Raw genomic sequence first — 118043 nt, 5'->3', positions numbered from 1 at the left:
TCATGTTTGACACCTTTTTTCTATCAGTAAAATAGCTTCAGAAGGTACTGAGAACAGGAAGCCAGTGTTGTCATTTTGTAGGCTTTTGTCTCAAAAGCTTTGTTTTGCTGTGTTGTGTATTTTATGTTACGACCTACTGAGAATTGCAGTCACAGTAGCCTATTTAATGTGTTGGCTTTTTTTTTCAGTTGACAGCTGTGTGGCACAGAGCACATAGAATATTTTGTTCCTTTTGTATTTGTTTTATTATTGTTATTATTATTATTACTTTAACAAGAGAGGTAGTTGTTTTTGAAAGCTCTTTTGAAAGCACACGGAAATACCTTAGTAAGTAGGTAGAGCTTCACTCCAAAAGAGTTGTTTCACTTCCCAGTTTGTCTTGTTAGAGACATTTTGTCTACTTCTCAAGTTTCTTGCACTTTTTTCCCTTTTCATTAAATCAGTATTTTCCACATGAGCTCAGTATTCATTATCATATCTTATTTCTGCAGTTACAGGGATTTAGAACAATAGCACCAACAGCCCATTCTGATCACCATCACTGCTTTTCAGTTATGGTGTAGTAAAGTAGGCCTTTCTTTCACACCTAAGGCGTGGAACACTTTTAGGTAGGAAATGATTCCATAGTAACTGCAAGTGCTCACTTGCTGGAGGATCAGGAATGTGTGGTAGTATTGCTGGAAATGAAAAGGACAATTTAAGGTGGATTGGGTGTAGAAACCTACATTTTGCAGCGTCTCTGAGCAGCAGTACACCTTAATAATATTTAGAGTGTCTTCAGTGCTGCCTTAAAGTGGTATGAAATCAACTCCCTTTTAGCAAATCTAAAGTGACTGTGCTAAATGCTACGAAATTTTCCGCAAGCTAGTTTTAGCTATTCAGATGTGATTTGTGCTGTCTGAGAACTCCTCAGGTTCTCTCTAAGATGCCATTGGATGACCACCCATTTGATTTGTGTAGGGCTTGATGTATTCCCAGCAGATATTTCTTAAAGATGAAAGATTCCTGTGCTCTCCATCTTAAAGACTGTCGCCGAGATGAAGAGGACTCTTCAATGACAACCTACGTGGAAATGTCAGGGGACATCAGGACACTATCGTGGAGACCTCCTCAATCTAGTGGTCAGCAGGAGTCCACAAGCAAAACTGAGAATGGAGTTACTGCAGATAAAGGACCGGTCAAAATCATTAAGGTCTGTTTTTGTAGCAACAGTGCCAATCTGGGCAAGAACTTCAAACTGGTGAAATGTGACAGCTCCTGGGAGATCAGGGTGAGTTGACATCGATATTCATTTTAAACCACGTAGAGCATGGTCAGGTCAAACTCTAAGCACATCTGTTTTTTGTTTTTACTAAGCAATTCATGCCACTAACTGATTGAAGAGAACAGTCAATAACAAACCAGCCAACCAACCAGCCATATGTGAAAGACAAGAATAAAAACCATCAAGGCTTCTAGATTTGAGAGATGGGCTTGCCCCGATCTGACATAGAACAGTTAGTGGTGAGACAGATCTGACCTGTGTCCACAGGCCATCATTCAGTCTATTCTGGACAGTGGACGACTGGGTCCAAACATCAAATTTGCTGGCTGTTATGGGCTACTGCTGAAACACCTGAAATCTGATGAGGTTCACTGGCTACACCCAAACCTCACTGTGAGTGAGGTGGAGCAGAAGTATGAACAGCAGCATTTGGAAGCTGAATGGAGGTTAGTGTGTAATTGGTGTTTTTTTTTTTGGGAGGGGAGGGCATTTTCTTTTTTCTGTCTCGTTGTATTGTCCTGTAAGTCAAAATGCACTTTCAGGAATTAGAGCTACAATTGCTTTGACAACAGTGTGAGTTTTTGTTCTCTGAGGTTGTTTTTTTTTTTTTATTAATCTCATAAACATATCAAGGTATGATTTGAGGATCCGATACATTCCGAATGATTTCCTGGAGAAGTTTATGGAGGACAAAACTACTCTGTTGTACTTCTATCAGCAGGTCAGTATGGGACATATGGAGCAAAGCTCTGTGTGTTAAGCTATAATGTGCGAGTATCTTTTTTTTCTTTTCTTTTTCACAGGTTCGTGGTGACTACATGCAGTACTGTGCCAGTAAAGTCAGTGATGGCATGGCTTTACAGCTTGGCTGTCTGGAGATTAGGTACATACATTTCATCACAATCAAATCACAATCAAATCTTTTAGGTATGATTTGAATACAACCAAACACAGAACTCCTGGTCTTTTTGGCATTAACCTTTGATGGATAAATGCATTATAAACATCGCTGATACTCTGTTTAAACACATTCTGTAGCTGTCATTATAATGTTTTTTTTTTTCTCCCTTTGACCCAACAGACGCTTCTATAAAGACATGAACACTGATGGTCTGGAGAAAAAATCCAATTTTGAATTGTTGGAGTAAGTCATTTATAATGTGTTGATACTTGTCACAAGACTTACAGAAGAGCGTGTTTGTGTATTGATGCGTGTGCAGCTGACGATTATCTTAACAAGGCATGAAGAAAGAATGCACTGTCAAAATTACACAAAAGGAGTCTTACATCTCTGTTTTATCCAGAAAAGATGTGGGCCTGGACTTGTTTTTTCCACGAGAACTGATCGACAGCATGAAGGTATGGAGTAGTAGTGCCTTAAGGTATATTGTCATGATAAAGATGTGTGGAATATATCTAGAAGCAATTTGAGTGCTTTGAAAGAACATATCCAAACAACTCCCTTTATATAAAGAAGAATACAACTGCTACATATGACTGAGTTTTTCAAGGCACGCCAAAAGCTAATCCTCTCTTGTATTTGTTTTGTTTTCTGAGACAGCCAAAGCATCTAAAAAAAATGATTCAGCAAACATTCCAGCAGTACGCAACTTTAAAAGAAGAACAGTGCATGGTGAAATTCTTCAAGACGTTTTCAGAATTCTCGAATTTTGATGAAGAAGTGTTCCAATGTGAGCTGGTGGTGAGTGATCTTCATGTGTGTTAAATGTCATCTATTTGGACTGACACAAGAAGAAGAGGCTTCTGAAAGCTTTCTTTGGCAGTAGAGATGTTACCCTGGTTTGGATACAATTACGATTTTTTTGAAAGGAATTTTTCCAAAAATGTTTTCATTTCTCCGTATTGATATTAGAGTGAGCTCATGCAATATCAGATGTTTTTTGTCTGTCCTGTTTTAATACATTGTACAAGTATACTGTGTTAACATTTTGAGAAGTAGCTCTGCAACAGTTTTTCACATTCGTAGCGACGGAGACGGAGAGTTATTTCTTATGAAGCTATTTTAAGTCTTCATGGCGATACCTCTTGAGTCTTGTTATACCATTCAGTTTTGCGTTTAAGCATAGTCTCAGGGGGCAGTTGCGGCTTGTTTTAGCATTGTTAGCACTAAAACTCTCTCGCATTTACTCTCTGTTTTTCACAGCAAGGCTGGAGTTTGGCTGTGGACCTTGTTATTGGCCCCAAAGGGATTCGTCAACGCACAGACAAAAGTTCTGTTGTAAGGTCCTCTAATATATTACTACTATATTAGTCTGCTCATAAGATTGATAACTACCTCCAATGCCTTGATGTGATAGGCTCTGTATTTCAAGACACATAAATGAAACCATTTTCACATTTTAGCCTGTTATTGTCAAAATGTTGTAAAGAGCAGAGATCTGTTGCATTTCTCCAAAATGAACACAATCAAGACATTAGATCATTATACTATGAAGAAATACAGTAAGAGATAAAAATCTAAAAATCTTTGAAACTGTTTCAAAAAGGAAAGCAAAGGAACAAACAAAATTCAAATTCAAAATGAAAGATTATCTCTCTTAAAATATGTTCTGCTCAGTAAAAAACCCAAGAGGGTATTTAGTATGTTGCCTTTTCTTTGTTGCATCACAGAATCGTGAGAGTGTTGGTTGTGTTTATGATTGTGGAGGCAATTGCTGAGTGTGTGTGGTGTGCTGAGAGATTTCACAATTTTTTTGGTGGGTGAAGAAATGTCAGGAAGCACTGTATTAGGTGAACCGTTCAATTACAGAAGTATTGAACCTATGTCAAAAGACATTCAGCTTAACTCTTTTTTTTTTAATAATTTGTCTTTTATCCTCTTAGATGACAGGTGCAGCCATGAATAATGAATGCTTTTTGGGTAATTCAAAACAACAAAAATATTAAATAGCATGAATTAAACATGATAATATTTTTTTAAAATCTGCTCTCACAAGTTGCTTTTTAAATTTGCTCACTCACCAGTCTTTGCTTTTAGTTGCTTTTATGTTGATCGCTGTTTTCAGGGATATGAATTTTCATATGTACAATTGTGCTTGGTCTTGGTCTTTGGATTTTGTTGGGATACTGAAAAGCATAGCAGTGATAATGTTCTATAAGGAAATGGGGGATATGAGAAAGAGGTGGGTTTGCAGAAGTATTGTTAAGATCCTATGCTTCTTGTAGTGTCAGTGGACTCTGTTCACACTACAAGACAGAGAGACTTTTTATGTTGAAAAGTGGACATACATTGGTGAAAAACAAACAACAAATCTGTATGTGAAAGAGGGTTTGAAAACACATTTAAAACTGATTGAGACTAATGAGAATTTACTTTTATTTCTACCAGACTGACTATGTCTGCCAGGTGCTGAAAGATGAAATGAATGTTGCAGTTCCCTTTACTATCAGTATGAACTTGCTGTTCTTTTGAATAAAGATGATTTATTTTACTCTTTATATATTTTTCTGCAGCCCATCTGTTTAGCCAATTTCACACAAATTCGGAGCATCAAATGTTCTCCTCAGAATGATGGAAAAGCATTGTTAACTGTCGACATCGAGGGAGCCAAGCAGGTAAGAACCACCACTACATAAACCTAACTGAATCTGGATTTAAACTGACAATGTTATTTCTACAGTGATTCTACACAAAACTATAAAAAAAAATAAAGACTTACATATTTGGTTCCAGAAAAGATCATTTGAAACTGTTCACCTGAAGTCTTTTGACAAATTTTAAGCAATTGCTACCTCCACAGCCACTGTCTGTCAATACAGCCACATTAGCAATAGCAGAGAACATGGCCGATTTGATAGATGGATACTGCCGTTTAGAAGGTGGCAAGGACACCTCTTTAATAGTGCGGCCAAAGAAAGGTAAGAATATTAGCAAATGATAATTCATGTATTGTCCTCTATGACTGGCTAAGCATATTGTAAAGGAGAATTTAGGATGAGAATTCATTTTACTGAGGAACCCAAAGGTCTTAATTATTTTCACAATTGATCTCTGTGGTTTATTGTTTTAGAAAAGCATGTAGTATTTATGTATTGAAATATTTATATATTTAACTTGTCTATTTAAATGTATTAGGATATAGTATTTTGTAGCATGTATGCACAACATTTTAATAGTAATATTATTAAATATCATATCCTCTCTCAACCTTTAGCTTCAATTGTGTGACTTGGAAAACACTTTTTATTTGTGACACAAGTAAAATAATGAAACAAAAGCCAGAGACGTTGTCAGAATACAGGTGTAATATCATGTTAATGATTCTCTTATACACATGTCACCATTAATCTTTGCTAATAATTAACTTTAACTTCTGAATTTCAGATAGGAATGTTAGAATTTCACTACCTCCAGTTCCTGCTGGGTATGCTGACATTTTTGTGTTTCTTCTTCATTATTATCAGATTCAAAATGTAAATGAGTATGTGCCTGTGTCACTCCTTTGTTCGGAGCCCTACTCTCTTTTACCCTTTGTTGCTCTACATATTGTCAGCTCAGAATGAAACAAATTCAGAACAGCAGAGTGATACCTTTATGGTAATACAATGATAACTGATCCTTGGTTGTCTTGTGTATAATTTTACTGTCTTCACAGCAAAGAAAGTGCTGGACCTTGCAGAGAAAGTATGGGTATGTATGAGATTTTTTTTTTTCCTCAAATCTGCTCAGATATTTCTAACCTGTATAAATATGTCACCTACTCCTTCCACCTAGTTTGTAGTCCTTGTGGAAAATTAACCAACGGTCTTGTTTACCAAAACCTTTACGTAGGTTCAGACATCTATGCAGAAATACCAGAGAAGACGGATACAAGTATGTGGAAAATATTCATTATCAGTTATTAATAATACTTACCATGATGAACTCAGTTTTTCCTTTGTGCTTGGAATGAACGAGTCACAAGAGGTGACAACACAGTGCTTACGTTTTCAAGACATTTTGGTAATTGATTGCTCATTGATCATCTAGCTACGACGTACAGCTTCACACGGCAAGATGTTGTCCTTGGCCGCATTCTTGGAGAGGGTTTCTTTGGAGAAGTTCATGAGGGAGTTTATAAAAGTCAGGTTAGTGCCTCACATTCAGCAATTTTATTGCTGTGTATCAAACTTGGTCTATACTCATAAGGCTCTCCTTGGCATCTGTGGTGTTTGAGAGAAATAGATGATTAACTGCCAAGATACCAATTTCAAACTTTAGTATGATTCTTGGGCTCCCCATTATCATTTTGACGTCCTTTTCATCTGCGGGGAGATCTGCTGAATTCAGTTTTGTGCTTAGTGGCCTGTACTCATCTCTTACCCTACTACTGAACTCACTGCACAGGCTGTTCTAAATATGGGAAGATGCTATGTGAATGTGCCATGGATACATAGCACAAGAGATGTAGTTTTGCGTAGAACTTGTATTCGCTTGCACTTTCCATTGTGCAGTTCTTTCCAAGTGATGAGATGGCAAAGGAGAAGATGCTGTTACTTTTGTCACGGTATTTTCTGCACGTCAGCATCTGTTAACTTTCACCCATAGTTGGAGGGTTGGCTGGAGACTCACAGAAACATTTCCCCCCCCCACCTCTGTAAATATTTTAGATAATGGCTTTTGAGGGTAGCATAGCAGACATATATAACATAACGCCTGACTACGATACAATATACTATAATGGTTGTAACGAACGTGCTAGACTTTTACCACGTTAACCAAATTTACTTGAAAGCTATTAGCTATCACTGCGTGAGAAGTGGTGTATCTGGAAATATCCTGACAACGTAAACTTCCGCTGAAATGGCTGTAACAATCAAAACATCTTTGTCGTCTGGTGTGAAACAGACTTAATTTGGCATTTAGCATGTTGTGGAGTGGTTATCATAATTGGTTTCTGAAGGATGTAATTTCAATGGTAAACATGCCTGTTCTTTTTAAAAACTTTGAAATGCCAAATATATTCTTATGAATAATGATAATAACTAGCATCCAGAGTTGTATTTGCAAACTCAGCCAACCATTAGCACTTTGACACAAATATCAAGACACTGATGTGACGTGATTCCATTTAATGGAAGAAATATTAACGATTGTCATATGTGGTACCATTAGACAGGGGAGCGAGTGAGTGTGGCAGTGAAGACATGCAAGGACTGCTCAGCTGATGTTAAGGAGAAGTTCATGAGTGAAGCTGGTGAGGTCTTTTGTGTTTCTCATGTAGACCAGGACCTTTTCTCTCTAAACTAATACTCTTTCATTATATAACCTTTGCATTTCTCTCTTTGAAGTGATCATGAAAAAACTGGACCATCCCCACATTGTGCGGTTAATAGGAATCATAGAGGAGGATCCGGTGTGGATTGTAATGGAACTTTACCAGTACGGGGAGGTGAGAAAATAACAGAAATAAAAGTTCCAGTAAAAAGTTCCAGTAAATGAAAAGTTTCATAGTTGTTTCTGGAAACACTGTTGTTTGGAAAGATGTGTTGAGTTGGCACTGATTTACATTAAATCATATATATCACTGCATATTAAAGGTCGTATCACAGTGTGTTGGGGGACATGCTTTAAAGATTCTTCATTTCTGTTCTTACTCGAGACAGTAGATGTTTCCGGAGGTAATTTGCTTACATTTCTGAGGTTTCAGAACACATGGTGGATTGCTCTATTAAAAGCACAGTGGTTTTGTCGCAGCCATTTTCCATCTTTACTCACAAAAGACACTGAAGTTCTTGATAATGCTGTTGTTCTGAAGTTTCAGATGATGATCTGGAAATAAATGATGAAATGTCTGTGTGAATATAACTTGTCTAATTCCGCTGTTCTTTCTTCCAGCTTGGACAATACCTGACTGACAACAAGCAGAAACTTACTAATGTCACTTTAGTTCTGTACAGTTTGCAAATTTGTAAAGCCCTGGCCTATTTAGAAGGGGTCAATATGGTACACAGGTAAGCAAACCTTCCCCACTGACTTGTTTCTCATGATGATACTGAGAAGTGTAATTGTAATATAATATAGTATGTAATGCAACTTATATAATCCTTTGATCACATTCACCCTGAAACTGTGATGCGGCATTGTTCATAAAACATCGATAAGATGTGATGGGTACCCAGAGGGGTGATAAATGTATGCAGATATTATACTTCAGTTACAGTAATTATGCAACCAGAAGAATGACTGTAGTAATAAAGGGCAATGACGAGCTCCCCCATGACAAGAGATCTCTGAATGAAGGTACGCAGCAAAGATTACTTGGGGAGAGATGTGTTGCAGCAGTTCATACAATTCGAATAGAAACAAAATTTTCTCCCATGCAAGTACAACCAATCAGCTGTTTCCAATTCCTTTCCATAAAATTCGTCCCGTCATAACATTAGTTTTTCGCAACCAACATTTTTATTCGGCGTGCAGCGTAATGCAAAAGAACAAACCCAAAAGTGCACGTAAAGACTGCGATTGTGAAAGCAGTCGAAGTGCTTACGTGGCTATCAATGGCTAATACTCTTACATTTAATTGTTACAGATGTACACCACGTCTGTCATTTAGATCGAAACTTCATTCGGATCGATCTTAGACGGATTACTCTAGTCCGATTTAGGTGATTAAATAACTTTAAAAACAAAAAACAAAACTTATTTATTTAATTCCGGTCGAGTTATTTGTATTATTAGCGGATTATAAAACTGAATTTAAATGTAGCCGGACTGCCTCGAGGTTGCCACATTGTTGTAAATTCCCCAGCGCAAATACAGTTTAAAATCACTACCACTTGTTGATGTACATTTAAAGAAACGAAAAGGCTAACTATTAATAAAATATCCCATATTTTTCTCCCAGTATAAAACTACTGTTTTCCAACTGGGTGTGCCGGTATTTCTCAGTGTGCCATGGTGTGTGTATGTGGAACAGTGTTAGAGAGAGAAAGAAAGGAGAAATCGTCCCTTTACACCACAATTATTTACGTTTCATTTTTTACTTTTCGGCATCAGATTCGCTTTTCAAATTCAGTTTGATCGAAAAAGTAAATCTGAAATTAACAGACATAAAAACTTTATATCGGTATTTCTGTGTAACGACCAATTCTCGAAAGGAAACACAGGGATCAGAAGTATCGACACTGAAGTATCGATCCACCCATGCCTGCACAAAATAGCCTGCAGTGGTGACTCAAATACGTTCAATCAGTTGCAACATGATAAAATAAAAATAGATTTTAAAAAGCAATGACTTAATGACTGACCGTGCAAAGTAAAGCAAGTAATGATAGTTTACAATTTCTTTATAGATGTAGTCATGTTGAAACTGAAAGTTGCTTGTATTGCTGACAGTCAGAGTTCAAAACCGCCAGTTTAATACTCTAACGAAGTGTCTTTACTGTGATACTCACCATCCTTGGACTGACACTGTACTGCACAACAATGCCACTCTTCAACTGTTCACTGTTGTCTGCACCAACTAATGCCACCCACTGTTCTTTGCAGTTCACACATCTTATTCACGAACATAGACACACCCGTCTATTTACACTGTATACTTCTGCAGTTTTGCATGACCCATGATATTTTCACATGGATATTTAATTTTGGAAAACTGAACAAAATACTTAGATTGTCTGAGACTTGTGACTTGAAGAGCTCTAACTTACCTGTGCCTTTAGTGAGGGTCTGTTATAATTCCACAGAAACTCTACAGAGTCTTTCATGCCAATGCCTGTGTTCAAAGACGAGCATTAAGTATGACTCACACTGAGTTACTAAGTTATACAGATGACTGAGCGTAACTGAGTCTTTCTGGTTTACAACCTGAAAGAAGCTGTTTGCTGTAATCCTACGCATAGGCAAGTAGTCTAGCTGAACCCTTTAACACCAGAAAAGCATGAATAGTTATATGCAAAAGAGTTACCGTTAACAACGTTTTGTTCACACACTGAGGGACTGCAGATAAATTATCAGTTTCATCAGTGCATCCAGCTTGTGCCGTGCAGATCAGAAGTTAATGCCAATAAGTTTGTTCTGTTTAGTCATCTTGATCAAGCATTTCCCGGCACACTATTACTCTGCACAAATCATATCTTATGTTGGTGTGTTTTATGCAAGGACTGCGTTTCAAATGCGGAGAACTCTCATAACATTACAGACCATGAACACTGCAGTAATTTCATGAAAAAACAACAATTGTTTTTATTCTCAGTAAACATTCTCATACTGATGCAAACAGGGATGACTTATGTTCTGTTTATTTTAATAGAGACATTGCTGTAAGGAATGTGCTGGTTGCCAGCCCAGACTGTGTGAAACTGGGCGATTTTGGCTTATCCAGATATATAGAGGAGGAGGAGTATTACAAAGGCAAGCCTGAATACCTTAGTGCCATTTAAATTCATTAAATGATTCACTGCTCTATTTTAGCAATTTTTCTGTTCTGTTTTAGTAATTTTACTAATTTCAGTAGTGTAACTCCTACATTTTCTGAAATATTTGTATGTCTGAATTTCTCTTTAGAATTGCTGGACGTTGCTGTTTCATTTAAGATGATTATCTGCTTTCTGTACACTTAAAGTGCTTTTTAATGCGTATGTAAAGGACTGTATTTTTTTTAATGTAATGTTAACATAAGGAACAGATATGTTCCTATTTTCAGTGCAAGGATTCTAGCCAAAATCTTAATTGTTTGTTCTCCCCTTAAAGCTTCCGTCAGCCGATTACCAATTAAGTGGATGGCGCCCGAATCTATCAATTTCAGACGATTTACCTCAGCAAGTGATGTCTGGATGTTTGGTAATTCATTGCTGAATGATTTTGTCCATGTGTGTAGATGAGTAACTCTTTCAGATGTGAAACTTTTTCTTTGTTGATCATAAGAGGTTGATTTTTTAAAAGAAATTCTTTCAAGGACTGTGATAGAGATTTCTTGAAGCAGTCCACACAGTACTCTAGAGTGCTGAGTGAAACTACCGTTAAGCTGTTGATTACAGGCTATAGTTGTTTAAATTGTTCAATTTGCCAGTTCTGGTTCTGAGAGTCCATAGGAAGGCACATTTTGGTCGTGCACCAAAACACCATAATAATCCTTTATTCAAGCACTATGAGGTGATTGAATGCATTTGTTCTTTTTCAAGGCTGTTATACTGCGGTAAGTGCAACAAAGGAACCATGTTGCAACAGTCCTAAAGTAGGTTTGGTATCAGTCACCTTAGTTAGACAAAGAAGTTAGCATTTTTAGGCTTCTCACCTGTGATATAAACCAGCAATCCCATGGTTCCTTGTGAGGAAGCCCTTAACTCAATAAACTACAGCCTAAGCTGTACAGTTAGTGTATCAGTCGAATCAGATGTTCTAGTACCTCAGCACAATCAAATGCTGACCTACGGGCTCTTGGTACAGACGCAGTTAAATAGTGTCCTGGTTGATCTGCCTGTTAATCTGCCCGGTATACATTAGTGTTGTTGTTTCTGTTGATGTCTATGCTCAGCCGTGTGCATATGGGAGATCATGAGCAGGGGTCAGCAGCCTTTCTTCTGGTTGGAGAACAAGGATGTTATCAATCAGTTGGAGCAGGGCATACGATTGCCCAAACCAGAGCAGTGTCCACCTACCCTCTACTCTTTAATGTCCCGTTGCTGGATGTACAACCCACGAGAGAGACCCAAGTTCACTGAGCTGGTGTGCAAGCTGAGGTAAAGGCCTGTCACTTGTCTTTGTGATGAATGTGCTCTGCGTGGTTCTTGGAGAGGACATTACAGGACGGCACAGAGGAGAATGAAAATGTAATTGATTCATGCTTTTGGCAGTGATGTTCACAAATTGGAAAAGGAGGCTGAAGTGGAACAGCAGAGGGAACGAGCTCGCGGCCCAAAAATATCATTCAGTGAGCCCCCACCGAAGGTACTTGTCTGTTTCTGCTCTCTTTCTGCTTATTTTCTCTAAGAGGCTATATCACCCAGTCTGAGCAGTCAGTGTGTCCTTTTTCTTTTAGCCTTCAAGATTGAAACCTGCCCCATTTGGAAGTACCTTACGGATTCAGGTATTTTATATTCTACATAATTTGCTATTAGTCTCTTCATTTTTATTTATTGCCTGAAGTGACAGTGTTTTGCTTGTCCCTTTACTTTTCTTTGTAATTGTAACGTGTATTAGTCAAATAATGACAGTCATGTCACATTTACTATAGTTCACTATAAGCTGTTTTTGCCGTCTAGGTGAAAGAGGTTAGCCCTCTCTTAGTTCAAGTAAAATATCGACGTTTCCTGCTGCTGTGGTCTTCAGTGCTTGTGGCGCCTCTGCCTTTTTTTTTTTTTTTTAGCCCATAGCAACTGTGTTATATGTTCATTACCTTTGTTTCCGCATATCTGTGTGTTTTCTATTTGTGTCATGTGATGTGTGAAAGTGTGAGTGTGAGCTTGCGTGAATGGGCGAGTTGACATCTGCTTTGGTATAGATTTTGTCTTTGTGTGTGTGTGTGTGTGCTACTATCTCTGTGTTGGTTTGTGTGTGTGTGTGTGTGTGTATATGTTACTGTCTCTGTGTTGGTTAGTGTGTGTGTGCATATTTGCTGGGTCTTTCTGTGTCTTGTTTTGTGTGTCTGTGTGTTCATGCTAGTTCGGTCATCTCTTCAGCTCCCTGAGTCTCTGTGTGCTAGCTCGCCTGCCATTGCTAGCCCACCTGACAATGGCTCACCCTTCAGCTCTAGCAGCAAGCAGATGCCCCCTGTGGTGTCTCCACGGAGACGAAGCGTTGGGGTAAGAGTACTGCTTGTCCGCAACAGTATCAACACATGCATGAAATAGCCTCCAACCACAGAGATATGTGAAAGCTCACGTGTGGCTTGCTTGCATTTTTTTTTTATTCCAAGGTTTGACCTTCCTGTCGTGTCAAGTGTTACCTAGTTTTATAAAATGTGTAAATCTGACAACAACAGCAACAACAACAAACAGCTATTCATGATGCAGAAACCATTAGTCATATGGTAGACATGTGGAACCAGTAGGGAAAATAGACAAAAATGTGTTGGTGATGCAGTTTTCTTACAAATGATCTTACAAATGTGCAATGAAGTCTAAAGCTCTCTCAACCCATACTTGTTTACACCAAATTCAGAAAGAACACACAGATAGTGTATCTGTTAGATGGTGGTTTATTGCAGTGGTTAAAAAACCGTGATGTACTTGGCAAGGCCAAACAGCAAGAGGACTGTAGGCTGTATACTGTAAAATTACTCCAAATTACAAACGGTAAAATACAAAGCTATGACTAATGTTTCCTTGGCTCTACCACAGTCTTTCAGAAATGTGTCCTTATCAGAGCCCATTCTAGTGTCAGTATGTAGATATGTGCCAGCTATGCGGGTTTTGCTTTACCCAAACTGATGACTGATGCAATGTATAATGAGTGGTACAAGCACTCTCACACCCATTTTTATTTCATTATTGCAGTGTTTCCACAGCATGATATAACAGATTAGTTAAACCACAAAAATAAATGAGTCAAGGCTTTATTTTAGTGCTCTAATATGATAACACAAAGAATAGTTGCGGTTTAGTTACCTTTCCTCACTGATATGTCAGAGAATATAATCTAAAAGAAAACTGAAACTTGAGATGTTGCCCCTGAATTGGACCTTCAGTGTGGATGACTGTTTACATGAAGAGAAGTCAAGAAATGCAAAAAAAAAACAAATGTCTTGTTCATATTTGGGGTGTAAAGTTTACTAGTTTGCAGTGAAGTGTGTTTAAGTAGGGAATCTGTCTCGGATACAAAGGAGTAAAGTTTTGGTGGAATATGACTGTCATGTTCTGTTTTGCAGTCAACAACCTGTCTGCTTACCTCAGGAAACCGCTCAAAACAACTTAGCGATCATGACTGTTTTTTCTTATCTGATCAGATTAGCTTTGGTACCATTGGTTCCACGCACTTACTTGAGATGAGTGTGATAAAATATGGATTTCTAGTGATTATGCAGTCCTCTGAGAGTTTTGATGCTTACACTGTTTCTTATTATAATCTTTAGTGCAAAGAATGCTGGTAATGAACACACAAAAATGTACACTTATGTGCGGAGGGCATGTGAGTTGGCAGACCGACATGCACCCCGCCCACACACACGCACACACACACACACACACATTTGTACAGAAATGACCTCTCTGGAGGTTTACAATGATCCTGTATTTTAATGTATGTGTGTGTGTGTGTGTGTGTGTGTGTGTGTGTGTGTGTGGGTGTGTGTGTGTGTGTGTGTGTGCGTGCGCGTGCGTGGCGGTGTGAAAGGAGGGCGACTTCACGTTGGAACCGAGCAGTAAGGAGGATGCTCAGCGTCTGTGGGAGCTAGAGAGGCAGCGTATGCAGGACACTCTGAGGAGGCAAAAGCAGCAGATGCAAGAAGATAACCAATGGCTGGAGAAAGAGGAGAAATTGCTGGTTAGTTGCTAACAGCAACAAAGTTTCATGAGCGCTCTGTCTAGGTGTCTTGCTGTCCAGGACTAGAGACAAGGAATTCTACTTTGTTTGACTGAGAACGTAACGATTTAAACATCTGAGAATTTTCCCAGAATGTATTTTTTTGGACATTAAATGTGTATTCTGTTTTTTTTAACCTGTCCACATCACTGCCCTCTTTCCAAAATCTTTGTCAGGATCCTATTATGCATGATGATCCACAGACTAACAAGGTAACTTGCTGAATACTCACAGTGATACTGGGATTGAGCAGTTCCTCATCTTCATTTTCACTGATAACAAGTATTCAGTACACAGTATTTACAGTATTTCTAATTCTCCTTATCTCTTCCATTTATGTGAAAATTATAGATGCCTGACCGGGAAACAGGCTACGGTGAGTTCAGAATCTTTGTCATGCTAATCCGTCCTTTGGAAATACCCACTCTGTGTCAAAATAATACTTTATGAGGCCACAGCTGCAGGTGTGGTTGCTGTGGTCTTTTATGCTCTGAAACCTCACTGGAAATGTTTTCACGTCTAAGCCTCTTTCCTACCTCCACTCACCTTTTCTCGCCTTTCACACAGATGAGTTCCATGGGCCCCCTGAGAAGCCGCCCAGACTGACTGCTCAGGTAATTGCGTTGTTACAGCAGCCAGCGGCAGGGTGAAAGGCAGGAGTGCCCACTGCTGCCTTTGAAGCTCGTTGCTCAGCAGCACCTGCTGTACTTTGGAAGTTTCCAGTCAAGCATATGGCAACAATCAAAGCAGCAGGATTTTACAGAGAGTTATGTGACTACACTGTGATGAGCTTTAAGGCCCTGGACTACTCTTTGATTAGGAGTGTATAGAGAAAGGGGTTATAGAGGACTACTTTTTTTTATATGTGGTTAGAATTCTACCGTAGCTCTGTGTTATGTGCACAAAGTATTCCCAAACTGTGTCTTTTGTTTCTCTCCAGTTAAAAATACAGCACCGATCGTTCACCCAACGTTGGGATTTTTTAGAAGAATATTTCTGTGTTTGCGCACGTCTTGCATGTAAAAACCTATGGCGTAAATTTTGTCAGAAGAATATCGTTTTTCTGTTCAAATTCTCACCCACATTAACTCGACTCAGCGTTCTCGTGATAGAGAGTTATCGCTCATTTGTACGTGTGCTGCAAAATCACCTACCCTTGAGTGTGTTCTACAGCCTGCCCCTACAGCAGAGCTAGACCGCTCAGATGACCAGGTGTATCATAATGTGATGGAGATGGTGAAGAAGGTGGTACAGCTGAAAAATGATGTGAACACTCTGCCCCCGTCAGAGTACATCGGTGTAGTGAAGGTAGGCCGACCGTGTTTCACCAGCCGATTATAACAACCTGCCAGATCAAACATTTGAAGGCAAAGCTGCAGAAATGCAGATGGTGTAATATATTTAAAATAATACAACAGTGTCCTTTTTTGAAGGGGTTTTTTTTTTTGTGTGTTAGAAATATGACAAGCATCAGCTTGAAAGAGTTTTTAATGTATGTGTTACTTTCTCTTTCGGACAGATGGTGGGAATGACTTTGCGCAACCTGATCAACAGTGTTGATGAGGTCCTCCCAAATTTGCATGAATCCATCAGGACAGAGGTACTTGAGAATTTAATTTTAGTCATATTCAGAATAGACCAAACACAAAAAAATCTAGACAAAATTAAGTTGGAGCACATCTTATGAATGAAAACCTTTAATGAGCAAGATGTACACTGTTATGAAATGGCAGAGCCACATTAAACATCTTTTAATCCGATTATGTTTCTAAAAGTTGATGACAACATATCTGTTGAACTGTTGTAAGCTGATGTACTTCAGTCCTTTTTTTTACCTTGGGCCTGGTTTTCAAATCAGTATTACATCTTTTCTTCTGTGCTCCTATTCTCTCTTTCTTTCTTTCCAAGATTGAAGGTACACAGAAACTTCTGAATAAAGACATGGCAGATCTGATAAGCAAGATGCGCTTGGCTCAGCAAAATGCTATCACTTCTCTCAAGGAGGAGTGTAAAAAACAGATGCTGGCAGCAGCTCACACACTGGCCATGGATTCGAAAAACTTGCTGGATGCTGTGGACCAGGCTCGAGTGCGTGCCGACCTGGCCAAACCTGTCACCTCTGAGTCTTGCCAGGAATAGTTGCATCCAAGCACAGGCCTGTGTCTGTTGTTCATTTTGGAGGGAGTAAAATTGTTGCTTTTCATCAGTGTCTGTAAAGACAGGGGTTTATCAGGTTTTTATCAGAGTTTTATGTTGAGTGATTCTTGATTTGAGGATCATTGCCAATAGATTCATAAGCATGCAAACTGCCCTCCCCAAAATGTTAGTCCTAGACTATACGTTATCTAAGAGACCAGTGGAGGACCTTTAAAAACTGCCCGTTGTACCTGATGTGTTACCGAATCAGTGTCTGTACCAGATGGTCGAGCAATAACGGAAAGTAGAACTTGCAGTCAAGGAAATGTAGTCTGAGGATCTGTTAGGGGACAACTTTTCATAATTTATGTTTATAAACAGGTATGAAAGCTGTGCTTTCAGGACAGAATATTTGGTCGTATGTCTTAGTTCTTTTGCAAACATCTCTTTTCTTTCTTTCTTTTTTTTTTAGTGCACACAGTATTTGGTCATTTTCATTTTACTTTCTTGTATTGTCACATCAATTACTGTATTCTTCAGAAAGAATATATATAATATTAAAATAATGTGAGCATTCCTTAATGACCGACATTGTTTCTGACATATGCAGTGTTTTATTTAAAACAACACATTCTTGCAAAACATTTGGCCTTGTGTCGTTCTCTACATGAGGATATCTCTGAGCTTGGACATTCTTTACGTAGGTTCTGTCTCACAAAGTCCCATTCCAAAATCTGATTTATTTCACACAGGAATTGCTTGAAGGTGTTAGACGAAAATGTGGCCATCATTGAGCTGAGGTAGATCACTGAGAAAATCAATAGAGAACACAAATTCACTGTCCCTGACACAACAGGCTGTGAGGAAGCAGAGCTTCCGCAATGACTCAGTTTATTCAGCACCATCAAATGACTTTTTCACAACAAAGTCACTGACACAGTCTCCACCAGTAGGGGGCAACCTGGTCATAACAACTAGGGCCGGCTCACGGGGAAATGGTAATGCTAATCCATCTTGTAGCTAGAATTGATTAAATCACAAGATAAAATGATCTTAAGGGAAAAGAGCCCAACAAGACAAGGAGAAGCTGAGAAGCAGAGGAATTCATTCAGAATAAACACTAAATTATGTACCTATGTATACACTGACATGATCTCAGAATTCACTTTGTAATGAGGAAGTTAGCTGTTCATAATCCCAGATACCTCCACATATGTGTGGCAACTATATGACAAAAAGAGGGTAAATGCACTATTAAGTTTATTTATTTACCCTAAATTTCTCATCAACTGCATTAAGAGGCAGCACTAAATGAGATGCTATAAATTCATAAAACCACTGAAACTCTAAAAGCTGAATGCAGAACTTGTATAGTTTTGCTGTCAGCCCTCAGAGATTGCTGGTCATGAACCACGCTTGCTCAATTACAATACCATGGCAATTTCTGGAACTCTCTATAAAGGTTTAAGCACATGAGTATGGGATGCCCTTTGACCTGACCAATAACTGCTTTGAGAAGCAACAATAAAAGCACCCATCTCTGACTCATTTAGCAGTCAAATAAAGGCTGTGCTGCAAATTGAACTCAGCCACTAGCAGCAAGGGTCACATATCTTTCGCTTCTCTCTCAAAGGTTAATTTTGCATACTGGGCTGCCGTGGACTGACGCTCTGTGTGTCTGCATGTGTGTGTAACGGTGAGGTCTAGAGCAGAGCGATAGCCATAAATGTCAGTGTCAGTTTTCATTACACTGTGTCCCCGATTCATCCCACAGAGCATTGAATTCAGCCAGATTCACGAATCAAGGTCAAGAAAATAACTTCTGGCAAAAAAATTCAATGCACATGCAGCAGTGAAGTTCATACATTAAGCAAAGTATCTTCTGACCAAAGTCACACATTAAAAGAAATAATTTCCTCTCCTATAAGCGTTTCCTGTTAGGCTCATCTAATAAAGTTCTGTACTTGTGTCTGGAGTACAGTTTCAGTCATCCGTTGAACTGTGATGTCTGTTTCTGAGTGCCTGAAGCAGACTGCTAGATCATCCCTGAGAGCCAGGGAGGCAGGAACAGTCCCACTGTCCCCAACAGGCACACGATGATGAACATCCACAGGAAGATACGGTCTATCACCATCGCAACATACTTCCAGTCCTCCTTTACCTGAAAAAAAAAACCCATAGAGAATAGACTGTCAGTAACAAGTTCTTCAAATAATCTAGACAAATATATATCCATGGTTAGCCAAGTGCCTGATAAGTAAAAACTACTGGTGAGTGGTCTAGTAAACAAAGGGCTGTTCATTTCAAGTGGTAACTTGGTTGCTCCCTTGCAATGTGGTTCTGAGCAGACATGATCTGAAGGTTTCTCCAGAGGCTGGATGATTCACATTATGTTAGTGGACCTAGATAAGAATTTCATATAAAGGAAAGAGTGCAATGCAGTAGATCCCTGATTCATTCCCCGCCTCTCCTCAAAAAAACAAAGGAACAAAAAAAACCCTCAGTATTTTCAGTTTAGCTCAGCAGTAGCAAACTAGATTCAGATCGTCAAATTCCTGATTAATTCTATCGGGTGTGTTATTGCTAGGCTGAACAAAAAAGTGCAGGGAGGTCTGTGAGAACCGACTTTTGGAATGGAACTTAAGACCTACTTACAGAAAAGTCAGCATCTTCAGCACGAAGATGATCAGCAATGTAATGTACCCCCTCCAGAGCACGTAGGACACTGGGGGAGAAGAGCAGACTTGAGTCAGCCTCTAGGTTGTTGACCTTAGTTGGACGCTGAGTGAAATTGACCCTGGTCCCATGTTGCTGTAGACTGTACTTCTGGAGCAGGGGGTCGGAGTCAGACAAATGCAAGGAAGTAGGGGAAGATAACGACAGAGAGGGCGGAACTCCTACTTCCATGTCTGGGTAGGTTCCTCTGTCTATGTCAGTCTCCTGCTGCAACCAAGATGTGGAGGTACTGAGGCTAGGAATACAGCTCTTCTCTCCAAGGAGCAGCAGACGCTGGTGTTTTTGGTCTGGCACCGGCCGTTTCATGAAGAGCCAGCGAGGAATGAAGTCAAGGAATATTGATTGAACCCAGTGCGGCATCTTGTGGGTTCTGGGAGAGCGGTGGTGCACATTAAGCACGAAGACAGTGATGACAATGGAAAGCGTGACAAAGATCATGGTAAAGAGTAGATATTCGCCGATGAGAGGGATAACCAGCGAAGTGGAAGGAATGATTTCAGTAATGAGCAGTAGGAAGACAGTGAGAGAGAGAAGCACAGAGATACATAATGTGATCTTCTCGCCACAGTCAGACGGTAGGTAGAAGACCAACACTGTCAGGCAGGAGATAAGCAGGCAGGGAATGATGAGGTTTATGGTATAGAAAAGAGGCAGGCGACGGATGATGAAGAAGTAGGTAATGTCTGGATAGATCTCGTGGCAGCAGTCGTACTTCTTGGTATTGTAGGTGCCCACTGCATTGATGATGGCCCATTCTCCACTCTCCCAATAGTCCTTTAAATCAACTGTGTTCTCAATCCGCTCCAGGTCAATCTTGGCCTTATCATACGTCCACGAGCCAAATTTCATCTTACAGTTTTGCTGGTCGAAGGGGAAAAAGGTGACGTCGATGCTACAGGAGCTTTTGTAGATAGCAGGAGGCACCCACCGCACCATCCCCGTGTGAAACAAATGGGCTTTAGTCATGTGGGTCACGGCAAATTCACCATCAGCACTTGGGAATAAAACCACAATTTGGATTTAACACCAATACACTGGGATGTAAAACATAAAAAATGACAAGAAGACACAACAAGCAACCAACTCTTTTTTTTCAAATGATTTAAACATATATATATATATGTATATATCAATGAGTATCAATATATATATATAACATAAATAAAAACATAAATTTCAGTTTAATGGATCCAACTAAACCATGAACTAAATAAACTAATATTATTTTTAAGTACAAGTGGTAAAAGCATCTTAAACCAAGGACTGCTCTCTTAACTTTTGATAGTGCATGCCTATGGGATTCACACCCATAATTAATTTTGTGCGCTGGAACTCTGGATTCTGAACTGTATATGTATGCATCACAAAAATAGAAAATTACAAATTAAAGCTAAGGGTCTTTTAATATTCTAAGACAGGAACTGAGCAAAATAACCGCAAGCAATACAATGAGACAGAATATTCTATTAAATATAAATGAAACACAAAAAGCTTCTGCCTTTCATTTGAACAGAATAGTTGTATCATCCTGCCACAGGGGATGGTGGTCTGTGGCGAAAATTTCAGCATTTGAGTTATTGAGATTCTCATGCTAAATTACAAAAAATATATAATCATGTTTTGTTTCAGAGAGGATATAATACTTTTTCTTCTTTGCAATACACTAATAAAAACAAGGATAGAAATACAACAATGGAGATATGCTGTATTTACAGAATAGGCACTTAAAAAATAATTTAACATCTCATTAGGCACTTTAGTTGTTGTAATAACTGTACTCCTGCTTAATATCCTATTTCATGGCATGTCTGTTTGATTTCACATATACATATTCAGAAGAGCCACCACAAGGCAAAACAGATATTACTATCTGCCTTTCAAACTGCAGCAATTAAATAAATCCTGATGACCTGACTTTCCAAAGGCCGCCTCCCACCACAGTGATGGCAAGAGCTATTTCAAATAGGTCAAACTGATGAGTAATATTCAACCCAATTACATAATATCCTGTGTGGCTAACTGAGATTTCTGATAGTTTTTAATTTTAAAATCCAGGATGTGTACATAAAAAGCTATGAATATATTAAAGTTACCAAAGTGCAATGCACTCATGCATATTTAAAACACCAACAGCAGTGAAAGAAACCTGGGATTTAATCTAATATTACACTTGTTCACATCTAGTTTTCTCAGAGAGCTGCTTTTGAAAAGCACAAAGGAGCACTTACTTATTATACAGGACAATATCTGGTACCCAGATCATCTCTGAGGGAACTCGGATTGATGTTACATTGTCATAATCAGAAGGATTCCAGCGTAGCTTATAATCATTCCATTCCTAAATGGCACAGCAGAGAATAAAGCAATGTATACCTCACTGGTTGATTGATTGGTACTCTTTCTTTCTGTCTGTCTGTCTTTCTTTCTTTCTTTCTTTCTTTCTTTCTTTCTTTCTTTCTTTCTTTCTTTCTTTCTTTGTCATATATTTGTTTGCTATTCACTCATTTCTTTCATTTCCATTCAGTTCCATTAATACATTATTCCTCATGGCAGGACCATACATAATACTCTCTGTCATGGTACATTTATTGAACCCAGTCTCTTTGCAGGTCTGTCCACTCAGTTACTCTCATTATAATGTGATGTGTACTCTTATTGGCCTTATTATCTTACCAAAAGACTAGATTTACTCAGCATTACATAATTCAGAAGCATTATATCCCAGGTACACCAGAGCAAACAGAACAGAGCCTACCTAACAAGAGAGAATATGACTTAAGCTATGCTTGACTGTCCTATGTCCACATGATGTGATGAAAAAGCTAAAGAAATAAATTAACTTCAAGTTCACTATCACATTTACCTTCCTTGCTTTCTGTTTTCAACAGTAATTTTATTTAAGTTGTATATGACTGAGAAAATGTATTTGATTAAGAATGAATCCCACTCTTAATTTGGTCAAGATATAAGAAAGAGCTAAAACAACAGAAAAAGGAAAAAGGCTCACACAACTCACACAGATCTTTGTGGCACATCAACAGAGAAACATTTTTAATTGATTTACTTTGAACTCAATGGACGAAGCTGGAGTATCTCACCTGTTTCAGCCAAACATTTGTTGTCATCATTTGATTCTTTTCATCCTGTGTGGAAATGAGAGATGATGAATTTGATCAAGCACTTAATCACATCGGACCAAAGGCAGATTCAAATCAGGGTCACCGTAGTCAGATATGTAAGCCACATCATGAAACACTCATTAAAAGGGCTGTGACCCACTGAATACATAAAGCATTTGCAGATTTGGGGTAAAACAGAGGAGGCAATTTCAGCATTTGACTATATAAACAGTGCTTTCTAAGACCATATTTCAGCTAGGTTGAATATGCAATTTTATGCATGAGGCAAAAACCAAAAATTATTTATGGAACTCAGAGAGTATGCAGCTGTAGTAGTCATTGTCATGATATTGTCATTTATGCTCAAATGTACCTTACCACATCAATGAGCTGGGCAATGGAGAGTCCAAATTTGACAATGACTACGTCAGAGATGTTACGGACAGGCCTGGACCACTTGTTGTACCCGATGAAGAGTTTTTTAAAAAGCTGATCCTCTGCATGGGCATGGGACCAATCATCAGACAATGCTGCAAGAAAACAACATTCAAACTAAGTTTCAAAAACCAAAGCCACTTCCAAACGTCTAAACAGAAGCATCTTGTTCAGTTCTGTTAGTTCTGTCGGTTCTGCTAAATGGATGGCTACAACAAAAAAATCATTGGGAATATTGCAGAATACTTTTGATGATCATGACATTTTCAAATATTTATAATCCACAATCAAAAAAACGAATGAATTATTGTAAAGGTGACAAATTTGTAGAGGTGAAATTTAAAGGCATATTGTCTATTGATTGTGAAATCTGATAAACATTAAAAACAAAATGAAACCTTGAAAAAAAGGATTTAACAATTCTGAGTGCAGCTTTGACATTCTGAGCAAAGAGTTACTTGCAAACTAAATGATGAGACATGAGATGTCAGTCTCTCATTGTTATTGCTCTTCAATCTTTAATTATCTTTTCTTTAATCATTCATCAGTTACACTATATTTTTGTCTGTCACCATAGAGAGTATCATCACTTTCTCTAAATACCAGAGAAATGATACATCACTAGAGGGCAAACACACATTTTTAAGTTAAAATTTGTGCAGGTGGCCGACTCACATACAGGATTTGTCAGTTGTAAGATTATCCTTATGGAAAATTAAAAACAAAATATGTTCTGGAAGAATGCAGCATGCTGTTATAATAAATAATACTCATATAAATGGTTCTTTAAACAGCCAAAACACCGGCATAATTTGACCATTCACAGTCAAATGATCTAGGTGATCCATAGATTCTCCATGATCAATGATCGTCATCACTTTCTTGACACCAGGCGGCTGCTACTTAAATCTAAACCCTTAGGGGTTGTTTGACTGCAAATGCCTTGAGCATGATGTGACAGTGACATCTTGAGCAGAGTATGAGTATGACAGCATCGAAATAACATATCAGAGATCAAAGATGTAACCTCCAGCAACGTCTGACAACTTTTTAGACAGTAGCCTGTGACAACCGGCAAATAAGTTCAAAAGTGTCAAATATCTAAACTATTCACTACAGGTCTCCACATTTCATCTGGCGGATGTGTTGTCACTCGGCATTCCCACTGGGAACCTGCTTTATTGAAGTTGGCTAAACAGGACCGAGCAATATTTGTGAAAACTAAAAATTCTGAATGGGCATACATGAGACAGACCTGGAAATAATCAATTTTATTAGAAAGACAGAACGAAAAAAGTTTTCTTTTACTTTTATATGAGTACGGCGCGACAACCTAAAAAAATTAATGCTCTTACAAAATTAAAAAAGATGCAACATTTACAAATATGGAAAAGGTGTGCCAATGACATACGTTCACTGAATATCAAGAATTACAGAAGCATTCGAGCTGTGGAACAGGCATTGTAATTTTAGTGTGAAGCAGTTCATACTCACTGGACTTGCATAGAAAGAAACAACAGAACAGTGACATCTTCGCAAAAAGCATTAACGTGCAGTCTCCTTCCATATTCCAGTTTAAAGAGATACGGAAGTCCGCTGGAAAAGTTTGATTACATCCAACTTGGTGGTGCTTCAGTTTTTATGTCATGGTTTCGTGCTGTGGTCTCGTCTGACAACACTGAGCTTAGCCAGATGATGTGTGTAAATTGCACATCCTTGTCACAGGGGAATTCTACTGGGAAGAGCACTTAGCCAATAGGCGCACGTTGCCAACGAACGCAAAGCAGGGGCGGAAATTATTTAGGTATACTACTTCTGATTCCGCCGAATTAAAACCACTAATGATGATAAGACACAAATATTTGCAACAATACAGCTACAACGACTATGCGAAATACGTAGTTGCATTTTGTGAACCCGAGACTCCCCATAGGCATGCAACAACATGTCCGCAATCAAATCTAAATTTTATTTCAGAGGGAACGCATTCTTCTCTAGCACCTCTAGACTTCACTCTCTCGTAATTTTAATGGAATATTTGTCGTGCCAAATTTAGACTAAACTTTCACCCAGTTTATTTCTGTAGAAAGCAGAAGTAATGTACTGTGCTCTATGCATAACGCACTATAAATGTATAGTGAACTAACCTGATATGCTCTGTATCAAGTTGTAACATACACTTGCCATAGTGTGGATGTCATCATTCACTGAATGTCATCATACATAGGCAGTAGTCCACAATAGACCAAAAGTGCTAAAGAATCCTCTCTTGATACCTTGTCCACCCCTTTAGAATACCTTCTAAATTCAGAATTCTCCATTCGTTTTAATAAAAGGGTGGTAAAAACATGGATATTTGTTAAATCTGCAGAAGAGAAAGAAATACTTTGTCACACACACACAATGAGCAGGGAGTAGTGCAATGCAGTCTCTGCATTTAACTCATCCTAACACCTAACACGAGTGAGCACACACACATTAGAGCAGTGAGTACAACACACCATGAGCTGCAGCGGGCAGCCGCCGCCGCCCGGGGACTAACTCCAGGTCTTTTTGCCAGTGCCTTGGTCAATGTCACCGACAGGAGTATTAATCTTAGCATATGTCTTTGGCCCTGTTTACATCTTGCATTAAGATTCGATTTTGGTGATCCGATCGCAAGTGGACAGCTCAAAAGGACAGGTGTAAACACATCCAATGCTCATAGATCGCATTGAGAGGTGGTCTGGACCGAATACGACCACATTTTTATCGCAGTGTAAACGCGAATGCGAACTCGGCCACACTGAGCGACCTCTGGTTACGCAGAAGTACGAACTCATTTTGCGTATGTACTTGTGATGGGAAGTTCATTCAATGATAGCTATTCACTTAAGCCTGCCTCGTAGTGTATAAACTCAATCCAGCGGAAAGGCAAATTAAACATCCATGCAGTATCTACATTACACACAGCTAGGTAGCTAACTACGGAAATGTTCTGGTTGACCACCTAACGTTAGCAAGCCCTCCTCGCCAGTAATAATATCATTGGTCATGTTACTGCTGTAACCACGTGAATGAACGAAATCCCGAAGACCCATAGTTAGGAGTCGTGAACGAATCAGTCGTTCCTGCACGGAGAATGCGCAGCGGTTTTGTGACAAGTGAACGAGACACTAAGGACCCGAAGGCCAGTTCGTGAACGAAGCTGAGCCAGACGGGCGCGCATGTGCGGCCTAGGGGAAAAATGAATGAATTACTCACTTAGACGACTTACTACTCCCGAGTCATTTAAATTAAAAGATTAGTTCAAAATAAGCGAATCGTTCACGAACGACACATCACTATTTGTAAACATTCGCTCGCCAGCGACGTCATATTAAAGTGCGACAGCAGGCAACATCAACAATAGCCAAAATGGATATTGTTTTGATTTCTTCTTCTTCTTTTAATTTCCGACAGTTATGCATACTTATGCACCGTGAAGCCTTGGCAGACATAAGTGCTTTACTGCTTTACTGTGTTTTGCGGAGGCTCAGTTGAAATGAAAGCTCAGTCTCTATGCCATACCTAGCTTGTGTACCCCGTCATTAACTGTCAGTAATATCAGCGGTGCCAGCAATATCAGTAATGTCAGTGGTGTCAATATTATCAGTAGGTGTCAGTAATGTCAGCAATATCAGTAGGTGTCAGTAATATCAGTGGTGTCAGTGATGCCAGCAATGTCAGTAGTGTCAGTAGGTGTCAGCAATATTAATAATAGTAGTAATATCAGTGGTGTCAGTAATATCAGGGGGTGTCAGTAATACCAGTAAAGTAAGTAGATGTCAGTAATGTCAGAAATATCTGTAATGTCAGTGGTGTCAGTGATGTCAGTAATATCAGTAGGTGTCAGTAATGTCCCCCAAAAGGGCTAAGTGGAATATTGAAAATATTGATATATTCAATACCGTTTTAAAGAAGATATAAGAAATTACCATATTTGTAATATCAAATATGCATAATATTGGCTGCGCAGGTTACCATCTACATGCATTTTAAACCGAATGCATTTTAACAGGAAAGAACGGTGCAGCTCTCTCTCTCTCTCTCTCTCTCGCTAATTGGTGCGCACGTGCACACTAACACCGCTGTCACCACGCCTGTCTATCATTGTCGGTGTATGTCGCTGTAGCGATTTTCACCACTTTCCCACACTCAGGCCTTCCTCAGTGATAACTGATAAGTCAGAAAACAATGGAGGAAAACGAAGCCAATGGTGAAGATTTAATTCCTAAAAACAGTGCACATGTGTTAGTTGTGTGGAAATGGTTTGGTTTCCGGAGGGAAAAGGTGGAAAGAAATAACAGCTGCAGTGGCATGTCATTTGGCAAAGGACATGGTCCTGTCAGCACAACGGAGAAGGAGGGGTTCAAGAGTTTACTTAAAACTATTGACTCCAAGTACGAGCTTCCTGGCTGTAAATAATTTGCGAAGCAGGCACTGCCTAGGTGCTGTAGAATGAGTTTCAAAATTATCACATGCTGCTTCTCCTCCATCACAGATTTGTGGTCAAGCAGAACATGCGAGCCATACATAAGTCTTACCATACATTTAATCGAGCTCTAGAAGCTAAAAAGTTACTGCCTGCAAACAAATACTGATACTTTAACATTATACTTTGCTAAGGTTTTTATCGTATCGTATATCGCCATTTCTCCTAAGCATATCGAGATATGAGTTTTTAGCCATATCCCCCAGCCCTATCCCCACCTCTGGTTGGAGTTAACTGCTGTCTGAGAGTCTTGGGCTGAAAAAGCCAATAAAAAAAAAAAGCCAATAAAGGGTGAGGAGAAGCAGTACAACGGACAGTAAGAAGAAAAGAAAAGTTGATGAAAAGGAAAAAGACAATCAAAATGACTGAAATGTTTTGGAAAGGGTCAATTGATTCAAAACATATTGCAGGATCCAACATATCCAGAATTTGACTCAAAGTGAAATTAAAAGAAAGAGCAGAGTGGAAAGTTAGGTAGAACAAGAACTATGTATGTGTATAAGTATGTGTATACCTAGATGCACTGTGTTATCCCACTGGTCACAGATGTAACCGACCATAAAACACACCTTTCGTCTACTTTCCCATGAAAAGAAAGTAACATGGGAAAAATAAACTTTGACACGTTAGGGTTAACAACGAAGTGGGCGTGCTTACTTTAACACGCGTTTGTCTGTTAGCACTTTACCCAGTGTTGAGGTCATAGTTAAGGTTTTCAACAACCCAAGGGAAACTAAAAAGTGAATCTAAAAAGTTGATCTTCAGTTTATCGCTGATAGTTTGTCTAAACAGGGTAGGTGCCTTCGGAACTTTACTCTTGTCTGAACTATTGTTTGACCCACAGTAAAACGGATTCACTGGAGGTCCGACTAACTTCTCGCAATTTACATTTTCGACCATCTAACTCAGCTTTCATAATTTTTCATCTCGATAAGTTCATTAATATTTATTGTTTTTATTGTAAGATGTACAGTAATGCTTGCCTGTCACTGAATTTATTGGACTTGTTTTGTGACCCAATTCCGGATGGCCAGTAGTTCGAAGCTGAACGGCAATGAAGAAAGCAGTAGTCTTCAGTCTCTGGGGTGGTGTCATAAGCCCCCATCTACGCCAATCGATTGAAAATTTTGAAAAATCGCTTGGGATTCAAAAGTAAGTGGACTTGATCCTGTTTCGACATCTCGCCAGGTTATTGTATTCTTGATATCTCAGCACTGCATAGTCCATGTAGCTAACGGTACGAGTAAACAGAAAGAAACAAATAGATGTTAAATGTAATTAATTATGTTTATGCTATAAGCTAACTTTGGTCCAATGCACTTTGGTCTAGAGATGTCATATCAAACGCTGTGTTAAAGGGTAACGGCAATGGCCTCATCAGCGCTGAGAGGGGAAAGGTTGCTCTCGCTCAGGTGAGGCATGCATCACGTCTTACTTGCTTCTTTGTATGGTCATGCTTGTTGATGATTGTAAATGATACCTCTTAAACGGACAGGTCGCTGACCGATCCTGGTGCTACTGTGTGACACCCACGCTATCGCATAATAATCGCATAAGACATTTCTCAGTTGTGCATTTCTCGTTGGTTCGATCGTTTATAGTCTTTTGTCGACATTAGTGCACGTTTGTGGTCATCAGTCCTCAGGCTTCTGTTCAAATTGCAGATCTTTCCCGATCTATTGACTGCATGTCAGAAGGAAGCAGCGAGTCAGGGTGTGTCTCTGCCTTCTCAATTCTCAGTCCCGGCCCTTTTCGATGTGATTAGAGGCGCTGAGTTCATCAAGCCTGTGCTCAATGCTGTCAGCATACTCAGACGCCATGGTATGTTTCTCAGAAACTCAGGACTGGTGGAGATTAAATCAGACCAAACACTGCAGTATGTCAAAACACCACTTTCCAAGGAACTTTACGAGAAATAGCATACATCGTCTGGGGCTGGGGCCTGTTACAAGACATGCACAGACATGCAGATGAACAGGGAAAAATAAGAAAACTTGAAACATGACTTCCTGCATAAAAAGCATCACAGTATTATCATTAGAAACAATGTTGTGAAAAGCAAAGTGAACACATAGATTTATTTAGAGTAACATTGTTTCAACACTGACTAATTGTAGTGTTCAAAAGCATGTGGATATTTTTCTCTAATATGCCTTTTTGTGCTTGTCCCAAAGGCATCACTACTTGTGTCCTGGCTAATATCTGGGTTGATGACACAGATCACCGAAGCAGCACTGCCAAGATTATGTCTGTGTTAGCCCAACATTTTGACTTGGTTTTAGAGTCTTGCCGTGTTGGAAGCAGGGTCCCTGAGCCTGAATTTTTCACTGCTGCCCTTGAGAAGCTCAGTGTGGCACCAGAGCAGGTGAGAGGGTCAGCCTAGTGTTCCAGTAAGCACACAGTGGAAACAATTAGGCTCTGAGTTATGGTATAAAGTACAACAATGTCTGTACAATTGTTATTGGCATTCAGAAGTTGCTCTCTGTTGATATATGAAATATGTCCATATTACCATTTCAGTGGTAGATAGCCAGATACTTAAGCAACGGGAAATACACAAAGCAAACACAATTTTTAGTGTTCATAATGACCATTAGACATTGCACCAATTTGTAATATTTTCCTAGCCTTAGTTTTGCCAGGGCATATTTAGTTCCTGAAAAACCACTGGAAAAATTATGAGGAAGCAGGGAGTCATTCATTCATGTAAAATGTCTCTTGCAGGCAGTGTTGTTTGATGTTTCTGAGGAGAGTGTGAAAGAGGCGGAGAAACTGGGGATGACTGGTGTTCTTGTTGGTGACATCACAGGTGCTCTGAAGCAGTTACAGGAACTTACAGGAGTCGAGGTATATAGCTCCAAAAAAAAATCAATCAAATTCCAGCATAATAATGAATATGGTGACTTTGGACTGTGTCTTTACTGATATGTTTGTGTCTGATTTTTTTTAAGTTCAAGTCTTTCTGTGAATCAGAGAATTTGCCTCCTGGGAGGCAGTCAAACTTCAGTTTGTTTCAGAATTTGTGGTGCTGTTCTGTTTTTTAGCTTGTATTGTTTACAGAGCTTCATTTTGCAATGATTTTGCGTGATATTTTTGCAATCAAGACTTCCATGCAAATAAGACAGGTTGCAAAACCCATTCTATGGCTCCTTAAAAGAGGAAGAGTTTTCAAGAAGTGTATTGTACACACCCCTAGTTGTATTAAAACCTTCCATAAATACCGTTAGTTGCATGTGCTCATTGACATTGACTGCTGGTGTCCACTGTAGGTTTTGGATGAGAGATTCCCCTTTTCCTGCTCCCCTGAAGATGTAACTCATGGGTTGGTCACTATCAAGGTCCGTTGCAATGTTCGCACATCTTTTAATAATGTCAGCAGTTTTCCGAATATGAGTATGCAGTGTTTCCTGTTTAAGTCTATTTTTGTAAGTGACATTATACACAACAATGGTTATGTTTCAGAATACTGTTGCTTAGCAGCAGAGTGATTGAAATAGTCTTTGTCTTGTCTTTTAGCCTGGGGTGAAGACCCACTACGTGGAAATGGGGGATGGACCCCCTGTTCTGCTGTGCCATGGATTCCCTGAGATTTGGTTCTCTTGGAGATACCAGGTTATTACACACAAACCCCTGCTCTGTGGACAAGTACCTTGCAGGATCCATTGATCTGTATTTGGTTGTCGAGTTCTAAGTTAAAGAAAGACTATATTGACAGATATATACCTAGGTGAATCTAGGGGAAATAGCATGGGCCTCCACATTAGCTGTGTTCCAGAGGAAATGCTTGAAAACTGGCAAGCAAAAATAAACAAAACCTGACTTTTCATTTATTTGGAGGATGCATGCATTAGTCCTCACACTTCTCAGACCTTACACAGGGTTTGTGTCATGGTTGGGACTTACTATAGTACAGGGAATTGGACCCTCCAAAATTGCGTGAAAAGGGGCTAAAAAAGAGAACAGTTGGAAGATAGGTGAATTTCCCTTTAAAATGATAAATGTCATGTAAGTTGGCTAACTGAGCAGATCACTTTAGTTGAAATTGAATGGTAAATAATAACCCACCTCAATGGATACAACAGAAGCTATAATAATGATGAAAATAACAGCTAGCCAACGAGAAAAAATTGCTTACCTTGCAGTAACATTTGTCTGCTAGACTTGGAGGACTTAGATGTTCAGCTGACTTCTAGGCCTCTAAACCTAGGGTAGACTTAGAGTTAGCAGCTGGCTATAAGTGACTTGCGAGGAAGATTGGCTGTTACTGATGTTCTAATCTGTGTCTTGAGACAGTTTTGTTCACTATGCTCATCCAATGTTTTAATGTTAGTGGTATGGTCTTAGAATATCAAATTTGATGTTGAAATATGAATTTGAAAAGCATGTTTGTGGAGTCTCAGTGTTGAAATAAAATATGAGAGGCCTGTTGTGGAGTATATTCCAGTGACCTGCCCTGACTTGTCCTCAGATTCCAGCTCTTGCCAAGGAGGGGTTTAGGGTTCTAGCTCCTGACCTGAAGGGTTACGGTGACTCCTCTGCTCCACCAGGTTAGTTGATTACATGTTGGTTTTATTTCATTCTTGGTCTTTCTGTCTCTTTCTCTCCTCAAAACTTTTAACTTTACTGAACAGACGCTTTGTATTTGATATTACAAGTTGAAGAGTACTCTTTCATTAGCTCTGCGAATATACACTTTAATGAAGGTACTTAAGATTTTCCTGTAGTCATGACCAGACAGGAAATAAACTTACTGTCACCAGGGCCTTGTCATTCACTTTGATCTTTCCTGATCAGCATCTACTGAGTCCCAGATCATAAGAGGCTTTGATGTAGAAGCAAGTCTGAGTCTTTTAGGGACACTTTAATCCTGATGCAGATCCTGAGCACGCATTATCTTCCCTTTGTTTGTGAGAGTGTCCAAAACTTAATGTTAATTGTGAGTGTTTAAGGCACACAGTGAAGAAGGTCTTGATTAAGAATTTGTACCTCTGTACCTTTGTATTTATTGTACATTTCAGAAATGTATAATCTCAAACTATAAATTTATGGGCCACTACAACATTTTAAATGAATTAAACGTTTGCCTCAGGGAATACATTTTTTTCCTTGTTCCATCATTATTCAAACCCCATACATGGAAGGCAAATGATAACAGTACTCTGTCATTACCATAGATATTCGGAAGTGCTTTCCAGGTGGCCTTAAAGCTGTCTGTCTGTCTTCGCTCAAAGAATGTTCAGCTGGAATTCTCTCACCTCAGTGACTTGCATGACAGAGATACTGCAGAGTGTGAATTGCTACGCTGCTGAATTCTGATTTTACTTCCACTTTTCTGTACAGAAATTGAGGAGTATTCTCAAGAGCAGATTTGCAAGGTGAGTGATGTGCCAACCCATAGCTTGTGTGCACAAGTGTATATACTTAAAACAGAAACTCAGAATGATTATTGATGTATCTTTCTTTTCCATTTTGAAGGACCTGGTGACATTTTTGGACAAAATGGTATGTATTTTGCTCATTGATGTAATACACGCATCTCTTGTGTTCTGTGTGGCCCAATTTCTAAAAAAAGATGTTTTCTTCGGTCACTGTTCTTCAGTCACTGTTCAAATACAGAAAAGTTGCATTTCTCATGTACATCATTTGAGGTTCTGTGTTTGTACTTCACAGAACATATCAGGGTAAGTACAATCATTAGCAGCATATTTTAGTCTCAGACTGGATGCTGGTCCAGTAACTCATAGTAAAGCACTGATACTGGCCCATTTAATGCAGATTTATGCATGGTGTCAAAAACATACCTTGTGACATACAATCCTTTGGCTGAGCATACTGTAATTTACAGTGGTGTACAGTTACAAGGTAGAAAGATTTCCACTACTGTGCTTAAGTAGATATTTTTAGGAAATATTACCAGTATTTATCCTATTCAAGTATAAAAGTTTCTGTCGACTTTCAATTTTACCTCTCTACATTTTCAAAAGTAAATGACTACTTTTACTCTGATATTTTTCCCCAGACATCTTTGTTACTTACTGCAGTATAAAATCTGTGTGAAATAGCAAACATGCACAGTGCTTCATTCAGTATATCATTCAGCTAAATTAACCACTCCTACAAAGTAGATTAGTGTCCTCAGGGTTACCATGGTTATTACCAGCTCACAGTCCAAGGGTGGTTTGAGTATGCCCCAGCCTCATTTCAGCCCAGGCCAGTATCAGTGTCATGTTTGGATCACTATATTACCTAATGTCTTTGGCAAATATCGAGTTATTTCACCCATACTTGACTCCTAGATATTCATGTTAATTCGCCAAAGAATTAAAAAAGGAATAAATTAATTGACCGTCAGCATCTAGTGTGTGATTGGCACAAAGAAGAGGGAGGACTAGATTTTTTTGTTTTTTTTTAACAGTTTGTAAGAGACTGTTTTGACCATGCATAAAACATATTTAAAAAAAAAACAAGGAAGGGTCCTTCTGCTTTTTCATTGTTATGTCATTTACTTGTACTTTTGATGCTTAAATACATGTAATATCAGATACTTTAAAGCTTCCACTCCAGTAGTTTTTTCATGAGTTGCTTTAACTTTTACTTGAGTCATTTTCCAGAGCAGTATCTTTACTTTTACTGGATAATGGCTGCCGGGTACTTTATACAACACTGGTAATTTATCAAAAAAAAAAATCCCTTTAAATTTTTTCTTAACGGAGGTTGAAGAGGCATGGGACAATGGGGATGAACTTTACTCTAGTTGAAGAGAGGCTCATTCTTACTGGCTTCCCAGTGGATACATGTTGGCCTCTTGTCAGAAGAGCCAGACATTTAAACACTGAATCAAAGAGCAAGAACTGTCAGGGCAGATTTAGCTGACTCACTTCTCGGCACTGACAATTAACACTGGGGACTGTGAGAACAAAAAAGTGGAAAGTTCTAGTTCTGAGTGGTACTTTAATACCCGTGCACTGCAGTGAAAGAAAAAAAGGTCTGTTACTGCAAGAGGGTCACTATGTGCCTATACAGATTACTGTTATTAAATGAAGAGACAACAGTCCCTCTTATTTTCACCCAGTATTTATTTTCATTTCAGTATGTATTTCCATTTATTTTCATTTCCATTATCTATTTGCATAGGCACTTGTCTAACCCACACTTCTGTTTTCTTAATGTGGTTGATTGCCTTCATGGCTCTACTTCTGCTAATACTGAATGTGAAAATCTACATGTGTGGCTAAATGCACCACATTTAATATTACACCATCTAAAGCATTGAGAAAGATTGCATCTGCATGTACATTTATAAAGAAATGAGAGGAAGTATCCTTTTAAAAGAACTCACACAGTTTTTTTTTTCTGTTCTTGAGCTTGATGTAACTGATGGTGCTCTATAATCAAGTTTAGTCTGATAGGCAGTTAGAGACTATTCTGTTTGAATGAGCCCAGTGATCTGTGAAATTTTGGCCCATGTGATACTGAATGAACTAATTGCGTCATGCTTTTGGCCAGACGACGCCGGGTTTGAGCTAAAGAAAGGGTGCGTCCTTCCTCTTTAAATCGTACTCCACTCTTCATCAGTAAGGTGCAGTGATATGTCATTCATCACGCATGTCTGATCATATGTGTGGATCAGAGAATATTGTTTGCACTGAACAGACGAGATACCATTCTTCTGCAATACATCTTGCTACTCCAGAGCTGACTGAGGAGGATTATGTTGTGTATTACTGCATGCGTTTTAAAAGTTCTTTGTTTTATTTTTGTTTATTTGTATTGTTTCTTAACATCCATTGCTATACTAAAACTAAAATAACATAATTTGAGAATAATAGAATAAGATCTTTATTTTGAACGGTCTCTTACAATAATCAGTATGAAAAGCACAGTAGCCACTGGTGAGTATCTAGCTTTGAGCGTTCCCCCAGCCTGGGCAAGGCACAATTTGATTTGATGTGATTTCCACACAGTCAATAAGGAGCAAACAAATGATGGAGCTCATTAGCCTCTAATTAACTGTAGTAATTGACAGCCTCATCAAGTACATGAGAGACTTAATGGGGGGAAAAAAGGATGACAATTGACAGCAAAAACAAAAGCACCTACTGTTTTGTTGTTGTCCTCCACCTGATGTCAAGTTTTGCAGCATGTACATTTGACTTCATCTCCCTTTACCTCTTTAGAATGTAACCAGTACTACATGTTGGTAGTAAGAAAGTGGATTAAGCCCTATTTGAACTCAGTCATTTTTTTGACAAAATGACATTAATGCATTTGGGTAACTGAAGTATGTCATAACAAGGTTCAAGAGCAGATGAGAGGTATATTTATAAACGCTTATCTAGCTGAAACGCAGTAGGTATGGGCTCAGTTAGTGGTTGTGATAGTGGTAACAGCAGTAAACCAGTAATCATACCAGCAGTAATGACATCAGATACCAGATACTAACAAGATACCAGATACTAACAAGCAAGAAGTGCCTTAACATCACTCACAGGGTTCAATACAGTAAGTAGATGGCTGAGTAGAGATGATGGTTTCTGGTCAGTTTGTGGCCTGTCCCTCCTTATTGATCATTTGACCGTTAATTCTATAGAGCTGGGTTTTGTGTATTCAGCCATTATCAGGGATTTGTAATCAGTCCTTCTGTTCATTCCTCAGGGCATTCCACAAGTGACTCTGGTGGGTCATGACTGGGGTGGTGTTCTGGTTTGGAACATGGCCTTATACCACCCAGAGAGAGTGAGGTATGGGCTCTCTTGCCCATTATTCATTTTCTGTGTTGTCAGAACTGTATTAGTCTATTTCAGATGTTGCCCAAGTCTTTAGTTGACTAGCTCAAAATGAGGGAAGGGATGCAGTGACCTCCATTTCATGTCCTTTTGGTCTGCTTGTTCCACAGGGCTGTTGTTTCTCTCAACACTCCACTGTTCCCTCTTGATCGGACCTCTGACCCCATGCTGAAACTCAAGGCCTTGCCAATCTTCGACTACCAGATCTACTTCCAAGAGCCTGTGAGAGACTTTAGTTGACTGATAATAAGTTAACTCTTTGAACTGTGAAGAAAAGTGTGTACAAACGTATGGCTTGCATCCCTTTTTCTGGCCAGGGTGTAGCAGAGGCCGAGCTGGAGAAGGACCTGGAAAGGACTTTCAAGCTTATGTTCAATGGAAGTGATGAGAAGGTGAGTCCTAAGGAGATTCATGGTTTGAGACAGCTTGACAGCTTTGTATATTCTATTTCCCTATACTATACCGTAGCGTTTACAATAAAAAACAAAACAAACAAAAACACATCTTTGCCAGTGTATTGCTGTAAATCTGTCAGCTTCCTAATAATTATGGAAAGAAACATACTTATTCATAAATTCCAGGGCTGATCTTTTATATCTCGCAAAACATTGCTTCAGTAATATTGTCATGACACTCACATTTGAAACAATTTACAGTATATGTGTATACTGTACAATCATAGATAGATGAATATGCTGATATTATTTTCAAGTAAAGTCCGTTTATAGAATGAGCAGTCTGATGGATGGTTTCAGATCACTCTTCCATTAAAATGTCCCTGACTGGTCAGCTCAATTAAGTGGGCAAGGACAAAGCTTGCAGTTCTTAGACAGACCGTAGATTTAGGAATAGCTGCGTATAGACTGATAATATAGTGATGGGCTGGCACACCCAAAGGTGAGTTTTAATTCAGAGCCTTTCACTGAGGTGAATTAGATTACTCTGTTTGTGAGGGTTCAAGTGAGGTGTCAATTAAAAGAAAAAAAAAAACGAAAAAAGCAGCACTAAATTTCATTAAGTCAGAGAAGTGCTATCTCCAATGATTTTTTGCTGTCTCTGCACTTTGTCTATAAATTGGACAAAATACAGATTTGCCCTGCAGTCTCGTTCGTACCTCTCTCAAAATAGCCCAGGGAAATTGAAGTCGAAAATCAAAGAAGTATTCAGTCCCTGAGAGCTGTTATTAATAAGCTTCGTAACCTTCCCATTGATTAAAACCAGTGTCAGGTTAACAGCAGTGTCAGAGTATATAAGGAGAATGTAGACTGCGATTCTGCATTTGAACTTTGCCATACCAGGACCGACAATATTAGCCCGGCTTACCGCTACCATCCATAATCAAAGTTTATGGAGTTCAGAAGTTCTGTCCTAAATCCCATGACTGGTTGACCTGGAATAGTAATAAAGGCCATGGAAAGGATCTCCATCTGAAACTTTAATGAGTAACAACTGCACGGCCCGGCCATCAGTCAGCAGGGCTAAGATGGCAGAGTAGCAGTTTAATGACTGCGTGGGCCTGAGGCTGGCAGCCTGAGGCAGGCTGACTGTCCTAAAGGCAGCCTTTTATCTTCATGGTCTCCCCTGTTAGGCGGGGGAAATCACCAGTGGCTGGAGCACTGCCTGTGTATTCTCTGGGGCTTGAGCCCAGCTAATTATTATGCCCCTCCACACACACACACACACACAGAACCCCTAAATGCCAGTGGTTGCATAATCAGTGTTGTCTCTGAACCTGAAAGTGGAAAAGTGTAATTAATAGGGCAAAGGTGATGCAAACGTTGATTTGTTTGGTTTTCTCAGTCACTCAAGGAGAGACACAGATGAGAGGAAATTCAGGAAGTTATTTTTTTTATAGACTTTAGAGAATACTCCAGAATAATTGTTGGTGTTTTGGTATGGCTTCCTAGATCTGATAAGCTGAGTCAAATATCCACTATGTTGTCTGTAGTAAGGAATAGATAAATAAGGATAATAAAAGGAAATAAAATATTTTACGGTCATAAAATAGTCATCTTACAGTGTGGATCTATATTGTTGAAAACACATTTTTACTGGTCAGCTCTCTAATTGTAAAACTGTTCTGAGACAATGCTGAAATATAAATACATATTGGCTGAAAACAACCTGTATTATTTTGTTCTGTCTGGGTAGGATAAGTTCCCAGCTTTGAAAACATCTGGAGTTTGTAAAAGAGGTAAGAAAATAAGCTGTGAAGCAAGAAGATATTATTTTAATTGTTTTATTATTTGAATTATTATTTTACTATTTTGTGCGTCGATATATGTTGACTGTTTCAGCCTTATCTTGTATTTGTAATGCGTGGTGTTGGAAGAGGGGCTCTGAGTTGTCAGAGTGACTCTGGTTCTTGACATCTGTGATAACATTACAGAGGTTTCATTCGTCTGTGCAATGTCATAAATGTTGATGTCGTAAGTTATGAGACAGTTTCAGAAAACACAAACATCGTTCCTTACAACAAAGTTCATAGAATTTGAGGGAGTGTATACTTCCAAGACATGGATCAGGAATTAAACATGAAGAGTTAAGAAGATAAAATTATAGTCTCCACTGTGCCATAAACACATGCTTGTTCCGTAGCTCTTTAAAAGATCAGTATTCATGAAGGTCTCTTTGGAGGCCTCACCATCTGCCACTGATAAAGTGCTTTTTTTTCTGATGATGTTGTGGTTATCAGGCGGCCTCTTTGTGGACGTAACAGAAGATGTTCCCAGAAGTGTCATCCTGAGTGAGGCAGCGCTGAAATATTATGTTCAGCAGTTCAAAAAGAGTGGATTCAGGTACTGTGAGAATGGACAGACAGCCATAGATTTTATTTCAGTTTTTTTTTTGGGTCAGTTTATTGTATACATTTTTTTTAAGTACTCTCATTTTCAAGATGTCAAAAAGAGGGCTCCAGCTAGTTAAACTTGATTAAACTTGATTTTAACTTTCTTTTGCATAGTTTTCTTCTAAGTTATAAACATCAAACTTTTTTCAAACCTTGTGTTTGAAATAAATATATCTTTGCAAAACTACTTGGCCTAACATAGCACAATATCATCATTGTTACAAAGCTTTCTTCAGTCAATGATCTTTTCACTTATATGTACTTCTTCCACAATAATGTCCAAAATACATCATTTTTGTTGTGTACTCTGCATTTTTTTTCAGATTAAGTGTCAGTAGTTATTTGCTGATCAACATTGCTTCTCAGCACTAGTTGTACATGCACATGTTTTTGCTGTATGATAATGTATGTATGCTGAGAGACTATTTATGTGTTAGGGGCCCTCTAAACTGGTACCGAAACGTGGAGAGGAACTGGCGTTGGATGTGTTCAAGACCAAGAGATCCTGTAAGTATCCCCCAGGTCCTCCATAGATGAGCGCTTGCGGAAATCACCAGGGTGTAACCCTGTTACTGTCATAAACACACTTGTACCCCTGATTTACAGCAAACCCACGCGGTGTTATCATGCAAGCTGCACACAGCAGATGGTCCCAGATACATGCTCACTAACATCTGATCATGAGTGGCTAAAAGCAAGGGGGACATACACTCAGTCTCTTCCTTTCACATCTTCATTTAGACAATGTGAAACATTGATTTTGTATTTTTTTATAGTGGTATTTAGTAATTCACTGATAAATTACTCTGATAAATTAAATTACACTGATAAATTAAATTACACTAATAAATCAAATTACTGATAAATTACTCTACCCATAAATACTGTGTGTGTTATGCCTGTTTTAATGTGTTTTAGATACTTCGTACTCTGCAGTGTTTTCTTTTCAATTGTGTAACTATAGCAATTGGCAATTTCTGTATCTTAAAATCATTTTCCACCTGTGTCCTGTGGGATCTGCACTGTTTTGGATTCTGCTAACTATAATGTTTCTCTTTACCTTTGGCAGATAACAATGCCGGCTCTTATGGTCACAGCTGGGAAAGACCCTGTGCTTCTGCCAGCCTTCACCAAAGGCATGGAGGAAGCGGTGAGGCTATATTAGGACCCCCGGTCTCTCTGCAATGAAATGAAAATAAAATCTACTTTAGTTTCACTTCGTATCAAAACATTATGCTGAACGTAATTTTCACATTTTCTCTTCAAATTACAGATCCCCAACTTAAAAAAAGAGCACATTGAGGAGTGTGGACACTGGACTCAAATGGACAGGTAATGTTAAAACCAGATAAGAGAAGTATTCAATCTAGTGGCCAATATCTGGACCTAGTGAGTGTGAGAAACTAATAGATTATGGAAAGTGCTGGTCATCAGTGCTCTATTCATCAGCAAAAATCCTAGAGGGACAAACTAAAACTGAGAATTTGATTGCAGCAGTTGTTTGTTTGTTTCCTATGTTACTCTGCAGGACTCTGACGTGAAGTTAGTCAGACAACCAATGGATAATCTTGATATAAGATAAGATGAGATAAATAAATAGACACCATACAATAAATGCTACTATATAATGTACAAAATACCACCCGGTGTGCACTATACACAGTAGGGGGGGTGGGGAGAGTGCAAAAGGTAAAAAAGAAAAATTGTGTGTTCTTGTCTTATTTTGCTATTGAAAATTCTAACAACTATGGGCAGAAAAGACCTCCTGAATCTCTCCCTTGTACATATCAACATATATGGACGCTAAACAGCTCTTCAAGCTTGTCATGTTTAGAACGTGAAAATGCTGTCTTGTCCATATTTAGATTGCAGTTTACAATCTAAAAATTTTCAGCCAGGACTTCAGACTGCATATGCAATCCCATTATTAATTTTTAACTTCAAATATGAGATGGCTCCTCTGTTTGTTCCTCTTTCCATTACACGAAAACTCTCTTTGTATGTTCAGAATAGTGTTCACAGTTACTCAGTAGGTGTGAAAAGGCTCAGTATTAAAATCTAAAATTTAAGTTTTCTTGGAAACTTTACACATTCTCAACTGAATCAAGCTCTTCTAATTTAAGTTTTTTGCAAACAAAAGTTCAGCAATGAGTTAGTAACCTTTGCTAGGTATTGAGATGATATTCTCAAATACTGTTAACTGATTTTACAGTGCACAATGTTAGGACGAAAATATATCGGATGATACAAAAACACAATTGCATGTGTTTACCCATTTGCTCATTATTTCAGTCTCTCATTAACTTTCTTTTGCACAATTGATTTAAAAGGGAAGCATACATTCCATGTTTTCCACAATTAAGCTGGATCAAGACAGATGTAATGATAGTGAGCGTTTCCCCGCTCTACAGTGAAGCAACCAGTCACATGAACGACATTTAACATCAGTGACAATGAAAGAGTGACCCAGCTTAGCTCAAGGTCAAACCAGTCAGCCCAGAAGGCATTTCACCGTTATCATACGGAAAAGGGAATGCCTTTTTGCTGAAATGTAGACAAGGAGTAAAAGATGCCCGTTGAACATTTCAAACACCCACTTGGCCATCTGTTGTTTTTCTCTTTTTGAATAATATCAAAAATAAGTAGGTAAGTTTGTGAGTAACATTTTTTTTTAATTATTATAAGCAGCTGTTATACATTATCAAACAAAAATGTATATGCTGTATCTTATACGGATCCTAAATATGCCTTCAGTTAAGAGACAGTTGAAAAATAGTCAAAAAAAAAATTATTTCCTATGCATCAGCATGCCTTTTTTTGTCTACTGGATGTCCCTGCCAGCATTAGTGATAATTTAAGCAGAAATGCTGTGAAGATATAATAATGTGGGTGTGAGAATCAACTTCTCAGTCTAGTGAGCTATGATGATCACATGGAGGTGGTGGTGACTGGAATCGGGCCACATTTATGTCGTGTGAAAGGCAGGGTCATCAGTCTTTGCCAAGGTCTAAGTGACACATCTGATGGCACATCCTCACCTCCTGACATGTAATTCACAAAACAGTTTTGAAACTTGAATCTTTCATGCTTTTCAGTGAGGTAGATGAAAGATATGTTTTGTGTTGCATTCATTTTAGTCAACAGTAACAACAATAATAGTTGCAGTCCTCATAATAGTAAATCAAGAGCTTTATGCTTGTTTTAGACATAAATACATTGCTTACTCTTTAAGCATGTGTAGGCAGACTGTATCTGACATATAATTTTCATTGCTGTTGCCTCAAGTTCTAAAATTACAGATAAGAAATTATCAATACCCTTTATGAATCGTCAGTGGTTCATCAGGGTGGGGGCAAATGAAGATGATTTTCCACAGGGGTTCACTATGAAAAGAAAAAAAACTGTTGTATAGGATTTCTGAGTCTGCATTATGACTTTGGTTAATTCTTGTTATATTACGGGTCCTATTGGAGTGACAGTGACCAGGCCACGATTTCACCATTCTCTTTAATCAGCTGACCTTAAATCAGGATAGCAATGACCTCCATGGCAATAAATTTTTATAGTGGCCACTGACCCTTAAACAACCCCCACTCTAACCCTCAGTCTCAGTCGTCAGGGTGATCAATGAGCTCGAGACTCAGTCTGTGAACCTGTCAAAAAAAGCACTGTTCTCACATTGAAAAAATTACACACGGGGTAGCCTAGTGACCCCATCAGCCAGTGCAATGACTAACTGAAATTGATAGATGGGATAATGGAATGGCTCTTAGGAGAGGACAAAGGCAAAAAAAAAATCCTTTTGTTGTAAGTTTTTCTAAATGTCTTAAAATGACCATAATACTGTAAGTCCAGCATAACTCATTGAACAAGTTAAAAAAAAAAATGACGTTGACAAGTTTCATTTTTCAGAGACAGTTCATATAATGTGTTGTTTTGTTGTGGTGTTCCTATTTCTTCAATAATCAGGCCTGCAGAACTGAATAAAATCCTCATCGCTTGGCTGAAGGAGATTCACCAGAAATCTCCTATTCCTCCAAAGTTATGAAGATAATTTCCATCAGCACAGCTATGCAATAAAGTGAATGACTTCTACGCATTCCATTACAACAGTGAACATAAAAAGCTGACAAAATATAGCATTTGTATCATGTCCAGTTTAATGTTTGGCTTTTTCATGTTTGGCTAACTCTCATGTTTGGCTAACTTTCTGCACTTAATACCGAATGTATGAGGCTTTTTCCTTAAATTTTTCTAAAATCTTTGTCATTATGCAGAATAACTGTTTTGCTCTATTAAAGTTGCATTCAAATATTTCAGCCTTGCTGTTTCCTTTGAAATCAATGCATCGCGCAGAATCCGACAAGTCCTGTGCTTTGTAGTGAAGAAAATACACCAACATGTATGGAAATGTCATTGCGTGCAATGCACATATTTTAGTCCTGACAAAATTTTTTAATCATTCATAATTTTATCTGCTTAGTTTAACTGCAATGTTTTGTCGTTTTTTTTCTTCACCCTAGTAATGAATGCAAATTTAATGACATTGTAGTGGAGAAGCTGCCTGCTATCTTCTGAGGGTTTGCTTTGATTATGCACATAGAAAACCAAGTTTAGAACCATACTGGAGATCACTTTGCAGAAGAGGCTTGATTGCTGTGACTTGAGACTGTAGGTTTTAATCAAGAAAGGAAGTGTAGGCAGCTGAGGGCAGAGCCAGGTTAAGAGAGCTCCATGACACTGTCTCCTCTGTTAAGAACATGTGGTCATTTCAGAATGCAATTAAAGCACACAGAGATGATGGGGTCATGGAGGAGCAGGGGAAGAGTCATTCAGCGATTGGCTGTCAGGAAGCTGTCATTGTTTTTGGAGGGCACTCGTAAGACCACCCGATACAACCAGGTCATATTATATAGATGCATTTGCAAATCTTTATTTTTGGCGAAAGGTGAATGTTAAATGTATTTACTCAAAGATCAAATGAAAAAAACAGTTTTTATTATGAAGTATTCAGAAAATATTTTAAGATTTGAGAGAACAAGTAATCGCAGTACTACATGCACTACACGTTGTTTTTATTTCAGTGTTTGGATTAATGAGAAGGAAGGAAGCAAGAAGCAAGAGGGTGGATGATAGTATTTTTCCTTTTTGGTTTCTGATTGAAAAACTGTTACTTAGATATAAAGGCAGTTTGACATGCAAGGGCCTTCTAAACAGTGAAGGTTATCAGTGATCAATCTATTGCTTAAAATATTAACTATACTCATTGATTTTTTAAAAAGCTCTATTTATCCTCAGGTCAGTGCTAATGGCCTTAGCATTCCCATGTTTGTGCCTCCATCCATCTTTCCCTTGTTAATTCAACCCCCCCCCCCCCCCCCCCCCCCCCCATGATGGTCCAGAAACTGTCTATTAATCAGGAAACTCATTAAGAAATGTACCTATTCATTTTTTTTTCTCGACATTTGTGGACCTAATTGTTTTCAGCAGTGGCAGTAGAAATAGTGTCACAAAGCTTTCTGCCTCCACAACTATATCTAAGTGAGACTGTTAAGCACAAATTCTCATGTAACATGGGAAATAGTTCTGGTCTGGTCTGGTCAATTTGAAACCACCAAAAACTGTTCCCACACTCAACATGCAGTGTAGAGGAGGCAGTGCTTTAGACTTGACAGTACAGTGATGTCCATAGAACAGAGATGAATGCACAGTAAATATGGTAGGTGAGCTTTATGGTGTTGGTAGATTCATAAATCTGACCTTCTACATTAATCAAAAAAATGCAGTAACTTCCCCTCTGGATATTTATTTGAACTGATTGATTGTAACTGCCTGGTCTTGGTAGATTGTGGTAGAAGTGCCCGTTGTGTGTTTATGACTGATAGTAAACACCTGTGAAAGAGTTAGGCAAATCATTTGTGGCCCTGAAATAAGCTCCCTTTAATTTGATTCAAAGTATTAAGGAAAATATCTTACCAGTACCTGAAAACACAACCTGACAGCCGTTTCCTCATTATCCTGCAGTTGTTGCATTGGCAGGAGTATGCTCAAAACAAATATTCTCATGTGAATGCATCATATTTCTGCAGTTTTTCTTTTCTTATAATCATAAATTTGTGCTATGTATATAACATTATGAAATCAAATATTTCTGTCACGACAAAAAGGAAGCATGTCTTTGGACTTCAGACCTTTTGTGGTCTCGTAACACATAACACAAAAAAACTGACTGCTCTCACGTCAGTATTCACGTTCTTACTTCATATTACTTGCTTACTCGATTACGTTGTCTTCTTATGGGATAATCCTCCCATAATAAAGTGAATAATTATTAGGCTACAATATCATAAGGCTTTTCTGTTGTAATAGTGTTCACTTCACCCGTGACAGTACATCTTACTAAAATCATGAGTAAAGATGTGTATAGGGGTCCATAGTCTAATCAGCATCTGAGTTGTACTTATTAATACAATATAATTTAGAATTCAGGAGAGTACGAAACCATAAGACCCTGAAACAGTGGTTCCTGTATAATTTAAGGGTTTGCTGTTGAGGAACAAAATATATTTTTTAAGATTTTTTCTGTGTATGCCACTGTCATAGACCTCAGTGACATCTTTTTAAGATTTTTTACATCTCCACCATATTTTGTAAAGGTAACTCGCTGGCACTTTCATGGAGAAGGTGCTCAACAACAAACAGATGCTGTATAACATGATGTGCTCAGATGTATAAAATAATGAATGCATTCAATAACTAAGGGCGCTGGCTCCACCATTACAATTTTTCCATATCCTACCAATCAACCCGCCCCGTCACATAACCGGTAATTCAGTGAAATTGAGGTATAAACATCCTGACAATAATCTCCTGGATGTCTATTCCTCCACCTTGAGAAATGGAGCTTAGGCACAGTATCCATGTCAGAGGACCAGTTGGCTGATGGCTGTGTGCCAAGTAGGAACATGGGTGAAATAGTCAGTGTATGATTGACAGGACCATGCTGTCAAGATGAGTTGATTTGGTACAGAGCCCTTCACCACCTCTGTACCACCACCAACCCAGATGGTAATGAACTCTCTGAGCCACATTTGACTGAAGTACTTCTCAGTTCTGAGATGAGGTGTAGTGGGAGCATAGTTTTATGTTTCTATTCACACCAGTAGAGAATTTTGCTCTGTCTCTTGCTGCCACTTCACAGTTGCTTTTAAACACAGGTGCATTTGTTATGATCAACTCAGTAGGTAATTGGGTGAGATGATTAGCAAGAAAGGAAACAAACAACTCCTAACCTTGAAACAGATGTGTCCGTTGTGGATTCACTTACCAAACCCCACCTTGTTTTTTCAACTCCTATTCCACAACATCCCAGGGTTATCTTAGTTCCCACTAATGTGCTCAGCTGTGTACTTACTACCAAAATATTCCTGAAAATTATATGTTTGATAAGTGTGTAACTATGGCCCAAAGCTCTATATTAATCTGCTGAAAACATGAAAGATTAGTCTGCTTGTATTTTTTCCAGTGGCCATTATACAGAGGGCTTCTGTGGTGTTCAACCTATTTGTCCTGTCTGTTTTGGCTGCGGATGTGAGGTGTGGTTGAGGGACCACAGGCTTGTTTATCTCTCTTCCTCGTGGTGGGCGTATGCATCTGACTGAAGCTAAAACAATTAGGACATTTGGCAGTCCACCAACTAGTAACAGCATGTACTCCTGTTTGGCTGTGATCCTCAACATTTGGTTTAATCTCTAATGTATGTTTTAAAGTACACGATAGTTGCAATACCAAAGACCTCTGTATGCATCAAACATAAATTCTGTATTCATTCATGTAGCTTTTAATGGCAGCATACACTGTTCTTATTTACTCACCAAAAAATTGCATGTGGTCATTAATGCTCTCTTATAATGCCCGTGTGCAATCTACTGTAAACCACTGTAAATCTCATTTTTCTGTTTAGCTGTTTAATGTTGATGGACAGATAAAGGTTATGTAAAAAAGGACAAATAGATGCAAACTCATGTTGTCGCCGCCCCCCCCCCCCCCCCCCCCCCCCCCGCTACTGTTAAGTCATTTAATTCACACAAGGATGACAATTGTTGTATTAGTAATGGGTTCAGTATTGAAGGCTACTTTTAGCTCTCAGCTATACAAACATGCACTGCCTCAGTTAAATTATTGTGAGATTAAATCCTCCAATCATATTTCCAACAATGGAGAAAGGGGGTTACCAGATGAAATTACTGTTCCAATTCAATGATTTTCTTTTGCATGTTTGTCTATTTGTAAATGTCCCCAAAGCATTTCACAACCAAAAGGAAAAAAAAAGAAAGAAATGCATGAAATGAGCGTTTACCTAAATGTTTATTAAACATGAACATTTGATTTTTCCAGTATCACAATAAAAAGCCACTGTGTAAGGAAATGCAATTACTTCACACAATCTCCAAAACAGATGAAACAGAAACAAGAATGTGACCGTCTCATTTTCACTGTAATAAGTGGTCTAGATTGTTTTTCTCGGTTTCTCGTTGTTCTTCGCGCTTATCTTACCTCTTCCTATGTCTGGACTCCCCCACTACACACTATGCTTTGCTGATTAAACACATCAAATTACTGTGGCTTGAGAACAGTTTCAGTTTAGAGAAGAGGGCGGTATGTGACAAGTAGTTGTGAGTGATAAATGTCTCATCTTAAACATTGCTGAAGATTTGTTCATTGAAATTAAGTAATTGGATGGATTATGTGATGCTGTAACTGATTCCCGGTAATCACTAACAGTGAAAGACAGTGTAAAGGGAGTGAAAGGATCTACGAGCTGGACTGATTTAAAGACGACAGCTTTATTATATGTTACATTCATCATAGCAAGACAGTTAAATTATACAAGACTGATTATGAAAGTGGAATCACATACATAGTGTCTTATGTGTGAATATGACTGACTCAGTTTAGTCTCTGAAAACAAGAGTTGGCAACATGAATTATTCTTGTGAAAGCTATTATGTAAGTAGCTAAAATGTGCCTTTTGAAACTGCCTTGTCACACCAAGCTGAATAAAAAGATAAAATCTAGTAGAACTGTGGATTGATTTTGCACTGTACTCACACCCAAACAACTTCAGAATCCACACAGTGCATTGTAATATTTACATAGTGTTGGCATTCTTTTAAAAGCAAACACCAAAAAGCCTGAACGGAGGAACCTGAAAGGAGAGGGTTTAACCAAGCTGAAGAACTGGTTCAGACTGACTCAACCATCCCATTTTTCATAAACAGCAGCAAAACATGAAACGGGGAATTCCCAGCAATTTAATGTTTTATTGAAAGGACATGACGGTTAGTCATCCAGTTCCCATGCCAAACTGTGTGTACCATTGACTGAACAGAATATAAAAAAGTGCTTTGTCACGGTCCCGAACGGCCCTTGTGCATTACAGCTTAGTGCAGTTTAGTTGAAAGGGTAGTGGAATGAAAATGTCCCATTTCATTGTTTTTTTAACAAATCCAAAGAGGTTGAAAATGACCTTTTGATGTCATGAGTTTATAATGCAGAAAACAACTTGGTAGAATTTCATTATGATGTTGGTCAGATGCATTTTATTAGGTATTATTTTTTTATGTGCTAAAAAGCTTTGGACAGAGCAAATAACAATTACAATAGACAAACAGTAGTTTGCATAACCATATTTTGTTTGAAAGAGTTGAAAGGAGGGACATTTCTGCAGATTTGGACAGTAGTACAATTAGTCGAATCTAAGCTTCTTTTACATACGTAACTTATTTTTGTACTACTCAAATCATGACATTTTGCCGAGCATGTATGAACTCCAGCCTTTATCCAGACGCTTAAATTTCCAGATCAGTTAAGCTCCAGTTGTGACTGCTGAGTTGTATCATGGATAACTGAAAGAATGCCACCACTTGCATATCACTTTCTCTTACAGCTCCTGGCAGTTTGAACAAAGTAATATTGTTAACACACTAACAAAAGGTTTTCCTAACAATAGGGCACAGTTTTCTTGTGTGAATATTTTATGTATTGCTCTCAGACTTCACTTATTGCCTTTTCTTCTTTTAGCATAAGTCTGTGTCACTGAACCACACACGCATTCATTGAATTGAGTCTGTGATATGCTTAAATTACAACCTCTTCCGCATTCCACCCATGAATGTTTAGCTGAGATAGCAGATGTATTTACCCTGGAACAAAAGATCTCTATCTCACTAGGTCACTGTGGTCTGGCATTACATATAGCCTGTTAAATAGTCTGCTCAGCTATTTAATCTGTCCAATCTTCAGAGAGGCCTCACGGTCTTAGTCTGTGAGACAGACCCACTCTTCTTGATCCTTTCAAAGACACTGTTATAAGTTGCAAGGTCTCAAGGCATTTTCCATCGGCAACTTTAAAATCAATTGCCTTTTCCACCAGAGATGCAGAGGTTTAGGCTCAGGCAAAGGTTGTTGTATCTGCATGAGTGCATCTCTCAATTTACCTAAACATTGTTTATGGTCTGTTTAAGGGCAAATTACTTGAGAGTGGGGAATATGGAACATTGATGCTGTCCTAACACAGCAAGCAGGTTTCATCTCATTGTCATTTTGGTGGCTGATTGATTTGGCAAAACATGTTACTGAAAAAGCTTTTTGTTTTTTGTTTTTTTTGTATGATAATTTGTATAAAATAGCCACCAAATTGAAGTATCTATTTTATAACAGTATGGATGGACAGTGGGATTGTGACCTAATTTATAGCAGGCTATTGTGTACCTCGGATGATGTCTGCCACCCACAGCTTCCAAGGAAACCATTAGCCTACAAATCACCCCTGCCTTAAACTCTAGCTTTCAACATCCAACACAGAGAAAGCACCTACCTCAGAGATCAATAATCAATCAGATGGATTCAATTCGTTCTCCGTGTCCCACCTCAGTCCAAGGCTTCTCACATTTCCCATTGTCTTCTATTTCAGGGCTGTAATCACTATGTGTCACTGCATGGAGTGAAGATGTAGGATTGCACACAATATACTAAACGTATATTGTTTTCCCAATAACATTGTCTACCAGTACAGATTATAGCTAGTCATTTTTGTGTGTGTGACAAGAATCAGTCTGCATTGCAAACCCCCTTGTTGTTGGTTTGAACTTTCTTCATTCCTCCCTTCCAAATTAAATCATTAATAGAAACACAGATTGCTTCTAGCTGTGATTAAGCATTTGAAGAAGACTAATAAATTGGGTCTCCATTCCATATTTTCTTCCAAACTTGTCAAGCCAACTTTGTTTTCAGGCATTAGTTACTGCAGCACGCGTGGATATGCATCATGTATGCATCGATTTCATATCTTTAGCATTAAAAGTTACATTAGTGCAACCATCAGGGAAATGTCTGCTCTATAGATGATGAATTGCTCTTGCAATTCATCATACGTTTTAGGGAAGAGGAGAGGAACAATTTTTCTTGATAAATGAATTTATTATTTGTTCTTAGTTGAAGCTTCTCAGTAGGTCACAGTGACATTACAGTATTAAAATGGCATGTTTTCTATCTTACAGCGTTTGTGGTTTGTTAAATAATTGTATGGAATCATTGAACTGTACAAAGTTTCTCAGTTGAGCTGAGAACCTTGAACATGCTCTGTTGCTCAGTGATAGAGAAAAACATCCTTTTTCTCCATTGCATGTTTTTAGAGAATGTCAATACATACCATGGCAGAGAGAACCACTGGCTATAAAGTTGTGACATAGCGTGTGGCAAATGCTGGCAAAAATGCCTTCTGATTTGTTAGTTTTATGGTACTCTTATTGCTACCTCAATTGTGCCCCCTTGTGGAGAGATATATACATTGTCCACTGACGATGTGACGATGTATGGTTGGATCCATGGCAAAACGAAAGGGGAGAGAAATCACATATACATCCTTCAAAGGGACATAAACAGAATTGAACTGAAAAGAGAAATCCTTTCAAGATTCCAAGCTTTAGATTCAAAATACTTACATGTTCAGCTGAGGAAAACAAAACAAAAGATATAGGCAGACTCAAAAAGGATAAGGAAACTGGATTTTGTCTCAGATTACAGTCTTTTCTTTGTAAACTGCTCTCGCCAGGTGGGAAGTATCTTTGCGTAGACTTTGTCAATCTGAAAAGTAATTTTTAAGAGATTTACTTTACTTCATGCCACAGGCAACAATGAAACTCTAAAATATGTGGTTTATATACGAAATAAAAGTACTTTTTAGAATGCTGTTTATCATTATTCTTTATATTATCAACATTATTCAGCAATATCCTTTATCATTACATATCAAATTGTAATTGTGTATTTCATAAATGTCCTGTCAATGCACTATAAATATACTTGAACTTTTGTGTCTAATTTCACTTCCTTTGTAAGCTCAGGGGCCCCCTCACCTGCTCTGACTTTTTGACGCCATAGCGTAACAGTGTCGCTTGGTGTTCACTGTTATGAAACAGAATGTCAAAAGTGATGGACTTTGTCATTGCCTCTTCAATTTCTGGCTTAATGTGAGAGTAGAAGTCCCGTGGTGGATGTTTGTCATCAAGATAGTTTCTCACTTTGTACTTCTTTCCCACTAAGTCAAGTGGGTCTAACTTCACAGAGCTGTTCAAAGCTCTGCCAAACAGAGGGAACAAAGTGTCTGAATCTGTGGAGGAAGGGATAAAAAAGATTATTCAAAGATCCCTCCAAACAAATCTATATGATCAGGTCCAAGAAAAGGGACTTACCCCGGCATGTTAAATGTGCCACGTAAGGTACTCCATCCCTCTCTCCATAGTATACCCCAAAATGAGAGAAGTGTTTGCTTCGAGGAAACTCAAGAATGTCTCCAGGGAGAGGCTTGTTTTGTGAGCTTCCCTTAAAGTCAAGGAGTCATCACCGTTACATAAAATGTATCTTATTATTCTTTGTTAGCAAAATACTTTCACTGTCACATACAGTTTGTTACTTTTGGGGGAAAGCATACATCCATTCTATATATTATTTCTCAAATAGCATTGTTCTAGCTGTAGTTTAGCTCTATGCTGTCAAAGTCAACAACAGCAACCACAACAACCACAACAACCACAATAACCACAACAACAACAACAACAACAACAGCAACAACAACAACAACAACAACAACAACAGCAACAACAACAACAACAACAACAACAACATTAATAATAATCCTGTGTCTTACCACACCCATTGATCTTAGCACTTCTGTGTATGTCTTAGCCTTGTTGTTATCAAGTGATGGTGACACACACTCACCCCCAGGAGCAGTGAAGCATGAATACAACTTGTTAAATGAAAAACGTTGGGGAATTTCCTGTCTATAAGAGGGAGACTTATCTCATTTACATATTACAGTGCATATCACTCACCTGCAAAGAGTGTCTCCGCCTATAGATAAAAAACAATACACTCAAATTCATGCCTGGTTTAACACAGGCCCCTAGTGAATACACACCCAGGAGCAATCCTTCAGTAACCTTAAACAACTGATTCTAAACTGTAATTGGGACTGGAAGTGGGGAGTAGAGAGTCAAATTTTTGTATTATTCTGTAGACTGAGACAAAAAGTAAAAATTATGATCTGTACAGCTATACAGCACAAGAATAACGTAATCCATCCATCCATCACAGACCATGAGTGAACACTGTGACGGAGAGAGAGAGAGGGAGAGAGAGAGAGAGAGAGAGAGAGAGAGAGAGAGAGAGAGAGACTGAAAATTTTTTGGTATGTCTAAGGTCTAGAGTGCATTAGACAGAAGACAACTGAAACAAAAACTTGAAATTCTCTAAGGGGCACTGTAAGAGAATTTCAAGTCCTCTTTTTTGTCCGGAAACATCTGCTTATCAGGTTTGTTTGGGCAAAGCTCTGCAATGCAAATGGGCAAGCAATACACATGCACTCAGACTCAGGTTCTATTAGATCCATTTTTTTTTTTTTTGATGGAAAAGGAAATAAATGAATATAAACACTTAAAAGAATTTTGTGGGGAAAATTCTAGAGTGCACCCAGCAATGCGAGAGTTAAGTCAGGTTTTTTCATGTTACGGTCTTGGAATGCTCAGATGTGCAGAACTGAGGAGAAGAGAGACAAGGGACGGAAGAGGCATACTGGAAAGAGAGGAACACTGGGAGAAGGAGAGAGAGAGAGAGAGAGGGAGAAGGAGGGAGAGACAGAGTTGATGTATGGAATGTTCAGCTGAACCAGACTGAAGATGTTGTAAAGAGATATGGACTTGTTTCATGACAACAGCTGTCAATCACATTCCTCCAAACAGATGTGTTGAGAGAAAGCCCAGACTGTCTGATTTATCTTTCTCACTGTCTTTAAATGACACATCCTTCTCAGTCAATGCTAACAAAAAATGTTAGAAGAATGCTATGTATAGTCATTCAAAAAGTCAGCAGTATGTGACTTCTATGTATTGCAAACGTTGAATTTTCAGTAAAGCTTGGTTAATTGTATTGTATATTTGAAGTGTTTCACTGATTAAAGTCAATTCACATTTCTAACAATCACTGACATTTTTTGACGCTTTTAGGACATATAAATGTGTCTTTAAAATAAAATTGCCATAACATTCTCATTCTATCTTCATTTGAATATTCCACAGTGCCCCAGTGTGGACACAAGGTTTGACTGGCATGAGTGCGATTTGGGTAATGCGTTAAATGCACAAGCCTCTCCTCCTCGTGCCCCCAGGAACTCAAAGGATGGGATGCATGGGATCCAGCGACTTGTCACATTCCAGCCGAAAAGCCTGGCCTTGGGGAGAGGTGACATTGCTGATGGGGGGGAAAGATGGTTCACTAGCCGGCCTGCCTCCACCTGCCGCACGGCCCATGTGGAGCCCACAGGGTGAAGTGGGGCTTTCCCCAGCTGCCACCTCAACTGTGCCAGTATAGAGGGAGAGAGTGAAGGGGGCCCAGACTGGAATGTTAGCAGTGAGTGCAACGGGTTAAGGTCATCAAGGCCACCTTTCTGATGCTGATTCCTACTGAATTTCAAAGAAATTCATGAAACTGTCACATTTCGCTTTGAATTGTTTAACCTCTTTAACTTATTTGTTTTGGGGTTTTTTGGGGGGTTTTTTGGTATTTGTTGTGTGTCCCTTTTTAGTGCCTCTTCCGTGTATCATAGATGGCATGACTGCCTTTAAACAGGCTGTTGCCTGTATCTCCTGAGAGACCAGGCAGCTGTCGTGCCTTTTGGAGTCTGGGTGTCCACTGCCCTCAGCTGGCATACTGAACATTTGAATCCAGCTAAAATGTCATGAACCGCACATGCAGTTATCCCCATCTCCATATGACTCATTATATCACTTATTATTGAACATATCATGGGCAGTTTAGGGAGCGTGTGTAAATAAGACACGTGGGCACAAACTGAACACATCACTGTTAAATGAACTCTGTGAGTTCATTTTGTGCCACATTTCTAATGTAATACAAATATCCTTGGAGTTCATTGTGCATTGGCCAATTTGTTATGCAGGTAACTTGTTTCATGTTAGGAGTATACATCTAATCTAATTTAGTATGCGGTGAATGTCACCACATACTAAATTAGATTAGATGTATACTCTAAACAATGACTGCTGCTCTATTTACAGAGGTTCTGGATACTAGAGCTATGTTCTGTACACTTGTGGAAATATATATATATAATATATATATACTTGTAAAGACATTTATACAATCAATATTGGTTTAAGTATAAAACTTAACAGTGGACCTCAGCATATACACTCAAGAACAGAATTACAGCAACAACTTCATGTTTGCCTACACATAATACTTACTGATTGATTCGGGCAATGGGGAAGTCAATACACAGTTTCATTTGAAGGCGATGCCTCGGAGTCAAACGACCACGTGAATAATTTAGCTATACTCTATATTTGCCCAGGATGTTGTCCTCATCAACTGGATTACGCTCCAGCTGCATTCCCGTTACATGTACCCTTCATCTATCTGCTGCTGTAAAACAAGACTGACTGAGAGAAACCTGGCACGTGTTTTCTCCTGTCAGAGTCACCACCTGTCCTCTAACTGTGGACTAAACCACCTCTGACCTCTGTGATAGAAACGTACACAATGCAGGGCCTTTAAGAGGGGTTGTTCGTGTGGCCCTTTCAGAACAGCTGTATCAACCTCACAGCTAGCAACTGGCCAGTTCTCTGTGACCACTTACTTTGTCTTTCTATCTTACTAACTAATGAGTCAGCGTGGACGTGTGAATAAGTCATTAGTGGATCCAGTCAAAAGCCTCAAAAAGATTTACGCAAACTGTAATGTTATGGTTATTACATATGTGGCCGGGATGTATCAGAGGGTTTCAACTTAAAAGGGACGATGTGCATGATGAAATTATGGCAGATGTTAGAGGCTAAACTTTATAGTTTCAGGTGATATGAAATTTTTATCCTAGCAAGACAGCTTGGGGAACCTGCCATCCTTAGGCTTAATCATCTTTTGAGTATACTGAAAGATATTTGAGGATTTTGTCAACTGTCTGAATGAATGTCTCTTTTTCTTCTTAATTTTTTTTTATTTGTTCCTGTTGTCATTTACATTATTCATGTGTAATGTTTTCACCAAAAAGCACAAATAGGCTAAAACCATTATCAACAGAATTAATATGAAATCAATAATTTCCACAAAAGTTTTATTTATTTATTTGCTTTTGATGGCAGCCATAGGCACAAATACCAGTTTCATTTTGGAACACTTCCTGAACTTACAAACTAATAATGGAGGAACAAATGAGCTCTTCAATAAAGAACAAGGTTATTGTCGTGCCAAGACCACCGCCACCCTGTTTATGATTCTAAAAATAATTGGACTGACCCCATTTTGAGCTGGCATGCTTCTCACATACTGATAAGGTTGTGACTGGTCTCTGTGTTGGTTTTCTCGTTTAGCGTACAGAGTGATGAAGATGGGTTTTCTAAGGGGTAACATATGACTATGGCTGTAGATATTCTTAGAGAATTGTGTGTTATTTAAAGGAACAGTGAAAGAAAATGATTCATTTGAAGGATAAGTCTAAGCAGATATGAAATTAAACAAGAAGGGGAAAAAAAACAAAAAAACAATGGGTTAACGATGCATGTGCTAAAAGAGGTTAAGAGAAACACTGATAAGGGTGTTCAATTAATATTCAGTTTCTTGGACAATGATAATAGCTTATACGAATATATGAATGTGCAAGTAAGGGAACAGGCTATGATCCAAGGCCTCGCAGGTGACCTGGATAAACAAAAAGTTTATGGTGATACCAACGGGGATACTAGCAGGGAAACAGCACACACAAAATGAGCCTGGGATTTTTGCAGCTGATGTATACAACCAAAATAGATGAAGAGTTGGGTTTCTTCCCTCTCTCTCTCCCTCTCTCTCTCCCTCTCTCTCTCTCTCCCCCCCTCTCAAACTGATTTTAGAACACAGGTGCTGACCTTAGCCACTATGAGGCACATGGTTCTCTGTTCACATTCCCCTAATGTTCTCCTGTTTCCAGATTGAAGGCCTGGAAGGGAACCCTGCATGTGATTTTAGAAGCACACAGTAGAATGGTCTAAGTGGAAAGAAACGAATTCATCAGCAAATGTATCTAGTCCTCTCAGTGCACAGTCCTAGATTGATCGTTGTTCACTCATTAATAGGCAGGATGCAGTAACGTGTGTATACACACACACAGCAGTGCCCGTGGATGTGTCTGAGTCTGTTCCTGAATTTGCAAAAGCAACACAGTAAGAGCACACCGACACTTTAACTTGCAAGAATTCTCAGAAATCAAATCTGAATCAAGATTAGCTACCTGTGTGACTATGCCAAGAAGAACAAGGACCACGCTTTCAAAGAATGTCAGTCACGTCAGACAACTGCTAAACGCCTGTCATCCATCCTAGCCTTTAAAATTACATTAAGTCCATATAATACTAAAAGGTCTGTCAGTTTAATGGCTCTATATAGTAACACTGATGAACAATGTAATTGACGCACAAAAGATAGTGGGAAAATGTAGCATATCAGTAGTTGATACTGAATCCTTTTTCAATACATTGAAATTACTTAAAATCAATACTCTGTCAAAAATTCTTTGAACCGACAAAGCAAATTCAAAACAAACTGGAATTCAAGGTAAAGAATGTGACATTTTGAACTATTCACTACTGAGATGTAAGAGAGTTACATCTAAGAGATTTGGAGAGCAAAAATATAAACTCCCCTCTCAGCTGTGTTCCTGAAAGCATTTTCCGTTACACTGTCCTAATAAAAAGTTCCTCGCAGTTGTCTCCTTGCCACCCTCCCTCACAACCCACCCCCCTTTCTTATTTTAAGGAGTCATTGACATTCTGTGGAAGAGAGAGAGCAATGGGTGTAGGGTGTCTCAAGTGTAGTGTGAACAGCTGAGAGGTGTGATTTAGCAGACTTACTGGCCCTGCCCTGTCAGTGGCCCTGAGGGCTCGGAACAGGAGGTACAGGAGAGCCCCAGGCCTCTAAAGGACACCAACAGGTGGAAGGCCGCCAGAGTGGGGGAGGGCAAGCCATAGAAAAGGCAGGGAAGGCAAGCCTGGCCTGGACACAATCCAGGAGCCGGCCGCAGAGGAGGAGGATGTGGACAGGAGAGAGAGAGAGAGAGAGAGAGAGACAGAGAACTGAACAGGGCAGAGACACAGATAGATCTGGACAAACTGGACCTTTTACGAGTCAGGCTGCTGTCTTGGTGAGGGACTAGTGTTGCGGTCACATGGAAAGCCCTGTTCTAGTGATTTGAAGAGAACCGTGTCTGTGCCCCTTGGATCCAAAGACAGACCAATATGCCCGGGAGTGTTGATTTGGATTAGCTAAGTATTGATTTTCTGTGTGACTTAAACTTTACAGGTTCTAATGGTGTTGATGTATTGTGCCTGAGGTGTTTTACTTGACCAGGGAATGCAGAGCCTTTATTAACACATAAGGTAAAATAAATTCATAAGTTAATTGATGAGATCAGTCTGAATGAATACATTATTTTCTAGGGGATGCTATTGCTCTAAAATAATAGGCCACACATTCCTGCTCAGCCGGCCAAGGAAATGAAAATGGAGACCATATGTAACATTGACTAAATCTACTTCAGTATTACAAAGGCACTAAATTAAGGTGAGGTATTATGAATGGTCCTGCACATTTTGCAAGTGATCCAAGTGTTCTGCATTTGGACAGAGACAGTCCATTATGCATGTATAAGAAAGATACTTTTGATTATCGTGATCAAAATGACAATGTTACTCAGGCAACCCTTTGGGTTAATGAATGTCTTACATGTCCTGTACAATGTTCATGTTTGTTTTTACACTCTTTAAACTCGCTGGGGGTATGAATGCTACACCACAGCGAGAAAGTGAGGCAGGACTCCTCCAAAACGCTAATGTGTCGCCGGGAGATGCTCGGTTCACATGAGCGAAAGTAATCATGGAACGATGGGCAGAGTTGTCACCCTCTGAGATGACATACTTCCTTATATGCCCATATGATGAAATCAGATATGGAATGTAAGGAAGTGTGTGGTTTCAGAGGGACATTCAGAGAACCTCTGTGAATGTTTCCGACGGGACTCTGAGCCAGCATGCCATTCACATTTTAACAGGAAATACAACGGGAGGAAAGTTTGGTCCCATTTCCAGTACTGGAATACTGAGAAACGTAGTCTGAAAATAAGTGTGAACCCTGTGGTGCCTGGTATTCTATTTTACTGTACGTGAACAACAACTGGTCTTCTGATCAAATGTGTGTGACTCCATTCACAGATATTGTTTCATATGTTTTGAGTGCGGTGTGTCTGAATGTCTGGACAGTGCACTTTGTAAACCTGTGAACTTCTAAGAGAGATAACGTGTCCACATCATCTTAAATTGAGTTAACAGTTCAAACAGTAGTAAGATGAGGAATATATGTTTCAGAGAGTTCATTATCTAATGCGATTTGGGGGGGAAAAGGCAGCTTTGATAGATTCTCGTATATGGTTCATGCTGGTAAAGTGAGGTCCTGAGTGACAGAAAGCAGGTGTAGACCATAAGCAGTGTTTACTCATATAAATGGGGAGGAAACAGGTGGGAGGAGGCTAATTCTGGTGGTCTATCTGCAAAAGGACATCATGTCTAATCTGTTTACCCTTAACCTGTCATTGTTGGGGGAAGAAAAATACTCCTGTTGACAGTAATCTGTTGTCGCACTAGCATGTAATTCTATTTTGAAATACGAAAAACTCTTTGAGTGACTGAACAAGACCACTGAGCAGGCTGAAAAATGCATAGATTTCTGTAAGCACGTCTCACATGGTTCTGTCTTGGCTTGGTTGTTATGAATCAAATGGGACAAAGATGAATAAACCAGACTGAATTAGACTGAAACAGTCAGAATATAACACAGATATGACACTCTCTACTATTCTGATCCGAGCCACTATTTGCATTAACAAGTCTTATTTTCAGGAGGCTAGGCTGTCATCCCAGAGAGGCAACACGTCTTAGTGGCTGGTAAAACGGAACCAAGTCAGGTGTTTCAGTGAGGTTTGGTCCCCTTCAACCAGCTACTGCGCCGTGAATTCAACCAGCAAGACACTCACCTGCATGGGCAAAAAAGTAAAACGCAGTTTAAGAAGTTCATCACGATTGATAGCATTCCTCTCAGAACATATCCTCTAGTTTAAGCATTCTTTAGAATCTATTAGCCCTCTCTCCTTGGAAGCTGTGAGTTCATGTCTCTCTAACCAGCAAAGCAGGTCTACACTGCCCTCTACAGGTCAAAAGGGAAAGATTATGTAAAACATTTCCATCCTCTCACAGTAGGCATATTGAATTGGCACCCATCATATGCTCACACTACGATCAAATGAACACACCAAACTTTCAAATCCTTCTTGAAATCTCTTTTTATTAAAAAGTCAAAGGTCACTTAACAGATCCTTATCTCTATGATCATTCATGAAGAAATATCAGAAAGAAAAGATTAAACAATATTCATAAATAATGATCTTGAACAATATGGCAAACCAAACATTATGCATTACTGTGCAAGTCAAGTCCGTCTTTCCTGATTCCTAAGAAAGCTCTTGAAAACTATTGGATTGGAGATTGATTCTGTGTGTTACAATAGTTTTGCCTGTTATTTCTTCATGCCAGTGTTGTAACAGAAATAGCTTTATCAAACACATATAGAGGCTCATTGTAATCTTATATTTGGGAGAAAAGGCATCAAACACCAATACACCTGAAAAAAAAAAAGCATTTTGAAATGTAATGTCCATGGCTGATTCAATAAAAGACAAATAAGTAGAAGTGGTCCCTTCCCCTTCTCTGCCGAAGCGGTGTGAAACACTGATCGTGATCCAACAAAAATAAGCTTCAGATTTACCAATCCCACCAAACACTTCATGAGTAAACTGAATCCTAACCAGCTTTCAACAGTTTTTTTTTCTACAAAGGAATTTAATTCACAGTAGGCATCACACAAAAGCAAATATAAGGGGACAGGATCTTAAAGTCTCAAAAACACACACACACACACACACACACACGCACGCACACACGCACGCACGCACGCACGCACACATCCCTCTAATGCCCTTGGAAACAAAGGGAGTGCTGGAGGCTGAGGATTCCTCCATTTCAGTGCAGCATTATGCAGTGGCACCCGAGAACTCATATACAGTAAAAGTCAAGGGAACAGGTTACGAAAACCAGCTCCCAAAGAAAGGCAACTCGACATCAGTATCATCATTGTGCATAATTCAACATAGCAGCCACCAGAGATCTTCAGTGTAATGAAACTCGTGATGTTTTACAAAATTACATTCAAAGAAATAACTGTAGTATCAACCAGAAGAAAAAGGGTCTCTTTGCACCGCTCTCCTTCACTCTCTCCGCTCTCATAAGGACAAAATGACACAATCCCTTCTGGTTTTATTTATTTATTTAATTTTTAATCAACCTTAAATAATTCTCTTAATTTTTTGATTACCCTGGGCCCAGGCCTTACGACCTCCTCTCTAGGTGAACAGAGCTAATGATTGAGAGAGACGGGGGCAAAGACGACAAAACGTTTTATTGTCCTTTCAATTACATTTCCACCTCCTCTTCCTCATTCTCGTTCTCTTTCTCTGGCAGCTGCATTTTGATCCACCCCTCTGTCGAGTGGCCGTGTTTCTTCTGGTGGCGTTTGTAGTTGTCCCAGTGTCCCGTGGTGTAGGCACACTCCTGGCACTTAAAGGGTTTTTCACCCGTGTGCCGTAACATGTGGCGTTTCAGGTTCATGCTCTGGTTACAGCTGTAGCTGCACACGGAGCACTGGAAGGGCTTGGCGCCCGAGTGGATGCGTTCGTGTCGCTTAAGGTTGGCGAGGTTACCGCACGCGTAGTCACAAAGATGGCATTTGTAAGGCTTCTCACCTGTGTGAACCCTGTGGTGTCGTTTGAGGTTGTCGAAGTGGGCGGAGGCGTAGTCGCACTCCGGGCACTTGTAGGGTTTCTCGCCGCTGTGGGTCTTCATGTGGCGCGCCAGGTGGTTTGGGTACTGTGTGATGAAGGTGCATTCAGTGCAGCAATACAGCTTGTCTCCTTCTTTCTCTGGACTGGCTGGGGAACTTTTGGAGAGCAGGTCCATTGTGCACTTCCTACACACCTGACCGCCCGATCCCACTTCGTCCTCCAGGACCAGGCCACACATGCGGCAGGTGAAGGGGAAGAGCAGTTCGGGCAGAGGGTCCAGATCTCTGACCATGCCCTCTGTGTCCAGCATGTTGGTGGGATGTTGGTCAGGACCGCTGCTGATACGCAATGTCAAATCTGACACCACACTCTCTGTGAGCAAGAGGTAGACAAAAAGAGAGAATGATTATCAAACAGAAAAATGGTAAAACGGTAAAAAAAAAAAAAGTTGGAAAAACAGCACTAAATCACAATAATTAGAATAACACTGGGCCTTTAAAAGGGATTTGGAATTGGATGAATATCTTCAGCTATTCACAATCGGCCACAGAGTTGAGACAGGTCATCACCACGTGCTTTTTCAGTTACCACAGTCTAGCCATAGGAAAAGGCAGAAACACAAATTTGTGATTACTCAAAGAGAACAAAGTATATGGTGAACACAGGAAGGGCAATGCTGAGATGAAGTGCACCTCCTCCTTCACAAAAAATTGAAAAGCTGCAAAGAGATGCACTCATGCCAAAGGAACAGTACAATCTAAAAAAAAATCATACAGCACAAACCAGTTACAGATAATCTGTAAAGGAGAACAGACCACAGCGACTGCTGTAAAAAAAAAAAAAAAAAAAAAATTGATAGTGCATATGCAAGAGGCTCTGCCCCCCCCACTGTCCCCAGTCAAACCCATCTCAACTCTGCCCTAAACAGTCTGAAATGACCTGCTTAGAATTTGGAGGGGTGGATCTGGGGGGGGGGGGGGGGGGGGGGTTGAGAGAGTAGCAAACTTGCAGAACAACACAGAAGCCAAAAACATATGTTCCTCTTTATGAGGAATCTAATTTCAGGAAGTGAAGACTTCACTTCCCTTTCTGCTAAAGATTTCAGTGCTTGTTCTGCGCTCTGTGGTTCCTCTCAAACAAAGCAAGTAGCAAAAAAAAAAAAGAAATAAAAAACAACCTCCAAAACTTGTGACAAACATCCACCCCTTTTGCCAAGGAAAAAACCTCAACGAGAGATTTACAGCTTTCTGAAATAATACTCTAATTCAGTAACGCTCAAGGGTTTGACACAGCTGTTCAACAGATAGTTGTTCTACAGATTTGAACTTGTTACAATGACATTTTTTGGTTTGTTGTTCTAAATGTTTGGTTAGGCAATACCTTCAGTCATGACTGCGTGCTTGTCCTTTTCGTGGCCCATCATGTGTCTCTTTAGTGTGACGCTGCTGCTTGAGCGGTAGTCACAATGGCTGCATTTGCTGGTCTTCTCCTGAGTGTGCATGCGCTGATGCCTCTTTAGGTTGCCAAGTGAGTTGCAGGCAAAGGCGCAGTATTCGCATTTGTATGGCTTCTCCCCAGTGTGGGTTCGAACGTGTCTCTGGAGGTTGACCAGCTGCGCTGAGGCATAAGAGCAGTGCTGGCACCGGTATGGCTTCTCGCCGTTATGTGTCTTCATGTGGCGCTTCAGGTGGTTGGAGTAACGGGAGGAGAAGCTGCATAGCTTGCAGGAGTAGGTTTTGCCCGGGCTGGGATTGGCCGTGGTTCTACCCCGGTATCTTTTGGCGGGCGAGTTATTGACGGTGGGTTCCGACTCCTCCCCTTGAACATCTTCCCTATCCAAACCTCCGCCCTCATCCCCACCATCACCACATCTGAGGCAGCAAAGACCCCCTAGATCCAGAGCCCCTCCCAAAGGGTCTCCCAAAAGCTGCCCACACTGTCTGCAGGAGAGGTAGGTTTCAAAGGCAGGGTCTGTGGCAATCTCTTCACGTTCGCTCTCTGTGTCTCGTGGGTCTTCAAAATCGCTCTCCATGCTGAGGCGGTTGTAACTGGAGCAGTCTTCATCACTCAGACTGTACGCTGGAATTCCCATGTCAGCAGCTACTGAGTCTAGGACAGCGACATAGGAGGGAGGGGGAGAGAGACAGAGAGAGGGAGAGAGAATGCAGAAGTCGAAAACTTTTAGAGCAACATACAGGCCAAACAAACATCTTCCTCTTTATAAAGAATATTGTGCACATAAGCATGAGGTGAAAGCTTTTTACACCCTCTCTCTCTCTCTCTCTCTTTCCTCAGACACACATAGTTAAAACTTGTGAAGAAATGTCAGGACCGATTCTTAATATGAATCACTAACCTGAGTCTCTTTCAAAGTCGATGATCTTGTAATCATTTTCTTCAAACTCCAGGGCTTGGTCCAGGAAAAAGTCACTCTCCAGGACGAGGCTCTCTGGGTTACCCACTGTGGTGGCATCTTCAGAATCCACTGCAATGCAGATGGAACCCGTTCATATTTTACAAATGACAAAAACACGCACTAGAGATACACCCCATCTACATATTCCATTTAACAAAAACGCATTTATGGTCATGTCTGTAAATCAATGCTGTGGACAACAATGGCAAAATATGGCACACTAAACTGTAAAACAACAATATTGTTAGGTTATTTTTTTTTTTTTTTTCGAAAGAGTGCTGAACTAAACTGTTTGGGTTTACTGAGCAAAACAGAAACCACAAGGCTGACAGCAATAGGCAAATCAGTGTCTGGACCTGATAAAACGTTATGATAAATAACTGTATAATCAACAATGAAATGGACAAATGGCTAATAAAATTATACTAAATGAAGACTGAGCCACATTTTTAGCCTTTTTTTTTTTTTTTTTGCTTGCTCCAGTACTCCTTTTTTGTAGACCTTGCAGACAGAGGCTGGAGTGAAGGACAATGAGAAGACAGTCTTGATAAGTTTTTTCCCCCACTCTTCTGACCCTCCTTGCTCAGAGGCAGTGTGGAGGCACAGACCCTATCTTCCTCTGCAATTATAGGTTGCAAAACTGGGCAGCTTGCCAGTGGATATGTCTTGGGTTATCATGTGGTGAAAGAAGAAGAGCAAGGAAGACAACTGCTCGAGACAAAATAATTTGTCCGCATAACCTGAACCCACTGAACGATAGTGTTCGTGCATAAGCATATAGCCAGTGCGGCAAATATTGGCACCAAATATTGACAAACCCACCTGAGGCTTTCACACGACAGTCAAATACATTACACACATTGTTAGACAAGTTAAATTACATTTGATTTCTGGGTTTGCCTGATTTCTTTGACATCTTTAAGACAAAGAAACTTGAATTTAAACTTGCAATGCACATTGTATTTTAGGACTATTCAAAAATAAAACAGAGGCGAATAACTATGAGACAGCTGACTACACCAAAATAAGAGCAAAGACAGCACTGTGACCAAAATGAGGAACAAATCAAGAGGAAAAGGACAGAGGGAGTAAGTGACAGAGGAAGGAACAGTGGAGATGAGCCAGATAATTGAAGGAAAGTGCTGAAAGAGAGGTCGAGGATGGTTAGCCCCAAGTCTCTTGGCAAAGATGAGTTTGTTCAGAGGAAGTGGAGCCAGGAAAGAATGACAGGGGATAGGAGAGGAAGTCAGGGTTGAGTATTTTCTGTTTTCAGTTAACACACAACTTTGCCAATGGTACAGATAAGGACAATGCACATCACAAAGGAGTTCTGAAAAGACATTCACGGTTGTGATCTATGGGCCTACCCATCTACTGCAACACACAAATGCAACCTTAGCCTACGCAAAACATATTTTGTCAGTTCACAGAACCAAATCTCCAACAAACTGTGCTAACAAAAATAATTTCACCTTGTTTCATGATCAAACTGTTTTCTTTAACGGATCGTTGACCAGTCAAGGACTTGTTTTGTGTGTCAAATACAAGACACAACAATTATGCCAGATTGTTTGCTGTTAACAGAACTCAGTAAAGATCAAAACTTAACAATGAGGAATTTAGTTCGTGGGATTTAACACAGTCTGTAGATCACAGACATACTAATACAGCCATATAAAATAGCTATTTTGAGAGAATGTTCCACCTCCAGGTCTAGACTTCAGTCTACAGAGAATGATAGATGCTGAATTGATTATTTGAAGTTGTCAGCACAGGAAAGACACGCAACTTTGTAAGCAAATCAAAAAAACTGCCACACTTTCGTTTTGCATTTTAATCTGAATATTATGAAAAAATTTACTTAAATGTCATAACTTACATTTCACTGGCTGTGGATTCGACTGTTTTCTTCTAGGCATTTTCTAGCCTGTTTCTGAGTGTAGTTCCTCCTGGTGGACTCGGAATCAGCTCATTCCTCTATACTGTCATCTTCCTCTTCCTCCACGACACAAAGACAGCGAGATCAGTGGAGCCACCTTGGCCATTATGGCTGTTCCTCACCCAAATGCGCCAGGCCAAACTGTCTAACTAATTCTTTTTTTTTTTTTTTTACCAATTACCGCCTACTGTTATACTTGGAGCTTTAAGAGTTTACCAACAAATGGAGCAAACAGTCGGATTACATTAAAAACCTGTGACATTTATGCAAAAGAAGAAAACTTAATTTGCCAAAACCTCAAAGTAACCAATTAGGGTCGTTTAGAGCTATAATCAGGCACTTAATTAAAACTACAACAACCCGCAATTTAACACTGGCATTAAATTAAAACAATATGCTAATTACTTGCCTAACTTTATTCAACAATAACAAGAGGAATGAGTACCTGCCACAACAATCTGAAGGATAGTCTACTAAATACGACAGGAGAGAGCAACTGGGCAAGTAAATCAGAGACAAGAGTAAATCGTAATCGACTTAACTGACATGAACATTAATGGTTCAAAGAGTTTAAGGATTAGCGAGTGAATGTTAGTTATAATAGTTCCCAAGTAAAGTAACGTTTGCTAACACACAGAGTTGCGACCTAACTTGCGAGTAGATTGTCGCGTCTCTTCAAAGCTTCCATGCAACACCTTCACAGAAAAAAGTAAATAGAATGAAACAATTTTAGTTGACCGTCTTAGCTTCCCACGTGAAGTAAAAAAGCCAGCTTATCGACTTCGGAAGCTAGCATAGATAGCTATCAAGCTAAATATCTGACTAAAGGCAACTTCCATATGCTAAAAGCTACCATGCTATAGGAAGGCTAACCTCAGTACATAAATGAATAAAACTCTTTTAAAATTTTCACGGTTATCGGCGATCACACTCGTAACTCAGACTGTACTGTTCATGATCCTCCTCATGAGCTAAAAGACTTTAATTTGCCAAACACGGACTGTCCCTAACTTCTTTCGAAGGTCCATTGTACTCAGTTGTTTTCAAGAACCCTGTTGGTACGCATGCGTGTCAGCCAGTGAGACGACAGAGGAAGTATTGGGCTGACCGTTTTTAAAGTTTGAGTTTGCGCAACCTCACCATGGAGTTAGACTGTGTTGGCACTAGCTGTTGGCAGAAGTTTAACTACTACATTTAACAAGGAGCCCCATTGGACGTGCAATGCTCTGACTAGCTCTTGAACTAAATTTGAATATGCTGAGCGAAGTGTTTTCATGTGTTTATGATTGCACGGCTCCGTGGAGTATCATTCATAGAGTTCTGTAAGAATTAAAACATTTCAGTGGTTTTACTCCCATGTAGGTCCTTGGCAGTATCCAAAGGCAACTTTGTAAAATTGCAATACGGGTAGTGATTCATTTCATAAACGGCTGTCTGCTTTTTAAAACAGAGAGAAAATATGGAACCCGAGAGAACATTTTGAATATTTAGAAGTTATGAAGTGACAATTTTGAATGTCTATCCTGAGCCAACCACTAATGGGATGTGCTAAAAGATGTAATTTGTTATGTCATGCTCATGAACATGTGGTCAGTTTTTGTTATTCTATGCTCTAGATACTGTATACATAAGAACACATTTCTTAAATCTCCCCATACTGAAACATTGTTAGTACACTTAAAGATTATACTGAAAGCTCTTAAAGTAGTTAAAAACAAAAAGAACAACACATTTATGAATAATTATGAGCTTACTTTATGTATTCGCTGAGGTTTTTTTTTAAATATATAAATATTCTCTAAATATCATCTATCATATCTGTTAATACAGTGCCTGTTAATTGTGTTTAAATAAACAGTATTTTGAAAAGCTAAAAAAACCCCAAAACAATCTAATGTGATGTGCACCCCTCCTTTACCTCTGTATCCCTGTGTTGTCATTTTAGAGAGAAGGAAATTCAGTAGTCATTCAGTCACAATTAAGGATCAAGGATCAAGAGTTCATGACTTTTAGTTTATTGGAAAATTATTGAACAATTCTGACACTGAGGATCATGTTGTTATATAAGCACTGAATACTGAGTGCCATCAATGAGAAAAACAGAAGATACCTTGAAGGTAGTTACTATTTAAACCACATCTTTTGGGTTAACAGTGGCTTCACAAAGAAATATCCTGTACTGTATCGGCTACATGTCATACTGTGTTTTACACGATGGAGTTCAACATACTTGGTAAAGTTATCTTGCTTATCCAGTGTCTTAAAATCAAGCCATCAATGTTTACAGCATTATATCAAGGACTGGACAACACAACTTGGGGGGAGGGGGGGTACAAAATTAGTTAGAGGTGGGTTATGAAACTTTGTAAGCCATGGTGAAATTCAGTTACATGTCATTTTTGAAATGATATTCATTCTGTTTGGACATACAACAGTAATTTCCCATGTTAAATAATAACAGCCCACATCAGGGATCCAGACATGACCTGATACCACTAATTAAAATGAATAAGAATTAATACTGAAGAAAAGGTTGAGTCCTCCAAAAACAATAAGGTAACCAACATCCACTTTCACTTCAGCATTGCACTCCACTCTGAACTTCACGGTGTGTATTGGTTTATTTGTATATTGCCTGAGTGTGCTATTTTAAAAACGGGTGGGGTTAAAGTTATTTATTTCCAAAAATTCCCACGAACACACAAAACTGTCAAGATGGTATCTAGGGTTTAATCCACAGGATGCATAAATGAATTTTTTCTTTCTTTTTTCCTTTTTCTTCCTTTTTTACATGCTCAGAACATTTCTTTTAAAACATTCCAGAACCATAAACATAAACTAACCTAAGTAATAAATAGTTTAACTTAACATGAATATTCCTGAAAAGACAACAGTACTTAACATTCTTATAGGCAGTTAATCTTCACATTTCCTCAATGATTTCTAAAGTAACAGACTAAACACTCTCTATTATGCACTAATAGCACATGAGTAAGACACCAGCATAAAATCTAACAGCATTTCTCAGTTATTTGTCATTTACAGTACAGTACAATGTGTCTGACATTATCATAAGGTATTATATCAAGTGTTATGGCATGCTTTGAGGCTTTGTGATAGTCATTCATTCAAATATTTCTACAAACTAAAGACATCTTCGACATGCACCAAAATATGTCTCAGTTCTCTGGATCAAAACGATAATCCATAAATTACACTGTGGAAATAAAGATCACTTCTTGTGTGCAGAGATTGCTAGTCTTGATCTCAGGGAGAGATATTATATAGTCATGGTGTAAGAAATAGGATTATCTGTGGTGGCTGCTGAAATTGCTTCATGCTGCACGGATGGTAAGCCAGACATACTCTAGATGTCTCCCAATTACCCTGGTTGATACTAAGAGCTTTTGTTGTTCCATTTTGGTTTACGTTTCTCTTAAGACCTTGAAATCCTTTCTGAGATTTTCATGTTGTATTGCTTCAGAAAGATATCATAACGTGACAAATCTTAATTCACTCATCGGACGTGTTCACTTCTTGGTTAGACCTTGATGATGCTGATTGAAGACGTAGTTCTTTGGAACTGCAGAAAAGTAAAACATGTGTGGTCTGCTGTTGGTTACCAGGCACATACATTTATGTTTCAATATTCAGAGAGACATCACGGTACTGAAGACAACTGTGCATTCAATGGGCTAAGGTATAACAGTACAAGAAAGGTTATTAGACGAGTGGCCAAAGCATGATTCAACAATGGCATGGGTGGCATGTGTTCTGGTGCTGTTACCTTGCTCCCAAGTAGGCCTCCATTGTGATACTCTGGGGTACTCTGTTCTGAGGGCAGTTTGGTCTTCTCCTTGCTGTGGTTGCTTGAGTCGTTGTCTTTAATGATGTCATACTGCCGACAGAAAAGGGCAATCACAGCTGCGACAGAGACAGAATGCACTTTATGAAGAAATGACAAATCAAGATATCAATGACACTTACAAAATGCTCTTTCCTACTGGATACATTTAGCTGTATTTTAATTAAAAGATTAGAGGTAAATGAAAAATCTTGCTTTCGGAGAGAGTTAAACAACATAGCCATTTATTAATTGCTATTTCTATATCACCAGTAATCACTGGGGCAGATTTTGTACAGAAGCTTGTTACTGCAGCATCCACAAATAGCAAAAAGGTACAAACAAGAATTAAGTACTACAGCCCAGTTCAGAACAATACAAACAGATGCCCATGGATGTTCAGAAATGCTCCATTACCTGCCCACATTAAAAGCACTGCCATGATAATGATCATCTCTCCAGTCTGGAGATTTCTGGATAATTCCAAACCCTCCACTGCTGGATCATCTGTTGAATTAATCAAATAACACATATTTTAAAAGACCAAAGGTACATCAAAAATTGAATTGTGCTGTGTGGTAACAGCTCATTCAAAATCTAAAAGTAGCAACGCTGAAAAACAAAACAAAACAAAAACAAAGATAGTATTTTCATTTTTCATCTAAAAAGGGCATTGTTGATATGTTGGGCAAATCTTCTAAACTAAGAAAAAGTTATGTGTACCTTGGTCTCCCATGTTAGGCTGAAAGTGGTCAGATTTCTCAAGAGTTCTAAAATGAACCCTCTTGCTGGCTTGGCTTTCCCCGTGCAGCCCAATGGACTGAACCTGGATTATATAATCTGTGTCTTCATCAAGGTCCCAAAGCACACAAGCACGACTGGTTGTGTTCACCTCCCTGATGAAGCGCTGCATCAGACCATCCTGTCTCTAAACCATGTAAATGAACACACACACACACACACACACACACACACACACACATGTTCACATAAGTACTAAGGATATTAAAATCATTGGCAAGTGACAAAAGACTTAATATGACTATAAAATGTATGAGCTTCTTCCAATTAATATAATGAATTCCATGGGGCACTAAATCATTCTAATAACTTTGGTGAACCTGCTGTGAGATGGCGTAGCCAATTACAACTTCTCCCTCTGGAATGTTCCAGGACACAGTGGCTGAGTCAGCCCTCAGGTGGGTGACAGAGATGTTGACAGGAGCAGCAGGGCGGTCTGAAGGAGCCATGAATACAAATTATTTAATTATGCACCATGTTTTCACTTGTGCAGAAATGTTTGAAAATTGTTCTGCATCTTGAATGAAATGTTCCACTCAAGGTGCATGAATGTTTGATCAATGTGCGCCACTGAAATGTTGAGGTGATTTGGTTTACCTGTTACATTCACTTCCTAGCTGTACAGTTAGATTTTCTATTTTTAGCTTGCAGAATTAAAAAGTAATTCTGTCAGTGATCTTCTATTAGAATCTATATTCAATGAGATCAGACAAGCAGTGCATACAGATGGAGAAGACGTTTTGAAGCATTGTGGGTGCCATTTTATGTAGCTCTTGGATGTGTAGTTTTTAAAATTCAAAATAAATGACTGGATGTTATTAACTTTGGAGGCCTGGATGGATTTTGTACCGTGTCTTGCCTCTATGAAACTTATGAAGCTTCAGTTAATCAACTCAATAAAAGACCAGGATGTATCATAAGCTTATGAATATGTAATAGTTTTTTTAAGCAGCTATTACTCTCTGCTGTGTTATTATGCAAATATATTCAAATCTTTTTTTCCTCTTTCTTATAAATGAAAGAGCTCTGTAACTAGAGGTCAGAGCCAACTGTAATGTACTTTCATTGTATTCAGTCAACATTTCAATGCTGGAGCAGATATTTTAGTACAATGAGGCAATGAAAACAACAAATAATTGGCTGAAAAGTGTTCACCTCTCCTTATTTCCCCAATGAAACTGCTCCCTGAAAAGCTGACAGAAATCAGCAGTAGAATGAGATTTGTCTTGAATATCCTCAGATAAGGTAAATAATCTTGGATGTGTAAACAGTCTAATCTATATTTTTTTAATCCACAAAATGCCACGCACATTTTGGTCACTGTCAAACACATCCCTGATTCTAAACTGCCGTTAGACTGTCCTTTAATTTAGGAAAGGGTAAACAAGTGCTGTAATCCGCGCAAAAATAAATCCCGCTAAAAAGCATGTATCTTGACATCACAAATGGATCTGGAACTCCATCTCCAGAGTTTCATTATACCAATTGCAGTTCAGTCACCTACAGGAGAATGTTATAGGCCTACAGGCCTGACAGCAAACGTCAGCAACTGATTTCCCAATTTATGAGCCAGTTAATGCCAGATAAACGTATTACGGCATTACAGCACTGTTTACACTGATATTTACGTGGCATACGGCACAAATGAATGGTGCTTTCTAGTACTTGCCTAAAACATTCTAGCAAACTATAAACTACTTACTGCCAAATGGTGCAAAATAATGGCTGGACACAGCATATGGTACATATGATCTGAAGCTAGTTTTGTGTAATCATAGTTTTCCAGTGTAATTCTTTGCTAAATACACAGTAATTTGGGTTTCGTAAAAAGACAGACAATAAATTGTGACTTTGTAATCCAAACTAAAAAGCTGACCAGTATTATAACACATACATTTTTTGAATGATCAAAGAATCTAATTGCAGTAATGGCCATTGCAATAAAAAAAGACCATGTAAGAATTATTGCACAAGGGAATAGACCATCCCAGGCCAGTCTTTCTCTTGTGTGTCAAGATAAAATATGATGTAACTGGCATAGCCTTTCAATATTCTAAATGTACTTTAAATTGGGCTGACTTTGGTTGTGGTTTTACTGCTGAATAGATCACTTTCAGTAGTGAGTCCCCCTTCCCCCCTCCCAATGTTATTTTAATCAAATCATTTTGACTATAAAAGTAAAGAAAATAATATACTTAAAGTAGCTGCAAGATAAGCACCAGGAAAAAAAGTGGTTTTGAATGATACTGAGCTGGCAAATCAGCGCTGTATCAATGCGGCTAAAATAGCCTAACTATACATAATTAAGCATATGTACATCGTTAAAAAAAGACCACATTTATGATTTTTTATATGACATGAATGCCTGTAGGGCTACAACTCATTCCAAGCCTGTGAGATAACTAAAGCTTGTGATTTGACATGATCTACAGTAAGTCTTGACAGCAGTACTTAGTCCATTAAATCAAAGTCAACGATCAGAGTAAAGCTAATTTTCCTAATGCTGTCTCCTGCTGTGCTTCGAGAAACACTTTCTTTTTAATCGGTACAACACACACCCTTTCCATAACCCCTTTAAAATAACAAAATATTTCCAACGAAGGTCACTCATTCTCTGCTCAAACAATGGACAGACACTGTTCATCACTTCTCCCAAACGCGATTTAATGGTGTTGTGTTGGGTTTTTTTTTTTTTTTTTTTTTTGCTTTTTATGTGATGGGATGCTGAAATGTAAACAGTGTTGTTGCTATGCATTTTAAGCAAAATGGAGAGAAAAACATTATAATATACTTACTAGCTCCCACGATACAGATGTGCCATCCATACAGAAACAAGGCAACGATCAAATAAGTGAAGAAAGGATTCATATCTTCCTTGTCGTAAATTAAAATTTTCAATGCACTTGTCCTTCAACTTTCCATACCTCCTTCCACCAGCTATCTTAATGGCAAGATTTCGTGAGCGAATATCATTACAATTATTGCTTTGTATTTAACAATAAAACTTCAATATCATGCCCTCATACACTGTGTCCTCAAATGGCTATGTCATCACCGTCTCCGTTGTGCAGCACCCCTTGCTTGTTACGGAGAGCCAGTCCATAATTTAGGTACGTGAGATCCATGCAATGACACATGCGACGAAATTATTACTTACAAATTAATAAGCGGCTACACTGAAAATTCAAGATAAACTGCTGTCTATTATATTGTCAACATTACGCACGTTGTCGATGCTCTAACGCAGAATGATGGTACCTAAATCATGTAACGCAGTTCAACTATGCGCAGTTGCTATATCCCTTGATCCCAACATTAGTTGAATCAGTTTTTCGAAGATTTTTGCGTATAAGACAGATATACACACATCTGCTGAGCGGATAAATGGCGTCCATCGTGGGAGCTGCTTCTGTTTTCCCTCCTCACTTTTCTCTTCGAGCGCGTCGTGCGTGCTAACACATAAATGAGAAGCGCTGCAGCTCAACCGTCTGACCCACAGGTGGCTGATATTTAATCAGTAACTCGGTGTTGATGTACCCTCATGACGCGACTATTTCTTAGATGATCACCTCACATTGAAGTATTTCAAACTGTACTCATACATATATTTTTTTAATGACAGAGTGTCAGTGTTGACGAGTGAGCAAAATATAAGCGAATCAATAGCTAGGAAAGCGGTGCATTTGCCATGCGTGTTACTCATACAAGACTGCATAAACCAAATAGACGAGAGTAATGCGGTAACCTGCTGTGATCACAGACAGCATATAGTCATAAAACTTGTTGTATATCAGTTCAAGTGCAGAACTCCCTGACTCTGACAGCGAGAACGTTAACGACATGTTCCAAAGTTCATTTGGAGACCTTTGTATTACGGGTTGCTCGTGTGTTTTAGGTTACTGTTAATGTTGCCGGGTAGCCTGTGTGAATATATTAATATTCCCTATCGACACAAATAAATATACTATTACACTGGTAGATTTCTAGCGATGCTAGAAGCGCCGAAGACAGAGATGAGACAATGGGAGGTAATGTCAAATGCTGTCAGCTGAGGAGATAGTGACAGTAGCAATATCCTTCAGATAGAAGAACCGTTTCAAATTGGTCAATACAATTGCTACTACTGTTTCTTTTTCTCGTACCCTGTTAAGATTCTGTTAAGACAGTCCCAGGTCTGTCTGATATTTGTGCTTAGAATGTGCTTGAAGATATATATTTATATATATATATATATATATGTATATATATATAAATATAAATAAATATATATATATATATATATATATATATATATATATATATATATATATATATATATTATCCAGCAATTGACTAATTATTTGCAGTGGAATTCTTTGTCTTTATTTAATTTTATTAAAGTTAAATTATTTTCTTCGTCAGTTGTCCAGTTTTGAACCTTCCTTACCTGTCACTGAGAAATCAAATCCCATCACCAGAGATATTGATAGAGCAAACACGGAACAAATTGTGCATATGTTGGAGGAATGTGACAAAGAATTATTTGAGGAAGGATGGCATACGGATTCAGTGTATAAGGTGTGAAGTCAGCTTCAAACACAGTCACTCTTTCTTGTGTTTCCTTGTACAATATCGGAGATGAGGTCCTTGTCGCATAATTCTACTTTGTGTACTTGTGGTTTAAAGAGACTGAAGAATCCCTCTGTGATTCAGACAATGGTGGATTTAGCCAAAAATGTGGAATCAATTCTCAAGGTCAGTGCCACACAGGCAAAATGTTATTAATATTTAGTATTTAGTATCAGAAATGTATCCCTGCAAAGGTGTTTCAGACTCACTTTGAGGTGATGCTTTTTCCATGTCAGCAAAAGTGTTCATTTTTAAAGGTAATGAATTTTGCTTATGTTTTATGCATTTTTCAAGTTTTTGTCATCTTCATCTTAAAGGAACCAAATAGCTTGATTATTATGAGTGGATGTGGAACGTCTGGACGCATTGCCTTTCTGTTGGCGGTAAAAAACTCCATACCTCAGTCTGGATTTTGAAACTGTTTAACACTTTGTGCTGGTTTTTGCACTGATTTTAGATTTTCACAGATTAAACTACCCACGTCCATTTAGAATGTAAGAATATTGTTATACATGCAAAATATAAAATTCTCAGATGCTTGTCTCTGTGCTAAAGTTGTTCACCACGGCCTTCATGTTCTTAGACATCCTTCAACTCAATGCTTAAAGACCTGCAACAAAAAGAGATCTGTTCTTACATCATCGCTGGTGGTGACATGTAAGTAAAAAGACCATCTCCAGTTTGACCAGAATGTCACCATGAATTTGTAGTATTTTATAGTAGTATTTTTTAAACATGACTTTGCAGTATTTCAGTGTGCTGTTTTTAAAGGGCTTTGCTGACGTCACAGGAGGCCCCAGAGGACAGCCCCATACTGGGAGCAGACATACTAGACAAGGTGAGAGATAGGACAGACGAAGAGTTGTGTACCATACTGCAGGTTACTCTGGGATCGTTTTAACTCAAAATGATTAAAAATTTAACAGAATGACTTGACAGAATGAAAAGGATGGAATTACGTTCTCATATTTTTTCTTTGTTTTGTCCATTAAAAAAAAAAAAAAAAAAAAACAGGCACGTGAAGGGAAGAAGCATGTCCTTTTCATTGGAATATCTTGTGGATTGTCTGTATGCTCCAAGCTCTTTTCACTCAGCACATCATCCATCTTCAGCTTTTGGTTTTTATGTCTATTTCTTATGAAGTGTTTTAATTAAATGCTTCCAGTAATAATGTATTGATTTTTCTCAGTTAATGGCATTATCCTTTTCCCATCATGGAGGCCCCATTTGTTGCAGGCCAATTGGACTTCTGTTTGAACTGTGATGTCTTCACCCCAGTGCTAATAGGTTTCAACCCAGTGCACATGGCAAGGTGAAGATAGTATAACTGTATAAGATTTAACATTTCTAGATATATTTTAAATATTGTAAGCATCTAATTTAATACTATATGTAGTCCATATTACATAATAAATTGATGTTTGATCTTGACCACTTTTTTAATCTTCCAAGTAGGGCTGAACCAATACGAGATTGGCCGTTGAATTTCAAGAGGGTCGCAGAGAAAATGATGGAAAAGCAGGATTCTCAGAAAGCTTTCATCTTAAACCCAGCAGTGGGAGTATGTTCCCCTGAATCAGCTATTATTGCGCTATCACTAAAGATATCCCGGGTCGTAAAGGAAAGCTCTTAGCACAAGGGATTAGTCGATTTTATGAGTGAACTGAGCAAGGTTAAAAATCAAAACCCCTCTGCAGTGCAGATAAAGCTGAAGAGGTGTATTTTCTTTGACTTGAGCGAAGCTGCCAAGAAAAGTACAATTTGTGATTATCAGTGCTCTCATTTATTCAATAATGTAGCCAAGTCACTGTGTTGTGAATCAGGCCATTAGACATACTCATTACATTAGCAGTATTAGTGTACATGGATTAGAATTACAAATGATCCTTATGGAAACATTTTAATGGAGTTAGTTAATCACCTTTTTTATTCTCTCAAAGCCAGAGGCCATCAGTGGATCTTCTAGAATGAAAGGCGGGAGTGCTACAAAAATGCTACTGGAAACTGTGCTCTGGGCTGGACTTAACGCTGCGTACAACCGCAGAGAAATTACACCAGCGTGAGCCTTTCAAATCAGCCATCTCCATGTTCATGTTTTATGACAACTTTCTGTGAATTTTGTGGAGGTTTTGTCTGATTAGTTGTAATGTTTATTAATGTCTTTGTATTAGTGCTATGCTGGCCCAGATCAAAATGTATGAGAGGGCTCATGAATTCACTTACAGTCAGAGAGAGAAGATAGCTGTCTTGGTTGAAAAAGCTGGACTGAGGTAGGATTATGCCTCAACAGCTTACTCATTATCTTTGCTTTTAGTTTGATTTTCTCAAAAATAGTGTCAAATAGAGACATTTTGATGGATCTGAGGAAACATGGTAACAGTCTGTGTATATTAATGTAAAATGGTGCTTAATTGTTCTGTTTTGGCCACAGTTTGAAAGGGAAAGGACATGTGTATTATGTTGGATGGAAGACTCTTGGCATTATTGGAATTATTGATGCCAGTGAATGTGTTCCCACATTTGGCGCAGGTAGGGCTTTTCACAGAGGTGAAACATTAAGTAGATTACGCAGCAGTATCCTCTGTCCAGAGAAACTTTTGAATCATCTACACCATGTGAAATGGAAATACAGGGACAGGAAATAAAGATGTAGTTATGATGTCTGGATATACCTGAGTCTGATGCTACATTGTCATTGTACTAGGTTCTGAGGATATCAGAGGTTTCATCTATAATGGATTCCAGGAAATGAAGAACGAAGAGGGTGATCTCTCATCCATGGTGAGTTTACATCTATTGGTAACACAGTAAAAATATCCAAGTGAACACTGATCATGTGTTAAATCTCTCTGTGTCTGTCTCTCTCTCTGTCTCTGTCTCTGTCTCTGTTCCCCTCTCTCTCCCTGTCTCTTTCTCTGTCCCTCTCTCTCTCTCTCTCTCTGACTGACATGTCAAGGGATCACAGTTCAGGATTGACCACAGAGATTTTGTGAATGTGATTTTACCCACCCTGAGCAAGCATGACACAGTCATCTTTTTATTCACTGTGAACGGTGAGAACATAAAAACATAAATACTTTTGCTTTTCATTACTAAGTACTGTATGTGTCTTAGTATGTGTCATACTAAGACACATATAGTTATAATGACAGTGTCACTGTTCTGATTTCATAAACGCTTTTTTGTGTGCTTCACATCGATTAAATTTGTCTCCTAAGATGACTTGAATGAGGTGAAAGAGCTGGCGAGTCAAGTGAAAGGAAAGACATCAAACCTCCATGCTCTTACCCATGACTGTGTGGGGAACAGTGTTCCTGTGGGTAAAAAATACAGTGTTTTCAGTGTTCTTAGGTTATTTTCACTCTTTGTAGATTTCATTTTTATAAAGCTTCCATCACTTATTTTAATTTGCTTATTATTAGAACCCACATAAATCAAAACCACTACATTAAAAAAAAAAGTTAATATTTCAGGAGACCATTTTTGAGGTGTTCACAGAGGTCCTGAGATTCTCCTGGCCTTGTTCATCAGATGAAGAGAGCTCTGTCTTTATGGTATGCTACGCTTTTACCAGTGGGTTTTGTCCATCAGTTAACATTTGTGAAAGTATTCAGTTACAGTATGCTGATATTTTCTACCTACAGAATCAACAATGGGAGATATCAACCAAGTGGAGTCTTAATGCGATCAGCACGGGTGCTCATATTCTGAAGGGAAAAGTCTACAGGAATTATATGATAGACCTCAAAGTAACTAATAGCAAACTCTACAGAAGAGCTATTCACATTTTACAGGTAAGTGATACAAATGACTCTTAATTTCTTAATTTCTGTGGGTGTTCAAACCTGCAGTTACTGTGATACATCAATGTGATTTTGTAATATGTAGTAATGTAATCTGTAGTGTTTTGTTTACTGCAGATCTCAGTGCTGAATAGGTATTTTTGGATAATCGTCGTGTTTTATACATTTGATGGCCAAGTGTTTGATGACCAATCTGTTCGTGACAGGAAGAGTGCTGACAAAGTGTAATTACAATTACAGTCCAAGGTGATCCAAGTGACTCACTGTGATGATGGACTTTATGCATTTATAATATGTTTGGCACATTTTTAGTGCTTTACCAGCTGTTCCATGGTGCAGTGTGAAACGGCTCTTCTGAAAGCTGTCTATGATGTGGAAGAGCTGACAACAGAGATTATCTCAGCAGATGTATCAAAGCACACAGAGGTGGCAAACACAAGAGACAGGGTAAGATGTCATCATCATTGTCATCTTAACAATCACTGCTCACATCATCAGTGTCAACAGTATTTATGTGCATTGTGTATTATGAGTAATGCTCAATCTGATGGTAGACACAGATAAGGACTGTGCTCCACATTACAGGCTTGTGTTATTTGTTGTCACCACCATTCGGTTGGCAGAGCAGTTATTTCAAAGCATGAGGCTATTTAACTAATGTGACTATTTGTTTTGATGAGTGCATAGTGCTACCAATAAAGACATCACTAAACACATAACATATACACTCATCTACTCTACCATTGCTTTATGTACGTTAGAATTCCACATACGACAAGTCTTAAGTACGTATTTCATACCTAATTTAATACAATTTAATATTTAAATGAGTATTATTTTTTATCATTTCTAATTTTCATTAAAATACATCAGATTTGTGGCATTCAGATTAACAGAAATATGATTCAGAAAACTATTCAGATTTTGTTCATTCTTTTTAATAAAGCATTTTCATTTTTTACTTAATGTTTGAATGGCATGTTGCCATGAAAGGTCATCCCAACTGCGCTGGTGATGCTACAATGTGGATGCTCCGTCAAGGAGGCCAGGTCTCGTCTGAACAATTACTCTGTGGTTCGAGATGCTGTGGATTCTCTCCTGAGTGTCAAGTAGACCTGATACACTGCAGACTGCACTCAAACATCTGGAATGCAATGAAACAATGATTGCATTGTCCTCATCAAACTGTTGTCTGGCTGCAGTTTATTGCTGTTTAATTGAAATCTGCACACCCTGACTATATCTCTAAAACACTCCTATGAAACTGGAATGTAGAGGCTTCAGCTACTCTGACCCTGTCCGTTAAGCATCACTGCTAACTTTGAAACTAGAATGTCCTAGGTACTTGAAGTTCCCCTAGAAACTCAGCACTGGGAGAGTGCTGTGCTTAAGTATTTCCATCTGTACATTAAATTGTCGTTTAAATTGTCCTTTTGACCTTTTCAGAAATCTGATTAAAATGCTGCTGCACAAATTGACAATGGCACAAAGTGGAAGTGGCAGTGTTAAATCAGCTCCTACAGACTTAAAGTGGATCCAGATAAAGATACAGATAAGGCTGTGCGTGTTATGTTAAGCTTTTTCCTCCTATTGATTTGTATGGGAATGGCTTAACGTGACTTAATGTATCAAGACACTGAGCAATCAACCTTAAATTTCTCTCAGACTTTACAGGTCAGAAACATGGTCTTGTGCCAAAAGAGTAACCCTGTGATCTAAAGAAAAAGCAATACACTGTAAAAAAAAAAAAAATAAAATCCTAATTTTATGGAAAATTACTCTAAATTATTACGGTAGTTTTCTGTTTTTTCAAATTGTACACAAAACTCTGTAAAATTATGGACATTATCTGTAAATTAACTAAATTAAGTATTATGCCAATAATGACAAATTATATTTGTTTCTCATTTTTGTACAGAAAAATGACTATATTATTTATACAGTATTTTCTCTGATTTCTTAAATTACATACAAATTTATGTAAAATGACATTAATTATCTGTAATTAAATATGTAGTGCATAATATAAAGATTTATGTCTATACTAACAATTTAATGTTTTACCTTTGTAATTTTAAGGTAAATCTAATTAGTTTTATATTCATGCGTACTATTACATTCAAATTCTGTAATTCTGGATACAAATTTAGCAAAGTTTTTTCATTACATCAAATGTAATGCATAGTCTTTTTTTAAAGAGTGCAAAGCTGCAGTGCTCTCGAGGTTGAACCTTTCAGGCATGTTGTGCCTCTGGGCACACTCAATCAGTGATATCACAATGAGTAAAAACACATACAGTTAAGCCCCAAATTATTCATGCCCATGCCAAATTTGGATTTATAGTGAATTTTTATTTGACTAATAGGTTTTATCTGGCTGGAAATGAGATAAATAAGTGACAAAAGACAGTAAGATATTGTGTCAGAGATGTTAATGATAAATTTGACTATTTCTATTTTTTTGTACATTTTTACTAAAAATACTACGTCAAAAATTATTCATGCCCTTTGAAACTGTCACAAATTTTTGGTCTTGGTAATTCTTACCGTGTTCCAGAGCATTCTAATCAACTATAAATTGAGAACAGCTCATCCAGTAGTTCTCTAATCAGTTTCTAGTCAATTGCAAGTCATGGCTGAAACCAAAGAGCTTAGTGAGGACCTCCCGTTGCACATTGTGGCTGCTCACAAGATGGGGAAGGGCTATAAAGCCATTTCCAAGTGTTTTCAAGTGCCAGTGGCCACAGTGCAAAGCATCATCTAAAAGTACAAGGAGTTCCACACTATGAAAGATCTCAAAGGGCGGGGCTAGGAAGCCAAAAGTGACCCGTGTGCTGGCAAGAATGTGAGAGGCCAAGAAGAATCGAAGGATCACCACCAAGGCCATCCTGACAAATCTGAGCAATTCTGGTACCAACATCTCAAGGCAGACACTCCAGCGGACACTGCACAAGGCTTGTCTCCATGGACGCCGACCAAGGAGGACTCCACTTGTCCAAGACAGAAGAGAAGAAAGCTTTTGGTCATCAATTTTGTGGTCGGATGACCAAAAGCTTTCTTCTTTGGCCAGGTGAGCTTTTGCAAAGGCTAGGCGAGCCTTTGTGTGTCTGTCTTGGAGAAGTGGAGTCCTCCTTGGTCTGCGTCCAAGGAGACCAGCCTTGTTCAGCGTTCGCTGGAGTGTCTGCCTTGTGATGGCAACCTGCCTCACTTACTAGACCAAATACACAGTGGCTGCAAAACCTTTTCTGCTGGTCACCAAGCTGGCCAACCCAGGTCTGTCCAGAGCGGAAGCTCAAAAAAGCTGCTCCAAAAGGCCGGTGATTCAGTGAGTTTCTCCACTCTAAGGACTTGGCTTGGTTTGGCTCCGAGCCGTTTGCTGCATGTCATCCCCTCTCTCTCACCTGCCTTTCCTGTCTTTCTCTACTATCGCTATGACTTTATTGAAGGTTTTGATTGTAATAATTTGAGAAAAATCTGTAAAATAACTGTTTCTCTGCTGAACCTTTAGTGCTGTCACTTTATTGAACGTGTTTGATCATAATAATTCAGGAAATACATGTAGAATAACAGTGTTGCTCTGCAAAATCTTTAATGAAAATTTCTGTAAATTTGTTGCTTTTGTACTTTATTTGAATTAGGATATTTTACTTTAATTTTGCGATTTTTTTGTTTGGCAGCCACTGACCTGTCTTTTTAACAATTTTTATTTTGTTTGTTTTTTTTTACAATGTAGGTGCTTCATTAAACTCTTTCCCATCAACTGAAACAAATGGGAAAGGGATAAATTGATTCGGATGAGTAATCAAATTTCTTTTACACTTTAGTAGTAATTTATTAGTAATTAATAATTAATACGTAGAAATTTCTTCCACTTTAGAGTATGACTTCATCCTATTGCTTGTAGACATTTTCTATGATCAGTAAGGTGTGAAAGAAACATGCTCTTGGTCAGAGGTGGGGGTTTTTTTTTTTGGTACTTTAACCCTCTATGGGAGTTCGTCATTTATAAATGACACTTAGGAAAACTGCTAAAAAAAATAACACAAACTCTTGACCAATGAAATTGTCCCAAAAACGTGTGCCTTGACATTCCCTCTAACCAGTAAAATCAAAGTTTATTTAATATGTTTGTAACATTTGTTGCTACAAGGAAGTGAAGGAGACAAGAGCACATGTTGAGTCACATGCAGGAGTAGCACGATGGGAAGGTCATTTTAAACAATAAAAGATATAAAAATCATTTGCCAAAAAAATATTAGTAGATAGCTCAAACTGTTTTCTAACACTTCTAGTCATTTCATTTAAAGATTTCTAAAAATTAGTCTTTAAAAACCATTAAAAACGCCACGTCATGTATAACTGACAAAGTCCTATTAAGGGATAGAAATTTCCATAATGACTCCATCTATTCTTCTATTGTTATGATATAGAGGCGCGGACAATTTACACATATATCTCTCTTAGGTTGATGTTTGTAAGTTTTATGGCAAGGTGAAAGGCAAAGCTATGCCTATTCCTGAGGGCAGTGAGGACAGTGAGATCAGTAGCGATGAGGACAAGGTAGTTGTAAGAGTGGAAGACAGGAATAATGAGCATCAGGTAAGCAGCGCCAGTGAGAGTGATGGCAGTGAGGAAGGGAATGAGGAGAATGAGGAGCCAGACAGTGAGGAGAATCTTCAGCCAGGGACATGTCATAGGTTGTTGTGGAAGTCAGGAGTCCGTGCCCATTACCTGATCCCTGACTGGAAGATGCGTCTGGCTACAGCAGAAAGGGTGCATTCCCCAACCTATTACTTTAGGCAGATGTTCTCCTCTGAGTGTCTCAAACACATCTTACATCAGACCAACCTTTATTCTGTGCAAAAAGATGTTAATCTACCCCTGAACTGTACAGAGAAGGAAATGGAGCAGTTCATTGGCTCTGCCTTCCAGATGTCAATATATGGTGTACCAGCAACATGCATGTGCTGGCAGGCACACTTACGTATTGATAAAATAGCTGATGTGATGCCAATGAGAAGAAATGCAGGAAATGTGATGTACACCTGTGCTTCACACCAAAAAAGAACTGCCTGGTTGAGTTTCATGAGTGACAGATGGATGCATATCAGCAGGGGACATTTCTAACATATCCAGTGAGGAGATTCAGCCTGTTTTGTTACATGAATTATCATTGTATATACACAAAATTAATAATTCACAGACTTTTATCTTTATCGTTTTTGTTTTGTCAGAAAGATCCTGAAATAAAACGAATTAACTGATTTCTTAATAAAATATGTTAATGGATAATTATGCCATTGTTCATTAATGAATTGCTTTTTACATTGGGAAAACATGAAAAAATATATACCCTAATGGGACGTAGTCATTTATAAATGACGGCACCCCCCAAAAAAGGTCAAAGGTCATTTTGGGAAAGTGAGCACAGGAAATTTATTTTATGCCTAAATACACTTAAAATTAAAAGTCTTTGATTTTTTTCAATTAATATCCTTAATAAGTCCCATAGAGGGTTAAGACATGTTAAGCTATCTCCTCATACTGGGCTTCTGTGGAAAGGAAAGCACTTAATGTAAAATGCATTGTTTTGCTTTGGATCAGTTTTCCTCGGTCGTTGTTTTGGTACATGAAGTCACATTAATAACATTTTTGTCACGTTAAGCGTGTCCCAAGAAAGGCTTGTTTTTCTCTGTGGCCAGTGATGACACAGATAAAGTATCAGGGAAATTCCAATAATTGCTCTCCAATTATTTTTTCTCTCAGTACTTAGGAACCAGTCTGGCAGGAATGTAGCAGGTAGAGGGCATGTCGAGTGATTGTGCCATCGCCTCATAGTCATTTATGAACCTATGATGGGACCGCGTAACCATGGGTAACTCTCTGTGCTCGTGTAAGAAACGTTGTTGTTTGATGTGTATGGACCAAGAAGAGCCAGAAAAACCTCGTAGAGTGTTCAAGTCAGTATATGACTACCCTCGCCGAACGCTGAGGGACTTAAAGCTGAAAAAGGGAGACACGCTGGAAGTGATTGATGAAACGGAACATTGGTTATATGTGAGGAAATGTACAATTAAGGGCGAGAACACCAGAGACTCTATTTGTGAAGAGGGTTATGTGCCCAGAGAGTTTATCAAACCCGCCGACAGTTTGGAGGCAGAGCCGTGAGTATCGTTGTATAAACCTTGATAACAGCGTACAAGTCAGATTTCTGTCTTTCTTTTTTTCTTTTTTTTTTCCTTTTTTTGAACAATTACGTTTCAATTTTGACAACTTGTATTTACTTCGCCACTGAAATAGCATCGTGAAGTCAGTTTTTAATATAACACTCGGGACATCTTTTATTTGCATGACGTGATCATGTTTTTACTGTGCTATGTTGCAACCTGTTGATTATGCACGTCTGAAAAGGTTGCACAATGAACATGCATTGGTACTGTTGATCCACAAAGGACCGCTGACAGCTTTAAGATCCATGCCTAGGCCACGCTGTCATTTAGACCTTTTAGCACTGTAAATGACGCTGTAAATGATCTGAGCTGTAAGAAATGTGAGGAATGTCGCTTCGAGTCCTGTTTCTCAAGAAATACCTCGTGCCACTCTGTGTGGCGGTTTCCCTGTCACGAGCAGATCTTCTGTGGAAGTTCTAAAACACTACTAAACCAAAGAATATTGTAATTTTGTTGAAAGATTACAACAAAGTTGGAATTCTTCACCTGGTATCAGCAATAATGGAAAGATCTTGTGTTTCTAATGCTCAAACAAAAAAGGTTTTTAAAAGTTCCTCTAATCTTGATTTTTTTGGTGGCAACATTCCGGCAACTGTTTACTTTAAAAACCACTTGCATTGCTTATATTTCATTTATTATCCATTCCATACAACCCATTGGTTGCAACCTGGTGCATATTTGTGAAATCCCATGCACTACAATTTTACATATTGTAAAAGAAATAAAAATTTAATTTAACTTGAACTTAAGAAGTGTCAGTCTTCTTACAGGTGGTATTTTGAAAGCATCAAAAAGCGAACTGATGCTAAGAGATGTCTGCTGAGACCAGAGAATGGTGAGGGGGCTTTTCTTGTGTGGAAGAGTGAAGAAAACAACCAATACTACCTCTCAGGTATAACCTGTCATGAATGTTGTCATAAAGCCTTATGATCAACCTCAGCAGCTCTCACTTAATGTCGGCTGATGTGTTAGCTGTAAGTAAAATAGGTTGCCTCATGACTTCTGAGTAAAGGAATCTTTACCTGTCCTTTCATTTACAGTAAAGAATGGGCCCCATGCCAGACATTATAGGATTACCGAGAAAAACGATGAAAAAAGGTTCTACCTTGTTTCACGGAAAACGTTCCAAACCATATCTGATCTAGTGTGCTCATATTCCCAACATCAGGATGGATTGTGTGTGCAACTCACCAAGCCATGTGTAATGGTTAGTATGCTTAAACCTTTGGGAAAACATAAATTTTGGGTTTGACCAGTCATTGCTAGGTAAAGAAATAATGCTGTCTACATATGTCTATATTAATCATGGTTTCTTATTGAAAACGGTCAGTTGGATACTCCTGCACTGCATACACTGTCATTTGAGGAGGAGTGGGAGGTGGAGAGAAGCTCACTGAGAAAGGTGGAAAAGCTTGGCAGCGGGGAGTTTGCAGAGGTGTGGCATGGGATCTGGAATGACACAACAGATGTAGCAATTAAAGAGTTCAAAGGTAACAATTTAAAAAATGGGGCAGACGGTCTTCTTCCAAGAGAAGAGCACCCATATATGACCTGCTCAGTGTGAACATACTTAAATCTAATATTCAGAAGCTCATCAGAACCTTTTTATACCCAACTGCAGATGTTAGCCCTGACATCCTGACGGAAATAGCAATAATGAAAGAACTCCATCACGAACGCCTGCTGAAGCTCTACGCCGTGTGCACCGTCAGCAGACCCATCTGTATTATTACTGAACTGATGAAGAATGGCAGTTTGAAAAAATTCCTCTGCAGTAAATACAACACAGATTCATGTTCATTCATTACTTAAACACACACACAACACAAGTACATGGATTACACTCTTAGGAGATACATTAATTCTAAAAGATTTATAGGCAGATTGATTGTAATAAGGGCATCACCATGTCTTTCTTCTGCCAGGTCACAAAGAGGCGAGGGATATTGAGTTTTCTCTTTCAATTAACTTTGCTGTTCAGGTAAACAAATGCAATCTTCACTGTATATGTTTATATTTTAACTTTCTTTAAAATTATTTTTCCAGAAATTTAGCTAGAAATTAAAAGCTATGTATGTCTGTTCTTCAAAACACTATGCGTTCTCAGATTACTGAGGGATTGACATACCTTGAAACTAAGAAAATCATCCACAGAGACCTTAGAGCTGACAACATTCTGCTCACTGACATGCTCTCATGCAAGATTGCTGATTTTGGCTTGGCACAGTTTACATTCTCAGGAGGTGAGAAAATAACCAAAGGTAGGTGAATTACAGTGATAACTGTCTGTAAATAAATTGCACCTAAGTATATGCTTATGCATCTCCCATAGACATCACGCTGACATCCTGATTCATACAACAATCTCTCTCTTGAATAGGAATTAAACTTCCTGTTAAGTGGATGGCCCCTGAAATTTTCAGTGGGGAACAATACACAAACAAATCTGATGTCTGGTCTTTTGGGATTGTCTTGATGGAAATCATCACATATGGTGATGAACCATACCCAGGTATCCAAAAGGCAGTTCAGTCAGTGTTAAGTTTACCTTACCATCTTTATTTGCAACCAAAGATTACCAATGTGGGATCAAAAGATTTCTTCCCTTTTCCCTTTTTTTGTTCTCAGATAAAGACAAATTGTCCTGCATACGTGATATTCAGAAAGGACACCGAATGGCAAAGCCACTTGACTGTCCTCAAGAACTTTATGATATTATGTTGCTTTGTTGGGGGACAAATCCTGCAGAGAGGCCAGCATACAGAGAGCTCCAGGACATGCTGATGACTCTGATCCCAGAACCCCTCTCTGAACTTGAGTAGAGCTCAAGTAAAAGTGCTGGGAGTTGCAGTGAGATCCAGTGCATTCTCTATCCCAAGATCCAGGAAGATGAAGCTCATTAGTGGGCTGTGTACAGTTTTATTACTGTCTATCCATTTCTATAGTTCAATGAACTATGTAAATGTTTTCAATGGAATATTTCGACCTAGTTTTAACTAACCAGTAATGTTATTGTTCTTTAATCAGTATTACAAGTCTGAAAAAAAATCTGTAAATTTATTCTTTGTAAACTTTCTGAACAAAACAAAATAATGGATTATTGTGCGTCACTGTAGTTTCTTGACTGAATGACAGATAAAATAAAAAGCTATACAAACCAAAATATTCTGTGGAAGTAAAGAAGTTCTCTACATATAGCAAGAATGTGTAGTAAATCTTAAAAATAGATAGCAATAAAATATATTTTAATTTCAATGTATTTTATTCTAATGTATTTTATTTTAATGTATTTTATTTTAGTGTAAAACACAGCATTCATCCTTGGCCTCCCTTGGGGTCTGAGTGAACACTAGGAAAAGAGATATACAGTATGTGTTTGAGAAACTAAGGCAGGTCTGTTTAAGACTAGCACAACTTTCTAAATCAAACTAAAGCCAGTATGTTTTTGGTTGAGTCCTCAGTATCTCGATGAGGATTGTCTTCCATGATAATTACAAGAAATAATTATATGTTACAAGTAATTGACTGGATAATTATTTGGTTGTCAAAAATCAGTCTTTAGTGGTGATGTATTCTTTTGGTTTTACTCAAGTCACGCAACAATTGGCTATAAAATTTCAAATTAAAAAACAGTAACTTCTGTAAATATTGGAGATGTGACCATTCAGTGCACACCTCCAAGGTTGTCTGTGTTCTTTAAACAGTAGGATGTGTAAAGTCATCGTATTAGAGGTATCAGTTACCTCAAACTGCAGCAATCAGCATTTTCAAAGTGTGTAGAGCTAGATCATTGACATTAGGGCAAATCCAAAGAGTGACTTTTCATATTGTCCTTCAGTAGGAGTATGGGTGATAATTTGGGATATGGCAACGCTGTGGAAAATATCAGAGCCAAAGAATCACGTCTCTATAAGAGGACTAAAGATAAATAAATAAACACACACACAGGACAGATGCAAAGTCATCTATGCAAAGAGTTACTGAATTGACTGACACGTCTATGTGTTGCCACCTACTGGCAGAGCTGTAAAGATTTCCCAATTTTACACTTACAATAACTGTTTGTCCTGTTCATTTGTTTTTAAAGCACTCAAGCTCTTTTTACTGGGAAAAAGATTCATTTGAAAGGATTTTTTTGCCTTATTAAATTCTGTGTACAGATGCCTACACTGTATTTATGGCACTTGTATCGTTATACACGTGCTTCAAGTTGGACTGTTATGTAACTCTCAGCTGAGCCTGCTGTGTGTCTGTGTGGAGTTAGCTTAAGGTGTTCCAGATTCAAAGTGATGCAGGTCAACCTCAATCCTCTCTTCTTGCTAAAGATATGCCCATTCCAAAGAGAGAAAGATTAGCATGACGTTGGTGCCATTTGAGCCACAGGCCTCATATAGGTAATTGTATTAAAAAGACACTATGTTCAATACACCACTTAAAAACCTTCCATAGCACAGTAAAATGATTGCGTAGTATAGTTGGATTCTGTTTTGGGTGGAAAACAGTTGAGGACATCTAATTTCAAAGTTGATCTGGAGAGAGTTTTATTAAATAAACGTCATCACACTACAAACTGTGGGCGGATACCATAAAAATCCTTACATCTCAAGAGGCTTAAAAATGTAAATTACAGTGCCCAACACACCATTTAGCAGCATCAGAATATCTTAAGTGAGCCCACAACAACACATGACTGATAAAAACACAAGTATGGTAAATGTTTTGTTATTGTGTTTCAGCCTGAGTGGTCTTAATATTTAAGCTTCATTAGCCATAACACATTCATGGTTAGAGCATTTACACAGTTCATACACTCATAGAAGCCATACTCAAAGTCATACTCAAATTCCCTGAGGTTCCACGGAACAAAATGTGAAAAATACGTCACTGAAGCATAGCCTGTACATTACTGAACATTCACTGTACTGAACATTCAATGTATCCTCAGCTCCTTCAGTATGTATACGTGAGTATAATAAATGTTGGCTTATTTTCATGTCCTCATTCTCATCTTCTGACAGGTTTGATGTACTTAAAATTAGTCCGCTTATTAAATGATTAATTTTTATACAATTTTACAAAGAAATATACTTTCTATATGTACACGTACAGGTAATTTAACACATCAATGTACAATTTCAAAATAGCATTTCGGTAAGTGGCTGTTCAGCCAAACAATTTTGCAGTACATATTTAGAGGTTTCGGTTTTCAAACTGATAGCAGTTGTAAAGTCTTTCTTCTCTACATAAATGTTTTGCAGTACTTAAAAATAAAGTGCTTACTGTAAGAAGTTAATATCAGTATCACTAAAACTCAAGATCATTCACTCTAATGCCACCCTTATTGGGCCTCTGTTGTTTATTTGCCCTTCCTGATAATCTTTTTCTACCCTTGGAAGTAACCTGCAATTCTGTAACCTCACTGGTTGAATCTTTGTCAGCTTTACGTCCATGTCTGCTTGACTCGTTTCTTTTCTCCTTGGAATGGGAGAGTGTGGAGATTACATTTTCTCCCTGACTCTCATTACTCTCCATAAAACTATGTATCTCTTGCAGCTTTGCTGTTACAGTAAGATCTTTTGAATACTCCAACGAGCCTGGTTGGGATTCAATGGATGTTCTTGTTATTTGTTTGTTCAGCACATTGTCAAGTGTTTCATTCTCAGTTTTGGACTCTTCAACGGCATCCTCATCACTCGAAGTATGTTTATCTTCCTCATTTGCTCTTTTTTTCTCTGGAGTCTCCTGGACTTCTCCTTCACCAAGCTTAACTACCTCATCCATGTTCTCTCCATCAGTGTCGTTTTTTTGTCTTTCATCAGTTTCTGAGTCTTCCACTTCTGCCACTTCACCGTCCTTCTCCTCATAATCTCTCAGTTTGGCCACCTCTCGCACCTCTGAAGATGTGGAATCTTCCTCTTGCCCATTTGTCTCTCTTGTTTCTGTCAAGCACACCCTGACCGCTTCATTCTCTGTCTTAGTGTTGGCCATTTCATCATCACCAGCGTCATCATCCTCATCCTCACCTTCTGCAGAGGTATCACGATTCTGATCCACACAATTCTTATTAGGTGTATCTTCTTCCTCTGCCTCATTTGCTGTTTCATCCATGTCAGGGTTTTCATTCTCAACTGTATCAGCCATCTCATCTCCATCAGCTGGCCTGTCATCACTAGTGTTGTTTGCCCTGCCTTCTTTACTCACTTCAACTCCGCCTTCATCAGATTCCTCTTCTCCCTCTTTACCTGTCTCTCTGTCTTCAACTGTGTCCTCCTTTATTTCCTTTTCTTCATATTCTTCGGTTTCTCCTTTGTCTTCTACATTTTCACCATCTGCTGTTTTCTCTTTATGTGTCACTTCTGTTGTCCTCTCCCCTTCTCCTCCTATCTCCTTTGCTGTTTCCCCTTCAGCCATTTCTCCTCCCTCTGCATGCGCATTATTGATGGAACCTTGTTCTGTTGCTTCTTCCTCTCCTCCTGTTTCTCCTTCTAGCACTCCCTCTTCTTCTGTCTTTTCTTCATCTCCTATTTCTTCATCACCCCCCCTCTTCTTCCCCTTGGTTGTATTTTGTAATGCTTCTTTTTCTACTGATTCCCGTTCCTCTGAATTGCCATCCTCAGCTTCACTTTCCCCTGATGCCTCTTCTGTCCTATCTTGTGTCTTTTCTACTATGGTCTCCTCATCTTCTGCTCTCTCTTCCTCTGCTGATTCCTCCTCCATTGGATTTTCACACTTTACTATTTCTCTTTCAGCTCCGTCTCCATCTTTCTCTGCTGTTGCTTTATCAGTTGGTTTCTCTGTCTCTGTGGTTCCATTCTCAGAAAACATACCTTTGTCAGTGTCATGTTTTCTTTCAAAGTGCTCATCATCCTGCCTGCTTGCATCTCTGTGATCCTCAATTAACATGCTGCTGCAGTTTTTAATTTCATCATTTTCCTCCTGTGCTTCTTCATGGACCATGTCTAAGTCAACATTTTCTTCTTTTCTTGTCTGATTAGGGCAGCTCCTTTCTTCTTCTAGTTTTGGTGCTACTGGGACACTTAAAGGAGGATCCTTCTTCATCTGCAGAATTTTCCGAAGATCAAAATCCATCAAGACTGGAGCTGAGCATAAAGCCTCTGCACGCTGAACAGTCCTGGATGCCATTTTCTTTTTCATGCAAGTCTCACATGGACAGTACTCGTCATCACTCCGTTGATCACTGAAATCTGTAACAGAACCAGTGTAATTACTTCTGGATAGTGAGGGATTGATTGACTGATTGTGCATGATCTTGAGTCGTCTGCGCCGTAGTTCCGTTTGAGCAGTTGATTCCCTGGAAAGAGTATTTACTGGGGGCTTTGGTGGTCTACCAGCTCGACTTCGGATTTTCTGGAGTTCTCTGTTGATACTTGTCTGTATCCTTTTACGAACCTCTTCTTTTAATTCCCTAATCATTGTATCAAGCATCTCATTGTCCTCAAGGTCCCAACGTACTTTGAACTCAGCCATGGCATTTGCATAGTGTGTCATGAACTGATTTTCTAGTTTCTTCAACAAACCCAGTACCCAAACTGGATCTGGATCTTGTGAAACTCTTTTTGTCAGTGGAGCTCTTTGGACAGATGGAGAAGTTTCTGAGTTTGTGTCCTCCGGCACAGTCATTTCTGTAGCAGGTGGAGTATTGAGAACATTGCTATCATTCCCTGAGCTCTTGCTGAGAGAGGCATCAATCTCTGTTTCCCCTTTTGGATTTTCACTACTTTGAGTCATCTCATCTGAAGTTGGGACCCCATCATCAGATTTCTCATTTTCAGGACTGCTCTTAACTCTCTCTGCAATATCTGGAGTTGCTGGATCTGACGGGATATGTGAGGATTCTGAACTTTCTGCCCTTTTAGATGAGGCACCTGAATGGTTATCCTTATTTTCATTATCTTCATCTTCTTCTTGCTCTTGTAGTGGGGGTTCCTGTTCAGCAATTGGTGCAATTCTATTTTGTGCTATTTCCATTTTTTCTACCCCATCATTTACACTACTTTTACCAGAATCTGCTGAGCCACTGCCTACGTCTACTCCAGAGGAAGACCTGGGATTGAATTCATCCTCTGCTGAGTGGAGATCTTTCTTTTGGCCCTTGTCCTCCATACCTTCTACAGGTTCACATAACCATAATGACTGGAGTATATTCATTATCTCATTATACTTATCATCTTTGGGATTTGTGGGATCAGAGTCAATAAGTCGAAGATTTGAAAGGCAGTCTAGCAGTCCTTTGGCAGATGTACTTAGTTTTCTGCCATATACAGGAGACACCTCTGGTAAGCTATTACATCTATCCAGTTTTGGGCTCAGCAGCACCTTCATGACCTGCACAGAGGAGTGACAAAACTTTGATAGAGCTTCCCTTTTGGATATTTTTGGGGATCTACAAAGATGCATGCTGTCTGAATCAGGCTGATCTGTATGTGTTTCTGTTTCATCAAAGGCATTATTGTTGTCTTCTTTAGGTACATCACCTACAGACTCTTCATTCTCCTCTTCTTGTGGCTCTTCAATATTGACAACCTGCTCAGATGCTCCCTCTGAGTCTTTTTGCACAGTTTCTGTCACATTTTCAGCATTTATTGGAGGCTCTACATCATGACTATTCTCTTTAAATTCATCATCCATTTCATACATGGGACCATCAGTTGGTATTTTTCTAAGCCAGTCTTTGACAACTTCTGTGGGGGATGCATTTGGTAAGGCAAGTGGAATTAATTCTGAAAACTGATCCTCATTTTTGTTTTGTGATGAGGCACGCATTTTCTTGTTTTTGCAATTGCTGGTCTTGTCACTTTTAAAAGTCATCTTATCGTTTTGCTCCGTGGTGCTATTTTTGCCAGAGACATATGATTTTGATTCTCTACTTACTGGTCTTGTGTTCCCAATCCTCTCCCTCAAAAGATCTGCTGCAGAGAGAGAGTGAGATGTAACACTGTCACTTAAGGAATCCGGACCTTTCGCTTGTCCTTCAATATCGTTCAATTCTTGTGCTGGACTTGTGCATGTCTTTACAGACTTATTACTGCCATCATCGCTGTCTCCACCAGATTTTCTCTTGGCTACATGTACATTCAAATAGCTTACTCTGTCTTTTGATTTAACTGAATTTTTTGAAACAACTGACATGGTCTTGCAATCACCCTTGCAATCATTCTTTCCATTCTCAGTTTTACTTTTACTATGGTGTGAGGAGCTTTTAGAAATGATACTTGAGGACTTGTCTATTTTATCATAATCTACTTTTTCATTTTTACCCACTGTTTCAATGACTATATTTTTATTAGAAACTGAAGTTTTAGCACTTGACTGTGAAACTCTAGAGGGTGATTTACAGCAGGCAGCACTGTAGGATTCGGATAAAGCAGAGGGTACCCTATCATCTTCGTCACTTAAATTGGTGTCTAATTTGCTTTTTATTCCTGAATTTGCTGATGTGACAATTTCTGTATGACTTCCCTCATGTGTTTTGGAGTTCACATAATGTGATCTAGATTGCTCTGAAGCTACAGAGATGGCAGATGTTGCTGTTTTGGGTCTCTCTTCAGGCTCCACAGGATTAGTGCTGCTGTGAATATGATCTGACGTAGCTGGATCAGGAGCAGCCCTCTTCATCTTCACTCTGCTTTTAGACTCCTCCAAGGTGTGTGACATGCTACTTGTAGACCTTTCATTGAAGTCAGTGCCCTCATGGTCTTTACCCAATCCAATGGAGACAGATGCTGTTGATGTTGGGGATAGTGGCTCTTCTATTTGTGGGCAGGGAGAGTGCCTACTTCTCTGTGACTTTGCTGATGATTTAGACTTTATTGATAGACTACTGGTCTGTCTCTCAGATGGTGCCTCCTTGACATGATCTATCTCTGTCTGAGGCACTGATTTTTCTGAATTTGTGTTATGTTGGCAATGACACTTGCAGGATTTTTTGGACATTGAAGAACAGACGGACTTTGTACTTGATGCTCTGCCATTACTACCATCATATTCACTGGCAATGTTATTTGAAGACTTTAGAGCACTGGATGAAGGAGCTCTTTTTGACATTCCAGCTGCTTGGGTGATCACAGTTAAGGTATTTTGTGCCATCTCCTCACTGTCTTGTTCTGCTCGTGTAGAAGTATATTGGAGTTTTGACTCTGAACAGACTTGGGACTTAACTGATCCTTGAGAGTTCTGAGACATTGCACTGTTTGCTCTCTCAGCATCACCATTTTCCTGAGTGACATGCTCTTCAGGGCTCTTAGATGCACTTGGTTGTGAAGTGCCTCCAGTTTCAGAGACTTTATTTTTAATTTTGTTGGATCTGTAAGAGCTTGTGGATTTATCTGTTTTTACTGACATTGCACTGAAAACTCTCTCCCTTATTTCAGGTTCTGCATCAGTATTTAGAGCATTGCCATTCATTATTTCACCCAATTCAGTTGCTTTTTTCTCCTTTATGATGCACGAGTGCTTTAAGGACGTGCCTGACTTATTAGAGACTTTCGTGCAGTCGGACAAGGCTGCTCTGTCTCCTGGAGCTGTCTCTATTTCTTGTTGACATGGATCGTTGTTTGCTGCAGAATCTGATGTGACCCTAGATTGGGTTGATTTCTTTGATGCTTGTGATGCATCTGTTCTTACAGACAAAGAGCTGGATGTTCTTTTGGAATTCTCTGAATTATCTCCACTAAACTTCATCAAGGTGTCAGTTTTGTTTGACAGGGAACTAGAGACTCTTGGCTCATTTTTGCGCTTTTCTGCATCACAATCACCATTTACATCCAATATTCCAGCATAACTTGCTCTCTCTGGAGTATCACAAAGATGTTTTAAAGATGAACTTGATTTTTTAGAGGCCTGTGTGCAATTGGACTGGGCACTACCTGATCTTCTTTCTGAAATTACCTCTGGATCTTGATCACATTTATTGCCTGATAATGCAGAAACAACACTAGTGGCTCTTTCTGATTCTCCAAGCTGAGATTTCCGTGATACTCTCGGCGAATTTGACCTGGCAGACATGGGACTAAGTGACCTTTTGTCTCTATCCGGAGTCTTAGACTTAAGAGTCAATGACTGCTCTGGTTCAGCACATTTTGATGTGTGTGATGACCTGGATTTAACTGATGTGTCTGTTTTGTCTGACATGGCGCTGATAACTACGTCTTCTCTGGGTTTGTCTTCAGCTTCTTCATTCTTGGATGGAGTTAATGCCCCTGTATCCTGATTTTCCAAAAACAAGGACCCTGCATCAGGTGGCGTTCCACAAGCAGGGCAGTTAGGACTATTGGACTTTTTGGTTACAGCAGACATGTTTGTTTTATCTGACAGTGCATTCACTGATTGATCCTCTGTTCCTTGTGCCTCCTCTGCTTTATTTTTATCTGGTTCACCTTTCTCAGGAATATTTGAAACAGGAGATGTTTCTCTAGATTGTTTATGTGTACATGTTTGGGATTTTTCAGACCTAGCAGAATTCACAGACTTGCATGACTTAACTGATATTTTCCCCACTGATTTAACCTCCTCCTCTTCAGCATTCTCAAATTCAGCATCTTTGGGATTTTCTGATAGTCTAGATGGAGGAAGAGATGATCTTCCACATCCACCACAATGGGGACAAATACTAGACTCTCCAGAATGTCCTGATAGCCTTGTATCTGTTGACATGGCACTTAGAACTCTCTCTTCACTCTCTACTCCTTCCTCATACATATTCCGAGAAAAGTCAACATCTGATCCAGGAGTGTTTCTTCTTATTTTTTGAGATTTCCTGGATTCCCTAGATACTTGACTACATTTTGATAACGCACTACGAGCACTGTCCCTCTCTTCTACGTGATTCTGAATATCAGATGCTATTGATCCAGGTGCTTTTATGTCACAATGGCATGAATGTAAGCTAGAAGACACTTCTGAAAGAGCAGATCTATCTGCATGATCCTCATGTTGAGCTGGCACTTGAGATGCTTGAGACACAGTTTTATATCTTTTGTGCTTTGATGAGTGAACAGAGCTAAGTGATACTTTACTTGGAGGTCTGGGAGTTAAATGATAACTTTGTGAAGAACGGCTGCCACAGCAATGTGCACATCTTGACTGGTTAATGCCTCCTGGATTGTCACTTTGAGACCAGAGAGAAGCTCTTGACACGCTCGGAGGAAGGTCATCATAATCATCCAGATCCTCTTTGAGCAATTCCAATACCTTAGACGAATTACTGATCACAGAAATTGGCCGTGTGTCTTTTGCTATTACATCAGTAATCTCAAATATACCTGGGTTATTTTGTGTTGGATCAGATACTGCACTGCTAAGCCTCAACTCACTATCATTGGATAAGTTCTTTCCTTTACTACCATCACATTTGTCCTCAGTGGATTGCTTCATCTTGGACTTCAAGGATGAGGCACACACCTCACTACGGCTACAGCAACGACTTATAGAGCAATATTCAACTTTTGTGTCCCCCTCCTTGACAGTCTGTTGAAAGCATGATGCTTTTTCCACTATATGTTCAGTGTATTCTTCACTGGACCTGGAAATAGTGCGCACACTGTCCATTGATGATTTTTCTTGTACAACTTTATGAGATGATGCACTTGAGCTTGATGATTTCGAGGCCCCATGGTCCTTGTGCATGGGGTTTTTCCAGATGTCATACTCTTGGCAATGGTTGCAGCAATTTTGACAGTGAGATTCTTCAAGTTGCCTTTGGTGCAGTTTTGTTGCAAGGGTCTCTTCAGCCTCATATGGAGAAGTGGACTCTGGGTCTGAATATTCAGTTTTGCCTTGTAGATATGGTGCATCACCTTCTCTAACAGAACTACCGTCAATCAGTGATCCTGCTGACTTCTTGATCTCAGTTGACCATTGAAGAGTCTCATCATTCAGCAATCGAAAACGTACCTTCATCTCCACAGAAAGGCTGCCATCTTTGTTCACCAGAACTCTTTTCTCAATGTCATCATTTCGTATGATCTCCCTTGTGTGAGGACAAGTACTAAGGCAGCCAGTTTGCCCTGGTGTCATGCATAATCCATTTTGGTAGGACTTTTCTGAAGAGAGAGAAAACCTAGTTGACCTGTTGCTAGAATCTGATCTTGGGTGGATGATGCTTTTCTTTGTCTCAAGTCCGAAGTTGACTACAGATGCACAATGAGGACAATGAATAAATTCTCATTAGTGACACATCTATTTCAGACAAATGTAGTGTAAATACTACAATGTAAAGGGCCATGCTAAGGCTTTGACAGCCTTCATCATATTTAAGTGCTCACATACTAGCAACATTCTTAACATAGACAGATTTTGAAGTATTTAGTTATACTTGTGGCACAGTTACCTATTTTAGCAAAGTGGGTTATGCATTGCTGCTATTGAAAGGTATGAAATCTAATACACAAATCGTAATAGTATACACTGATAAAAGCACAGTGTTTCAAATATCATTAAGCCAATTCTATTGTTTAATGAGAATATATTTGTGTCAAAAGTATTAGCAGAACTATACTTTATAAAATGACAGAATGATTCAAACTGCGATCTGATATTTTCATGGCCTACCATTCTTTTTGCTGTCATGTCCCTCACTGCAGATGCTTGACCGGGATCTGGAACCCACTCCAGGGAGCTTCTCGTCTGAGTGCTTCCGTAAGCTCTCCATAAGCAGAGGCCTGAAGGGCTCTTTGCCCACACAGACCAGTACATTGGGGCACTGCATAAGGCTCTGAATGCTGTCGATCTGTTGAGGAAAACAGAGATGAAATCATATAACTAAAGACTGACCTACACATTGACATAATCAGGCCATCCTAAAACAGCGGGGCAGACACTATGTATAAATACTTTAACACACTTCTTCTCACTTTAGTTCTGTAGTATATCTTTGCATATACATTACTTGTACTTTTACTGAAGTTCACTTTGTTGAAAATACTTTCAACTCAGCTTCTCTTCAACTCCTTTTGTAAGGATTTACTTCATGAAAGTAATGTATGAGTGTACTTAAGCACTGATGTAAAACCCCAGAACTTAACTGTTTACACTTAGCATTCACCCCAGTTTAAACAGTGTTGATGTTTTGTTTTTAAGTGTGAGCCTACATTTAATAACTTGATTGCTCTTGATCCACCCACAGAAAGACATAAAAATTATAATGCAATGCTCAACAGCTGCTTGGGAGAGCATCAAACAATATAGATAACCTCTGATGACTAAATTCTAACACCGCAAAGAGTCAAATTAGAGTCCCTGACCTTGCGGCCCTCCAGGGTGTACAGCTTCCTGACATGACACTGCATGATCTCTGAGATCTCATCCATGAAAACACGAAGACTACGTGCTGTTCTTCTGCTCAAGGTTATTGACCTCCTCACCGCTGGGTCATTGTTCTTCACCAAAATTATCCTTTTTGGGTGCCGGTGGTAGTGGTGGCCATTTGGTGCTTCATCAGGCCGGGAAGGCCTTCGTCGGGTGTTGTGTGTATGGCTGTGGTGGTGCCAGACCGCCGGCCGTTTCCCTGCAGCCTCTATATTGATAGGCTTCACATAGCGGCGATCTGAGCAGAGGTAGCATCCCCCATCCTCCAACTGCTCCAACTGCTTAATGCTGTGGGTGCCTCTGGGGGTTGTGATCGTGCGAACTCCAAATGGCAGTGGGACCTTCTGTGAAAGGTCATCCAGTAAGGCATCAAAGCATTTAAAACTGCGCTTGTGGATGGCCATCCTGACACCACTGAACTGTGGGTCTCCACTTTTAAAGAAGGTAATCCTCTTTGCTGGGGTTGCAGAAGTCACATTGGAGGAGAATCGAGACAGTGGGGTGACGGTCTGCTGAGGGTCATTCTTAAACTGGGCGCTTGCATTTGAGTACAGTGCAGGTGCTGTTTGCATCCTTCCCTGTCAATTCACACTACAAGAGAAAAAAAGTAGTCATTAAAGGATCCATCATCAGACTCAAGCACAAATATGCTGAATATCAAATTGGTAGCAGAAAAATCTGATAGAGATCAATTTTTAATTTTAGAGTTTAATTTTAAGAAGTAAGCAATTGATGAAACAATCCACATCCCAGCTTCATATTACTAAGACATTGCAACAAAGAGATCTGAGTATAAAGTTAACTTCAGTAAGAGTGGTCAATTAGTAAAATGAGAATCATGAGAAAACACAATACTTTGTTGAGACAGAAATAGGACAGTTGATCCTGAAATTTCTATGTTAGTGTCATAAAATGTACATGCATGTAAAATTGAAATTCAATTGAAAACTGTATCCTATTGGCCAGTAACAACTCTACTTGACACCGGTGCAAATCTCAATTACTCCACCAAAGCATACACATGTCCACGTGTACATACAAAGACAGGAGACATAAATCTGACTTGTTTCATTTGAAACAGAGCACAGATCAAAACCATCTGGTTAGCATCTTCGAAAGGTCATAAAATGCATCATCAGTATGTGACAAAAACTGCTTTTAAAAACAACCGTGCAGTGTTTAACAAATGTGTGTACCTGTTTTCAAATACATGCCTGAAAATGATAAAAATAAAAATATACTGGACATCACATAAGGATATGGCTCAGTATAATGTGTCATGGTACATTACAATGTATCAGGTCTAAAGAGTAATAATTTGTGCCTTACATACTTGGTTTGCCTCTCTTGGAAGCTGCTTTGAATAAAAGGGTCTGCTAAATGAGTAAATGTAAATGTAAATAAATTAGGAAGTCTCTCCACATAATCACTTGATAACCTCAAAGCAAATTCCTTACTTTCTTTACCTTCTCCTATGTCATGTCTTATGAATGACAGGTTATTAGGCCTCTAGTATCATTTCCTTACCAGACATCTGTTCCATAACAACTGATTAAAAAACTTGTCATGTTCAATTAGGGAATTCTTTGTTACTCTTGGTGTACAAGGAGGTCAACTAGGCAACTCTGAAACAAGGCCCCTGTCTGAGGATTAATGTGCTGCCCTTTGGAAAACAGTTACAGACTACTTTAAATTGCATTTCCTCTACTTAGTCCTTATTTGGCATCTTAATCCAACATTCAAACAGCCTCCCTACTGGACACACACACACACACACACAATACACACACACAAAAATCTTTCTAGTACCACCAATAATTCATATTTACAAAAGTGGATTTCAATATCAGTAAAGTAGCAAGAAGAAGTAGCAAGAAGAAGAAATTAAATACACTTGAAAAAAAGTATAGTAAAATCATTTTAAAAACGTATCCTTTGAGGGAGATGATGAATGTAAACATGAAGTAAATACTCCAACTGCATGAATGGACAGCTAAGCGTATTTAATTAAACACAAAATATCCATCCATAAAGGTAATATTTTTATCTAGTACTTCAACAGCTATATACAAATACTTTATACAATATAGACAGCATGAAGAACTCAGCAGGATCAAATACTAAATGGTAGAAAACATTAGTCTATGTATGTAAGATGTATGTAAAACAGAGAACGTAATGTACTCACACTGAAAGGAAACATGATCCGGTTTGATGTAAACAAACAGTGAAGAATTTGAAAAATCAAAAGCAAACTACAACATCCCATGTATGATCCAGTCATACGAACACTGGATACTGTTACAGTAACGAAGTTCAAAAGCCCTCCCTCAAAAGGTCTAGCCACTAATCAGGTCCTTTGGAAGCTAAGGATAGAAAGAAAAGCCTCTTTAGTCATCTTGAGATTTCACTGAAAACTAGGGGAGCATTAGACATCCAAAGGTACTCCTGGATTGCATAAAGAGACAAAACAAAGAGTTCAAGCTGAAAGACTTATTAGCACTTTGTTATGTGATCTCTGAAAGATAACTCAGTGTTGTGAATTGACCCAGCAAACATGCTATATGAAAGCTGGTGACTCAAATTTGTATTCCATTGTATGAAAACACTTCCCATATTGATAACCCTATTTTGAAGGAGCTTACTTTCTTAGCAGTCAGAGACTGGAGCACACAGTTTTGGAATGCACTTATGTATTATACATAACAAAACATTCATCTCAAGAAGAGCGGACTGTCAGGATCTTCTGTACAAGTATACAAAGAGACATGATGCTTATGTCTGCATACCCGTTATGAGAAAAATCTATTATATGGCATAATGTAATACATTTCATATATTGGAGTGATTTAAAGATATTTAAATCATTTTAAAGCACTGTACATGGGGTGAGCAACTGTTAATTCACTCCTATTCTGCCAGGACAGTGGCTTACTATAATCTCTAGTAAAGCCAGCATATCCTCTGCACACATAAGTAATGTGACCCCCTATCACCTTACCGCTACTGGGTTCCCACGGCAGGAAGTGGATAAGGGGAATAAGGTTTTTCTATACTGTTCTAGTTATGGGAAATGATGGCTCCACTTTTCTTCCTCTGCAATGTCCACTGTATTGAACAGCTCCATAATGAGTGAAAATAGTTCAGTTATTTCACTGGTGTTCGCCTATGTGACCATACTGATGTCTGTGTTGGTGTGAACGTTATGGCGATGTAACATTACAACTGGTAATTACAACTCTTACCTGAGTGCACTTTATATTTAAAGAGGAACTTCAGCGGTGTTGCTGTTTTTTTTTTTTTTAACTAATTATGCATCTGTTCTCAGAAAAACTACAATATGGAATTGTGAATCAGCCATGACATAACAGAATTGGCCTCCACAGAGAAGACTAATCTGGAGATGCAAATTTCTCAGGTATACCAAGACATAAGCACTGAAGCAACAACATTTACATAATATTTGTAGTCTATCTAACAACAGTAATCTGAGTAAACCAGTTCTCTTCAACACACCATTTAAGCATGAATACCTCAGACCTCCCTTAATAAACCTCCTGTTTGTTGAAAACTCAGTGATGGACTCCAGTGATCTGCCATGACGACCTGTCAGACTGTCAGCACAGCTCACTGACGCTAGGAACAGTTTAAGAGCCTGGGGATGTCTACTGAAGGATAAGGGGAAGAGGATGATGGCATTTTGTTTGCTGTTCAAATAAGCAAAGAAAACTACCCCAAGGGATGCCGTCCAGCATTATATTTATCTGAGTAGGCCTGCATTACAATGAGCCTAGACAAATGGGGATTACAGTGGAGGAAGCTTAGAGAGGCTTGGTTAGACACAATTGTTTTTCCTTGTCTTGAAGCTTAAAAAGGTATGGCATATCTTTAACCGAAATGAAAGCCCTGAATGAAAAATTGTTTGGGGAAAGAGTCTGCATATAGACAGCAGGTTCTGGAGCACACACAAGACTCCTCTGCATTCATGACTATGTTTCCATTCCCTTTACATCCCTGATGGCCTAGCTTCACAGCATGTCTGAACTGTATAGGCTCATCATTCTGAGCAGTCTGTACATTTTAGGCTGTTGTGAGAGTCAGGCAACCCAAAGAAAAACACTGTGATATCACTGAGTAGGCTAACAATCGATATCAAGACAGTCCTAAGCAAACAGTGCCACAGCGTGAATAGTTGAGTTGTAACTGTACAATATACCCAGGCTTTAGCCTTTAATTGTTTATATTGCTCTTGACTGAACAGCAATATTCCTCACATTCTGTTTATGATGTGAACTACTGAACACACACACACACGCACACACACACAATTTCTCCTTATTTGTTTGAAATGTCCCAACTCTTTAAGTGTTAACATCCAAACACTGCTACTGTATTTTTTCTGGGAAGCCAGCTGATTTCCCCTCAGAATAACTGATCACTGTCCCTTAATAGAATTTATATTAATACAGTTAATATTATCATAATGGCATCAGCTTACCCAAAGGACATAGATTCATTGTTCCTAGATGTCTAATCCTTGTAGTTGAAAAAGTCAAGTTTTAAGTTGTCTGTGAAGTAATCCGATAATCCACAGGTTCCATATATTAGGGGGTGGTAATATTAGCTCCTTTCTCTCACACTGGCAGGTACATATAAAAACAGCAGCAGCAGTTCTAGCATGACTTCACCTCCGATGTGGAATGTCACTCGCCACCCACAGAGATTCACTGGAGCTGCAGCTGTATAATGTTCTCTCCACTTTGTCACTAATCATTCCATTAGGCTAATTATCAAATGCACAGGTCCATACAACAAGGAGGAGTGTGACTGCTTTGAAAGAGGATTATGCTGCTTGGCCATCTGTGCCCAACTGAATTAACTCTTAGCTCACTAAAAGAGAGAGAGAGAGATGTTTTGGTGTTTTGTTAGCAGAATCTCATTTGACAACAATGGTAGGAATAATAAAACTTTAAACCAGAGGAGCCTCTAAAACAGACATAGTACGTAACTGTTACTTTTACAACAAGGCTCATATATGTGAATTGTTATCTATATGTAACTAAATAAAACAAAAATTAATTGCCAATCTGTGTATAAACTGCTTCTTTCCAAGAAAAGTATGGCATTGTAGGAAAAAAAAATAGAATTTCACATGACAAAGAGTATCCACAGGGCTGAACACTTCAGCATGGTGTCTCTTAGTAACAAGCTGTCCTTAACAACAACATTCATGAAAATGGCCTCTCTGTCGGCAACAACCATGAGAGAGATAGCGCGATTAGAGGTAATTCAACTGTTTTCCTGCAGCGGTGACATTTTAAATGATCGGCATTTTCGCTTCGAAAAAATTCTGTATCCATTACGAATAATTTATTCATCAAAGAGCTCACTATTTCGCACGCTGAAGAGCTGAACTGCTACCCTGTCGAGTGATAAGAACACTGTAACACACCACAAGAAAATCGGTTCATGATGAAGTTATTTATCGTCTTCACAGCCAACATGATACGGCAATGTTATGTGGTGTCGTAATTTATACAGTATGCTATACAGTATAGTGACTGGCGACTTACCTGTACAGTAGCTGATCCACTCGTAGCCTAAAGCGACCACTGCAACAAGTTGCAAATGTACGAGAATGCACGCAATTTTCTTGCAGTAGCCTAAGGAATTTACGGTGGTATACATTTATGGCTTTTTACCTCTTCCAGCGATTGCTTAGACCGGAACACGACTGTGATATAATTTTGTGTCGGCAAACGCAGCGTGTGTTCAGAGATGGGTGGACAGTTGTTGCCAAGGTTGTTCATACAGTGTCGAATGAATAAACGGTGTTGCATAATAAAATATAATTTGATGATCTTCACTTAGATTTTATTGTAGTGAGGGAAATATGTTTATGTTGATGCGAGTCGTCCACCTTCTTTATCTTGGCTTATTTAGAGAGATGCAGCTGTTTTGCACCTGAGCCGTCATTTTCAGTGGAAGGACTTTGAAGGCGATGATAAAAAACATTTGCATCAAGAATTTGTTTATGATAATGTCATGTATGCAGTAAAACGTGGGGTACCTTGGGCAGCGGTGGTGCAAGTCGCAAAAATGACGAAAGAGCTCCTCCCTGAGGTTAAAGGTGGGTCACATTATTGTATTAGGGTAATGTGTGTTAACTAGATTTTACTGAATTTTAGCGAGATTCACTTGAATTCATCTGAATTCCACTCCTAGAATTCTTAAAGCTTAAAAAAAAGTTAGTGTTGCATTGTCTAATTCTTAAAACTGGCAAGTCTTTCAGAGGGAAAAAGAAGAGGAACGCACTTCTGTTTTCCCAATACATAGCATACGAAAGACTTCATATATTGTCTGTTCAATTATTATAAAATTATATATAAATTTTTTTTTTACTAAATATTATAAAAAATAATATTACTTTATCTATGAGAGTCAGATGTTATGGATTACTCTTAGTATGATCTTCTCTGAGTGTTTGTATGATACGCCTCCTTAAGTATGTAGGTCTACTGGCAGTACTTGCTTTGCCTCTCCCACAGTATCAGTTATTAGCCAAAACCTCATAAAACATCATTTTAATGTTACACATGTTGAACATCACAACACCATACTCATGTCATCAGGTTTGGAGATGTCCAGAGCAGTTGCTTTGATAAGGGAGAGATTATCAGAGGGTAAGCTTCAACTCTCCCCTGGCCATCAAACAGCGCTCTTTAACTTTATTGTGGATACGTATGTCCGTCATCATAAACTGTACCATGCCTTCTTACATGGGGAGGTGAACCTGAAACACAAGGAGATGCAGCTGGAGATTCACGTTCCGTCTGTCCCACTGCCTCTGGTCCAGGGAACAGACGTACAAGAACAAGAGCGGCAGCAGGCTTTAGAAGAGCTTATGTTGGCTCTGTCTGAGAAACAGGAGGAAATCTGCCAGTTCAAGCAAAAGGCAGAGGCACAGCTGATGGCAAAGATGCAAGTCGGTCTGGATGATCTTCAGGTGGACAGGCTGAGCAAACAGGTATGAAGCGTAGAGTTGAAAAGCACACATTATAGTTGCTCCCCCCCCCCCCCCCCCCCATATGTTTCGTTTGCTAAAATGAGTGGTACAGCAGTGGAAATGGCATTGACACTATGAGATATCAGAAAATGCGATGCGATGAATATTGTTGATGCCAAAAAGGATTTTGATAACTTGTATTCAAGCTACAAGATTCATCAGTGGGAACAGACAGTCAGTTTTGATTTGGTTAAGACAGACAGAGAGAGACAGAGAGACATTGTTTATTCAGGATAAACTGAATAAACTTATTTTCCACACAGACTATGAATCTTTTCCTGGTAACCATGAATTTATAGGCAGCTGAATTCAAACTTATATTTCATAATTTTAGTACTTTGTTATCAGTGCATTATAACCAAAAGTGTGGTTTTGTTGCACATGCACCTGTGGGCCACACCATCCCTATTATCTTAAGTAGAGCAGAATCAGCATTTACCTCATTAAGTGGATCAAATGATTAGATGGGTCTGTTGTTCACAGTGATAAGGCAATGAGGAAAGCTGTGATTGAAAACTGTAACTGAAATATAGTATCATGAAATATCATACCATTGAGCTGAATAAAGTACAAAATACAAAAAAGGTATTTCAAATGAGGATTTCTAATGCATGTATCAGAAAGAGTGCTCATCCTTAACCAGGGTTATAGGTTTCATATGGTCCACACACAGGATGGCAGCAATTTGTTTAACACTGTTCTCTTGTATTACATATGCTTAAAGAAATGATGACAAAATTGTTACTAAAATTAAATGCTATGTCTCTTGACAGTTTGACTCATATTTTGCTCTGTAATCTGTAACTACTCTAGGCAGTGGGAAAGGTGGTGCGTGAGGTTCTGCAGGCACAAGGCAGACTTATAATGGACACATTAATCAAGGAGGTCAATCTTACCCATGAGCTGCTGGAACTAAGACTGAAGCAAAAATTACTTCTTTAGGCGGAGGAGTCCAGAAGCTTCTCATCAGCTGTAACACCATTAACAGAAAAGCTCTTCAGAAGCAGCACACAAAAGTGAAAAAGAAAATGAATTAAACGGGGCCTGGGGAGTCGCTGCAAATGAGAAATGATAATGACAGTCCCAAACAGTGACTTTTCAGATTAAAAATTCTTTGCTGCGGTATCAAAAAGCCTTTTTTTCAGGAGTGAAAAAGTTCTGTGGATCAGCTGTATAGTTTCACCTAAAAGTAGTAAGTGACAGCAAACTCCACTTGTTCAACCCATTACCAGCTGAAACGTCAGGAATAATTGTTTTCTACGCTCAAGTAAAGATATCTGAAATTTAACATGTTCTTTTAATTTCAACGTGAAATTTACTATTGTGTAAAGGGTGCTTGATGTTTTTGAGTAGTACTGTTTATAAGATAAAAGGTACAAAGGGTATACCCAGTAAAACAGACAGCTTTAGGGCAGAATCAACAGAAATTCAGGGTCACAACTTTGACTAAATACTTTAATAACTGATTCTGGAAAGCAACCAATACTGACAGTAGTGGACGAAACTCACTACTTTAGAAAAATATATTCTGAAATCACAGGACTAGACATAGAGAGGATTGTCCTAGAAAATATTTCTGTTTGTAGTTAAAGCTATGGTGTAGCCAGAACAAATAATTTTACGTGATACCATGTTACAAAAAAGTAAAGCATTTCACATGAATAGCCCCAGATTCAGATTGTTTTGATTTGAAAACAATAGATACATACCCAATGTATTTTCACATTACTGCACAAGACTTGACAAATAAAATAAATATTGAGGAGAAAAAAGCAACAAAGCATTATATTTAAATTTAAAATATGAATACATATAGTGCAGTGAAAAAAAAAGGACATCATACCTTTTGGTTTTCCAATATTCCCTGTGTATGATTATGAATGATACAGTACATCAGATTGCTTGCCATATTTCTTAAGACAAGAGTAACAAAACAACACTAATAACAAAAAGTGCTACACATAATGAAACATGGCATTGATATTTAGGTATCAAGTAAACAAGGTGTAATACACAGATGTGTATTTACTGGAATCATGGAGCCCTGGCATGACAGAGCTTGTATAAATAATAATAATAATAATAATAATAATAATATCATTCTTGCAGCTTAAGCCAGTATCTGAAGACAAGATTCATACTAACTCATACTAACCTGACAAAAATTATACAGCAGAAAGCCTGTGGAGCACCTTTAACTAAAAACACTTGTAACAGACTTTACTTGTGTAACAGCTAAACTCCTTCAATGGGACCCTCCTAGTGCAGTGAGCAGAGCGTTTTTACATTCAAGTGGGTCCCAAGTAACTCTAAGGTCAGTTCCTGATTAAAGCAATGATTGGACGATGCTGCTCAGTTGGCATGTGCCAGTCTTGATTCAGAGCCAATAAAGTTGAACATTGTCTGAACCAGCTCAGGCAGGTCATAATCGTGCTTCCACCCCCAGTCCTTGCGTGCATTGTGGTCATCAAAGTTCATGGGCCAGCTGTCCGCTAATTCAAAAAGGAATAAAATCATATTCAGATGACATCTTTCAGAATATCATTTTCTGAATGGTGAACTTATATGTTCTAAATACAATGTGCATCATACACACAGCTAGTTAAGGGACAGTCTTCTTAGCATAAAGTGTCTAAAACTGATATATAAGTATATTGGTAATTTAATATACTCGTGGCCCTTACCAATGGCCTGTCTCACTGGGTCAATTTCATAAGTGACCTGCAGGTCTGGGAGCTGTTTTTGGACCTCCTTGGTCAGTTCCTCTGGAGTAAAGCTCATGGCATTAATGTTGTAGGTGCGCATGCTCAGGCTCTCAGCTGGAGCCTCCAGCACTTCCAGTGTGGCCCTCAGACAGTCATCGATAAACATCATTGGAAGTCGTGTGTCGGGCCTCAGGTTGCACACAAATTTGCCCGATTTCACAGCGTCATGAAATATCTGAACAGCATAATCTGGAAACAGAAGAAGGAAAAAAAGGTGAGAAATACAGGCTAAGAAATGTTGATGGCCTTGCAGTAACAGCATACCAGCTGTTCTAAAAATGATTAAAAACAAACAAACAAACCTGTTGTTCCTCCGCCAGGCTGAGAGTCTGCTGAGATAATCCCAGGGTAGCGCAAACAACGGAAATCCAGACCGTACCTGTGATGATAATACTGCCAAGAAAAAAAAATCATTCAATAGATACAGCTGCTGCTCTGAGGATGGAAAAACATACTTCAGTGCTTAACATATACCACACCTCTCTGGCAAATATTTATAGTTTTTATGGCTAAGATAACTGAGCCTAGCCACTGTGATTGAATTGTTAACGACTTTGGTTTCACAACAGTCTCTGTGTTGTCGCTCACCTCTCCCATCAGTTCTGCATGAACCTTCGAAACCCCATAAATTGTTCTGGGGCGCTGAATACACAAGTCTGGGGTGGGGTTCCTTGGAGACGTAGGGCCAAAGGCTCCAATTGTGCTGGGAACAAAGAGACGCAGTCCATGTTCTGCAGAAATGTCAAGGATGTTGTGTAAACCTGAAAGAGTTTTAGAGATTTGAGTTAATCCAACAGTCAGAGTTAGAAGATATCAAGGTATGACCAATAGACAAAAGTTAAAGTTAGTGGTTTACCGGTGATGTTGACATCACGGGCCAGGGACACATTTGCTTCCCCCACTGCACTCAGAAGAGCACTATAGTGCACCAGCCAGGTGATCCGATTGTTTACTACAATCTCACGCAGGTTCTTGTAGTCCAAGATATCAGAATAAATAAAAGGACCTGGAGATAAAAATGAAATCCATACTTACTACACAATAAAAACAGAAATAATACTGAAGGTAGCTGATTAGAAAATGATTGTCCACTCTATTGTAATCAATTAATGAGTCTAGGGACCGTTACATGGGTGTGAATTTGTTTACTTACCACTGTGGTAAACATCACTTGAGGGCTTTCTGATATCAGATAGAATCACGTTGTTTTTTCCAAATCTTTTCCTGTAATCATATTTAAAAAAATGGTATGTAAATCTCAATAAAAGAAGCCACGCTTTATTCTAGTTTTGGTTTAGAAATGATTTCATATGAAACTGACTGAGATGTAGAAAGCTATTTATAATGTTTCAGATGAACAAAACCCTAGGGATCAGTATGGCTTTGGTATGTGTGCTTACCTAAGCAACTTAGCAAGGCCCACCCCCAATTGTCCTAGCCCACCTTAAATCCAAAGGGGGATGAAAGAGAGGAATAGGGGGCAGAGAGAGAGAGAGAGAGAGAGAGAATAGTCATGACAAATGAATGTCAGTTACATCATCTATGAGTTGCCATGGCAATTTCACTTCATGCATGTTCAAAGACTGGTTACCAGGGTAACTAAAGATGTACATGGGTGTCTACTGCTATTTTAAAAAACTCCGAGATCAGATTTCTACCTCCAAATCATTCAGTACTGCAAAAATAACTCAACATTTGACCTAACTCTGCAATACTATAAATAAGAGGAATATGAAGCAGTGCACACAGCCTATTTAAACAGCATTTCTATACCTGTGATGAGGACTTTTGGGTGATCTGTTTCAGAAAAGGACACAGAATGGAAGCTGGCATCTGTTGTAACTTGACGTGGGGAGAAAGTGATGCTGCGCACAGACACAATGAGAGGCTCACAGCCACACCCTTTGGTCCGGAACAAATCCTTTGCCACCTTGCTAAAAGCTCTTATCATAGGCATTTTGGTGGTTTCTGTCAGTGAAAGAAGGACATGAAAAATGATAATAACACTTACATTTCTTGAGCTAATATCAAGAAATCAATTCTGTTAAGTGTCCCTGTCCCACATATTTATGTAGCTTGTATGTAAATAGAGACACTTCATCCCTATGTGTCCACACAAAGTAACAATTAACTGCAGTCTGGTATGTGTTTCCACCTAGTGGTCACTAGTTGTAGTAGGTAATGACAGCCTGCCTTCACTAGGTCTTAAATAAAGTTGTCATTTTACGGGGAGTGTGAAAATCTGAGCCACAGACAGACAAACTGTCATAACAAACCAAGTCTACTTTGATAAATGATAAATCTTCCAAAACTATTGCCAACTATTAGACACCTTTTTTCTGCTGCAACAACAGGAATCAAAGAAACCCTATGGTTTCACCCTGAGACCACTTCATCTTGGAGCCTAGTTTCAAATTCAGAAGAGGTTGGAACCTTTTAGGCAGGTGTTTGGGGCAAAGTAATAAAATTACTACCATTAACACATTATGTGTACTACACAAAACAATACATATTAAATACTGAAAGAAGTCTTAAACAGGACAGGCAGAATTAGCATTAGATACATGCAACAATTATGAGATTCAAAGGAAACTGATAGTGTTCAACGGTAGTATCTGGGTTGGGTTAGTCTTGAAAATCAACAGGCTTAGCTTACTGAAAATGATGAAGCGCCGATAGCGCACATCAATAAACGGTGTTTTTGGTTTGGTGGACACAGATACGAGAATTGCTTTTCAATTTGTTCACCACAGTAACACTTTAATTATTTAAAGTTGTTTTAGGTGAGAGGAACGCATCTGAATTTTGCCTCTATTGAGACTAACCGACTTGGGTTTGCAGAAGTCGGCTAATTTGAATCAAGTATGCTAGGCATAGAAACTTCTTGTGTCATTTCATTTCAAAGTGTCCATTTGAAATGAAGCGGGTTAAAAACAAACCAAAAACTAAATTTAGCTCCGTCAATAAGACTAAAGAGCAAAATTAACGAATATGTCTTTTACATGAGCTACAGCGGTCAGTTCGACATTTTCGGGGAAAGATTCGACCGAAGACCTCCAACGTGCGGTGTCTGGTCAAGCTTTCCAGCTTTTAGCCAGTCATGGTGCAGCCACGTAATTTAACCTAAAAGTTGCACGTAAGCACACTATCGTTTGGATATCCGACAGAGAACAGCCGCTAACAATTGTACAGGAAACTACGCCCACTTCTTGACTGCATTAAAATGCAGAGATCTCCGCACCGTCAAAAGATAGTTACATCACTGATTATGCAGGTCCGAAGACTATGAATAGAAGCATGTTTAAGTTTATAACCATAGCCTTCTTAAAGTATAGGCTTTCTTCATTCTTTTAAAACTGACCTTGGCTGTCTAGCCGCACGCCACAATTTGGATATATACAGTTAAATGTTCAATACTTGCGCAACGTGTACATATGTATGGTATGGTCAACAATTTAACACGACATTCCAAATCTGGTTATAAACCGCACGGTATTCGGATATTACAATTGTCTATCCTTCTTGAGTGTCTGACCGACTGGTTTGTTACAATTTACATCAATTACTTGCTATTTCACAATGGCTGACAATGGCTTGAGGTAGCTAGCTAACAGGCAGTATGAACGTTAAATGATCAAGTCCTTAAATATTTCCTAATTTTATGTAGGTAGCTACATATAGTAGCCAGCTATCGGTACGCTAGTTAGTTAATCTGCAAAGTTTAAAGTAGTAAATATTGTTTGAGTAAGATATCGTATCAAACTAGTTACCTAACCAAGTTAGCTCATTTCTGCTGCCACTTGACTCACCGTGGAAGAAGACAGATACAAACTCTCCACTTGATTAAAACACTGGAAAGTCGAATATAAGACGCGTCTCTACAGAGTGCAATGCTGAATGAAGATTAGCGTGGCAGGTCTTCGGGTCAGATGATGAAGGCTTCGCGACACACCATCAGTATTGCATCAGCCCTGAGACCACGCACACATACAGTCGCACGTTGTAAGCCGGTCTTTGCTCTGATTGGATGACGCAGCAGAGGCGCGGTCCTGTACCCCCAGTACACCCACTTCAGTTTGGTGAGGCTGGAGCGCGGTCATCGGATTGGGGGGTGGGGTAGGATATTAGGGCGTCTTAAAATGCCATCCAGAAATAGTTCCAGTGACGTGCTCAGGGTTATTCAGGACAATCTCCTATCGCGGTAAAATTGCTTAATCGTTATTGTCAAATGACCCTGTCCTCAGTACATTCCGTTTCATTGTTAAGCTGCTGCCAAGATCCCATAGTTTTTGCAGCCTTTGCAACTAAAGTGGCTGTTTTGTTGTTGTTGTTGTTGTTATTGTTTTGTTAGAGGATTAAATATTGCATGTCAGAGTATCAAACTGTTATCGACCACAAATGTGATAATATACTATTATAAATGTATAACTAACATATCACCTTTGACTGCTGTGTGGTTTTTCAGTTTCTAACGTGATACACGTGACATTGTTCCCATCGGCTGAGCAGCTATTTATATAGTTCATGATCACTTCTGAGCCATTACATGTAGTTTTCCATGGTCGTATACCTGTGTCCTATTCTTCTGAATAAATTCTTGGTATGAAACAAACGATGTTGTTTTCTGTCTTTGGAATACAAGAAGTACTGTCTTATTATCCAGAGATCATAGAGAGATGACCCCTGAGCATTTGGATGTAAACAAGGCTATATAACACAGCAATATGACACTGTCTATCAAGATGAGAATACCTGTTATAGGAACCGGGTGAGTGTGAACGAGTTTTGCAGAGACCCCCGCTCTCAAGCAAACCATCATCACATGTAAACCAACGTCTCATATATCTAACCTGGAGATCTGAAGTAGAGGGCAGACGGTATGAGTCTGTTCCTTGTGTCTGACCCAAATTTCCAATTTCATTCTTTAAAAAAGGGAAGGGAGAGGGTAAAATCTATAACTGGAATTAGGAAATTGAGAAAAAAGTAATTATAGTTAAAACTTTGGTAAACTGAGGGGTTGAAAGTGGAGAAGCAGATCTTTGTTTTTGTTTAATATTTTTAAAGGATTTTTTTGCTTTATTTTAGCTTTTTGTACTCTTTATTTGTATTAAACAGTTGCCTTGTTTACATTAATATTTAATGTTGTCTGTATGTTTGGCTTGTTTTCCTTGTGTAGGAAAATTATATATTTTAAAGTTTTTATCAGAGATTATTCAAGAATTTGCATGAAATAGGTGGTTTACATGGTGGGATACCTGCTCTATCTCAACTGCTTTGCTGATCCACATTATTAATGAATTTACCTAACTCAAGAAAGTAGATTACAGCAAAATAGTCCTAAAATATTAGTCGGAGGGTAAGATGATGGGGTTTTTGTTTGGACTAAGCTGACATCAGACAAATGAAATGTGACCATTATGATCTGACAGGGATTCATCCTTCACATGTGGGACTGTAGTTGTTGAGTTTGTATGTCATTCAGTCTTGTGACAATCTCGTGCTCATCATATTCTAAACAGGGACCATCCATCTGTTACTTGAATCACTACTCGCTTCTGGTAATTGCCGTGAGTAGCTGTCTTACTGTAAAGCAACAGTAGCAGGCGTAGAAGTAAGTATTGTAGTCTGAGGGTAAATGATACAGATAATTTATACAAAACGTATCACAACTTTATTTCTGCCCCCATGTCTTCATGTTCAGTTCTTTCATTCCCAGCACATTGTTTGCTTATCTTGTTCAACTTGCCCTTGTTTAATATCTCATTATGACTCACTGTGTGTGTGTGTGTGTGTGTGTGTGTGTGTGTGTGCGCGTGTGTGTGTGTGTTCATTCGAGTAAACATTTTTATTGTTCAAGCTGTTAAAAATATCACACTGTTACAATAGAACTACTTTTACAATAGAACTATGTACAATAGTCAGGGAAAGCAAGCTCAAGTAAATCTCATTCAGTCTCCATCAGTCAATCTTATACAATAACAAAAAAAGACGTTGTGCAGTGGTGTATGACAGGCATTTACAATACCGCATTTTACTTTGTTAATTCTTGCTGTGGAGCCTTCCAACAATACAATATTCTGGAATCAGAAAGTCAGCTGGGTTTTATGGGTCACTGTGGATCAAACTAATTTTTTAGATTGTTTTAGAGTTCAGATTTTTTTTTCAGCAGCCTTAAGAGCTGTATTTAAAATCTGTCTTTTATTCACGGTAAGATCAAGAAAGTAGTCATTTAGTAGGTGTTTCTTTCAGCATTTTCTTCCTGCTAATTTCAGATGTAACTTCTGATGCATAGTCCCAGAGCACTGATATCAGTGTGCATTCCTTATAACGTATGCATGCACTTACCTGCTCCACTGGAATTACAGAGTGTACAGATTTGGCCAGAAATTCTTCTCCTTTTCTGTAGTAAATGTCGTGTGGTCATGCTCTGTGTAGATTAATATTTTATGAATTGATTCAGTGTAAATAGTGTAGAAAGTAAACAATGAAAGATTATTTCAAAGTGTAAATGGATTGATCTCAGTGAGTTCAGAGAAAGTAAAGAGCAGAGCCACAATATTCAAGAAGTAAACCAATAACTAAACCAACAAAAGGACTAAACCAGGAATCTCAGAAAAGGACTTTAAGCAACTTAAGCAACTTATGAACAGCCTAAAATTGTACTCTTCAAAAAAGTTATTGAGGTTACTCAAATTGTTGGATAAACGAAATTCTCTTGACAGGAATTTTTGCTCTTCAGTTGCTTTAACCCAGAAAGGTGATGCAATGGCCTATGGACTATTTGCATTGGCGATATTACACTTAGTAGACTCACAGTGCATAATCAGGCATCTGACATGGAGGCAGGCAGATGCCTAGAAGAACAAACGTCAGGCACTGGTATGATAAGAAGACATTGTGTGGATAAAATGTGCTTGATGTACCTGGTAAAGCAAGTAAAATCAAGAGAATTTCTGTCATTTAAAAGCATGTAAGTATTTTCTGAGCCATCAGGTGCTTATACTCAACACAGAAGTTCATGCATTGAGTTACCATATGCTTTGCTTGTGCAGTACAAGGAAGTTAGTCGACATATATTTTTGAAATTACAGTTTTTGTTGACCTACTTATGTTTGTCAAAGAGAGGCAGAATCTGTTTACTTGCATATAGATCCTGGTTATACACTGCATTATTTGATATTAAGTAGTAATGGATTGATAATATAATTAAAGGTTGGGTCGCCACCCCTATAATGTGTGCCATCAGACAGTAAAATACAACAGTTGTCATAGCAGCAGATCAGGAAAGCAAGACCAGGAGTTCTCCATAATATACCTGGTCAGAATTAAATACTAATTGACTTCCTTAATTATGCAATAAAAATGTTCCAGAAGTGTCCAAGGACTTGGAATTGTAATCAAATGTTTTTAAAGCCACATGGTCAGCTCATATATTATGACAATAACTGACTGACACTACATGCAGAATTTTTTAAATTCAACAACAAGAAGAACATCATTATTAATACTAAGATAATCATGGTTACTTTGAAACATTTGAAGATCCTAATGAAAATAATGGCAGAAAAAATCTTGCTATTGCAGGAAAAAAAACTGCATGTCTTTCAGTGAGGCCAGGTTACTGAGATTCTTAAGGTCCTGGCCTACCTCAGTTGTTACGTGCACATGAAAGCTAAGATACCCAGGGATCCCCCTGCAATTATCTCCCCTACATTATTCAAACCACACACTCTGTGACTTTACCCCCCCCCCCCCCCCCCCGCCCCACTCACCAATGGCTGTTGCAGTGCCTCTAGGAGGATCAGTGCAACTGCATTTGCTTTCATAAAAATTTCATGCACACGAGGAGAGAAATTGAGTACTTTACTCTAGGTGGGTTTTTGGACTGGCTCAGTCGGAAGATTGTATTTAAGCGCTTATGATATAGTTAGAGAGACAGACTGCCTGCTAACCAACATTCAGAACAGTCTTTGATTTGACAAGTCATGTTCCCAGTGTGCTCAGTGCTTCACTTGTATCGTGTCTAATAGGTTTTGCCCCTTGGAGTCACTCTGGGAGAGCTGGTCACTTGAAGATAATGACAGTCATAAAACATCTTGCGGAAGCTGGCTTCACTTGAAAGACAGCTCACTCTCTGTGCTGAGGGTTTTATGGTTTGTAGTCTACATCAGTGTGGTAGGATACTGTTTAAATTGGCACAGACATGTGATTTAGGTAATGTCCTACAGAGGTTTGAATGAGAGCATTATTTGATGTAAATATTTTATATTCTAAAAACAGTCATGCTGTCATCCATGCATGCAGGTTTTGTCCTTTACACTTGCATACAGCAATGACAGAATTTGCATCTAAGTGCAATTACTTGTGACACAAATGAAAATTAAACTAAATGCACATTCATAGGACTCTGCGCATATTGCTTGAAGCAATATTACATCATGTGTTGC

At 38.8% G+C, this 118043-nt stretch overlaps 10 protein-coding genes across 11 annotated transcripts; 5 read left to right on the top strand and 5 right to left on the bottom strand.

The window, feature by feature from the left end:
• Positions 1-1050: 1050 nt before the first annotated feature.
• On the top strand, positions 1051-16868 carry ptk2ba (protein tyrosine kinase 2 beta, a). Its single transcript, XM_030782780.1, has 30 exons — positions 1051-1270; positions 1532-1710; positions 1898-1985; positions 2068-2147; positions 2346-2408; positions 2569-2623; positions 2826-2966; positions 3429-3503; positions 4739-4840; positions 5026-5143; positions 5610-5649; positions 5881-5915; positions 6057-6098; positions 6255-6352; positions 7380-7461; positions 7556-7656; positions 8103-8218; positions 10522-10622; positions 10962-11051; positions 11746-11950; positions 12065-12158; positions 12250-12297; positions 12890-13012; positions 14541-14690; positions 14906-14941; positions 15081-15105; positions 15297-15343; positions 15903-16037; positions 16249-16329; positions 16638-16868. Exons 1-30 carry the CDS (start codon positions 1055-1057, stop codon positions 16866-16868), a joined length of 2997 nt encoding a protein of 998 aa, XP_030638640.1. The 5' UTR covers positions 1051-1054.
• A 2032-nt stretch (positions 16869-18900) lies between these two features.
• Positions 18901-26235, bottom strand: chrna2a (cholinergic receptor, nicotinic, alpha 2a (neuronal)). Its single transcript, XM_030781625.1, has 6 exons — positions 26145-26235; positions 23099-23250; positions 22700-22744; positions 21830-21939; positions 19521-20595; positions 18901-19026 (listed from the first exon to the last, which is right to left on the bottom strand). The coding sequence occupies exons 1-6, from the start codon at positions 26233-26235 to the stop codon at positions 18901-18903; spliced, it is 1599 nt and encodes a 532-aa protein (XP_030637485.1).
• Positions 26236-28369: 2134 nt separating this feature from the next.
• On the top strand, positions 28370-43621 carry ephx2 (epoxide hydrolase 2, cytoplasmic). 2 transcript variants are annotated; one of them, XM_030786107.1, is made up of 20 exons: positions 28370-28461; positions 28706-28820; positions 28999-29080; positions 29333-29489; positions 29843-30033; positions 30393-30515; positions 30938-31006; positions 31185-31280; positions 32137-32215; positions 33009-33043; positions 33144-33170; positions 36324-36409; positions 36565-36676; positions 36772-36846; positions 38606-38648; positions 39150-39252; positions 39740-39809; positions 40372-40452; positions 40576-40634; positions 43272-43621. In XM_030786107.1, exons 2-20 carry the CDS (start codon positions 28723-28725, stop codon positions 43348-43350), a joined length of 1665 nt encoding a protein of 554 aa, XP_030641967.1. In that variant the 5' UTR covers positions 28370-28461; positions 28706-28722; the 3' UTR covers positions 43351-43621. The 2 variants fall into 2 exon arrangements, with proteins under 2 accessions (XP_030641967.1, XP_030641958.1); XM_030786098.1 differs by having other exon boundaries at positions 28703-28820.
• Positions 43622-61338: 17717 nt separating this feature from the next.
• On the bottom strand, positions 61339-66299 carry znf513b (zinc finger protein 513b). Its single transcript, XM_030779372.1, has 4 exons — positions 66096-66299; positions 64157-64285; positions 63181-63909; positions 61339-62172 (listed from the first exon to the last, which is right to left on the bottom strand). Exons 1-4 carry the CDS (start codon positions 66133-66135, stop codon positions 61433-61435), a joined length of 1638 nt encoding a protein of 545 aa, XP_030635232.1. The 5' UTR covers positions 66136-66299; the 3' UTR covers positions 61339-61432.
• A 3397-nt stretch (positions 66300-69696) lies between these two features.
• fndc4b (fibronectin type III domain containing 4b) lies at positions 69697-73668 on the bottom strand. Its single transcript, XM_030780597.1, has 6 exons — positions 73596-73668; positions 71121-71236; positions 70723-70927; positions 70417-70506; positions 69943-70079; positions 69697-69738 (listed from the first exon to the last, which is right to left on the bottom strand). Exons 1-6 carry the CDS (start codon positions 73666-73668, stop codon positions 69697-69699), a joined length of 663 nt encoding a protein of 220 aa, XP_030636457.1.
• Positions 73669-74789: 1121 nt separating this feature from the next.
• Positions 74790-80324, top strand: gckr (glucokinase (hexokinase 4) regulator). The gene is made up of 18 exons (XM_030779404.1): positions 74790-74828; positions 75202-75357; positions 75466-75534; positions 75726-75791; positions 75992-76065; positions 76180-76246; positions 76423-76476; positions 76629-76720; positions 76864-76969; positions 77349-77467; positions 77580-77678; positions 77840-77937; positions 78113-78189; positions 78365-78461; positions 78627-78724; positions 79053-79202; positions 79524-79658; positions 80205-80324. Exons 1-18 carry the CDS (start codon positions 74790-74792, stop codon positions 80322-80324), a joined length of 1716 nt encoding a protein of 571 aa, XP_030635264.1.
• A 4757-nt stretch (positions 80325-85081) lies between these two features.
• On the top strand, positions 85082-88262 carry LOC115823086 (tyrosine-protein kinase SRK3). Its single transcript, XM_030787096.1, has 9 exons — positions 85082-85374; positions 86211-86332; positions 86481-86647; positions 86771-86930; positions 87062-87214; positions 87366-87421; positions 87548-87701; positions 87821-87952; positions 88069-88262. The coding sequence occupies exons 1-9, from the start codon at positions 85082-85084 to the stop codon at positions 88260-88262; spliced, it is 1431 nt and encodes a 476-aa protein (XP_030642956.1).
• A 2482-nt stretch (positions 88263-90744) lies between these two features.
• On the bottom strand, positions 90745-100337 carry rp1l1a (rp1 like 1a). The gene is made up of 5 exons (XM_030778360.1): positions 99702-100337; positions 99010-99187; positions 97809-98588; positions 97569-97688; positions 90745-94523 (listed from the first exon to the last, which is right to left on the bottom strand). The coding sequence occupies exons 1-5, from the start codon at positions 100335-100337 to the stop codon at positions 90745-90747; spliced, it is 5493 nt and encodes a 1830-aa protein (XP_030634220.1).
• A 4664-nt stretch (positions 100338-105001) lies between these two features.
• Positions 105002-107773, top strand: c1h8orf74 (chromosome 1 C8orf74 homolog). The gene is made up of 4 exons (XM_030777263.1): positions 105002-105049; positions 105709-105895; positions 106398-106792; positions 107645-107773. The coding sequence occupies exons 1-4, from the start codon at positions 105002-105004 to the stop codon at positions 107771-107773; spliced, it is 759 nt and encodes a 252-aa protein (XP_030633123.1).
• Positions 107774-109183: 1410 nt separating this feature from the next.
• On the bottom strand, positions 109184-111553 carry LOC115824124 (L-threonine 3-dehydrogenase, mitochondrial-like). Its single transcript, XM_030788233.1, has 8 exons — positions 111370-111553; positions 110997-111039; positions 110750-110820; positions 110453-110602; positions 110185-110357; positions 109899-109989; positions 109516-109785; positions 109184-109323 (listed from the first exon to the last, which is right to left on the bottom strand). The coding sequence occupies exons 1-8, from the start codon at positions 111551-111553 to the stop codon at positions 109184-109186; spliced, it is 1122 nt and encodes a 373-aa protein (XP_030644093.1).
• Between the last annotated feature and the right edge of the window lie 6490 nt (positions 111554-118043).

The sequence above is a fragment of the Chanos chanos genome, chromosome 1 (genome assembly GCF_902362185.1).
Source record: "Chanos chanos chromosome 1, fChaCha1.1, whole genome shotgun sequence".
Classification (NCBI taxonomy): Eukaryota; Metazoa; Chordata; class Actinopteri; order Gonorynchiformes; family Chanidae; genus Chanos; species Chanos chanos.
This window is presented reverse-complemented; position numbering and strand designations above follow the sequence as displayed.

Excerpts from the sequence above, each read along its gene's own strand:
- LOC115824124 (XM_030788233.1), bottom strand. The coding sequence starts at position 111,553 with ATGCCTATGATAAGAGCTTTTAGCAAGGTGGCAAAGGATTTGTTCCGG. Across the intron at positions 111,040-111,369 it reads CCCAAAAGTCCTCATCACAG|GTGGGCTAGGACAATTGGGG; the intron begins GTATAGAAATGC and ends TTTGGATTTAAG. Across the intron at positions 110,358-110,452 it reads CCGTGATGTCAACATCACCG|GTTTACACAACATCCTTGAC; the intron begins GTAAACCACTAA and ends AAACTCTTTCAG.
- ephx2 (XM_030786107.1), top strand. The coding sequence starts at position 28,723 with ATGAAGAAAGCAGTAGTCTTCAGTCTCTGGGGTGGTGTCATAAGCCCC. Across the intron at positions 39,253-39,739 it reads TTCAAAAAGAGTGGATTCAG|GGGCCCTCTAAACTGGTACC; the intron begins GTACTGTGAGAA and ends TTTATGTGTTAG. Across the intron at positions 39,810-40,371 it reads GTTCAAGACCAAGAGATCCT|ATAACAATGCCGGCTCTTAT; the intron begins GTAAGTATCCCC and ends TACCTTTGGCAG.
- LOC115823086 (XM_030787096.1), top strand. The coding sequence starts at position 85,082 with ATGGGTAACTCTCTGTGCTCGTGTAAGAAACGTTGTTGTTTGATGTGT. Across the intron at positions 86,931-87,061 it reads AGCAATTAAAGAGTTCAAAG|ATGTTAGCCCTGACATCCTG; the intron begins GTAACAATTTAA and ends ACCCAACTGCAG. Across the intron at positions 87,215-87,365 it reads TTTGAAAAAATTCCTCTGCA|GTCACAAAGAGGCGAGGGAT; the intron begins GTAAATACAACA and ends TTCTTCTGCCAG.
- ptk2ba (XM_030782780.1), top strand. The coding sequence starts at position 1,055 with ATGACAACCTACGTGGAAATGTCAGGGGACATCAGGACACTATCGTGG. Across the intron at positions 1,986-2,067 it reads TGTTGTACTTCTATCAGCAG|GTTCGTGGTGACTACATGCA; the intron begins GTCAGTATGGGA and ends TCTTTTTCACAG. Across the intron at positions 15,106-15,296 it reads TGACCGGGAAACAGGCTACG|ATGAGTTCCATGGGCCCCCT; the intron begins GTGAGTTCAGAA and ends CCTTTCACACAG.
- gckr (XM_030779404.1), top strand. The coding sequence starts at position 74,790 with ATGCTAGAAGCGCCGAAGACAGAGATGAGACAATGGGAG. Across the intron at positions 76,721-76,863 it reads AACCCAGTGCACATGGCAAG|GGCTGAACCAATACGAGATT; the intron begins GTGAAGATAGTA and ends TCTTCCAAGTAG. Across the intron at positions 78,725-79,052 it reads GTGTGGGGAACAGTGTTCCT|AATCAACAATGGGAGATATC; the intron begins GTGGGTAAAAAA and ends TTCTACCTACAG.
- chrna2a (XM_030781625.1), bottom strand. The coding sequence starts at position 26,235 with ATGGGTCTTCGGGATTTCGTTCATTCACGTGGTTACAGCAGTAACATG. Across the intron at positions 20,596-21,829 it reads GATATTGTCCTGTATAATAA|TGCTGATGGTGAATTTGCCG; the intron begins GTAAGTGCTCCT and ends TTTATTCCCAAG. Across the intron at positions 19,027-19,520 it reads CTGAAGATGCTGACTTTTCT|GTAAAGGAGGACTGGAAGTA; the intron begins GTAAGTAGGTCT and ends TTTTTTTTTCAG.
- c1h8orf74 (XM_030777263.1), top strand. The coding sequence starts at position 105,002 with ATGGCCTCTCTGTCGGCAACAACCATGAGAGAGATAGCGCGATTAGAG. Across the intron at positions 105,896-106,397 it reads GCTCCTCCCTGAGGTTAAAG|GTTTGGAGATGTCCAGAGCA; the intron begins GTGGGTCACATT and ends TCATGTCATCAG. Across the intron at positions 106,793-107,644 it reads TGGACAGGCTGAGCAAACAG|GCAGTGGGAAAGGTGGTGCG; the intron begins GTATGAAGCGTA and ends TAACTACTCTAG.
- rp1l1a (XM_030778360.1), bottom strand. The coding sequence starts at position 100,337 with ATGCAAACAGCACCTGCACTGTACTCAAATGCAAGCGCCCAGTTTAAG. Across the intron at positions 99,188-99,701 it reads ACACCCTGGAGGGCCGCAAG|ATCGACAGCATTCAGAGCCT; the intron begins GTCAGGGACTCT and ends TTTCCTCAACAG. Across the intron at positions 98,589-99,009 it reads ACATGACAGCAAAAAGAATG|TCAACTTCGGACTTGAGACA; the intron begins GTAGGCCATGAA and ends GTGCATCTGTAG.
- fndc4b (XM_030780597.1), bottom strand. The coding sequence starts at position 73,668 with ATGAATCCTTTCTTCACTTATTTGATCGTTGCCTTGTTTCTGTATGGA. Across the intron at positions 71,237-73,595 it reads CATCTGTATCGTGGGAGCTA|ACCGCCCTGCTGCTCCTGTC; the intron begins GTAAGTATATTA and ends TGGCTCCTTCAG. Across the intron at positions 69,739-69,942 it reads GAGGCCTACTTGGGAGCAAG|TTCCAAAGAACTACGTCTTC; the intron begins GTAACAGCACCA and ends ACTTTTCTGCAG.
- znf513b (XM_030779372.1), bottom strand. The coding sequence starts at position 66,135 with ATGCCTAGAAGAAAACAGTCGAATCCACAGCCAGTGAAAT. Across the intron at positions 64,286-66,095 it reads GAATCCACAGCCAGTGAAAT|TGGATTCTGAAGATGCCACC; the intron begins GTAAGTTATGAC and ends TCTGCATTGCAG. Across the intron at positions 63,910-64,156 it reads CGACTTTGAAAGAGACTCAG|ACTCAGTAGCTGCTGACATG; the intron begins GTTAGTGATTCA and ends TCGCTGTCCTAG.